General features: G+C 38.4%; 1 long non-coding RNA gene and 1 pseudogene across 2 annotated transcripts; both read left to right on the forward strand.

Annotated features, from left to right (window-relative positions):
• The first annotated feature begins 19,195 nt into the window (after positions 1-19,195).
• LOC143670664 (uncharacterized) lies at positions 19,196-72,677 on the forward strand. The gene is made up of 3 exons (XR_013169426.1): positions 19,196-19,442; positions 19,566-19,715; positions 71,601-72,677. It is a non-coding gene; the product is annotated as an uncharacterized LOC143670664 (long non-coding RNA).
• LOC143670376 (motile sperm domain-containing protein 1 pseudogene) lies at positions 67,451-69,455 on the forward strand (annotated as a pseudogene). Its single transcript, XR_013169343.1, has 2 exons — positions 67,451-68,271; positions 69,386-69,455. The product of XR_013169343.1 is annotated as a motile sperm domain-containing protein 1 pseudogene (transcript).
• Positions 72,678-144,179: the final 71,502 nt, after the last annotated feature.

Consider the following 144,179-nt stretch of genomic DNA (forward strand, 5'->3'; position numbering starts at 1 on the left):
TGACCAAGCATCACCAGAATGAGAAAGGCTTCTTGACCAAAATGGAGAAGAGAGAAATGAGATGAAATATAATTTCAGTGGCTGAGAGATTTCAAACAGAGTTGGGAGATTATTGTGGAGGTTATTCCTTTTGTTTTTAAATATTTTTATTAATAAGTCTTCACACACAATTATTCCATACATAGTATACAATTAATGGCTCACAATATCATCACATAGTTGTGTATTCATCACCATGACCATTTTTAAAAAATATTTTATAAACAATGAACAAATATACAAGCATTCTTGACATACAAACATTCTTGTCATTGTTACAATCAATGGCTCACATTATCATCACATAGTTATGTACTCATCACCTTGATCACTTTTTTGAACATTTGCATCTCTCCAACAAAAGAAAAAAAATAAAATAAAAGCTCCTACATGCCATACCCCTTGCCACTCCCTTTCATTGACCACTAATGTTTCATTCTACTTAATTATCTTAACCTTTGTTCCCCTTATTATCTATTTTTTATCCATATTTTTATTCATCTGTCCATACTGTAGATAAAAGGAGCATCAGATACAAGATTTTCACAATCACACAGTCACATTATGAAAGCTATATCATTATACAATCATCTTCAAGAAACATGGCTACTGGAACATAGCTCTACAGTTTCAGGTACTCCCTCTAGCCATTCCAATACACCATAAACTAAAAAGGGAATATCTATATAATACATAAGAATAACCTCCAGGATAACCTCTTGACTCTGTTTGAAATCTCTCAGCCATTGACACTTTATTTTGTCTCATTTCTCTCTTCCCCTTTTCAGTTGAGAAGATTTTCTCAATCCTTTGATGCTGAGAGTCCCAGCTCATTCTAGGATTTCTTTCCCACATTGTCAGAGAGGTTTACACCCCTGGGAGTTATGTCACATGTAGAGAGGGGAAGGGCAGTGAGTTCGCTTACCATGTCAGCTGAGAGAGACAGAGGCTACATCTGAGTATCAAAAGAGGTTCTCTGGGGGTGACTCTTAGAACTAACTTTAAGTAGGCTTAGCCTATCCTTTGCTGGAATAAGTTTCATAGGGGCAAACTCCAAGATTGAGGACTCAGCCTATTGATTTGCTTGTCCTCACTGTTTGTGAGAATACTGGAGGTTATTCTTATGCATTATATAACTATCCCTTTTTAGTTTATGGTATATTGGAGTGACTAGGGGGAAGTACTGGAAAGTGTTGGACTGTATACCAGTAGCCTTGATTCTTGAAGACTGTATAACTATATAGCTTTTACAATGTGACTGTGTAGCTGCGGAAAAGAAAGGGAAAGAGCTCCTTTATTAGTGTTTTCCATTGTTTGACAACAATACATTTTATGAAGTACATTTCAAATTGTTATCACTATCAGTATCAGAAATTTATATTTGAAGAAAATGACTTTAGAAGCATTCACCTTTTATCTGTTTTGTTTCTCTTTGTGTAAATTATGATTAGTTGTTTTTTAAATGTTTTTAGAACTTTCTTATAAAATCATGTAGGCTTGGACTGTTTTTTCTAATAAGAATTTAACTACCAGTTCAATTTCTTTAATGATAAATTATTATTTGGGTTTTATGTTCTGTTGTTATTGAAATTAAATTATTATTGTTAAATTACAATTTAAACCTAGGAATTGTTCATTTTGTCTAGGTTTTCCCATCTAATGGTACAAATTGTTCATAGTAGTCAAGTTCATAGTATTCTCTTATTCTGCTGTTATGTGTTATTATGACCCCTTTTCATTCTTAAAATTATTTATGTGTGCCTTTTCTTACTTATTCTTGTGATGTCAACAGAGGTCTATCTATTTTATGTCTTTCCGTAGAAACAAAATTTAACTTTGATGATTTCACTTTAATATTTGTTGTCTCTTTCATTAATTTTTGCTTTAGCTTTATTACATCATTACTTATTTATACTTTTGATTTACTCTTTTTTTCTAATTTCTTAGATTTAGATTTTCAACTAAATTTTTCAACCATAATTTTTTAGAAAGTTATATTCACTCACCATACAATCCATACAACGTGTACAATCATTGGCACTCAGTACAATCAAAGAGTTGTACATTAATCACCATAATCAACTTGAGAACATTTTTATTGCTCACAAAGAAAAATCCCATACCACTTATAACCCCATATTATTGACACAATATTAGTTTGGTTCCTTTGTTACAATTGATGAAAGAATATTACAACAAAACAGTTAACTATCATCCATAATTTGCATTCATTGTAATTTTCCACATACCACTCTATTATTAACACCATGGAATAGTGATGTAAATTTGTTCTAGTTCATGGAAGAACATTCTTATATTTGTCATATTAACTACAATCACCATCTGCAACAGGGTTCACTGTTTTATACAATCCCATGTTTTATCCTCTAGCTTACTTTCTAGTAACATACATGACCTTAAACTTCCCCCATCAACCATAATCATATCCATAATTCAGTGCTGTTAACTACACCCACAATAGTGTGCTACCATCACCTCTATCCATTTCCAAACAATTAATCTGCAATTAATTAATCTGTTTCAGTTTGCTAAACCTGACAGAATGAAATGCAGTAGAAATGGACTGGATTTTAACAATGGGTATTTATTAGCTTACAAATTACAATTCTAATGCCATGACAATGCATCAATAAGAGTACACCTTCCCTGAAGAAAGGCTTCTGGCATCTGGGACACCACTGTCACATGGTAAGACACGTGGCTGGTGTCTGCTGGTCCTGATCTCCTGGGTTTTTTGCTCTCAGCTTCTGGCTTCAGTGGTTCTCTCTTTCTCTCTCAGCTCATCTGAAGGCCTTTTCTCTAAGCTCTCTGGGCTTTTTTTGCCTTTTATCCTTTCACAGAGGACACCAGTGAAAGGATTCAGAGCCACCTTGAATAGGCTGGCTCACATCGCAAGTGAAATAACCTAGCCAAAATGTCTCACCTACAACAGGTCTGCACCCACAGGACTGGATTAAAAGAACATGGCTTTTTCTGGGGTACATAACAACTTTAAATTACCAACACAACCTTACTAAAAATTCTGCACAAATGATGCATCAGCTCCCCTTTCTCTACCTTCATTCTATCTCCTGGAAACTTTTACTCTAGATTTTAACTCCATGAGTTTTCTCATTACAATTAGCTCATATCAGAAAGCCCAGAGAATATTTGTCCTTTTGTGTCTGGGTAATTTCACTCAACATAATTTCCTCAAGGTTCATCTATGTTGTTACATGCATCAGGACTTCATTCCTTCTTACAGCTGAATAATATTCCATCATATGTATATACCACATTTTATTGATCCACTCATCAGTTGATGGACACTTGGATTACTTTCATTTAGAGGACAATTGTGAATCATGCTGCAGTGGGCATTGGTGTGCAAGTATTTGTTTGAATCCCTCCTTTCAATACCTTGGGATAAATACCTGGGAGATGGTTTTTATTGTCCATATTCAGCTTTCGAAGGAACTGCCAACTGTCTTCCACAGCAACTGCACCATTTTACTTTTCCTCCAGCAATGAATGAATGTTCCTATTTATTCACATCTTTGACAATGCCTGTAATTTTCTGTTTTTTTTCTCCACAGTAGTCATTCTAGTGGATATGTAATGGCATCTCTTTTTGGTTTTGATTTGTATTTTCTTATAGCTAATAATGTTGAAAATCTCTTCATGTGCTTTTTAACCATTTTGATATCTTCATTGGAAAATGTCTTTTCAAGTGTTTGGCCCATTTTAAAATTGGGTTCTTTGTTTTTGTTGTCGAGTTGTAAGATTTCTTTATATATTCTGGATATTAAACCCTTAATGGACATAAGGTTTCAAATTATTTTCTCCTACTTTTAGGCTGTATTTTCACTTCTGTGATGAAGTTCTCTGATGAACAAAAGACTTTAATCTTTATGAAGTTTCATTTATTTATTTTTCTTTTGTTGCTTTGGTGTGAAGTCTAACAAACCATTGCCTAACACAAGATCCTGAAGATGTTTCCCTACGGTTTCTTTTAGGAATTTTATAAGTCTGGTTCTTATATTTAAGTCTTTGATCCATTTTGGATTGTTTTTGCATATAGTGTGAGATAGGTGTCCTTTTTCATTTTTTTTTCATATGAATATCCAGTTCTCCCACTATATTGTAAGCCTGTGTAGCAGCCAAACTTAATCTGAAGTTGTAAATGTGTTTCTAGATTCTGAGATACTGAGCTATATGTGTATCAGCTGGTCTTTCCTTGGAACTTTGAATAACTCTGTGAGACCTAAGTCCCAGAAATGGACTGCTACAGCCCTGAAAGTTAACATAGCTATATATAATAACAGTTAAAGTAAAAAAAAAAAAAATCAGGCCTCAATTAGAATTAAAAAGGAAGCCAATCTCTCTGGGTCTAACATATATCAGAATACAGGGCAAAAAATGATAGCATATGTGCTCTAGACTTTCATCTACTAGATGAGACCAATGGCAGAGAGGTTTATTATGTATAGAACCTAAGTTTTTGGTAACGCATAATCAAAATTAACCTGTTTGGTAGCTCATTGAAACAACCCAAACTTCTGGATTCCAGAACAGGATGAGGCCTTGTAATTCTGCATAGCTTAATGTAATACCAGGATATATCACAGACTATGGTGGGATGATAATTTAAAAGTATTGATAGATATGCAACTATGTGATGATATTGTGAATTACTGATTGTATCTGTAGAATGGAATGATCAAAATAGGAATGTTTGTGTTTTATTGGTGTTTTTTGGTATTTAAAAAAAAAGTATTGGTAGAGACCCTCAAGGGTCCAAAGGCAATATATATATATATGGAGCTATTAAACTCTCCAATCTAGGAAACCCTGGGTACCTTCCAACCATTAGGGACCCCCATGAAAATAGGTCAAACCCTTGATTTTGAAGCTTACCCTTATGAAACTTATTTCTGTATGGGGGGAGCTAAAACTACCTATAACAAGGCCTAAGAATTGCTTCCAGGAAACCTCTTTTGTTGCTCAGATGTGGCTTCTTTCTTTCTAAGGCCAACTCTGCAAAACCATTACCCTCCACCCTATGTAGGATATGATATTAAGGGGTGAAAATGTCCCTGAAAACATAGGGCATGACTTCCAGGAATGAGTCTGGCTCTGGCACTGTGGGATTGACAATGCCTTCTGGACCAAAAGAGAGAAAAGAAGTGTAATAAAATAAGGCATCAGTGGCCAAGAGAAGTCACAAGAGACTATTCTGGAAGCTACTCTTATGCAGGCTTCAGTTAGATAGTGCTAATTGCCATGGTTTGCTAAACCCCAACTGATATCACACCTGTTCACTCTTAAGAACACCTATGGCTTGAACTGAGACTCTTTAAAGCTTTTGCACACTAAGCTTACTTTCATGGAACCTTTAATTCCCAGAGAGTTCCTAGGTCAGATCAATCCTGACACCCAGAGGGACCAGCATCTCCAAGATTATCAATTGATTACATTCCCTTATGGTTTAGTGTCAACACCCTTTCCAACATGAAAAAATCAAAATGGGCATTGCCTAAAGATCCCTACAGATTGAGAGAGGGACCAGAGAAGGATCAGTTATAACAAAGAAAATAGAATTTAACAAATGAGTATGACTGGTGAATCACTATATTAGCATTCCTTCTAACCTCTAGTGTTTTGGAGGCGTTAGAAAGAAAAATCTGAGATGGTGGAATGGTAGCCCCGGACAAACTCTGTGATCTGTTCTGTAACTATTTGTTGAAGTGTGTTTTGAAAATTATTGCTTTTTCTTTCTTTGCTTTGCAATAAAAAATGTTAATAAACAGTCTTAGATGTGGGGGTCTGTTCTAGTTTGCTAGCTGCTGGAATGCAATATACCAGAAACGGAATGGCTTTTAAAAAGGAGAATTTAATGAGTTGCTAGTTTACAGTTCTAAGGCAGAGAAAATGTCCCAATTAAAACAAGTCTAAAGAAATGTCCAATCAAAGGCATCTAGGGAAAGATACCTTGGTTCAAGAAGGCCGATGAAGTTCAGGGTTTCTCTCTCAAGTGAGAAGGCACATGGCGAACACAGTCAGGGCTTCTCTCTCAGCTGGAAGGGCACATGGCAAACACAGCATCATCTGCTAGCTTTCTCTCCTGGCTTCCTATTTCATGAAGCTCCCCGGGAGGTGTCTTCCTTCTTCATTTCCAAAGGTCGCTGGCTGGTGGACTCTCTGCTTTGTAGTGTTGCTCTCTCTGAATCTCTCAGAATCTCCAAAATATTTCCTCTTTTATAGGACTTCAGAAACCAATCAAGACCCACCCAAATGGGTGGAGACATGTCATCCCCTAATCCGGTTTAACAACCATTCTTAACTAAATCACATCAACCAGGGAGATGATCTCATTACAGTTTCAAATATACAGTATTGAATAGAGATTATTCTACCTTTATGAAATGGGATTTATATTAAAACGTGGCTTTTCTTAGGGGGCATGCTTCCTTTCAAACCAGCACAGGGTCTATATCTGAACTTTCAATTCTATTGCATTGGTCAATTTATCTATCCTTGTGATTGTACCATGCTATTTTGATCACTGTAGATTTGTATTAAGCTTTATAGCCAAACAGTGTGAGTACCTCATCTTTGTTCTTTTTCAAGAGGTTTTTTACTATTCAGGTCCCCTTACCCTGAATATATCATATATGACATGTATCTTATCCTGATATATCATGGATATCATACCTCTGTCTTCTCCCCTACATGGTTTCTGATGAGAAATGAGCACTTAGCCTTAGGGAGGATCTGATGCATGTGACAAATTTCTTTTCCCTTATTGCTTTCACAGTTCCGTCTCTTTGACATTTGACATTCTTCTCAGTATGTATCTCAAAGTAGATCTTTTAGTGTTTATTCCATTTGGAGCATGTTGCATTTCTTGGACATGTATATTTATGTCTTTGATAAGGGTTGGGGCATCTTGGGTACTTATTTCTTAAAATATGCTTTCTGCCCCACTTCAATACTCTTCTTCTAGGAATCCCAGGAAATGTATATTGATATGCTTCATGCTGTCTTGCAAGTCCCTTATATACTGCTAAATTTTTTCTATTCTTTTCTCTATCTTTTCTTCTGACTATATGATTTTGATTGACCTGTCGTATAGTTCCCTGATACTCTCTTCTGCCTGTTCAAATCTGCTTTTGTTTGCTGCTAGTGACTTTTTAACCTCCATATTGTGCCTTTCATCCCTTTAATTTCTGTCAAGTTTCTTTTAAACTTTTCAATTCTTCTTTATGCTCATATATTGTCTTCTTAATATCTTTTAACTCTATATCCACCATTAGTTAATTTCCATCCATATTTTCCTTTAAATGATTTTAGATATTTGTTGGAACTTCTTTTATTAGTTGTGTTTCAAGCTGCTACCTTCTTTCACTTAATCAAATTGGGATTCCTTTGTACATACCACATTGCTTTTGAATTGCAGCATTCAAAACTCTCTCCATGTCCTTGGTATTTGGTAGCGTGATCAATATATAATGGGGTGTATTTTTCTTCATGTTTATGCTGTGCAGTGTCCTCTGGGCATCCTGGATGTGCATATTCATATTTCTTGCTAAGTTTCATAATTTCCCTGTTATCAATTCTTTGGCCATTCCTTCTGTCCCTTTCTCTCTGTCTTCTCCTAATTGGACTACCATAATGGGTATATTGGTGTGCTTGATGGTGTCCCAGATATGACTTAGATTATTTTTGCTTTTAATACTTCTTTCCTTTCTATTTTTCAGCATGACTCATTTCAAGTGTCTTCTCTTCAATTTCACTGAATTTTTCAGCCAGCTATATTTTGCTTTTGAAACCCTCCAAGCCATTTTTACTTCAGTTACTATGGTCTTCAGGTCCAGTAATTCTGTTACATTCTTTTTCTTTCTTTCTTTTCTCCTTCAATGTTTTAAATTCTTTATTGTATAGTATAACATATATACAAAACAAAGAAATAAAAAAGCAATAGCATTCAAAGCACACTTCAAAAAGTAGTTACAGGACAGATTCCAGAGTTTGTCATGGGCTACCATATGAGCCTCTCAGATTTTTCCTTCTAGCTGCTCCAGAATATAGGAGGCTAGAGAGCTTAAATTTTTTTTAGCATCTCCATAGACTTTCTTTCCTTCTTTTTTTGTGAAAAATAACATATATACAAAAAAGTTCAAAAAGCAGCACCACAATTAGCTCTATAACATATTTCAGAGTTTGACATGGGTTACAATTCCACAATTTTAGGTTTTTACTTCTAGCTGCTCTAAAACACAGGAGACTAAAAGAGATATCAATTTACTGATTCAGCATTCATATTCATTTGTTAAATCCTATCTTCTCTGTATAACTCCATCATCAGCTTTGATCATTTCATCCCTTTCTTTAGGGGTGTATGGGCTATGGCAATTCTAAATTTTTTCTATTGAAAGGGTCTGTCACTAATATGGGGTAGGGAGATGGAACTATCTGATGTTCTGGAGAGGCTGGGCTATGTTTCAGGACTTATCTGGACCAGGGACCCATCTGGAGGTTGTAGGTTTCTAGAAAGTTACTCTAGTGCATGGAACCCTTGTGGAATCTTATATATTGCCCTAGGTGTTCTTTAGGATTGGCTGGAATGGTCCTGGCTGGGGGTTGGCAGGTTATGATAGGTAGCAAGGTCTACCTGAAGTGTGCATAAGGGCAACCTCCAGAGTAGCCCCTTGACTCTATTTGAACTCTCTCTGCCACTGATACTTTCTTAATTACATTTCATTTTCCCCTTTTGTTAGGGATGGAATTGTTGATCCCATGGTACCAGGTCTGGATTCATCCCTGGGAGTCATCTCCCACATCGTGAGGGAGACTTTCACCCCTAGATGTCATGTACCATGTAGGGGGAAGGGCAATGATTTTACTTGCAGAGCTGGGCTTAGAGAGACTGAGGCCACATCTGGGCAACAAAAGAGGTCCTCCAGAATAACTCTTAGGTATGCCTATAGGTAGTCTAAGCTTCCTTGCTGTCTACATAAGCTTCACAAGAGTAAGCCTTGTGATTGAGGGCATGGCCTATTGAGTTGGTATCCCTAAAGTTTGACACAGTATCAGGGGATTCCCTGATGGTAAGCTTTAATAGTTCCATAGTCTTTCTCCCCTCTCTCAGGGGACTTTGCCAATACTTTTTGATTATCTGTTTAATATACTCTAGGGTGTTTCCAGGCATTTCAATAATCTATACAGAATTAAAGGACCTCTTTCCTATTCTGTGCTACCTGTTTTTCAATTGTTCAAATGAGCTATAGCAGATAGGTTGGATTAGATCATGCACTACAGAAAATTTCAGTTCCAGAACAAATAAACCTTTCTTCTATTGGTCTCAAAGAGTATGTGTGGCTCTAAAATAGAGACACTGTCTTCCCTACCCCTATGTTCTGAGTTACTTTAACCCCAACCTGTTCAGCTTCATTCTTATCTCTAAATATCAGGTTATATATATATATATAACAGCCTCTCAAAATCCAGAAATAATCTCCACCCCAGACTTCATGTGTTTGCTCTAAAAGCTTGCAATCTAGGCCCTTGTTTTCTTTCTTTTTTTTTATTAATTAAAGAAAAAAAAGAAATTAACACAACATTTAGAAATCATTCCATTCTACATACGCAATCAGCAATCCTTAACAAATGTACTGAGAAATGATGATCATGCATCTGTGTGATGATGTTAAGGCCCTTGTTTTCTTATAAGCATTTTCTAAAGGTGACCATACCACTGCTGTTCTTTTGTTTCTGGCTTATTTTGTCTCACCAAATGTCCCACATGTTCATTCACATTGTTGCATGCCTCGTGACTTTGATCCTTTTTGTAGCAGCACAACCTTCATTCATAAGTATACACCATCATTTGCCAATCTACTTCTCTGTCAGTGCATCCTTTGGCCACCTGCATTCATCGGGCATCATATAGAGGACCCAAAGTCCACAATCCATCAGCATTCTCAATTTTAGATAATTTCATTGTTCCCAAGAGAAAGAAAACCAATAAACACACCCTCGCCAAATAGGAAGTAGAAGCGTCCTCTTGACTCTTGTCCCTCTCCCCATTATTTACCTCTGCTGTTGCTGTGGTAGTGCTGATGGCTTCCTTTTGAACATAGCTCATCACATGCAATTTCAGTTTCCCCCGGTACCCTGGACCTAAACACTCTTTATACAAGAATCATGTCTTTGAAGTAATTCTTGCAAGAACTAATTCATATTTCTAGAGTTAATCAGTGGGACACGGAGGCCTATACAACCCCTTTTAATCTTATTCATCTTCCATATGATAATATTACTTACAGATCCACTAGAGAACCACCTTCACTCCTATCTATTCCCTTACATTGGCGTTCAACTTCATTAGCTAATGATTTCACTCACCTCTAACTTCTATGTATCTCTAAGTCCCCTATATTCTGTAGTATAAGCCTCTGATTATACCTTAATGCTGTCATAAAAGTTGAATCATACAGTATCTGTCCTTCTATGTTTGGCTAATTTCACTCAGTGTTATGTCCTTAAGGCTCATCTATCTTGTCACGGGCTTCAGGATGTCATTTTGTCTTACTGCTGCATAATATTCCATCCTATGTATATACCACATTTTGTTGATCCACTCATCTGTTGATAGGCATTTAGTTTGTTTCCATCTTTTGGTGTTTGTGAATAATGCTGCTATGAACATCGGTGTGCAAATGTCTCTTTGTGTCACTGCATAATATTCCACTGTGTACATATATCATACTTTGTAATCCACTCGTATGTTGATGGGCATTTGGATTGTTTCCATCTTTTGGTGATTGTCAATAATGCTGCTATGAGCATTGGTGTGCAAATGTCTGCTAGTGTCATTGCTTTCAGCTGTTCTGGTTTTATACCAAGCAGTGCTATTGCTGGGTCATAGGACAACTCGATATTTAGTTTCCTAAGGAACCGCCAAACAGTCTTCCATAGTGGCTGCACCATTGTACATTCCCACCATCAGTACATAAGTGTCCCAGTTTCTCCACATCCTCTCCAACATTTATAGTTTCCTATCTGTTTAATAGCAGCCATTCTTATAGATGTAAGGTAGTATCTGCATTTCCCTTACAGCCAATGAAAATGAGCATTTCTTCATGTGCTTTTGAGCCATCTGTATTTGCTCTTCAGAAAATTGCCTATTTATATCCTTAGCCCATTTTATAATTGGGTTGTTTGTTCTTTTGTTGTTGAGTTTATGATTTCTTTATGTACACAGGAAATCAAATTGTTGTTTGATATGTGATTTCCAAATATTTTCTCCCACTGAGTTGACTGCCTCCTCATCTTTTTGACAAAGTCTTTTGAGGTGCAGAAGCATTTGATTTTGAGGTGGTCCCATTTATCTAGTTTCTCTTTTGTTGCTTGTGCTTTGGGTATAAAGTTTAGGAAGCTGCCTCCTATTACTAGGTCTTGAAGATGTTTCTCTACATATTCTTCTAGAAGCTTTATGGTGCTAGTTCTTATATTTAGGTGTTTGATCCACTTTGAATTAGTTTTTGTGTAGGATGTAAGATAGGGGACTTCTTTCAATCTCTTGGCTATTGATATCCAGTTCTTCCATGCCCAATTATTGAAAAGACTATTTTGTCCCAGTTCAGAGGATTTGGGGGCCTTATCAAAAATCAGTTGACCATAGATTTGGTGGTCTATTTCTGTAATCTCAAATTGATTCCATTGGTTAATGCTTCTCTCTTTGTCCTAGTACCATGCTGTTTTGACCACTGTGGCTTTATAATAGGTTTTAAAGTCAGGGAGTGTTAATCCTCCCACGTCATTCTTCTTTTTTAGGATGCTTTTAGCTATTTGGGGTCTCTTTCCCTTCCAGGTGAATTTGGTAATTAGCTTTTTCAAATCTTCAAAGTAGGTTGTTGCAATTTTTATTGGTACTGTGTTGACTCTGTAGATCAATTTGGGAAGAATTGGCATCTTAATATATTTAGCCTTCCTGTCCATGAGCATGGAATATCTTTCCACCTTTTTAGATCTTCTTTGATTTCTTTTAGCAATGTTATGTAGTTTTCTGTGTACAAGTCCTTTATGTCTCTAGTTAAGTTTGTTTGTATGTATTTGATTCTTTCAGTTGCTATTTTGAATGGAATATTTCCTTTACTGACTCCTCAGTTAGGTCATCACTTGTGTATAGAAATGTTACTGATTTTTTCACATTAATTTTATAGACCACCATCTTGCTAAATTTGTTTATTAGCTCAAGTAACTTCGCTGTAGATTTCTCAGGATCTTCCAAGTATAGTATCATATCATCTGTAAATAATGAGAGTTTTACTTCTTCCTTTCCAATTTGGATGCCTTTTATTTCTTTCCCCTGCCTGATTGCTCTAACTAGAACTTCTAGCCCAATGTTGAATAATAGTGGTGATAGTGGGCATTCTTGTCTCATTCCTGATCTTAGGGGGAAAGCTTTCAGTCTCTCTCCATTGAGTATGATGCTGGCTCTCGGTTTTTCATATATTCTGTTTATTGTATTGAGGTAGTTACCTTTGATTCTTATCTTTTGGAATGTTTTTATCAGAAAAGGATGCTGAATTTTGTCGAATGCTTTTTCAGCATCTTCAAGATGATCATGTGATTTTTCCCTTTCAATTTGTTAATGTGCTGTATTACATTAATTGATTTTCTTGTGTTGAATCATCTTTGCATTCCTGGTATAAACTCCACTTGGTTATGGTGTATAGTTCTTTTAATGTGTTGTTGGATTCAATTTGCTAATATTTTATTGAGAATGTTTGCATCTATGTTCATTAGGAAGATTGGCCTGTGGTTCTCCTGTCTTATAGCATCTTTACCCAGTTTGGTATTAAATGATATTAGCTTCATAAACTGAGTTAAGCAGAGTTCCTTTTTCCTCAATTTTCCAGAAAAGTTTGAGCAGGATTGGTGTTAGTTTTTTCTGGAATGTTTGATAAAATTCCCGTGTGAAACCATCTGGCCCTGGGCTTTTCTTTGTAGGAAGACATTTCATGACTGATTGAATCTCTTTGGTTGTGACTGATTTGTTGAGATCTTCTATTTCTTCCTGAGTCAGTGTAGCTTGTTTGTGTGTCTCCAGGAATTTGTCGATTTCATCTAAATTGTCTAGCTTGTTGGTGTATAGTTGTTCATAGTATTGTCTTATGATTTTTTTAATTTCTTCAGGGTCTGTGGTAACGTACCCCTTCTCATTTCTGATTTTGTTTATTTGCATCCTCTCTCTTTTTTCTTTCTCAGTCTTGCTAGTGGCCCATCAGTTTTATTGATTTTCTCAAAGAACCAACTTTTGATTTTATCGGTTATTCTTTTGTTCTCCCATTCATTTATCTCTGCTTTAATATTTGTTATTTCTCTTCTCTTATTTGCTTTAGGGTTAGTTTGATGTACTTTCTTAAGTTTCTCCAGGTTTGCTGTTAAGTCCTCAATATTTACCCTTTCTAGTTTTTTAATATAGGCATTTAGGGCAATAAATTTCTCTTGCAGCACAGCCTTTGCCACATCGCATAAGTTCTGGTAACTTATATTCTCATTTTCATTCATCTCCAGACGGCTACTGATTTCTCTAGCAATTTCTTCTTTGACACACTGGTTTTTAAATAATCTCTATGTATTTGTGAGTGTTCTCTTTCTTTGGTGGTTATTGAGGTCCAGCTTCATCCCATTGAGATCAGAGAAACTCCCTTGAATAATTTCAATCTTTTTAAATTTATCAAGACCTGTTTTGTGCCCCAGCATATCATCTATCCTGGAGAATGTTCCATGAGCATTAGAGAAGAATGTATATCCTTGTGCTTTGGGGTGCAATGACCTATATATATCTGTTAGACCTAATTCATTTATCAACTTATTTAACTTCTCTATTTCCTTGTTGATCTTCTGCCTGGTCATTTTATCTATAAAGGAGAGTGGTGCATTGAAGTCTCCTACTGTTATTGTTGAAACATCTTTCACTCCCTTCAGTTTTGCCAATGTCTGTCTCATGTACTTTGGAGCTCTTTGATTGGGAGCATAAACATTTATGATTGTTATATCTTCTTAGTGAATTGACCCTTTAATTAGTATATAGTGTCCTTCTTTGTCTCTTATGATGTCTTTATATTTAAAGTCTATTTTGTCTGATATTAGTATAGCTACTCCTGCTTTCCAACTTGTGTGGAAAATCTTTTTCCATCCTTTCACTTTCAATCTATTTGTATCCTTGTGTCTAAGATGAGTCTCTTGTAAGTAGCATATAGCTGGATTATGTTTCTTAATCCATTCTGCCAATCTGTGTCTTTTAATTGGTAAATTTAGTCTAACATTCAAAGTTATTACTGAAATGGCATTTCTTGAATCCACCATCTTATCTTCTTCATTTTATTTGTCGCATCTATATATTCTTTTCCCTCTTTCTCTTTGTATTCTCTAAAATACCCTTAGTGGTGCTCTTCAATTCTGTGCCTTCTTCCATACCTCCCTCTCCTGTCTTTTTTTTTTTTCAGCTGGCAGAACTCCTTTTAGTATTTCTTGTAGGGTTGGTCTCTTGTTGACAAATTCTTTTAGGGCTTCTTTGTCTGTGAAAACTTTCATCTCTCCCTCAGTTCTGAAGGACAATTTGGCTGGGTACAGTATTCTCGGCTGGAAGTCATTCTTTTTCAAGATCTTTAATATATCATACCACTGCCTTCTGGCCTCCAGGGTGCTAGTTCTGTAGTCTGAATTCAGTCTTATTTGGTTTCCCTTGTATGTAGTAGATAGTTTTTCTCTTGCCATTTTCAGGATTTTCTGCTTCCCTTCAACATTTGACAGACTGATTAGTATGTGTTTTGGGGTAGGCCTATTTGGATTTATTCTGTTTAGAGTTCATTGGGCTTCTTTGATTTGTATATTTATGTCCTTTTTGAGGGTCGGGGAGCTTTCCCCATTATATCCTCAACTACTCTTCCTAGCCCTTTACTCCTCTTTTCTCCTTCTGGGACACCAGTGATTCTTATATTTGAGCACTTTGTTTTGTCTATCATTTCCCTGAGATCCAATAAAAAAATTTCCACCTTTTTTGCCAGTTGCTGTTTTGAGTCTTCAAAGTCAGTTATCCTGTTCTCCATATCACTTATTCTTTCTTCTGTCTCTTCAAATCTGGTGTTGTTGTTTCATCCTTTTTTAAAACATTTATCTCTTTTCTAAGACTTTTGTATTGCTTGTTCATTGCTTTCCTGATATCCTGTATTTCTTTGTATTTTCCTTCATCTTCTTGAACATTTTTAAAACCAGTTTTTAATTTTTTTTTCTGTATGTCCCATTTTGTCTTCTTCAGTCATAGTTTCTGGATTTTAATCCTCTTTGTTTAGATGGATCATCATTTCCTATTTCTTTGTTTGTCTTATACTCTTCTTTTGCACACTATGCATTTTGATATTTCAAAATGTAACTCTGGGGTTTGTTCTCCGAGATATCTTTTTCTTAGCTTTGTAACCATCTGATGATAAGAGAGATTTTCTTGAGCTCCAGTCCTTCTATCAAAAAGGCAAATGCAGTGCAGGGTTTTCTGGGCCTGTGTCTTGTCCCTGGCTTTTGCTTATCAGTTGTTTTAGAGCTCCCCTGTTCCCAGGAGTTTCTTTGTTCCTTCTGTTTCCAAGAAGACAGACCTCCCTCATAGCATGTCTTTGCCCTAGACTCTCTGCATCTATAGTTTTTAGCACATGGGTGCTGGTAGCTGCTGCATGGGGAGAGCAACTTACTGTTCTTTACTGTAATTTATTAGCTTCATGCGTCCACTCTTCCCTGGATGCTGCACAGGGATCTTCTAGCCTCCTGAGTTTCAAAATATTTTTTTTCATACAATTGCTGCCTGTTAATAGTTGTTTTTTGAAGAAGAGTAGTCCTGGAAGTCCCTACTTCACTTCTCACAATCTTCCATCTGATTATTTTGATGCGTTAACTCTAAATGTCAGTTTCTCCCTCATGTCTAGAGTTTTATTATTGTTTGATTTGTATCAAGGCTCTTCTTTGAGGCTTGGTCAAACTTATTCTGGACATTTAGAGTAACCTGTGCTTAACTCTTCAGATTTTCTAGGCTCTTCTTCATTTATTTCTTGCCCTGGGTATGCAGTACAATTTTTAAGATTACACTTTTTGTGCAATCGTTTCACCTCCATGAGAAGGCTTTCTTTCCTCTGTTCCTTCTCTGGAAATCTTGATTTGTTTGCTCTTTGTTTTTGTGCAGAATTTTCTCCCCAGCTCCTACAATTAATTTAAATTATCCCCCTTACTTAGTGTCCTATTTCCTTTACACTTTTCAGTTCTGAGATCCTACTCACAGCAGCTTAGTACCCCACACCCCCCTACTTTTTGTGAGGTTTTTTTTTGCTTTAGTTTTCTTCCTCATTAGCATATCATGCCCTGGGGTACCAGATGGTGTCAATCCAGAAAGGCACATGAATGCAGAAAGATCCATTTTGTGTTTAGCTGTTCCAGTAAATGGAGACCAGATTGAATGCAGCTCATATCAATAGTTCTCTATGGGTCTATGTTTGTTTGCAAGCTGCTGGAATGCAATGTACCAGAACTGGAATGGCTTTTAAAAAGGGGAATTTAATAAGCTATAAGTTTACCATTCTAAGCCTATAAAAATATCCAAACTAAGGCATCCAGGGACAGATAGCTTAATTCAAGGAAGGTCAATGGGTCAAGAACACCTCTGTCAGCTAGGTATTCAGGTGGCTGTCATCTGCTTGTTCTTTGCTCCTGGGCTCCATTGCTTTCAGCCTCTGTTCCCTGACTCCTGTGTTGGTCCCTACTTCTAGAACTTTTGGGTAGACTGTGTTATCAAATACATTTTTTGTTTTGAAAGAAAAATGCATCAAGTTCATATTAATACTTCCAATTGACATCGCAATTTTCACAGTTTAATGTCATTGATTTTATACTTAAATGTCCAGTTCAGTTATTCTTGCTGAAAATCATAGTTCCTAGTAACATTAACATGATGATATATTTACTTTAACTTATTCTATATATAATAGTTTAAAAAATCACAATATGATATTATTCCTGACAATTTGGTTATTGAATACTGTTTAAGATTTTGTTGATATTCTATTAGTCATTAAGTTAATATGTCATCATGAATGTAGTCACATTTCTATGTTTTAATGTAAAATAAATAATTATTTGAGTATTTAACCAAGTTGATACATACTTAGGTTTCTTGTTTTACTTCATCTTTAATTTTTTAGAGATTGCTTTTCTAGCATTTAGATTTCTTTCTTACTTTAATTTGGAAAATTTTCAAGCTTACAGAAAAGTTGAAAGAACACTTTTACACCTGTCACCTTAGATTCACCAAAAAATGTTTTGCCACATTTGTTTTGTCTCTCATCTCTTTTGTTTCCCTCCTTCCCTTTCCCACCTCATAAAAACTTTTTTGAGTTTGTCTTTGCTCAGCCACTTGAAGGAAGTTGCCTATATCATGAGAGTTCACTCCTAAATATTTCAGTATACATATGCTAAGAAAAAGGAATTATCTTACATGATGACAAGTCCATATTAAACCTAAGAAAAATAATAATTTAATAATATCTAACATCCGGTCTATATTCCAATGTCCTTAGTTCAAAAAAGGTCTTATAGTTGTTTATTTGGAAGTAGGATCCAATCAAGATTCATGTATAGCTTTTGGGTGACATAAAGAGCTTAGCTTCTTTTAATCTGGAACAGTCCCCTCACCTTTTTTTTTCATGACATTGATCTTTATAAGAATACCCTACATTATGGATATGTTGGTTTTCTTAGAGTGTTGTTTAACTTATTTTTCCAACCTTATATTTCCTATAAATTGGGAATTTAGTGCAGTCAAGGGGCTTAATAGTTCTAAGTTAAGTATTTTTCTGACAAGGATACTTCAGCAGAAACTGAATAAGCAGCAGAGTGTACTCCAGCGTATTATTGCCCCCAACAGGAAGGCCATGGAAAAGCTGCAAAGTGTTTGAAACAAGTTCCAGAGACTTCAGATGATAAGATTTTCCCTTCCTCTTAGGTCTCAGAGGAGGGCAGGAGGCTGGAGGTATGCCAACAGTCTGTTGTTGCAGATCACAACAGCTCCAGTTTTTAACATGTTTTCTTATTTAATACTCTCAAGATTCCTGAACAGTAGAGGTTATTGCACTTATTTTAGAGAGTGGAAAACTTTTGAGGTTCAGACAGGGGAAATAACCTGTGCAAAGTCACACAGCTGGTTGCTGGTAGAGCCCAGAGAGAAATCCATGTTGGCATGGATCCAAGCCAATGTTTCTTCCTCTAAACAATGTCCTCTATGCAATATAGTCAGTGCACTGGATAGAGAGTTTTGTAGTACACTCTTCCTGGAACTCTCTCCAGACATTCTTCTCCTTCTGTGGGATGTACCTACTCTGTGGATTGTCATTTGCAGATTATTCTTGCCAGGGTGTGTTCCCCAGCTCTGGCAAAGACAGGACACTAAGGGGCTGTGCTGGTTTGAAAATATTATGTATCCCAGAAATGCCATGTCTAATCCTGATTCCATCTTTTGTAGGCAGCCATTTCTTTTAATCCTGATTCAATAATGTAGGTGGGCACTTGTTGATTAGATTATCTACATGGGCATGCGGTGCGCCCACCTTTGATTAGATTAACATTGATTAGCTGGAGATGTGACTCCACCCGTTCCAGGTGGGTCTTGAATAGATTACTGAAATCCTTTAAAATAGGAAACATTTTTGAGAATCCTCAGAAACAACAGAACCTAGAGAAATGATGGAAGCCTCAGAGTCAACTGAGAGAGCAGATGTAGATGCTCAGAGAACAGTTGCTTCAGAGAACAGACACGGATGTTTGGAAATGCATGCAGCCCAGCAGACATCACTGTGAGTTGCTAAGCAAGCCAGAGCCTGGACAGAGCTAAGGGAAGCCAAGAGATGAAAGCCAGCCCCAGAGAAGCAAAGTGAGGAACTTCCACTCAGAGACCAAAAGCAATGATCCCCAGGAGCAAGGAACCAGCAGATGTCAGCACATGACTTCCCAGCTGACAGAAGCGTTCCAGACTAATCAGCCTTTCTTCAGTGAAGATAACTTTTCGCTCATGCCTTAAATTGGACACATTCACTTCCTTAGAACTGCAAACTTGTAACTTATTAGCTTCCCCTTTTAAAAAAGCGATTCCAGTTCTGGTATATCGTATTCCGGCAGACTTACACGGGGGCCATCTATCTTTATTCTTGTGGAAGAGTTTGAAACAGGCCAAAATTGAGCCAAGAAGGCCAAAGAGGCATTTGAATAGATCAAGAAGGAGCATTTTTAGCTTGTTTTGAATCTGTGGCCACCAACATTGATGAATTCTATAAGGCTCTGCCCTGCACAGCCGTGCCCAGGTAAGCTGAAAACCCTTACCAAACCAGTTTCTACCATCCTTGCTTGCCATTCCCTCTAGACTCCCTCTACCCAACCCTCTCCAGACCAAGATCCATATCTTAACACATCTGCTTTCTCCCCAGACATTCCTGGGCTCTGAGAACCTAAGGAATCCTGAGGATGTCTACCTGGATGGCGGAAAGTACAACTGCATGACTCTTGGCAAATGCTTCTGGCTATGGACAGCTTCTCAGAAAGAGAGGAAGCTGTGACATGACCTTTGCCATTCATGGGTAAGACTGCCCTTAAGGGCATTTGGGATGGAAACTGAACTGAGACCACCAGAGGCTCTGGGTCCAATGATATGGAGAGCTCTTCGGAGGTGAAGATGGTCTCATGGAATCTGGATTTCATCCATTTCACTCCCTATTACAGTGTATCTGGCCTTGATTTTTCTGGACCTGTCTTTCCCCATCCACCCTCATCCACTCAGCATGTCCTCACTGGCACTTGTATGTATTCAATTCTACCTCCAGGCTTTTGCTTACATAGTTGCTCTCTAATAAACCCTTTCCGTGAAAGTCTAGCTTGACTGTCACCTTCTACCCTTTTATGCCGCCTCATTTTCCTTCCCTTCCCCTAGGAAGCCCTATTTGGTCACTGCAACCTCCTCTGATCTCCCCCCCCCGAACACCAATAGTACTTCTGTTTGCCCCACACAACCTAGTGCTTGATTGTGCAGCATCATTCAGTAAAGCATTTCCTGAGGGCTGCTCCATACCAGACACAGTGGAGGTATTGGGAATACAGATGAGTCAGACATGGTCTTTGTCCTTGAGCTCACAATCTAGACAGTCAAATTTGCCAAGTGTTGCTGCCAAGTGGTGAGCATGGATTTTGTGGATGTTTAGGGAGGAACACGCAGCCCAATCTGGGGAAGATGTAGGTGGGCCAGGGAGGGAATTCAAAATCAAGAAACACCTGAGCAAGAGAAAATACAGGATGAATAAAAGTTTGCCAGACTGACCAGCAGGCTTTCTTGGCAGAGGGTGCAGCATGTGCAGAGGCAAGGATGTATGACAGCATGTGTGATGGGTGGTAGATCTCTAGGATACCTTGGTCAGAATGGCTAGATCCTAGGGGAGCTTTCTCTCCAGCCATCCTGGAAACTCCCTGAGAGGACCATGTCTTCTCCTGGTTCTTCTGAAGGATTCTGGAGCACCGGGCAGGGTTGATTTATCACCCTTTAAGAGCTCAGGCAACATTAAGATTTAGGTTTTTTAGTCTCTGAAGAAGTGGAGGGGGAAGGTGGCCTGTTTGATGGGGTCTGGGGCTGCTTCACCCCACCTTGGCTTCCACCCTCAGTTATCAGCTCATCTACCAGTTTCCTCCCAGCTACAAGCCAGTCCCATTCTTGGTCCTGGATGAGATCGATACTGCCCTGGATAGTACTGACGTTGGCAAGGTAAGTGCAAGAAAAGTGGAGGCCCAGGAGGGACCCCCAGGTTGGTGCTGGGTTTCAGAGATCAACTCCTGAGTGAGCCTTAGCTATTCCTGCTGCCTGCTCTCTGTGCCTGGCAGGCTGGACCCAGGGTTATCTACATTGTGGTACTATCAGTGGACTCTTTTTCTCAGTCTCTTCCCCACCCATCCCCTACCCTCTTTGCCTGCTGGTTCTTATTGGAATACACAGGGTAGTATTAAGGCTTGAGCCCTGCTAAGTGCCTGGTGGCCCTTCCCACAGGTAGCAAATTACATCAAGGAGCAGTCAACTTACAAATTCCAGGCCACCGTCATCTCTCTCAAAGAGGAATTCTACACTAAGGCTGAGAGTCTCATTGGAGTCTATCCTGAGGTAACGCAGGACTGGCTCAGGAACCAGCTCCACTTCCTGCCTGACTCCACAAGGCAAGAAGGGAAGGATACAGTGGAACAGCAAGAGGGGTGGGGAAGCATAGGGAATCAGGTTCTGAATGGCCATTTGAGATTGTTGGGGCCCTGTTTTAGAGGCTAGGCTAGGCAAACCCAGCTGGGCAGGACTGTATCATGGGGACTGGTGGGAAGGCCAGGGAGAGGCAAGCAGACAGTGGAGAAAAGGAAGAGGGTAGAGAGAAGGCACATAGGACTGAACACATCCTATAATACCCAGACAGAGCCATTGCCTGTGCTTTGAGCAGGTATGTCGAGAGGAGGATTTGAGGCCTCCATTGGTAAGGCACTATATAATTTAACCTGGTTCATCCATTTACTTAAACAACCTAATTACATGGAACCTAGAATAGAGAATGACATCTTAGTATTCCATACAGGTTAATGTAATACCCTGACACATTCTAGAGAATTTGGGACAGAGAATAAAAAAATATTTCCAAAGTCCCCTTGAGGGACTAGGGAAAAAATGTGGAACTATAAGCTTCCCCACCTGGGCAATTCCTGACAATTCCTCAAGCACTAGGGACTCCCCCAAAGCCCTCAATCTTGAGACTTGCCCTAATGAAACTTATTTCTGCAGTGGTAAAACTGAGCCTGCTTTACTTATGCCTCAGAGAACTTTCATTGCTCAGATGTGGCTTTTGTCTCTCTAAGTCAACTCAGCAAAGAAACTCATTACCCTTTCCCATATGGGGGACACGACTCCTAGGATTTGTCTCACTGGCAACATGAGGCATGACTCCCAGGGATGAGCCTGGCTCTAACATCATGGGATTAAGGATGCCTTCTTGACCAAGATGGGGAAAAGAAATGAAACAAAATGATGTTTCTGTGACTATGAAGTTTCAAATAGTATCGAGAGGTCATTCTGGAGGTTATTCTTATGCATTATATAGATGCTCCTTTTTAGTTTCCAGTGTATTCAAAGAACTAGACAGAAATACTAGAAACTGTTAAACTGTAATCCAGTAGACTGGATTCTTGATGATGGTTGTATAACTATATGGCTTTTATCATGTGATCATGCGACTGTGAAAACCTTGTGACTGACTCTCCTTTTATCTGTTGTATGGGCAGATGAAAAATAAAGTCAAAATAAACAGATAAGGGATATGGAATGTTTTGGGTGCTCTTTTTTATTTTTATTTTTTTCCTGGAGTAATGAAAATGTTCTAAAATTGAATGTAATGATAAATGCCCAACTGTATGACTGTGAACAATTGATTGCATACTTTGGATGAATTATTTGGTGTGTGAATATATCTCAATAAAATTGCATTTTTAAAGAGTTCAACCTGATTCAGTTGGGCCACACTTTAACTGAAGTGACACCTTCAGGAGATCTTATTTACAATGAGTCCACACCCATCAGAATATAGAACGAGAACTTGTCCAAATTGGATTACACCAATCCACTTTATCTCTGAACACAAAATTCCTGAGCTACAGGGATTATGCTGGTCTCTGGTGGGAGAGGCCAAATTTCACTGCGCTGCACTGAGCTGAATAGGGCCATCTGTCAATCCCTCTTCCCCCATTATCAATAATCATGGGTCCCTTGGACCTCTTGCCCACTGTGTGTTGTGGTATGTATGTGTGTATATATGTGTGTAAGTACATGTTCATGTGGTTGGGTTTGCAAACTAATAAAGATAATGGAGACCTGTTTTTGGAGGAGCCTAGGCTGAACTTGATTTCAAGAAAGCTTAAGTGAACAGATCTGGGCAAAGGTACTCAGGACCTCATATGAGACTCAGATAGTCACTTGAAACAGCCCTCATTCATTCACTCACTTATTCCTGTATTCATCAAATACACATCAAGCACCCACTGTTTATCAGGCTCTGTGTTACAAATACAGAGCTTAATCAAATTTGATCTCAACCCTCCCAGTAAGGATATGAAATGAAGTCATGCATTATTTTGGTGAGGTGAATGTCATATGTATAGATACTTTGATTTTTAGAAGAAGACCGAGGTTTCATGGAGAAGGTAATATTTGAGCTGAACTTTGACAAATTAGTAGGACTTTGTCAGGCACTGGGAAAAGTGCAAGGGATCTGGGGATGATTATGAGTTTTAGTCCCATTTCTATCACTTACTATTTGTTTGATCTTGGGAAAGTCAATTGACATTTCCTTGCCTCAGTTCCTTCATTTGTAAAATGATGTTAATGATATTACCTACTTCATAGATTTAAGGATATCAAGCTGCTCACTAGAGGACTTATCTTTGCTCAAAGCCCACTAAGTGCTGACCCCTCAGAATATAAATTGCCTCCAATCTGAGGTACTGAATGCTCTGGTTGCTGGGAAAGTCCCAGTCTACAAGTGGGTTTATCCTGTAAATGGAAAGCCCAAGAAAGCCTTTATCTTCAACTATGTATGATAACTGGGTGTCTGGGCCCAAATCTGAGCAGCGAGGAAGTAGGGGAGAGGTAGCCTGGGCCACATCCTAGCATAATGTGAGTTTTCTTTAGAGAACTAACCTTGTTAGTTGTGGAGGCTATGGAGATGCAGCAAATCCTGGTGCAATGAGTTCAGACTTCACTCATTCACCAGACTGTCAGACTTTTGCGTTATCCTAATCTATATTTTACTTTTTGATAACCTCCTTCGACTACATTCTCAATCTTGAGCCCTTTCCCTCCACCCACCCTTTTTTAAGCAGTTTTATTGAGATGTATTCACACTGCATAGAATCCATCCAAAGTGTACAATCAATGACTCTCAGTATCATCACAGAGTTGTGCACTCATCAGCACAATCAATTTTAGAACATTTTCATTACTCCAAAAAAAGAACCCCATACTCCTCGTCTCCCCTATTGTTGACATTTGATATTGGTATGGTGCACTTGCTATAATTGATGAAAGAATATTAAAACATTACAGTTAGCTATAGTCCATAGCTTGCATTAAATGTATTTTCCCCTATATCAACATTTTATTAACCCTGCTTTGTCTTCTTTTTTAATGCAATTTTATTGAGATATATTCACACCATATAATCTATCCAAAGTATACAATAAGTGGCTCACAATATTATCACATAGATGTGCATTACTCACCACAATCATTTTAGAACATTTTCCTTACACCAAAAAAAAGAAATAAAAAAAGAAAACCCCAAACATTCCACACACCTTATCCTCACCTATAATTTTTTACAGTTTTAGTGCCATAGCATGCATACATCCTAAGTGTACAATCACATAGTTATGCATTCACCACTACAGATAATATGAGAATATCCTTATTTTTTCTGAAGAAAAAAGTCTGATACCCCTTTATATCTCCCTACTATTGACATTTAGTTTTGGTATATAGTCTTTGTTACAGTTAATGCAAGAATATTGCCATGTTACTGTTAACTATAGACTTTAGTTAACATTAATTGCATTTTTTTTGCATATACCACCCTATTATTTTAACACCTTGTAACAGTGATATACATTTATTCTAGTCCAGGTAAGAAGTTTCTTATAGTTGTGCAACTAATCACCATCATTGTCCACTCTAGGTTTTGTTATTATGCAGTCCCAGTTTTTTTTATCCTTTGGCTTTCCTTCTTGTGACATATACTACTCTAGCCTTCATCTTTCAACCATACTCATACCGAGCTTTGTTAATTACAAATACAGTATTGTACTTCCACACACTCTTTTTTAAATTTTTTTCTTAGAGAAGTTGTGGGTTTACAGAATAATCATGCATTCCCACAAACCACCTCACCACCAACACTTGCATTAGTGTGCAAATTTTGTTACAATTGATGGTAATTTTGTTTTGTAATTCTACTATTTTTTTAGGTTGTTTGTTTGTATTTTATTTTTCTTTTCCTGATAAATCTTAACATACAAACATTCCATACATGGTTTACAATCAGTGGATCACTATGTCATCACACAGTTGTGCATTCATCATCATGATCATTTTTCAGAAATATGTTCATCACTCCAGAATAAGAAATAAAAAGAAAAAAGAAAAAATTCACACATACCATACCCCTTACCCCTTCCTCTCATTGACCAATAGTATTTCCATCCATTCAATTTATTTTAACCTCTGTCCCCCCATTATTTGTTTACTCTCCATCAGTATTTATTACTCATCTGTCCATAGCTTAGATAAAAGGAACATCAGACACAAGGTTTTCACAATCACACAGTCACATTGTAAAAGATGCACATTATACAGTTGTCTTCAAGAATCAAGGCTATGGAACACACCTCAACGGTTTCAGGTGCTTTCCACCAGCTACCCTAGTACCATAAACTAAAGGGATATCTATATAATGCATAAGAATAACCTCCAGGATAACCTCTTGACTCTGTTTGAAATCTCTTAGCCACTGAAACATAATTTAGTTTCATTTCTCTTCCCCCTTTGTTCAAGAAATTTCTCTCAATCCCTTGAGGCCGGGTCCTGGCTCATCCTAGGATTTCTGGTCCATGTTTCCAGGGAGATTTACACCCTTTGGAGCCATATCCTATGCAGGAGGGAGGACAGTGAATTCACCTGCAAGTTGGCTAAGAGAGAGAGAGACCACATCTGAGCAACAAAGGAGGTACTGTAGCTGTGACTCTTAGGCCCAATTTTAAGTAGGCTTAGCATATCCTTTACAGGAATAAGTCCCACAGAGGTGAACCCCAAGATCAAAGGCTCAGCCTATTGATTTAGTTGTCTTCACTGCTTGTGAGAATATCAGAAATTCTCCAAATGGGAAAATTGAATATTTCCTCCTTTCTCCCCAGTGCCCCAAGGGGACCTTGCAAATTCTTTATTCACTGCCCAAATTACTCGGGGGTATATCCAGGCAGCGTACTAAGTGGGACAAACCAACAGTCTCATGCTCTATTCAAAATTCCATGTCCTTATGGTGTTCAACTAAACTGACCATGAAAGGCAAATTAGGAAACGCACTTTCTAAAATATAAATTTTGCACCAAATAAACATCTCTCCCTTTAGTCTCACACATAAATTGAAGTGTTAAGATTATGGATGATATCATCCTTTACCCTGTATTCTGATTTACATAAGTTTATCCAGATCAGCTTCATTCATATCTCTACTCAAAGTCAGATCCCTTTTTCAACTTTTTAAACAGTTCCTGTATGGGCTACTGTTGACTTTCATAGCTTCAGAGCTCTAATTCTGAGTCTCAGGACTCACACAAATACCTGAAGTTTTTGGGAATGACCAAGTTATAAACAAACAGCTCAGTATCTCAAAATTTAGAAATAACTGTTGCAACTCATGAATATAAGTGACTACTGTAAGAACTTACAATCTAGGACCCTTTACAATAGGCCCAAACTTGATAAGCCATGCTCTCAACTTCAGCTCACCAAGTTTTTATGTTATAGTTAGTCCATATGAGTGAGACATGATAATATTTGACTTTCTGTTTCTGACATTTCACTGAACACACAGTCCCCAAGTTTCATTCACCTATTTGCATGCCTCACAATTTCAGTCCTTGCAGTTGATCAGTAGTCCATTATCTGTAGACACCATAGTTCCCCATTCCATTCCTCAGTCATTGTACCCTTAGGCCACCTCCATCCATGGTGGATTGTGAACACTGCTACCATAGACACCAGTGTGCAAATGTCTGTTCATGTCCCCACACTCAGTTCCTCCAGGCGTATACTGAGCAATGAAATTTCAGGATCATATGGCAACCCTACCTCTAGCCTCCACTGAAACCACCACACTGCCCTCCAAAGGGCGGCATCTCTGTCTCCTTATTGACAGTGAATAGGTATGTCTCATTTTCTGCATTTTCTCTAGCACTTATTTCTCTCCATTCATTTTTAAATAGTTTTATTCACACATCATCCAATCCAACCTAAGTGTTTAGATATGTCTTCACCACCATAATCTATCTGAAGACATTTTTCTTCGACAAAGAATCCGTACCCCTTCCACATGCCCCCCACCTGTTTACATTTAGTTTTGCATAATGTTTTTGTTACATTCAATGAAAGTATATCACAATGTTACTATTGGCTATAGACCCTAGCTTGCATTGATTGTGCTTTTTCCAATATACCATCTATTGTCAACACCCTACATTACTGCAAAACTGTTTTTTATTTGTACACTTAATCACCAGAATTGTCCACTCTAAGCATTCCTAAATTCTCAGTCTTTGTCCTCTATCATCCCTTCTGGTTTCATACATGTATGCAGCCCTTCTCCTTCATCATGCTCACATTCCACTTCATTCAGTATTTGTATTATTGTGTTACAATCAGGTAGCATTGTGCTATCCATTTCTGAATTTTTACAATAAGGCCTGTTGCAAAATCTGCACTCCTTCAGCACCAATTGCTCAATCTCTACCCTATTTCTATCTCCTGACAACTTGTGTTCTTAACTTCTATTCTCAAAGTTCATTCATTATTGTTAGTTAATATTACTGAGATCATACAGCATTTGTTCTTTTGTTTCTGACTAATTTCACTCCGCATATTGTCCTCAAAAGATCACCCATGTTGTTACATGCTTTGTGACTTTATTCTGTCTTACAGCTGCATAATATTCCATCATATGTATATACCACAGCCTGTTTAACCACTCATCCATTGATGGACATTTGGGCTGTTTCCATTTCTTGGCAATTGTAAATAATGCTGCTATAAACATTGGAGTGCAAATGTATATTTGTGTACTTGGCCTCAGATCTTCTGAATATGTACCTAGTAATGGAATTGCTGGATCTTATGGCAATCTTATACTCAGCTTCCTGAGGAACCACCAAACTGCCTCCCAGAGAGTTGTTTCTTTTACATTCCCAAGAACAGTGGATAAGTTTTCCTCTTTCTCCACATCCTCTCCAGCACTTGTCATTGCTTTTTTTTTATAATGTCGTTCAAGTAGGTATGAGATGATATCTCATTGTGGTTTTGATTTGCATTTCCCTAATAGCCAGTGAAGTTGAACATCTTTTCATGTGCCTTGTAGCCATTTGTATTTCCTTTTCTGAGAAGTGTCTTTTGATGTCTTTTGGCCATTTTTAATTGGGTTATTTGTCTTTTTGTTGTTCAGTTGAAGAAGCTCTTTATATATTCTGGATTCTAAACCCTTATCTGATATGTGGTTTCTAAATATTGCTTCCCATTGTGTAGGCTGCATTTTTACTTTCCTGACAAAGTTCTTTAATGCATAAAAGTGTTTAAGTTTGAGGAATTCCCATTTATCTATTTCTTTCTTCAATACTTGTGCTTTGGGTGTAAGGTCTAGGAAACTGCCTCCTAATTCAAATTTTATAAGATATTTCCCTACATTTTCTTCTAAAAGTTTTATGGTATTAGTGCTAATGTTTTAGGTCATCAATCTATTTTGAGTTAATTTTTGTATAGGGTGTGAGATATGGGTCCTCTTTCCTTCTTTTGCATATGGATATCCTGCTTTTGTGAGGTGTAATGTTCTGTAAATGTCTGTTAAGTCAAATTCTGTTTCTTTATTGATCTTCTGTCTAGATGTTCTATTAATTGATTAGAACAGGGAATTGAAGTCTGCAACTATTATGATATAGGTGTCTATTTCTCCCTTCGGTGTTGTCAGTATTTGACTCATGTACTTTGGAGCACTCTGGCTGGATGCATAAATATTTATAATTGTTATGTCTTGTTTAATTGTTCATTTTATTAATATATAGTATCCTTCTTTGTCTCTTTTAATTGTTTTATATTTGAAGTCTAATTTGTTGGAGTAGTATAGCTACTACTGCTCATTTCTGATTGTTGTTTGCATGTAATATCTTTTCCCAATCTTTCACTTTCAAGCTTTTTTTGTCTTTGGGTCTAAGATGAGTCTCCTGTAGACAGCATATGGATGGGTCCTGTTTTTTAATCCATTCTGCAAGTCTATGTTTTTTGATTGGGGATTTTAATCCATTAACATTTAGTGTTATTACTGTAAAGGCAATATTTTCTTCTACCATCTTGTCTTTTGGATTTTATATATCATACCTATTTTTTTCTCTTTTTACCTTTACTAATAGTCTTTATTTCTACACTCTTCTCCATACCTCTCTCACCTGACTTTTCCTATCTGCCTGTAGTGTTCCCTTTAGTACTTCTTGCAGAGGCAGTCTCTTGGTCACAAATTCTCTCAGTGATTGTTTGTCTGAAGATGTTTTAATCTCCTCCTCATTTTTGAAGGAAAATTTTGCTGTATATAGAATTCTTCATTGTCAGTTCTTTTCTTTTAGAATCTTAAATATACCATACACTGCCTTCTTGCCTCCATGGTTTATTCTGGAGGTTGTTTTCACTCTTTTACTTAGGATTTTCCTGCTGGATGGCTTTGTTCTATATCAGTTCTTTGACAGTCAGTTCAACTTATTCTAGACCTCTAGCATAGGTTCTGTTTAACTGATTAGAATTTTTTATTTTTTTTTTCTGTTTCTTGCCTCTCATATAGGAGCCTTTTTCTTTCTTTCTTTTCTTTTTTTTTTTTTTTGATAAGGGTCTTCTCAAATATTATAGACTTGAGTCAGATATTCCCAGACCAAACCGGCCCATGTCTCAGGAGGAAAGAGTCACCAATAGTTTTCCGTATGGGTGAGACCCAGCAGGTTGTCAGACTTTCCTAAGAAGTCTCTAGACTCTGTGATTTTCCTGTCCTCCCTAGCATGAGGTGATTGTCTGCTGGTGGCTTCCCACCTGTGTAAAGTGATGTGGTGCCTTTAATTTTAGCAGATTCTCCCTGCCATGGAGTGTGGTTGAAACAGAAGTGAGGTTGTAGGTTGGCATTAATTGCTGCAGTTTTCCATTTCCTGCTGCCTGAATTCCTTGAAGGAGGAATTTCACTTGAACTGGGCCCCACTTTTCTCTTGGGGAAGCTACAACTTTTAGGGAATTAATTCCTTTCACCTGACTAGTTACTTTGTCTCTCAGACAAGTTTAATTCAGCCCTTGCCTGGGGCAGTGCTGGAACCTGAGATGGCTTCCAGTTCTGTCTAATGAGAGTTTTTGTGGGGCCTTAGCCTGCCACCTGGCCCAGACTGTTGTATGCTGTGGGTCCAGTCACTGATGTGGCCCCAGCAGTTGTTCTGTACTGTTTCTGGTTATTTACTAGCTGCTCTGCAGGACGAACTAAGTTCCACAGCTCACTAAGCCTCCATCTTGCCTATAATCCTACTATTTTTTAACAGCAGTTATATTTGTTACAATTGATGAAAGATTATTAAGGTAGTACTACAACTATTATCCATAGCTTACTTAAGGGTATTTTCTCCATAGTCCCAACATATCATTACTATTTTTTCATGCATGACTTAATTTATTACTTATCTACATATAAACTGGATAAAGGGAGTATCAGTCACAAAGTTTTTACAATCACACAGTCACAGAATAAAAGCTATATAGTATACCATCATTATCAAAGATCAAGGCTACTGGATTACAGTTCAACAACTTCAGGTATTTCCTTCTGACTGTTCTAATGCACTGGAAACTAAAAAGAAATATCTATATAAGTAGTCGGTGGTCATAAACATTTCTTAAATGTGAGTTACTCAGTTACACCTTCTCCTCATTTGACTACTCCCTCAATCTTCGGGGATATCTGGGCAATACCCATTTAACTTCTTCATGCCAGGAAAGGGTGCTGACTTCGTGGGGTAGAGGGATGAAACTGATTGATGTTCTTGGAGAGACTGATACATCTGGATTTCAGGGCTTATCTGGCATAGGAACACTCTGGAGGCCTTGAATTTCTGAAAAAATAAACTTACTAAGAAAAACTTTTAGAGTCTTAGATAGAGCCCAGGGTATGCTTGAGCATTTTTAAGAATTCTGTTGTTTGGGGCTCAGCACGGCAATTTGCAATATTTGGCTGAAGCTTACAAAAGAATAACCTCCAGAATGACTTCCTGATTTTATTTGAAATCTCTTATCCACTGAAACTTTATTTTGTTTCATTTCCTTTCCCCCTTTTGGTCAAGAAAGCATTCTTAACCCCATGATGACAGGGCAAGATTCATCCCTAGGAGTCATGCCCCACTTTACTAGGGACACTTACATCCCTGGAAGTCATGTCCCAAGTATAGGGGAGGGTAGCAGGATTCTTTGCATAGTTGGCTTATAGAGAGATATGCCACATCTGAACAATGAAAGAGGTTCTCTAGGGTGACTCTTAGGCATAATTATAAGTAGGCTTAGCTTTGCCATTGAAGAAATAAATTTCATTAGGATAAGCCTCAAGTTTGAGAGCTTGGATAATCAAATTGGGAGTGCTTAATACTTGAGAGAATATCAGAAATTGTCCACGTGGGGAAGTATAGTAGTATCACATTTTTTACCTAGTCCTTCAAGGGGAGTTTGGAAATACTTTTTAATTCTCTACCCCAAATTATCTAGAATGTATCAGGGTATTGTCTGTAATACCTATACTTGTACAGAATAACACCATCTCATTCCTTATTCTAAGTTCCATGTAATTAGGTTGTTTAAATGAGCTGATCAGACAAGTTAAATTAAGCAGTATGCCTACAGAAAATTTAAATTTTGGACCAAATAAGCATCTCTTCCTTTGGTCTTACACAGAAGTTGAAATTTCAAAATATAGACAATATCATTCTTTGCCTGTATTGTGATTTATATTAGTCCTAACCAGATCCACTTCTTTCATATCATTAATTGAAGTCTGATCACTTTTTCAGCTACATTAGCATGCTGTATGAAGTAATGCTGACTTTGAGAGTTACAGAACTCTAACTCTGAGTCTCAGGTGCCACACAGATACCCAATGTTTCAGGGACTGACAAGATGATACACAAAGAGTACAGCATCTTAGAACTTAGAAATGGCAGTTAAAACTAAGGAATAAATATGACTACTTTAAGAGCTTACATCTTAGGAACCTTTACAATGACCCTTCTTCAACATTCTCTACTCCTTAAGCATTGATTGCCCAATCTCTGCCCATTTTTTACCCTCTGATAACTTATGATCTCAAATTCAATTCTCAGTTTGCTCATTATATTATATTAGTGAGACCACAATATTTGTCCTTTCATTTCTGGCTTATTTCACTCAACATACTATCCTCAAGTTTCATTCATCTAGCTGTATGCCTTATGACTTCATTCCTTTCTCCAGCTGCTCAATATTCTGTCATATGTATACGATGTGGTTTGCCCTTCTGTTCATCAGTTGATGTACTTACAGGCCACCTCAATCCATTGGCAAATGTGAATAATGTCACCATAAACACCACTGTGTTTACATCTATTTGTATCCTTGCTTTCAGTTCTTCCAGGTATTTACTTAATAGCAGGGTTGCAGGATCATACGGCAACCCTATACTTAGCCTTCTGTGGAACCACCACCCTGCCATCCAGAAGGGCTGCACCATTCAACTTCCCTACCAACAGTTAATAAGCATATCTCTGTGTCTGCACATCTTCTCCACCACTTATATCTCTATTTATTTATTTATTATTTTTTAATTTTAACATTGTTTTAATCAAGTAACATAGCTGTTTGAGAAACAGGATTTTTAAAACAATCGAACAGAGCAAACTGAAGGATTACTCTATTAAGGTAACATCTGTGAATAAAACTCAGGTTATGTGAATTTGAATTTCATTCAAGTTTGGCACCAGACTGAACACTGGTCAAAGCCAGTATTTTCTTAGTGTTTATAAGTACTGAAAATTTTTACCTTCAGATTAAAAGAAAACTATGTAACAGAATCTGGGTATTTTGAGTGCAATTTAGTTTAGGCCACCAGTATCTCCTACAGAATTTCATTTTATGAAAGCAAACTAGCAATGCAGCAAAGAATTTGAAACCTAGGTAAGATATGAATTTGCAAAGCTTATCTTTGATGTGACAATGCACATTCTTTCCAGGTTCAGCCCTACTCTAGTCTAACCAGATTTTCTCAAAAAGGCAGCTGGGAACCAATTCTTATTTCTCAATAAGACTGCTAGGTTTCAATTCCTTAAAAATAGCAAACAAGGTTTAGCCTATCAAATGTTTGTATAATTTCAATGTGAAGATTTTTTTTTACATACGTTTGTTATTATGGTCTCATTGAAATCTGTGAGATGGGTCACAAAGGATTGAAGAGAGGTGAATGCTAGAAATTTGTACTTCAGATAACAAAAATAGTCCTATGGATTCTTGATTCCCATAATGCACTTTTTATGGAAAGGAATAAATGCAGTAAGTTTTCACCTTGTAAAGATATTATACTAAGATAGTCAGAACCCATACCAAATGAGTTTAGCTAATTGGGCAAGGACCTTATCAGCTTGTACTTATCTAGATATAAAGCCCCTGAATGGGCTGGGTCAGAACCTGTCACCTGCACCCAGTGACCATCATCATAGATTTCTTGGGTAGTTGATTATATTCACCAGGAAACAAAATATACCCCCCCCCAAGTCTTACACGACAATACAGGCTTTGACTTGGAAGTAGGCTTTTAGCTTTGTTTTTTTAAAATAAGACATTTGGGGGAGGGGGAAAATCAAGTTAGAGATACAGTAATACTTATTTTGGCAAGATAGCAACCAAAATGCAAAAGGCATCAAAGAACCATAATACGGGGGGAAAAAAACTGAACAAAAGATGCATGTCTTACACATTTTGAAATTATAATCTAAATCATAAAGGTAAAAATTGAAAAATTATGCTGTTTTTGCTAGGGATTACATTAAGTGCACCTTTTCCTGCCTCCCCCAACAAAGTCACAGAGCTTACTATTTAATCACATCTAAAAGGTTGAGCATTTTCTCTCAGTACAAAGCAATAGCTACATACACATAAGATGCTTATTTGTTAACATAATAATTTCCCTGGCTCTTTTAACGTGCAACACACATTACTTTCAAGACTACAATTTGGGGCAAGTGTACACAAACTGAAAAAAAACGTTCAAGTTTCAAAAGCTTAAAATTATTAATAGGACACTCAGGTCATTTTTACTTCTCAGTACAATAAAGGTGTTGCACTTTCACTTAATTTATCAGTCCACCTTGGCATGGAAAGAATGTATATTACCGTACGCCAATTTGAGGGATTAGAGAGAAAAGTTAAAACCAAATGTATTTATTTTTAACCAGTTTTATTCACAGACCATACAATCAATTCTAAGTATACAATCAATTGCTCCTGGTACAATTACATAGTTATGGATTCTTCATCACAATCTATATGAGAATATTTCTGTTTCTTCTGCAAGGAAAAATAAAAGGATTTTTAAAAAAAAGGAGAAACAACTACAATAACAAAACTTCTCCTTTACATCCCCCTGTTATTGACAGTTAGCTTTGGTATATTGGCATTTCTTACAATGAATGAAGGAATATTACAATGTTACTCTTAACTATAGACCCTAGTTTGCATTGATTATATTTTTTCCATATACCATCCCATTTTCAACACCCTGCGATGATGGCATCCATTTGTTCTCTTCATGTTAAAATGTTCTTATATTTGTACATTTAATTACCACATTGTCACCTCCACATTTTGCTAAGCTATACAGTCCCCATTTTTAGACTTTATTTTTCTTTCTGGTGTCATGCGTGCCCCTAGCCTTCTCTTTCAACCATACTCACATTCAGTTTTGTTCATTATACTTACAGTATTGTACTACCATCACACAGTATTGTGCTATCCATTTCTGAATTTCGACAATCAATATCATTAAACATTCTGTACTCCTTCAGCATCAAATGCCCAATCTCCACCCTTTTTCTGTCTCCTGATAACGTGTATTCTCAACTTTAATTCTCAGAGTTTGCTCACCACAGTTAGTCCATATTAACGAGACTATACAGTATTTGTCTTTTTGTTTCTGGTTTATTTAACTCAATATACTGTCCACAAGGCTTATCTGCATTTTTTGCATGCATCATAACTTTATTCCACTTATGATGCAATGTTACAGAGAGCTGCATAATATTTCATCATAAGTATATACCCCAGTTTGTTTATCCAATCACCCATTGACTTGGGCTGTCTCCATCCATTGGCAATCATGAACAGTACTGCCATAAACATCAGTACACAAATGTCTATTCGTGTCCCTGCTCTCGGGTCTTCCAAATATATACCTAATAATGGGATTAGCACCCAGTTTTGATGAAGGGAAGTCTGAGTTTCACTGCTTTATATAAGATAACTTTCCCCCACCTCTTTTTCTGCTCTTGCTCCAGGACTCCAAATGGTATTGAATGTTAGATCTTTTGTTTGATCTCACAAGTCCCTGAGGCTCTGTTGATTTTTTTCAGTCTATTTTCTCCCTGTTGTCTAGAATGAGTAATTTTAGTATCCTAACTTCAAGTTCAATGATTCATTGTGCCGCCTACTCTATCATGCTGTTGAGCCATTCCATCGAGTTTTTATTTATTGTTTTCCATTGAGTTTTTAAAATTTTTTTATTAATTAAAAAAAATTACAAGAAAAAAACACAAACATTCTCAACACATACACTCAGCAATTCACAATATCATCACATAGTTGCATATTCATCATCATGATCATTTCCAAGAATATTTGCATCAATTCAGAAAAAGACAACAGAAAAATAAAACAAAAATAGAAAAAAAATTTACATACCATACCCCTTACTCCTCCCTTTCATTGATCACTAACATTTCAAACTAAATTTATTTTAACATTTGTTCCCCTTATTATTTATTTTTATTCCATATGTTCTTCTCATCTGTCAACAAGGTAGATAAAAGGAGCATCAGACACAAGGTTTTCACAATCACACAGTCACATTGTGAAAGCTATATCATTATACAATCATCATCAAGAAACATGGCTACTGGAACACAGCTATACATTTTCAGGCAGTTCCCTCCAGCCTCTCCATTACATCTTGAATAACAAGGTGATATCTACTTAATACATAAGAATAACCTCCAGGATAACTTCTTGACTCTGTTTGGAATCTCTCAGCCATTGACACTTTGTCTCATTTCACTCTTCCCCTCTCTGGTCAAGAAGGTCTTCTCAATCCCTTGATGCTGGGTCTCAGCTCATTCTAGAGTTTTTCTCAATCCCTTGATGCTGAATTTCAGCTCATTCTGGGATTTCTGTCCCACATTGCCAGGAAGATCCACACCTCTGGGAATCACGTCCCATGTAGACAGGGGGAGGGCAGTGAGTTTGCTTGCTATGTTGGCTAGAGAGAGAGGCCACATCTGAGCAACAAAAGAGGTTCTGTTGGGGGTGACTCTTAGGCCTAATTTTAAGTAGGCTTGACCTATCCCCTATGGGGTTAAGTTTCATATGAGCAACCCCCAAGATTGGGGACTCAGCCTATAGCTTTGGTTGTCCACACTGCCAGTGAGAATATCAAGAATTCGACTTGGGGAACTTGAGTTTTCCCCTGTTCTCACCATTCCCTGAAGGGGAGTTTGCAAATACTTTTCCATTCACTGATCAAATCACTTTGGGATTCATCAGGGCATCACCTGGACAAACCAACAAAATCTCATGTCCTACCCAAAGTTCCATGTACTTACAGTGTTCAATCAACTATCTACATAAGTTGTATTAGGAGATGCACTAGTCAAAATATAAATTTGTACCAAATAAATATTTTTTGCTTTAGTCTCACACATAAGTTGAAATTTTAAAATATTAATTGCCATCTATTTTCAACACACTGCAGTAATGACGTTCTTTTGTTCTTCCTCATGCAAAAACATTCTTAAAATTTGTACATTTAGTCACTATCATTATACACTCTAAGCATTGCTATATTATACCATCTCAATCTTTATCATCTATCTTTCTTGGTGATTTCATTTATGTCCCAGCCCTCCTTCCTCTATCATTCTCATATGCAGCTTCATTCAGTGTTTTAACATAATTGTATTACAATTAGGTAATATTGTGCTGTCCGTTTCTGAGTTTTTATATTCAGTCCTGTTGCACAATATGTATTCCTTCAGCTCCAACTACCCAATATCTTATCCTATTTCTATCTCCTGATGGTCTCTGTTACCAACGAAATAGTCCAAGTTTATTCACTAATGTCAGTTCATATCAGGGAGACCATACAGTATTTTTTCCTTTTGTTTCTGACTAATCACACTCAGCATAATGTCCTTAAGGTCCATTCATGTTAATACATACTTCATAACTTTATTCTGTCTTACAGCTGCACAATATTCCATCTTATGTAAATGCCACAGTTTGTTTAGCCAACCGCCTGTTGATGGACATTTTGGCTGCTTCCATCTCTTGGTATTGTAAATAAAGTAAATAATTCTGCTATAAACATTGGTGTGTAAATGTCCATTTGTGTCCTTGCCCTCATGTCCTTTGAGTAGATACAGCATATAGATGGGTCCTGTTTTTTAATCCATTCTGCCAGACTATGTCTTTTGATTGGGGAGTTTAATCCATTAACATTTAGTGTTATTACTGCACGGGTAGTACTTTCTTCTACCATTTTGCCTTCTGGATTTTATATGTCATGTCTATTTTTCCTTCTTTTTACCTTTACTCATAGTCTTCCTTTCTACACTCTTCTCCACACCTCTCTCTTCTGTCTTTGTATCTGTCTCTAGTGCTCCTTTTAGTATTTCTTGCAGAGCTGGTCTCTTGGTCACAAACTCTGTGATTTTTTGTCTGAAAATGTTTTAATTTCTCCCTCATTTTTGAAGGACAATTTTGCTGGATATAGAATTCTTGGTTGGCAGTTTTTCTTTTTTAGTAATTTAAATATATCATCCCACTCTCTTCTCGCCTCCATGGTTTCTGCCGAGAGATCTACACATAGTTTTATTGGACTTCCCTTGTATGTGATAGATTGCTTTTCTCTTGCTGCTTTCAGGATTCTCTCTTTCTCTTTGACCTCTGACATTCTGATTAGTAAATGTCTTGGAGTATATCTATCTGGATCTATTCTCTTTGGAGTACACTGCACTTCTTGGATATGTAATTGTAAGTCTTTCATAAGAGTTGGGAAATTTTCAGTGATAATTTCTCCCATTAGTTTTTCTATTTCTTTTCCCTTCTCTTCTCCTTCTGGGACACCCACAACATGTATATTCATGCGCTTCATATCATCTTTCAATTACCTGAGTTCCTGCTCATATTTTTCCATTTTTTCCCTATAGTTTCTGTTTCTTGCTGGATTTCAGATGTTCCATCCTCCAGTTCACTAATCCTATGTTCTGTCTCTCAAAATTTACCATTGTAGATTTTCATTGTTTTTTTTTTCATCTCTTCTTCTGTGCCTTTCATTCCCATAAGTTCTGTGATTTGTTTTTTCAAACTTTCCATTTCTTCTTTTTGTTCATTCCTTGCCTTCTTTATATCCTCCCTCAATTCATTGATTTGGTGTTTGATGAGGTTTTCCATGTCTGTTTGTACATTCTGAATTAATTGTTTCAGCTCCTGTATGTCATTTTAATTGTTGGTTTGTTCCTTTGACTGAGCCATATCTTCAATTTTCCTAGTGTGATTTGTTATTTTTTTCTGGCATTTAGGCATTTAATTACCTTAATTAGTTTATTCTGGAGATTGCTTTCACTTCTTTTACCTAGAGTTTTCTTGCTGGATGAATTTGTTGTCTATCTGTTCTTTGACATTCAGATCAGCTTTTTCTGGACCTCTAGCTTAAGTTTTGTTTAACAGAGAAGAATTTTTCAGTTCTTGTTTTCTTGTTTCTTACCCTGCTTGTATGGTGCCTTTTTTCCCCCACCCTTAGGAGGGTGTACTTAGGTATTATAGACCCCAACCGGATTTTCCCAGACCAAACTGGCCTCCTATCAGGAGGAAAGAGTCACCTGCATCGGTTTTCCCTGAGGGTGAGACCCAGCAGGTTGAAAGACTTTCCTGTGAAGTCTCTGGACTCTGTTTTTCTTATCCTGCCCAGTATGTGGTGCTTGTCTGCCTGTAGGTCCCACCAGCATAAGATGATGTGGTACCTTTAACTTTGGCAGACTCTCCCTTCTGGGGGCATGGTGGAGACAGAGGAGAGGTTGTAGGCTGGTTTTAATGGCTTCAAATTACCAAGCCCTGGTGTCTGAATTCCTTGAGGGAGGGATTCCACCTGAGTTGGGCTTCACACCTCCACTGGGGAAGGCACAGACTCCAGACAAGCCCCCAAACGCACTCACTTCTGCCTATGCCTGGGGCAGTTGTAGCCTGAGAAGTCCTGTGGCTATATCCAAAGGCAGTCAAGCCTTTGTAGAAACACAGCCACAAAAACCTCTGTTTCCTTCTCTTTTTTTTCACCTTTTTTCCGTCAGCCTTGCCCCCTTGGCACCAGGGCAAAAATGAGCAACCTCCACTTTGACCAGCTTCACCTAAGCTGGGGCCCTATTTTTAGTAGTCAGAGTTTGTTAATTAATTCCATATTGGCCTTTGATTGTGCTCAGTCCCTGTTTGCTGGTAAAGTTCCTTTCCTTTCCCCTCTGGGAAGCAGCCTGTGGGGGAGGGGCGCCAGCCGCTGCAGCTTTGGAAACTCATGGTTCGGGGGGGGGGCTCGCAGCCAGTCCAGCTGGTCCAGACTGGGGTACGCTGTGTGTCCAGCCACTGACGTGGCCCCAGGAGCTGTTCTGTACTGTTTCTGGCTATTAGTAGTTGTTCTGGAGGACAAACTAAAATGCGCACATTGTTAAGCCACCATTTTGACTCAGAAGTCCTCCATTGAGTTTTTAAAAATTATTTTTATTATTGTATTTCTCAGTTTTAAAATTACCACTTGGCTCTTCTTCATATCCTCCAGTTTTTATGCAGAGACTTTCTATTTCTTTGGTAGGACTTTCTATTTTTTCCAACATGTTTCTAATTTCACATTGAGGCATTTTTATTATGGTTACTTAAAAGTCCTTGTCAGATAATTTTAACATCCCTATGATCTTGGTATTGGCATCTAGTGAGTATCTTTTTTCATTCAAGTTGAGATTTTCCTGTATTTTGGTATGAGTGATTTTCAGTTGAAACCTGGGCATTTTGAGTATTATAAGTGTCTGGTTCTTAAAATTTAAGTCTTCTGTTTTAGCTTGCCTCCTCAGACTCCACTCTGGCAATGAAAGAGGGTCATGGCTCTTTATTGCCATGTGGGAGTAGAAAATCCAGGTTCCCCACTTTCCCTGTATTGACATTGAGTGGTAAGGGTTTCTTCTTATTGCTGGGAGGTATGGGATATCTGGCTCCCCACTCAGCCTTGCCTGACACCACCCTGTTGGGGAGGATTATGCTGCCTCATTACAGTGTGGCAAGGGTGGAAGTCTAAGCTCCCCAGTCTGTCTTTGCTTGTGGGGTAGGAGTGGTGCTGCATATTTTCCATGACATTTGGTCAGATTAAAGCAGTTAAAATGATTTCTATATTGCTTGCTCCCTCTTTCCTTGTCCTTTGAATATAGAAAATAGGCTTTTTTTTCTAGTCTGTGTTCACTGGTGTAAATAATTTCTGACTTTTCCAGCATCAAGTCTGGGACATGTAAGGTGAAAATAAAACTCAGTGAACTCACCACCTTGTCATGCCTCTATTCCCAAGATCCCTAGTTGATATGCATTCCTTTTAAAAGAGAGAGGACAAAAGAGAGCCCAGTCACTTAGCACACCTCATATCAGCACTTACAGCTCAGCCCAGATGCTTGGAGACACAAAAAAGAGTTGCCCTGGGGAAAGCTATTGGAACCCAGAAGCCAGGAGAGAAGGCCAGCAGTCATTGTCATGTGTCTTCCCATGTGACAAACTCAGATGAAAGCTAGCTGCCATTCCTCTGAAGAAAAACAAATTTTTAAATAAATAAATTCCCTTATTAAAAGCTGATCCATTTCTGGTGTGTTGCATTTCGGCATGTTTAGCAAACTAAAACACTACTCTTATGAAAGCTTCAGCTGGAAACTATTTACCATGGTTTACCAACCCCCAACCAAAACCATTCCTGCCAAACCTAAATAACACCTAGGGGTCTATCTGAGAGTCTACAAAAGTTTCATGCACTAAGATTACTTTCCAGAAACCTACAACCTCCAGATGGGTTCCTAGGCTAGACAGGTTCTGAAAATCAAAAGGGCCAACCTCTCCAGAACATCAACTAGTTCCATCCCCCATCCCATACTATCAACAGTCACTTCAAATGTGAAAAAGTTAGAATGGGCATAGTCCAAATACTGCTAAAGATTGGAAGAAATATCAAAGGAGAAGGAGTTGTAACAGAGATTATGGGATTTAACAAATGAATATGCTGAATCATTATATCAATATTTCTTTTAGTCTCCAGTGTCTTGGAGTCGCTGGAAGGAAAAACCTTGAATTGTAGAATTGTAACACATACCAAACTCTGAAATCTCTTCTATATCTGCTTGTTACAATGTACTTTGGAATTTATCATACACACCAAAGTAATAGAATTGAGAGCTAAAAAATCAATTCTCAGTATTATGGCCAACTGAGTTTTGACAAACATGTACAGATCACTCAATTGGGAAAGAATAGTCTCTTCAATACATGGTGCTAGGAAAACTGGATCTCCATTTGCAGGAAAAGAAGAACCCCTACTTAACACAAAATACAAAAATCAACTCACATTGGATTGAGACCTAAATATAATAGCTATAACTATCAAAATCCAAGAAGAAAATGTAGAGAAATATTTCCAGGTCCTTGTGTGAGGCAATGGTGTCTTAGGCTTTACCCTCAAGCACATGCAACAAAAGAAAACATAGATAAATGGGACCTCACCAAAAGTAAAAGATTTTCTGCCTCAAAAGACTTTATAATGAAAGCAAAATGACAACTTACACAATGGACAAAATATGTGGAAGCCACATATCTGATAAAGGTTTAATATCCAAAATACATTCTTAAAAATCCTTCAACAACAAAATGACAAAAAAAAAAAACAATTTTAAAAATGGACAAAAACTTGAATACACATCTCTCCAAAGAAGATATAAAAATAGCCAGAAAGCACATGAAAATATGCTCAACATCATTAGCCAGTAGGGAAATGCAAATCAAAATCAAAATGAGATAATATTTCATACGCATTAGAATGTCTGGTATCAATTAAAAGGAGTATATTATGTTTTGGAGATAATGCAAAGAAATAGAACACTCATTCATTGCTGATGGTAATTTAAAATGGTGCAGCCACTATGAAGGACAGTTTGGCTCTTCCTCAGAAAGCTAAATATAGAACTACCCTATAGCCTTGTAATTCCATTACTGGTTATATACTTAAAAGAATTGAAAGCAAGGGCTTGAACATAAATTTGCACACAAATATTTATAACATATTTATTCACAATTGCCAAAATATCAAGGCATCTCAAGTATCCATCAACAGATGAATGGATAAATAAAATATGGCATATACATACAATGGAATGTAATTCTGCTGTAAAAAAAGAATGAAATGCTGATACATGCAGCAACATGGATGAACCTTGAAGACATCATGTTGCATGAAATAAACCAGACACAAAAGGACATATATTGCACAATATCACTGATTTGAAATAAATAAGGTAAGCAAACTTACAGAGTCAGAATCTATAATATAGGTTCCCAGGTGATGGGGTAAGTCCAGGGAATGGAAAGTTAAAGCTTAAAATGTGCATATACTTACTTGGAGTGATGGAAATGTTCTGGTAACGGATGAGGATTAAGATAGCCCAACATTGTAAATGTAATTAACAGCAGTGAATTATATATCTGAATATGATTAAAAGGGGGCAATGTTAGATTGTGTATATATGGTAATAGCATTAAGGTAAACCATGGACTTTTGTTAATAGTACAATTATTAAAATGTGCACTCACCAATTGTAACAAATGTTCCACACCGTTGCAAGGTATCATTTGTGGGATGGTGCATGGGAATCCTTTATTTTATGCATGATTACTCTGTAAACCCACAACTTCTGTAATAAAGAAAAAAGAATGCAAACAAAAATTTTGATAGGTAGTTCTTTGTATGATGGTATGGCTCAGCATCTTGTGGCTTTCCCTTAGGGTGATTGTTGTAGAACAGAGTTTTATATTTCAGAATTCTTAAGCACAAGAATGTGAAACATCTTTTCTCCGAGATTGCTCCATTTCCCTAGAGAAGAAACCTCTGCTCTCTGCTTAATAGGAAGACACCTGACTTCTGTGTATTGTGAACACAGAAATGCATTTCAAAATTTGATATGCACCCTTTCCAATCATCTCCCTCTTTTCAGTCCCATATCTCACTTGTACTCTTCGTCATACCTAGCATTTGGAAGACTGAGGACACTCAGGGTTCTGTAGAGATTTCTGCCATCAGTGGCATCTGCTTCATGCATACTCCAGGCTTTGGCTCCCTCCACCATGCTTCATCAGTCAACATTCCTCCATTTACTTTCTATTTTCCAGAAACATGAATAAATCTTGTACTGATTGACCTGCTACCATTCTCTTCATGATTGTGTATGTGTGTTTTTAGAGAAGATGTGATTTTATGGAATAATAATGCATAAAATACAGCATGACACATACTATCTGTGTATTTCACTGGACTATCTATTGCTACAAGGACACTTAAATCATGAGCACATTGGGTGCATCCATATCTGATTGCTTCTGCAGTCAGGTAAGGGAAGTGTCTTCTGTGATAAGTGACGCTGAATCTCATCACCCAAAGACTTTTAAGGAGAGTTCAGAAAACAGAATCTCTCTCTCTGCTTGAGCCAGCACGCCTCACCTAGGGAGTTCATTGAGGACCTTCATCGAAATTGTAAGCTTGCAGTCTGCCTTGCAGATTTTGGACTCATCCATCCTCATAGTTGCATGAGATACTTTTATAAATCACATGTTTACAGATATCTCCTATTGGTTCTGTTTCCTGAGAATGCTGACTAATGCAGTTGGTACAGGGAGTGGTTTTGAGAAACAGAATCCTAAAAATGTGCTTTTAGAGTTGGTTTTCTACTCTGATTGGCTTCAAAGGCACTAATGACTACTTCCAATGATCAAGATAGTACTGATAGTCCATGGCATGAAATGGCAATAGAGATATGCACAATATCACTATTTGATTCTGCTAATTGTATGCTTATATGAGGTAAGGCTCTGGATGATAGTGTTTTTGATACTTTAACAGAGTTTTGTGGAGGTGAAAAGTATAATGATGCTGGCTGGTTGTTCTTAGATATGCTGGATATAGTTTTGAGGGAAAGAAATGAGCTGAAGACTTCAAATGCACAGCTTAAGTGCCGTATGAAAGATGTAAAAATTTCTATTTGTGCCCCAAAGGAAAATCTTATTTCCTATGGCTACAGAGTTGAGGTCTCTGAAAACCAGACTCAGAGTTTCATTGTTTGAGTAGCAGATTTACAACATAATAAACTGAAATCTCAACCTTGCAGGGTGTCTGCTGTTAAAGTAAGGGCATTGATTGGAAAAGAGCAGGATCCTGAAAATTGGGAGGGGATCATCTGGATTGATAATAATGGCAATGGGTAAATGGGAACCCTAGATTCTGCTGAATTTTTTCTAGATAAACCTATATTGATCTACCCTGAGGAAGCAGCCTTATCACCTTCAACCTGCCTTGTGGAAGCAGCCACCCGATCTCCAGCCTGCTCTGAGACAGCTATCAATAAAAAATGTCCAGCTAGCCTTGAAGAAACAGCTTCCTGGCCTCCAGTCCACCAGGAGGATTCTGCCATCCAACATCCACCTGAAGAGATTAAACCTTCAGTGCCTGCCAAACCTGTAACGACCTCCTCTGGGGAAAAAGCTCTCATTCTTTTGCTTAGAAAGATTAATCCTGTTTCACCAGATGAAACAACAAGTGAATGCCCTGAGGTAATTGTATTGAAAGACACTTCTAATTCTTTTCATTACCTACCACCAACACCTCTTTTTTCTTCTAGGCATATAACTAGACTAAAGTTTCAACAGGCTATAAAAGATGAGGTACAAAGTGTGACACATGAGAAAGTATGCTATACTTCAAATGAACTGCATGAGTTTTCAACTTACATAGACAGAAATCAAGGGAATATATATAAACCAGGAATATAAAGTGTGTGGGATAATGGTGGAAGGAATATAAAGTTGGATCAGGCTTAATTTATTGATATGGGTCCACTAAGAAGACGTTCTGCATTCAATGTTGTAGCTCAAGGGATTAGAAAGGGTGATAAATGTTTGTGTGGCTAGCTTAAACATGGATCAAAAGGTGGCCAGCATTACCTGAGGTTGAAATGCCAGAACCACCCTTGTATAATGTAGATGAGGGGATCCAAAGGCTTAGAGAGATTGGAATGTTAGAATGGGTTTATCATGGGAAACCTGTTCACACACTTCAGAAATATCCAGAGGACACACATTTTACCAGAACTGTGAGGAATAAATTTACAACACTATCCTTATGATCCCTGAAGAGTTCTATAGTTGCCCTTCTCAGTATGGATGGAATCCTTAAACACAATAGGGATGATAAGATCCCAAGTTAACAGAAGCCACGTGGTGGCACTTAATCCCCAAAGACAAGGTGGGCATGAGCTATCATAATGGACAGCAGACTCAAAGCAACAGTCAAAATACTCTGAGTCACAGAGACTTATGGTATTGGCTAGTGGACAATGGGGTACCTAGAAGTAGAATAGATGGGCAGTCTACTAAATTCTTATTTGATCTGTATAAGAAGAAGTGTTCAAGTGAACAAAATTCTAACTTCAATGACAAAAACAGAGAATCATTCAGACTTGAGACAGTTTGCAGACCCAGAGCCCCTTGAATGAGGGGGCTTCCTCCTTGGGGAAGGACCCTGTTACACTGCCACAAATTTATATTGTTAATCTTCCTCCCAACCTTCCACAAGGAGACTTGCAGGGTGACTGTGCATTGGGGTAAATGAAATGATCATACATTTGGGAGATTATTTGAGTATGTTGATTTCAACAGCTATTGGCAGAATCCCCACATTGGTTCGTTTGTGGAGTGAACTTATCATAGTGGGAAAGGCCAAGTGGAAGCCACTAGAACTGCACCTACCTAGAAAATAGTAAATCAGAAGCAATGCCAGGTTCCTGGAGGGATTTCAGAGATTAGTGCCACTCTGAGGTACTTGAAGGATGCAGGAGTGTGATTCCCACCACATCCCCATTCAGCTCTCCTATTTTGCCTGTGCAGAAAAAAGATGGGACTTAAAGGAAGACCATAGATTATCATAAATTTAATCAGGTGGTGTCTCCAATTGCAGCTGCTGTTCCAGATATGGTCCATCACTTGAGAAATCAACACATCCCCTGGTACCTGATATGCAGCTATAGATCTGGCAAGGGCATTTTTCTCAATAGCTATTGGTAAGGACCACCAGTAACAGTTTTAGCTGACAAGGCCAGTAATATACCTTAACTATCCTACCTCAGGGGAACATCAACTCTCCAGCACTATGTCACAACCTTGTCCACAGAAATCTCAATCATTTCTCTCTTCCATAAGACATCACACTGGTCCATTAATAATAAGTATCAATTACTCTAGAATTATTGATAAAGCATTTGCATGTCAGAGGTTGGGAGAAAAATCCAGCAAAATACAGGGGCCTTCCACCTCAGTGAAATGTGGGGTTCTGCCAGTAGCTGAGTATGTTGATTCCAATGTGCATTCTGGAACTGGGAAAATAACCACAGAATGAATCTGGGGACCCACTGGATCCACTGTGAGATGGACCTTAGCTAAAACTCTACCAATCCCATAAGCCCCTCACTGTGACTGGTGGACCAGAGTGATGCTTTCAGTCTCCTGAAATTAATATCACTTCTAAGCCATCTAATAATCTCCCAAATATATGATGATTTCATTTTTCCTAATGCACAGTCACCCTGGTAAAAGGCTGCAAGTCTCCTTGTAGAAGGCTGGGAAGAAGATTAACAATATAAATTTGTAGCAGTGTAACAGGGTCCTTCCCCAAGGGTACACACACAAGTGGTGTGGGGCATTTAGATATCCCTTCTACAGTGAAGGATAATCCACTGCATCTGCCCCCCTCCTATGACCAAAAAAGAGGCACAATGCCTAGCAGGTCTCTTTAGATTCTGGGGAAAACATATTCCTCATTTGGGTGTACAACCCTGACCCATTTACGGAGTGATCAGAAAAGCTCCTAGGTTTGAGTGGGGGCCTGAACAAGAGGGGGTTTTGTGATAGGTTCAGGCTGCTGTGTAAGCTGCTCTGCCACTTGAATCACATAATCCAGCAGATCCAATGGTGCTGGAAGTGTCAGTGGCAAATACAGATGCTGTCTGGGGCCTTTGGCAGGCCTCTATAGGGGAATCACAACAAGGGCCTTATGATTTTGGAGTAAAGCCTTGCTATCCTCTGTAGATAAATACTCTCCTTCTGAGAAACAGCTTTTAGCCCACTAATGTGCCTGAGTAGAGACTGAACATTTAACCATGGACCACCAAGTTACATGAGATCTGAGTTGCCTGTCACGAGCTGAATGTTGTCTGACTAGCCAAGCCATAAAGTTGGGCATGCACAGCAGCACTCCATCATAAAATGAAAATGGTATATACTAGATAGAGTCAAAACAGGTCCTGAGGGCACAAGTAAGTTACAGAAGGAAGTGACCCAAATGCTCATGGACCCTGCTCCTGCCACATTACCTTCTCTTACCCAGCCTAGACCTATGGCCTCTTATGAGTTCCTTATATTTGGTTGACTGAGGAAAAGAAAACTCAGGCTTGGTTTACAGATGGTTCTGCATGATATTCAGGTACCACTTGAAAGGGGACAGCTGCAGCACTACAGCCACTTTCTGGGATGGCCTGGAAGGACAGTGGTGAGGGGAAATCCTTCCACTAGGCATAATTTTGAGCAATATACCTGGTTGTTCATTTTGCTTGGAAAGAGAACTGGCAGGAGGTGCATTTGTATACTGATTCATGGGCTGTTGCTAATGGTTTGGCTGGGTAAGAAGGAGCATGATTGAAAAATTGGTGACAAAGAGGTCTGAGGAAGAGGTGGCTAGACCTTTTGAGTGGGCAAAAACATGAAGATACTTGTGCCCCATGTGAATGTGCACCAAGGGGTGACCTTGGAAGAGGAAGGTTTTAGTAATCATATGGATAAGATGACCCATTCTGTGGGTACCAGTCAGCCTCTTTCCCCAGTCACTCATAATTGTCCAATGTTCTCATAAAAAAAAAAGTGGTCATGGTGGTAGCAATTGAAGTTATGCCTGGGCTTAGAAATAAGGACTTCTACTCACCAAGGCTGACCTGGCTACAGCTACTGCTGAGTGCCCAATCTGCCAGCAGCAGTGACCCGCACTCAGCCCCTGACATAGCATTGTTCCCTGAGGTGATAAGTCCACTATGTAGTGGCAGGTTGATTACATTGGGCCACTTTCAACATGGAAGGGGCATCAATTTGTTCTAACTGGAATAGACCCATACTATGGATATGGGTTTTCTTTCCTTGCACACAATGCTTCTGCCAAAACTATGATCCATGTACTTACAAAATGCCTTATCCACTATCCTGATATTCCACGGCATTGCTTCTGATCAAGGCTCTCACTTCACAGCAAATGAACACATGCCCATGGAATTCTGTGGTCTTACCATGTTACCCATTATCCTGAAGAAGCTAGATTGATAAAACAGTGGAATGACCTTTTGAAGATCCAATTACAGCACCATTTAGGTGGCAATACCTTGGGGCAATGTTCTCTAGGAAGTTGTGTATGCTCTGGATCAGCATCCACTCTATGGTACTGTTTCTCCCATATCCAGGAATCAAGGGGTCAAAATGGCAATGACACCACTCACTATTACCTCTAGTGATCCACTAGGAACATTTTTGTTTCTTGTTCCTGCAGCCTTGAGCTCTGCTGGTCTACGGGTCTTAGTTCCAGAAGGAGAAGTGCTCCTACCAAGAGACACAACAATGATTCCATTGAACTGGAAGTTAAGACGCCACCTGGCCACTTTGGACTTCTCATGCCGCTGAATAAATACACAAAGAAGGGGATTACTTTGTTAGCTGGGGTGATTGGTCCTGACTACGAAGGGGAAGTAGGACTGCAACTACACAATGGAGGTAAAGAAGAGTTTTCCTGGAATACAGGAGATCCCCTAGGGTGTCTCTTAGTACTACCATGCCCTGTAATTAAAGGCAATGGAAAACTGCATCAACCCAATCCAGGTAGGACTACCAATGGCCCAGAAACTTCAGGAATAAAGGTTTGGGTCAACCCCACCAGGAAAAGAACCACTGCCAGAGGTGCTTGCTGAGGGTAAAGGGAACATGGGATGGGTAGTGGAAGAAGGTAGTGATAAATATTAACTATGACCACATGATCAGGTACAGAAATGAAGACTGTAATGGTATGAATAGTTCTTCCTTGCTGTTAAAGTGTATATTAGTATTTGTACATAAAGCAAATATATTTGTTCTCCTATCTTATCCCCTTTATCACATGACAGAAGTTGTGCTGTTCATGGTATAGTATTTACATTATGTATCAAGTTTAAGAGTGAAGATTTCCCAAGGACTCGCACCCTATTCTGGAAAGAATTAGTGTGCTTATAGTTGTACACAGGACAGTTGAATATTGTTATGTGGATAAAGTGTCTGTTACTGTTTTCTATTTAGAAATTATTGTTTAGGGTGATGTGTTTAGCTGCCAAGTTGACAAAGGGTGGGCTGTGATAGTTTCATGTGTCAACTTGGCCGGGTGATGGTGTCCAGTTGACTGGTCAAGCAAGCAGTGGTCTATCTGTCACTGTGAGGACATTTTGTAGACTTAAATCATGAGCATGTTGGGTGCATCCATGACTGATTACATCTGCAGTTGGCCAAAGAGATGTCTTCTGCAATGAGTGACACTTTAACTGACCACCCAAAGATTTTTAGGGAGATTTCAGAAGACAGAATCTCTCTCTGCTTGAGCCAGCCAGCCTCTTCTGGGGAGTTTGTTGATGACATTGATCAAGCTGTCAGCTCATGGCCTGCCCTACAGATTTTGGACTCTTCCATCCCCATGGTTGCATGGGACACATTTATAAGTATAAAATTAACAAATATCTCCTGTTGGTTCTGTTTCCCTGAGAAGCTTAACCAATACACCATCCTATTATTAACACCTTATATTGGTGTGGTGAATTTGTTACAACTGATGAGAGCACAATTTAACTGTACTATTAACTGGAATTCATGGTTTAAGTTAGGGTTCAATGTTTGGGTTGTGAAAGTCTATGGAATTTTTTTTTCATTTTTATTCTGGTAACATATATATACCTAAAACTTCCCCTTTTAACCACATTCAAATATATAACTCAGTGCTATTAATTAGGTTCAAAATGTTGTGCAACCATTACCCCATCCATTACTGAAACATTCCCATTGTCCCAAATAAAAACTCCACATTTTAAGCCTTAATACCCTATCCCTTACCTTACCTTGTACCTGGTAACCTATATTCTAGACCCTGACTCTATGAGTTTGCTTTTTCTCATTATCTTATATCAGTGAGAGCATACAATATTTGTGTTTTTGTGTCTGGCTTATTTCACTCAACATGATGTCTTCAGGGTTCATACATATTGTCATGTATATCAGAAATTCATTCATTTTTATGGCTGAAAATATTCCATTGTGTGTATATATCACATTTTGTTTATCAGTGGCTAGGCACTTGGGTTGATTCCACCTTTTGGCAAGTGTGAATAATGCCACTATGAACTTCAGGGTGCAAATATCTGTTCAAGTTCCTGTTTTCAATAATTTGGGGTATACACCTAGAAGAGGGATAGCAGGGCCATATGGGAATTCTATACTCAATTTTCTGAGGAACTGCCAAACTGTCTTCCACAGCAACTGCACCATTTTACATTCCCACCAGCAATGAATGACTGTTCTTATGTCTCCACATCCCCTACGACACTTATTGTTTTCCATTTTTTAATAGTAATCACTCTAATGGGTGTGAAATGATATCTCATTGTGGTTTTGATCTACAGTTCCTTAATTAATAATCATATTGAGCATCCTTTCATGTGCTTTTTGGTCATTTGTATATATCTTCTTTGGAGATATGTCTATTCAGGTCTTTTGCCTATTTTTTTACTCATGTGGTTTTTCTGTTTATCACTAAGTTGAAGGATTTCTTTATATAATCAGAATATGGTTTTCAAGTATTTTCTCCCATTGTGTGTGTTGCCATTTTACTTTCATGATAAATTCCTTTGAGGCACAAAAGTTTTTGTTTTTGATGAGTTTCCCACTTACAGATTTTTCTTTTGTGGCTTTGCTTTGGTTGTAAAGTCTAAGAAACCATTGCCTAACACAAGGTCCTGAAGATGCTCCCCCACATTTTCTTCTAGGAGTTTGATAATTCTGGCTCTTATATTTAGGTCTTTGATTCCTTTAGATTTGACTTTTGAATTTGGTGAGAGGTAATGGTCCACCTTCATTTTTTTAAATGGAGAACCAGTTTTCCCACAACCATTTATTGAAAAGATATTCTTTCCCTGTTGATTGATCTCTGGCCTCTGTCAAAAATCAGTTGACCATAGATGTGAAGTTGATTTTTGAACTCTCAATTAAATTCCATTCACCTATTTGCATGTTGTTGTGAAAGTACCATGCTGTTTTGTTTACAATGGCTTGAATTTTTGTTAAGTTTGGGAAGTGTGAGTCCTCTAACTTCATTCTTCTTTCTCAAGGTGGCTTTAGCTCTCTGGGGCCCTTTAGCCTTCCACATAAAGTTCATTTTTGGCTTTTCCATTTCTGCAAAGAATACTGTTAGAATTTTGATTGGGATTGCATTGAGTCTGTAAATCGATTTGGGTACAATTGGCATTTTAACAATAGTGAGTCTTCCAACCTATGAACACAGAATTGTCTTGCATTTACTTGAGCCTTCTTTGATTTCTTTTGGCAATGTCTTGTAGATTTCTGTGTACAAATCCTTTACATCCTTGGTTAGATTTATTCCTAGATATTTTATTTTTATTGAAATTGTAAGTGATTTTTTTTTCTTGATTTCTTCTTCTGATTGTTCATTGCTCATGTTTAGAAGACTACTGAATTTGGGATGTTGATCTTTATCCTGCCACTTTGCTGAATTCATCTATTAGCCTTAGTAGATTTTTTGGTGTGGATTTTTCAGGATTTTCTGTATTTATGATATGCAAATAGGGAAAGTTTTACTTCTTTCTTCCCAATTTGGATGCCTTTATTTCTTTTTCTTTCTTAATTGCTCTGGCTAGACCTTACAGAACAATGTTGAATAACAATCGTGACAGTGGGTATGTTTTGTTCCTGTTTTTAGATGGAAAGCTTCAGTCTTTCACTACTAAGTATGATGTTAGCTGTGGGTTTTTCAAATATGCCCTTTATCATGTTCAGGAAGTGTTTAACTTATTAATGCTGATGGAAATGCAATATACTAGAAGTGGGTTGGCTTTTATAAAGGAAATTTATTAAGTTACAAGTTTACAGTTCTACATCCATAAAAATGCCCAAACTAAGGCATCAAAAGAAAGATACCTTGACTCAAGAAAAGGCTGATGATGATTGGGGTTTCTCCGTCAGCTGCAAAAGCACATGCCAATATCTGCTAGCTTTCTCTCCCAGCGTCTCCTTTCAAAAGGCTTCCTCGGGGGCATTTTCTTTCCGCATCTCCAAACCTCTCTGCCTTCTGAAGCTTCTTCCAAAATGGTTCCCTCTTAAAGGACTCCAGTAAGTGACCCACCTCAAATGGGTGGACGCACATCTCCATGGAAACCACCTAATCAAAAGGTCTCACCCACAATTGAGTGGGTCACCTCTCCTTGGAAATAACTTAATAAAAAAGATCCCACCCAACAATATTGTATCAGGATTAAAGAACATGTCTTTTCTTGAGTGCACAACAGTTTCAAACTGTAACAGGAAGTTTCCTTCTGTTTCTATTTTTCTAAGTGTTTTTATCAAGAAGAGGTGCTGAATTTTGTCAAATTACTTTTGTGCATCAACTGAGATGATCATGTGGGGCTTCTTTATTGTGTTGATGTAATTATTACATTAATTGATTTTAAAATTTTGAACCACCCTTGCATACCAGGGATAAATTCCTTCTGATTCTTGTGTCTTGTTCTTCTAACATGTTGTTGGATTCCTACACTAGCATTTTCTTGAGGAATTTCACATTCTTATTCATAAGAGATATTGGTTTGTAATTTTCTTTTCTCCTGTTATCTTTATCTGACTTTGGTAGAGTGATTTTGGCCCTGTAGAATGCATTAAAGAGTGGTGTCTCCTCAATTTTTTTTTTTTGGAAAATTCGAGCAAGACTGGTGTTAATTCTTCCTGGAATGTTTGGTTAAATTCCCCTGTAAAAGTATCTGGTACTTTTTAAAGAACTTTGGCCTTTACTCTAAGAGACATATGCAGGCACTGGAAGATTCTGAGCAGAGCATGACATGATCTACCTTCCTTCTGATTGCTATGTACAGACCATAGGGTTCAAGAGTGGAAGCCACGGGGCCATCAATCTTGAAAAGGCATGATATTTTGGTGGCTCAGAGGAGGATGAGAGCAATAAAGGACTAAGGAGTGGGGTACAATTCAAAACTATACTATGAGGGTAGAGCCAACTAGCTTTAATTATTGATGCGGCTGTGATAAAGAGAGGAAAGTTGGAAACATTAGCTGAGATTAGAAAAACTGTTGGGTGAAGCATATCTACAGACAAGATCTGTGTCACTTGTAGACATGCTAAATTGGAGCTGTCTATTATCTATTCAAGTGGAGGTATTGAAGGAGTCTGGAGTTTAGAGAAGAGATTATTAAGCATGTGGGGGTGGACAAAGAAGAAAACAAAGAGTTAAGTTCTTGGAGTCTCCAATATTATGTCTCTGGAAAGGGGAGAAAAATATTCCTAAAAATTCTATTTGTTCCTTTTTCAGATCAGCCTATTTTTCCTCCACAGTTTACTCTTGTCTTTGTGTTCTGATGCCTTATTGTGGCCTTTAATCATTCTAAGCATACATATTTATATTATATTATCTTTCAGATTGGTTTACTAATACGAGAAATTCTTGATGTTCTCTCACATGGGAGAGTCCTTCCACATGGGGTGCTACATTTGCTTCTACCAGTGGCCCAATCAGATGTTAATTTTATTTCTTGTAGGGATCCCAAACTTCAAATCCATCAGATACATGTCATTCTTCCTTACCCTGAGCCTAGACAGGGACATGAAATTTGCTGTGTAGTCTTTTTTTTGCCTTTTTACCTGTTAACATAAAATGTGAAAATCTAGGCTTTAACTGATGGTTTGTATTCAAGCCTCCCTTCTTTTGAAGAGACAAGGCTCTCTCTTCAGTCCTCCCATGATATTAAAACCTAAACCTCCGCATCTGTGGAATCTCTTGTCTTCCTAGAGCAACAGCAGATGAATATCTCTGAGACGTGCAGACAAGAAGGTTATAAGTGATTTTTAATTCATTCCTTTATATATCTCTATACACTATTTTACACGGTGTAAATTTATTGTTTGAAATAAAAGAAAGTCAAAGTGAAAGAAAAACTATCTGATTTTGGGCCTTTCTTTGTTAGGGTAATCAACAAAACCAAAAGTTGGTTCTTTGGAAAGATCAATGAAATTGACAAGGTTTTACACAAAGAAAAAGAGAGGACAAAAATCATCGTGTTTTCTTTTTAGCCTTTCTTTTTTAAAAAATTATGAATAACAAACAAACATACAAACATTCTTGACATACAAACATTCTTGACATGGTTACAATCAGTGGTTCACAGTACATCACATACTTGTGTATCCATCACCATGATCATTTTTTTTTACCTTTGCATATCTCCAGCAAATGAAAGAAAAGAGGAAAAACTCATACATGCCATACCCCTTATCCCTCCCTCTCATTGACCACTAATATTTCAATCTACTCAATTTGCTTTAACCTTTGTTCCCCCTATTATTTGTTTATTTCTTATTCATATTTTCTGCTCATCTGTCCATACCATAGATAAAAGGAGCATCAGACACAAGATTATCACAATCACACAGTCACATTATGAAAGCTTTAAACAGCCATCTTCAAGAAACATGGCTACTGGAACACAGCTCTACAGTTTCAGTTACTTCCCTCTTGCCACTCTAATGCAAAAACTAAAAAGAGAATATCTATATAATGCATAAGAATAACCTCCAGGATAACCTCTCGACACTGAAATCTCTCAGCCACTGACACTTTATTTTGTCTCATTTCTTTCTTCTTCCTTTTGGTCGAGAAGGTTTTCTCAATCCTTTGATGCTGAGTCCCAGCTCAGTCTAGGATTTCTGTCCCGTGTTGCCAGGGAGGTTTACTCCCCTGGGAGTCATGTCCCACATAGAGGAAGGGAAGGCAGTGAGTTCGCTTGCTGTGTTGGCTGAGAGAGAGAGAGGCCACATCTGAGCAACAGAAGAGGTTCTCTGGGGGTGACTCTTAGGCCTAATTTTAAGTAGGCTTAGCTTATCCTTTGCTGGGATAAGTTTCATAGGGGCAAACCCCAAGATTGAGGGCTCAGCCTATTGATTTGGTTGTCACCACTGCTTGCAAGAATATCAGGAATTCCCCTTTATTCATTACCTTTAAATATCTTTAAATAATAGACTTATGTTCCCTCTTTCTATCTCTCAACTTCTCTCATCAGTTCTTTCATTTTGTACTAACAAGATTAATAATATTTGTATTTTGTTCTGTAGCCATAATTTAGTCATTCATACTTTGCATATAAGTCATTCTAAAAGTTAAAAGCCAATAGATGGTGTGCAAGTATAGTTCACTGGTAGAATTCTCACCTGCCATGCGGGAGATCTGAGTTCAATTCCCAGCCAGTACATTTCCCCATACTTCCCCCCCCAAAATTCAATAAATGGTTCTCCAATAATGGGATAGTCACATGGAAAAAGAATGAAATGTGACTCTCATCATACAGCATACAAAAAGAGTCAATAGAGCACTTACATTACTATGATTATGTAAATATTGTAGCCTACAGATACCATAAGTGTACTAGGTTTACATCTCCTTTCTTATCAAGTTCCTCTTTCCCTTGGGGTTTCTAATCATATTCATTTTTCCTTGTATTATCTGACTTTATTACTTTCTTATGTTTTTTCAAATTCTCAAGGAAAGTATAAAATCATTTGAATCCCTCTTTGTCCCCAGATACCTTCCTTCTAGAGTCTTCCATATTCCCACTCTAATTTTGGCTGATTTCTCTGTAGGTCTGCAGTGTAGCTGTTATCCTGGGACATTCAGTCATTACTCTTTTGGGTTGGACCCAATTGTTCCTGGATCCAATATCTTTTTTCTTTCTTACAAAAGTTTACTCTTTTGTAATGGACATTTTCATTGTTCTCCCCTCCACTCCTCCACAATAGTATAACAACTTTGCAATTTGAGTGGAATTAACCCAACCACCGGCTGTAAGGTGTATGCCTTGATTGATGTAAACAAATTGGAGTAATTTCATCACCATTGCTACAGCTATGATTGGTTCAAGGATGATCCAAACATCCTGAAGCTTAAGGCTTTTGTTCATTTTTTTCTTGAACTTTTTATTTTGAAATAATTTCAAACTTAAAAGAAAGTTTCAAAAATAATGCAGAAAACTCAAGCATACCCAACACTCAGATACCCAGATCCACTAATTTTATCATTCTGCTACATTTTCTTTATAAGTCATTTATCCATCCATCAATCAATCCATTTCTTTGTCTATCTATGTATTTATCTATCAATTTTCTAAAAATCTGGGAGTAGGTTGTTTACATCATGCTCACTGAACACATGATGCTCCTATGTATGTAGCTTAAGAATCAGGATAGTCACTTATGTAACCATCTAAAGAACAGTTGTCGAGTTCAAGCACTTTAACATTGGTATAAAGCTTACAGTCTACATTCTAACTTTTTCATTTATCCTAGTAATGTCCTTTTGACCCTTTTCTCTCCATTATTAGATCTAGTCCAGGATCATGTATTGCATTTAATTGTCAATATCTCTTTAGCTGCTTTAAAAAAAAACAATTGGAAACAAATATACAACATAACTTTCCCAAATCAACCATTCCCAAGCATATCATTCTGTGGGATTAATCCCATTTGCAGTGTTTTGCTATCCTCACCACCGCCCATTACCAGAACTTTCCCATCACTTCAAATAGAAACCCTACACCCATTAGCTATTAACTTCCATTCCTTCTTCCCTCTTGTTCTAGTTTGCCAGCTGCTGTAATGCAATATACTAGAAATGGAATGGCTTTTAAAAAGGAGAATTTAATCAGTTGCTAGTTTACAGTTCCAAGGCTGAGAAAATGTCCCAATTAAAATGAGTCTGTAGAAATGTCCAATCTAAGGCATCCAGGGAAAGATATCTTGGTTCAAGAAGTCCAATGAAGTTCAGGGTTTCTCTCTCAAGTGAAAAGGCACATGGTGAACACAGTCAGAGTTTCTCTCTCATCTGGAAAGACACATGGTGAACACGGTCAGGGTTCCTCTCTCATCTGGAAGGGCACATGGTGAACATGGGATCATCTGCTAGCTTCTTCTCCTGGCTTCTTGTTTCATGAGGTTCCCCGTGAGGCATTTTCCTTCTTCATCTTCAAGGTCGCTGGCTGGTGGACTCTGCTTCTTGTGGCTATGTCATTCTGCTCTGCCCCCTCTAAATTACTCTCATTCTCCAAAATGTTTCCTCTTTTATAGGACTCCAGAAACTTATCAAGACCCACCCAAATATGTGAAGACACATGTCCCCTAATCCAGCTTAACAATCACGCTTGATTGGGTTACATCTCCAGGGAGATGATCTAATTACAAATTCAAACATACAGTATCAAATAGGGATTATTCTGCCTTTACAAAATGGGATTTTGATTAAAACATGGCTTTTCTAGGGTCTATACATCCTTTCAAACTAGCACACCTCCCATCCCTGGTAACCTGAATTTTACTTTTTGCTTCTACGCATTTGCATATTTTAGCTATTTCATATAAGTGGAATCATACAATAACTGTCCTTTTGTGTCTGACTTATTTCACTTAATATGATGTCTTCAAGATTCATCCATGTAGTGGTATGTCTCAGAATTTCATTACTTTTTAGGGCTATATAATATTCAGCTGTATATATAGACCTCATTTGGTTTATCCATTTATCTGCTGATAGACATTTTGTTGTTTCCACCTTTTGGCTATTGTGAATTATGCTACTCTGCATATTGGCATGCAAATATCAGTCCGAGTCCTTGCTTCTAAATTTTTGGGGTATATAGCTAGAAGTGGGAGCACTGGGTCACATGGTAGTTCTATGCTTAATTTTTGTGGATCTGCCAAACTGTTTTCCACAATTACTTCACACTTTTACATTCCCATCAACAATGTAGAAGGGTTCCTATTTTCCTGCATTCTTGTCAGCACTCATTATATTATGGGTTTTTTTCATAATAGCCATTATAGTGGGTGTGAAGTGGTATCTCATGATTTTCATTTATTTTGATGAAATCCAGTTGTTCTATTTTTTTGTTGTTGTTCATGATTTTGTTGTAAACTCTAAGAATCCATTTCCTAATACATGTTTTTGCAGTTATTTCCTTCTAAATGTTTTGTAGTTTTAGCTCTTATACAGTCTTTGATCTATTTTGAGTTAATTTTTGTATGTGCTATGAGATAAGAATCTGCTTGCATTCTTTTTGTGCATGGATATCCAGTTTTCCCAGGATGACTTGTTGAAGAGATAGCTCTTTCCCCATTGAGTGGATTTGATGCCCTTGTCAAAAATCCATTAGCCATAGATGTGTGGGTTTATTTCTATGTTCTTGATTTTATTCCAATGTTCTCTGTGCCTGTCTTTGTGCCAGTACCATTCTGTTTTGGCTACTATAACTTTGTAATAATTTTTGAGGGCACAGGTGACATGCCTTCCTTGGATATGAACAAAAAAGCACTTAGCCTTATTACTGTTCTTAGCCATTGCGTGAACATACAGAAGATCTATCTGAGAATACAGCAGACATATGGAGGAGAGAAGAACCAAGACAATCACAAAGAAATGAAACCTTATTAAACCATGCCTGAATTCAGCCTTACCTACGTACTTTTCAGTTAAATGAGGCCATAAATTGTATTTATTATTATTAGTTTGAACTGGGTTTTCGATTGTCTGTACCTGAAAGCTTTCTAATTTATGCTTTGGGTTGTCTCCCTTCAGAGAGAAGTTGATTGCATTTTTGGACATATGATGTATATTTGCACTATATTAGGTAGCAGCATTTTTAAATAACATAAGTATGAAAAGAAATATATATTTGGATATTGAACAACCAGAGAGTGAACTCTAGTTGCTGCCTAGCATCTAAATCCCCATTCAGTTTTGGGAGACTTCACCAGAATGTGAGTTTTTGTAGGAGGCAGAGCCCCACTTCTTATGATGGAAACTGAGGGTAGTCAGATAATTCCTTTCTATGCCCACTAGGCAACCAGGGTTAAATACTCTCTTCAAGGCTTTGAATCTGGAGTGAGCAACACAAAGAAGACAGGAATATACAAAATTAACCAATAAATGATAGATTAGGATGTAATACTTCCAATGTGAAAAACTGACAAAAAATTAATAATGGAAAAAGAAGTTGGGGAGTAATGCCTGCCTCTGCCGTAGCATCCTAGATGTTTAGCAAGGCCTTTAAGATTGTTGCCCAGGATGGTGGCTTAGTAAGGTACGTGCATCTTAGTTACTCCTCCAGAGCAACAACTAGGCGAACAGAAACAGTGCAGAACAGCTTCCAGGGCCATGGCAGGGAATGGACACACAGCGTACCCCAGTCTGGACTGGTTAGTCTGACTGCGAGACTCGGCTGCAGTGAGATCCCTGAGCGGCGTGCGACTCCCCGAGCAACGGCAGCTGTGGCGGCCGGAGCTCCTCCCTCCCTCCTTCCCGGGCCGGCTGAGAGTCTTGGAGAGGCAAGTTTCCCAAGCCGCGGCGGCCGGTGCCCCTCTTTTACGGGCGGCTTCCTGGACTGGCTACGAGTCTCGGATCAGAGGGCTACCCAAGCTGCGGTGGCCCTCCCCCGCGGGCAGCTTCCTGGTCTGGTGGTGAATTCCCCAGGCCGCAGCGGCCGGTGACCAACGCCCCTCCTTCGTGGGCGGCTTCCTGGTCTGGTGGTGAATTCCCCGGGCCCGCTGCAGCCAGCGACCGACACCCCTCCAGGGAGAGGAGGGAATTTCCGACAGTGGCAGGGACTGGGTCTAACCAAACACCAATAGGGGAATTAATAAAGGAGCCACAGGGTCCCCTCAAGCCGCAGTGGCTGACGCCCCCACCACGCGCGGCCCCCTGAACCAACTGAGAGAATTGGATTGGAAATCCCCAGGCTGCGGAGAACGGTGACGGGCGGGATCCCTTCCAAACACGTGAGACAAACGTGTGCCACAAGCGCCACCTACTGGGCAGGATAAGAAAAACAGAACCCAGAGATTTCACAGAAAAATCTTACAACCTTGTTCGGTATGACACCCAGGCAAATCTGACTAAATGCCCAGATGCCAGCAGCAGAAGATAACGGTTCACGCTCAGAAGATTGAGAATATGGCCCAGTCAAAGGAACAAACCAATAGTTCAAATGAGATACAAGAGCTGAGACAACTAATGCTGAATATACGAACAGAAATGGAAAACCTCTTCAAAAATGAAATCGATAAATTGAGGGAGGACATGAAGAAGACATGAGCTGAACAAAAATAAGCAATAGAAAAACTGAAAAAACAAATCACAGAACTTGTAGAAGTGAAGGATAAAGTAGAAAAGATGGAAAAAACAATGGATACCTACAATGATAGATTTAAAGAGACAGAAGATAGAATTAGTGATTTGGAGGATGGAACATCTGAATTCCAAAAAGAAACAGAAACTATCGGGAAAAGAATGGAAAAATTTGAACAGGGTATCAGGGAACTCAAGGACAATATGAACCGCACAAATATACGTGTTGTGGGTGTCCCAGAAGGAGAAGAGAAGGGAAAAGGAGGAGAAAAACTAATGGAAGAAATTATCACTGAAAATTTCCCAACTCTTATGAAAGACCTAAAATTACAGATCCAAGAAGTACAGCGCACCCCAAAGAGATTAGACCCAAATAGGCGTTCTCCAAGACACTTACTAGTTAGAATGTCAGAGGTCAAAGAGAAAGAGAGGATCTTGAAAGCAGCAAGAGAAAAACAATCTGTCACATACAAGGGAAACCCAATAAGACTATGTGTAGATTTCTCAGCAGAAACCATGGAAGCTAGAAGACAGTGGGATGATATATTTAAATTACTAAAAGAGAAAAACTGCCAACCAAGACTCCTATATCCAGCAAAATTGTCCTTCAAAAATGAAGGAGAAATTAAAACATTTATAGACAAAAAGTCACTGAGAGAATTTGTGACCAAGAGACCAGCTCTGCAAGAAATACTAAAGGGAGCACTAGAGTCAGATACAAAAAGACAGAAGAGAGAGGTATGGAGAAGAGTGTAGAAAGAAGGAAAATCAGATATGATATATATAATACAAAAGGCAAAATGGTAGAGGAAAATATTATCCAAACAGTAATAACACTAAATGTTAATGGACTGAATTTCCCAATCAAAAGACATAGATTGGCAGAATGGATTAAAAAACAGGATCCTTCTATATGCTGTCTACAGGAAACGCATCTTAGACCCAAAGATAAACATAGGTTGAAAGTGAAAGGTTGGGAAAAGATATTTCATGCAAATAACAACCAGAAAAGAGCAGGAGTGGCTATACTAATATCCAACAAATTAGACTTCAAATGTAAAACAGTTAAAAGAGACAAAGAAGGACACTACTAATAAAAGGAACAATTAAACAAGAAGACATAACAATCATAAATATTTACGCACTGAACCAGAATGCCCCAAAATACATGAGGAATACACTGCAAACACTGAAAAGGGAACTAGACTCATATACCATAATAGTTGGAGACTCCAATTCACCACTCTCATCAATGGACAGAACATCTAGACAGAGGATCAATAAAGAAATAGAGAATCTGAATATTACTATAAATGAGCTAGACTTAACAGACATTTATAGGACATTACATCCCACAACAGCAGGATATACTTTTTTCTCAAGTGCTCATGGATCATTCTCAAAGATAGACCATATGCTGGGTCACAAAGCAAGTCTTAACAAATTTAAAAAGACTGAAATCATACACAACACTTTCTCGGATCATAAAGGAATGAAGTTGGAAATCAATAATAGGTGGAGTGCCAGAAAATTCACAAATACGTGGAGGCTCAACAACACACTCTTAAACAACGACTGGGTCAAAGAAGAAATTGCTAGAGAAATTAGCAAATACCTCAAGGAGAATGAAAACGAAAACACAACATATCAAAACTTATGGGATGCAGCAAAGGCAGTGCTAAGAGGGAAATTTATTGCCCTAAATGCCTATATCAGAAAAGAAGAAAAGGCAAAAATGCAGGAATTAACTGTCCACTTGGAAGAACTGGAGAAAGAACAGCAAACTAATCCCAAAGCAAGCAAAAGGAAAGAAATAACAAAGATTAGAGCACAAATAAATGAAATTGAAAACATGAAAACAATAGAGAAAATCAATAAGATCAGAAGTTGGTTCTATGAGAAAATCAATAAGATTGATGGGCCCTTATCAAGATTGACAAAAAGAAGAAGAGAGAGGATGCAAATAAATAAGATCAGAAATGGAAGAGGAGACATAACTACTGACCTCACAGAAATAAAGGAGGTAATAACAGGATACCATGAACAACTTTACGCTAATAAATACAACAATTTAGATGAATTGGACAAGTTCCTGGAAAGACATGAACAAACAACTTTGACTCAAGAAGACATAGATGACCTCAACAAACCAATCACAAGTAAAGAAATTGAATCAGTCATTCAAAAGCTTCCTAAAAAGAAAAGTCCAGGACCAGACGGCTTCACATGTGAATTCTATCAAACATTCCAGAAAGAATTAGTACCAACTCTCCTCAAACTCTTCAAAAAAATCAAAGCGGAGGGAAAACTACCTAATTCATTCTATGAAGCCAACATCACCCTCATACCAAAACCAGGCAAAGATATTACAAAAAAAGAAAACCACAGGCCAACTCTCTAATGAATATAGATGCAAAAATCCTCAATAAAATTCTAGCAAATCGTATCCAACAACACATTAAAAGAATTATACATCATGACCAAGTAGGATTCATCCCAGGTATGCAAAGATGGTTCAACATAAGAAAATCAATTAATATAATACACCATATCAACAAATCAAAGCAGAAAAATCACATGATCATCTCAATTGATGCAGAGAAGGCATTTGACAAGATTCAACATCCTTTCCTGTTGAAAACACTTCAAAAGATAGGAATACAAGGGAACTTCCTTAAAATGATAGAGGGAATATATGAAAAACCCACAGCTAATATCATCCTCAATGGGGAAAAATTGAAAACTTTCCCCTAAGATCAGGAACAAGACAAGGATGTCCACTAGCACCACTATTATTCAACATTGTGTTGGAGGTTCTAGTCAGAGCAATTAGACAAGAAAAAGAAATACAAGGCATCAAAATTGGAAAGGAAGAAGTAAAACTATCACTGTTTGCAGACGATATGATACTATACGACGAAAACCCGGAAAAATCCACAACAAAACTACTAGAGCTAATAAATGAGTACAGCAATGTAGCAGGTTACAAGATCAACATTCAAAAATCTGTAGCTTTTCTATACACTAGTAATGAACAAGCTGAGGGGGAAATCAAGAAACGAATCCCATTTACAACTGCAACTAAAAGAATAAAATACCTAGGAATAAATTTAACTAAAGAGACAAAAAAACCTATATAAAGAAAACTACCAAACACTGCTAAAAGAAATCACAGAAGACCTAAATAGATGGAAGGGCATACTGTGTTCATGGATTGGAAGACTAAATATAGTTAAGATGTCAATCCTACCTAAATTGATTTGCAGATTCAATGCAATACCAATCAAAATCCCAACAACTTATTTTTCAGAAATAGAAAAACCAATAAGCAAATTTATCTGGAAGGGCAGGGTGCCCCGAATTGCTAAAAACATCTTGAGGAAAAAAAACGAAGCTGGAGGTCTTGCACTGCCTGACTTTAAGGCATATTATGAAGCGTCAGTGGTCAAAACAGCATGGTATTGGCATAAAGATAGATATATCGACCAATGGAATCGAATAGAGTGCTCAGATATAGACCCTCTCATCTATGGACATTTGATCTTTGATAAGGCAATCAAGCCAACTCACCTGGGACAGAACAGTCTCTTCAATAAATGGTGCCTAGAGAACTGGATATCCATATGCAAAAGAATGAAAGAAGACCCATATCTCACACCCTACACAAAAGTTAACTCAAAATGGATCAAAGATCTAAACATTAGGTCTAAGACCATAAAACAGTTAGAGGAAAATGTAGGGAGATATCTTATGAATCTTACAATTGGAGGCGGTTTTACGGACCTTAAACCTAAAGCAAGAGCACTGAAGAAGGAAATAAATAAATGGGAACTCCTCAAAATTAAACACTTTTGTGCATCAAAGAACTTCATCAAGAAAGTAGAAAGACAGCCTACACAATGGGAGACAATATTTGGAAATGACATATCAGATAAAGGTCTAGTATCCAGAATTTATAAAGAGATTGTTCAACTCAACAACAAAAAGACAGCCAACCCAATTACAAAATGGGAAAAAGACTTGAACAGACACCTATCAGAAGAGGAAATACAAATGGCCAAAAGGCACATGAAGAGATGCTCAATGTCCCTGGCCATTAGAGAAATGCAAATCAAAACCACAATGAGATATCATCTCACACCCACCAGAATGGCCATTATCAACAAAACAGAAAATGACAAGTGCTGGAGAGGATGCGGTGAAAGAGGCACACTTATCCACTGTTGGTGGGAATGTCAAATGGTGCAACCACTGTGGAAGGCAGTTTGGCGGTTCCTCAAAAAGCTGAATATAGAATTGCCATACGACCCAGCAATACCATTGCTGGGAATCTACTCAAAGGAATTAAGGGCAAAAACTCAAATGGACATTTGCACACCAATGTTTATAGCAGTGTTATTTACAATTGCAAAGAGATGGAAACAGGCAAAGTGTCCATCAACAGACAAGTGGCTAAACAAACTGTGGTATGTACATACGATGGAATATTATGCAGCTTTAAGACAGGATAAACTTATGAAGCATGTAATAACATGGATGGACCTAGAGAACATCATGCTGAGTGAGTCTAGCCAAAAACTAAAAGACAAATACTGTATGGTCCCAATGATGTGAATCGACATTCGAGAATAAACTTGGAATAGGTCATTGGTAACAGAGTCCAGCAGGAGTTAGAAACAGGGTAAGATAATGGGTAATTGGAGCTGAAGGGATACAGACTGTGCAACAGGACTAGATACAAAAACTCAAAAATGGACAGCACAATAATACCTAATTGTAAAGTAATCATGTTAAAACACGGAATGAAGCTGCATCCGAGCTATAGGTTTTTGTTTTGTTTTGTTTTGTTTTGTTTTGTTTTTACTATTATTACTTTTATTTTTTTCTCTATATTAACATTCTATATCTTTTTCGGTTGTGTTGCTAGTTCTTCTAAACCAATGCAAATGTACTAAGAAACGATGATCATGCATCTATGTGATGATGTTAAGAATTACTGATTGCATATGTAGAATGGTATGATTTCTAAATGTTGGGTTAATTTCTTTTTTTCCGTTAATTAATAAAAAAAAAAGAAGTTGGTAAACTGTAGGAAATTGGACAAAATATATGAAGAGTAATTTTTAGTAGGGGAACCTTGAGTACCTAACGAATATATTGAGATTTTCTACTCTGTGAATAACTATAGAAATGAAAATTAAAACAATAAGAAGCCACTATATTGTTAATGAGAATGTGAGGAAAAAGAAAACCGTGGCTGAGAGTGTAAACTGGTACAGGTATTCCAGAAAGCAATTTGGCACTACTTCATGAAATTAAGTATATATATTCCCCACAGTCTAACAATCTATCATTCCTGGGTGTATATTCCAGAGAAATTCTCATACAGGTCTTAAAAGAAATATAGGTGACACTGTTTTTTGTACCATTATTTGTTGTAGCGAGGAATTGGAAGCAATCAAGTATCCGTCACCATGAGACTGAATAAACAAACTGGTATGAATTAGGGCAATTAATTAGGGCAATTATAAGTAATAAGCTAGACCCACATGCAGCCATATGGATAAGTCACCAAAATTTGGTGTTGAGTAAAATAAGAACAGAATGAGATTTATAAAATAATACCATATAGGTAAAAGTAACACAACAATGTATACTTTTCATGGATATACATATATCTAAATAAACACATGGAAGATGGACTGCAAAGATATATACATTCATTACACTAGAATAGTTGGCTAAGGGAAGGAGGAGAATGGGAGTGGAACTACGGATACATGGGGGAAAAATGATAAGATAACACAAAAGAAGGGCCTTGCATGGACCAACAATAATAATATACCATGAATTAAAGAGTATGGTTAACTCAACCCTTAAAGATCATAACAAATAAACCAAAACAACAGAAACGAGAACGACTAGGATTCATTCTCAGCGGCCTGTGATGGTAGGATAACTCCCGGTGGTGGTAGCAGTGTGGGGAGTAGTACTAGCAGCAGCACTCTATCCAGACTGTTCCTACAGTGTGCCTTTGCCTATGGATCCTCTTCCCTAGTACCTGCCCCAGTTTCTGAGCCTGATTCTCCGGACCCCTGTGAGCTACCTGGTAACCTTGCAATGAATTCCTTTTCTGCGGAAGTTATACTCGGTTTCTGTTACTTGCATCCAAGAACTGACTTGACCGAACATCAAGCATTTTGTTAAAAAATATCCTCAAATAACTTCTTAAGATAATTTGGGGGGGGGGTCTTTGCAAGTCTGAAAATGTAGTAATTATTTTATCATTATATTGGAATGTTAGTTTGGCTTTAGAATTCTGTTAAAAATAATTTTTCGAGAGACGCTGACAAAGGACCGGAGGAGCAGTCGTAGCTGCTTTCCGAGGAGCTCGTGTTCCCGAGATTGCCAAAATGCTTTGGAGTTTTTAACTGAATCTAAGAAAAGTCCAGAATAGACAAGACTATAGAAACAGAAGCTGTAGCAAGAGTGGATTAGTGCCAATGCATCAACAAAAAAGACAACCAGAGTCAGTGGAAGGAAATCTTCCTGTTTTTGTATTTCCCACGGAGCTAATATTTTATGCAGATGATCAGTCAACACATAAGCAAGTGTTGACTCTATATAATCCCTATGAGTTTGCCTTAAAGTTCAAAGTTTTGTGTACTACTCCAAATAAGTATGTTGTCGTTGATGCTGCAGGTGCAGTAAAGCCTCAGTGTTGTGTGGATATTGTGATTCGTGATAGAGATGTTCGATCCTGTCACTATGGTGTAATAGACAAATTCCTTCTCCAAGTTTCTGAGCAAAGCCAGAGGAAGGCTTTAGGAAGGAAAGAAGTTGTTGCTACTCTTCTTCCATCTGCAAAAGAACAACAAAAGGAAGAAGAGGAAAAAAGAATAAAGGAGCATTTAAGAGAAAGTTTATTTTTTGAGCAGTCGTTTCAACCAGGAAACAGAACTGTCTCCTCAGGGCTTAGTTTACTAACAGTCTTCCTGGGATTGGTATGCATTGCAGCCCTAATGCTTCCTACTCTGGGGGATATGGAATCGCTGGTACCTCTCTACCTCCACTTAAATGTAAATCAAAAATTAGTGGCTGCTTATATTTTAGGTGTTATCACAATGGCAATACTTAGAACATGAGCAAGGATTTCAGTTGACTTCTGAAGTAATTTTATCTTCAAAATATTATGAATGTGAACTGCCTTTATCTCTATCCCACTCCATTAATATGCTCTAAACTATTGAATGATTTAAAATAATTGCAAATATATAATATATATTTTAAATTACTCTGTAATTTTATTTGAAGGACACTAGCACATTAAGTTACAGACAGCAAGGATGCCTCTGAGTGGCACCTCTGAAATTATTTGAAGAAACTCTTTTTCTATCTGTACCTATTGCACAGAAGACTTTAATTAAAACAACATTTGTTACTTTGTCATCTTTTTCTAGGTTGCTTTGATTGCTAAGGTCATGTGTTCTTCAAAGTTAAAGTCCTAAAAGAGCAAGCTGACCAGCTTAAAAATAAAGATTGCATTTATCTCTTGGCTACAAGCATCAATGTTACTATGTAAATTATACCTTGTCCTCTAGCACCATGAACAGTTGCCATGGTATTTCTAAAATGAGAGTTTTACAGTTCATCAGTGGAGGTTCAAAAAAAAAGCCTAAAGCACTGAGGAATCATGTTTATCCTAGGTGAATTGCAAAACAGGTTGTGGTCCAGGCGCCAGGCATATGGGTTTTTAAAATTGAAACCCACTAGAAATAGGGTGGCTCCTCTAGGTTTTTTTTTTTTTTTTTTTTGCATGGGCAGGTACTGGGAATCGAACCCGGGTCTCAGGCATGGTAGGCGAGAGCTCTACCTGCTGAGCCACCCGACCTCTCTGTTTGATCTAAGAGTTCTAAAGGAAGGAAGTCATTGGTTTAGCTAGTAGGTTCACCCTGACTTTCTGTTACCAGGGGAAAAACAATTTTATCTTTTCTCCCAAGGCACCTTGCCTGACTGACAGTAAGGATTTACCCAAATTGGGATTACTAGATGCTGTGTCGTTCAGGTGGAGATAATGTTCTCCTTTAAACTCTAAGCCAAGTACAGATAATCCTTGATATCTGTATCTATTTTGTATCAGTCTCTGAGACTTTTTAAGTTATTTATTATTTGAACAACTTTACCAAAAAAAGTCCCCTAAACACAACTATTTACATTTCTTTATAGCCTCTTCTGATCTCTGACATAAATATGCAGTTTTAACTGTTACTATCTTTTGACTTAGGATTTTTATCTGAGAGCACAATGCATTACGAAGAAGTCTCTTGAAAATCATCTTTCAGATCTTTTTACAGAACGAACCTATGTACTGCTATTGTGGTATTCTCAAGAATTATATGTAAACATAAAATGTATGCCTGAGACTGGTTTTTGCAGGAAACAGGACTTTGCTTCTAAAAAGCTTTTATGTATACTTTCATAGAAAATCCTCATTGTTTAACCATGTGGGGAGCATAAATCATTAAATGGATCATGTCTGTATGTTGTGTAATGACTGAAAAGCACATAAATGTAATCTACTTTGAATTTTGTAAAAAAAAAAACAAAAACTGTAGGTTTCTCTGTCCATCTCAAGTCATGTGTTGTGTGTAAGTGCACACACGTGTGTGTGACAACACATTGTAAAGGGCAGAAATTACTTTTAAAAAATAAAAGAAAATGGAGACCTGAAAAAAAATAATAATTTTTCCTCTGAATTTTAAAGGTATTGCTTTTAGCATGCAGCGTTGCTGTTTGAAGATGGATGCTAATAATATTCCCATTCCTTTGTTAGCAACCTGTTTTCCCTGTCTATGGAAGCTCAAATGTTTTTCCTTATGTTTAATATTTTGTCTAGAAGTGGATTTTTCTCTACCTCTTTTGGTGGGTGGACCTTTTCAATCTGAAGACATGTCCCTTTACTGTGGGACATCATTATTTTATTTCTTTGGTAATATTCTCTGTTCATGTCCTCTGTGTCTGTTTTTGGAACTCTCATCAGTTGGATTTTGTGTCTTATGAATGATTGTCTTCCACTTTATTTTCTCATATTTCCATGTTTTTGCTATTTATTCTGTATTCTGTGACATTTTCTTGACTTTCTCTTCTATTTAATTTTTTATTTTGGCAATTATTTTAAATTTCTAAGCACTATTTCTTATTCTCTGAAAGTGCCTTTTCGTAGCATTCTTTTCTTTTTTTCTGTTATGGATGGAATATCTTCAGTGTATGCATGTTTAATAGAAGTTTACGGGAGTTTGGTGATAACAGAAGAGAATTACCAAGCCATAAAGGAAAACTTTTAATGGATAGCAGATATTACCTCTCCTGGAGAATGTCACTCTTCCCCCTCTGAAGGGGGCTGCCTACTTACTGGCTGTCACTCTCCATATCCCATTAGCCTGATATCAGGTAGGGACAAGATTATCTTCTACCAATTGGGTGGGTTTTGACCATGTGCTTCCTACCTGAAGGCCAGATTCTCAGCTCTCATCTTGGCTTAGAGAGAGGTTATTTTTACGTTCCCCATTCCCAAGCTAATTGTATTTCTTAATCCAGCATAACACTCCAAAATATTCATTTTTCTTCTGGGGGCAATTTCACAGCTTCCTGACCCTGTGGGTCACCCAAGACAATCACAAATAGTCAGCAGCACATTTCACAAAGAGAGGTGTATTAGTTAAGGTTCTTTAGAGAAACAGAACCAGCAGGAAATATTCATAAATATAAAATTTATCAAAGCGTCTCATGTAACCATGGGAATGTAGAGTCCAAAATCCATAGGGCAGGCTGTGACACTGACAATTCTGATGGAAGGTCTGGTCAAACTCCACAGGAGAGACTCACCGGCAGAAGCAGGAAGAGAGCCTATCTTTTCTGAATCCTCCTTAGAAGGATCCAGTGGTTAGATTAAGCATCACTCATTAAAGAAGACACTCCTCTTGGCTGATTACAAATGGAACCAGCTGTGGATACAGCTAACATGATCATGATTTAATTCTATAAAATGTCCTCATCGCAACAGAGAGGCCAACACTTGCCCAACCAGACAAACAGGTACCACCACCTGGCCAAGTTGACACATGAACCTGACCATGACAAGTGAGTATTTTGAATGTTAAACAACAATGTTTGTAGTGATACCAACAATCCAGTCTAGTCCCTTTAACAGTCTTTCCTTCAACAGGAGTCAGTAGCAATTCAAGACTGCATGTCTCCTGATGTGGTCCAAACTCGGTATCTTCTGTGAGCTAATGCTGGCACAAAAACACATACACACTGTTCTCAAGAGCAAGTGATTTCCAAGGACTGTCCAGTCCAAGCCCATGTTTAGAATTAAAAAACTTTGCTAGATGGGAGGATAATACTGTTAATGATACACCCAAAATATGTTACTACAGAGAACATTAAACATTTAAATCATAGTGGGTAATATTTGCTGACTGCTTATTCTGTTCCAGGCGCTTGAATTATCTTCATTGCATAAAGAAGGAATGTGAGACTCACAAGTGTCCTTTGCTCAAGCTCACAGAGCTAAGAAACAGCTGACAGGGAATTACATCATGACTGTATAACCACACCCAACCCATGTAAGTGCTACACAGTGCTGTACTGGTTTCCACCAGCCACATTCAGATTAATGGTGATAACACAGTTTTCTCCAGATCAGTGGGTGGAAACCTGAGCTACCGTGGTCACAGTAAAGAGCCTTTTTTCTGGTGTTTTTGTTTCCGAGGTGATTTGATGGCCTTACTTCTAGAAACAGAAAATTACTACCAGCTTTTATTTTCTTAATACTTTTTCATAGAATCTATAGCCTTTTATTTTCATTTTTATTTTTTATTCAGGAAATATAAACACATAGTTTTTTTAAAAAAAAAAATAGTACTAAAGAGCTATTCCAGGTGGTCTTAATTAGTTTACTGGAATATTTTAAAAGAGGAAGCATTTTGGAGAGAGCCAAAAGAGAGCCACAAGACCCAGGAGAGCCCAAGAAGCCAGAGACCTTTGGAGATGAAGAAGGAAAATGCCCCTGGGGGAGCGTCATGAAACAAGAAGCCTGGAGAGAAAGCTAGCAGATGTCACCATGTTCACCATGTGCCTTTTCAGTTGAGAGAGAAACCCTGAACTTCATTGGCCTTTTGTGAGTGAAGGTAACCTCTTGTTGATGCCTTAATTTGAACACTATTGCAGACTTGTTTTAATTGGGACATTTTCACAGACTTAGAACTGTAAACTTGCATCTTATTAAATTCCACCTGTTAAAAGCTGTTCTGTTTCTGGTATATCGTATTCTGGCAGCTAGCAAACTGAGCAGATCAGATGAGAGGGAGAGGTGCAACTGAGAACTTCGGATAAAAAAATGACTGTGACCACTGACTCATTATATAGATATCTGGTTTTTTTATCTAGTGTTTTAAAATAGCCAAAAGGAAAGACCTTGAGTTGTTGAACTGTAATCCAGTAACCCCGGTCTTTGGTAATAATTGTAAAACTGTATTGCAGAAAAAAAGTCAGTAGCCCATGTTTGTGTGGATTTACTACTGGATGTTTTGTTCTGTTCCACTGATATATCTATCTATCGCTTTATACTCTATTAGTTAGCTTTCCTCTATTGTAAGTCTTAAATTTTGGTAGAGTCTAATACTAGTGGTCAATATGAGGGTGGGATAAGGGGTATGGATGTTTGGGGTTTACGTTTTTCTTTTTATTTCTTTTTCTGGAGTAATGTAAATGTTCTAAAAATGATCATGGTGATGAATGTACAACTATGTGATGACAGTGTGAACCATTGATTGTATACTTCGGATGGATTGTATGGTGTATGAATATATCTCAATAAAATTGCATTTTAAAAAGTATGTAAAAGAAACCTTTGACCCAACAGCTCTTGGGTGAAAATTCCTGTCTGCATCTCAGTTATTTGTAACCCATTCACATGGCAACAACCTTGGCAACTGAACCAGTGCTGATAGCTCCTGACAGTAGGGAGGAGAGGGCAGTGGGAGAAGATGTAAGATTTGGATGGGAGGGGTGGTCTCTGACAAGTGCCTTATTTTCTTTTGATTTTTCAAGAAGTGCCATTGGACATGTCTGCCCAAGCTCCTGATATTATAGATGCAAAAATAGGTCCAGAGAGGTCCAGCAGCTGGCTCAAAGTCACACAGCAAGTCAAGGGTGGAGACAAGACTAAATTTTTTTAAAGGTTTCAGAGTCATAAAATTGCAGCCTGGGGAAGACTATAACACACCTGGAGAGGACTTTTGGAAACATTTTATTCATCTTTACAACAATACACAAAGATGTCTCCTTTTTGTTGTTGCTCTTACAGGTAACCTAGGACTGAGAGGGAGTTAGAACTGCCTTAGGTTCACACCACAATTCAGATACTGACCCAGAAGCCTCAGACCCCCCCCCAGTTCCCTTTACTTCCTGAGGAAATAGCAGTCTGGAATGCATAGGTCAGAGGAGCCCTGCAATGCTGACTCAGAGATAGGACCTCCTGGGTTAGATTGATTTGGCTGCCTGTATTGATTTGTTAATCCTATTGGAAAACAATATTCCAGAAATGGAATGTCTTTTAAAAAGGGAATTTAATAACTTATAAGTTTATAGTTCTAAAGCCTTAAATATGTCCAAACTAAGGCATCCAGAGAAAGATACCTTGGCTCAAGGAAGGCCAATCTGGGAAAGTATGTGGCTGGCATCTACTGGTCTTTGTTCCAGCTTCTTTGCTTCCACTTCTGATGCCAGTGGTTTCCTCTCTAAGCATCTGTGACCCTTCACTTAGTTCCTTCAGGACACAACTCTGAGATCTGGCTTGCTTAGCATCTCATGGGAAGACATTCAGCAATGCCTGCTGGGCTCTTTCTGTTTCTAGGCATCTACTCTCTCTGATGGCACTCCAAGCATCTCCAAAAATCCATTTCTCTGTCAGCTCAGAAGCAACTGCACTCCAAGTCTCTGCATTTGAGGTCTCCCCAAAATGTTTCCCCTTTTAAAGGACTCTAGTAAACTAATCAAGACCCACCCTGAATGGGTGGAGTTACAGTTTCATCTAATCAAAATGCCACATCCACGATTGGTTGTGTCATGTCTCCATGGAAGCAATCCAATCAGTTTCCCACCCTGAAATCCATGCACATGAACTCAGGTCACATTTCCCCTTTCCCCTCCCCCCCTCATCTGCATGTACATGTGCCTTTTTGTCTATGCCAACACTGCTACACAAATGGCCCCTCACTCCCTCCGTTCCCCATCTGTTCTAGTTTGCTAGCTGCTGGAAGGCAATATACCAGAAGTGGAATGCTTTTAAAAAGGGGAATTTAATAAGTTGCTAGTTTACAGTTCTAAGATCAAGAAAATGTCCGAATTAAAGCAAGTCTATAATAATGTCCAAATTAAGGCACAAACAAGAGGTTACCTTCACCTCAAGAAAGGCTGATGAAGTTCAGGGTTTCACTCTCAACTGAAAAGCACATGGTGAACATGACGATGTCTTCTAGCTTTCTCTCAGGCCTCTTGCTTCATGAAGCTGTCCCAGGGGCATTCTCCTTCATCTCCAAAGGTCGCAGGCTGGGGGACTGTGTAGTTCTTGTGTCTCTGCTGCTCTCATCATTCTTGTGGCTCTCTCGTCATTCTCAAACTTTCTTCAAAATGCTTCCTCTTTTAAAGGATTCCAGTAAATTAATCAAGACCGATCTGGAATGGGTGGAGTCACATTTCCCTCTAATCAAAGGTTAATACCCACAATTGGGCAAGTCATATCTCCATGGAGATAACCTAATCAAGTTTCTCACCTACAGTGCTGAATAGGGCTCAAAAGAAATGGCTGCCTCTGCAAGATTGGATTAGGATTAATGCCTGTTTTTTCTAGGGTTCATAAATCCTTTCAAATCGGCATGCCATCCCACTCTGGACCAAACAGAACTGCCACTTGCGTCCCCATCCAAATCACTCACAGGATTAAGTGCTTCCTTAACATTCTCTTATGTAATTTAATCCTTGTAATTATCATTCCCCTTCTCCCACGCTAGCAGTTGGAAACTAAAGGACCAGAGAAAGTAAAAGTAACTGGCTCAAGGTCACAGGGTGAGTCTGAGCCTGAATCCCTCCTCCTCCAGAGGAATTAGGCTCATTCTGTCACACACTGATTTCTCAGCCTTGAGTTCTTCCAGTGCTTACATTAATTTTAATCACCCCTTGGCTCTTGTGCCATACATTTCCTTTATTTTAGCTGTCATATATGTAGCCCAGACTCTTTTCTTCTCATCATAGCCAATCCTTCAGTAGTTTCTCGGCTTTCTTTCTTTCAAATACACCTTCCTCATCCACTGCCACTCTGCTCCAGCCTAAACATCTCTCACATGGATGCCCCCAAATCTACTCCCTGTCCCCTTGCTTCCAGACCAGCCATCTTCAGCTTACTATTCTGCATACCAGCAGCGAGAGAACATTTTCTAACAGGAAAACTCAACATAACACTTCCTTCTATGACATGCCATTTCCCATAGGATAACATTCTAGCTCCTTATTTGGCAATGCCCTCCACAAAATTCTGGCCCCTGCAAAGCCTCTCAAGTCTCATTGCTTGCCACTCTTGGCCTGACACATTTGCTCTGACCACAGAACTAACTATAAGGTTTTATGTGGGAGGCTTTCTTGTCTAAGTGTCTTTACAATTACTATGCTCTCCATGTGTAAGATCCTACATGCCAGCTCCCCAAACCTGCTGAACTCAGCTCAAAGCCAGCACTGGGTTGGATCCAGAAGGTTACACAAAATGCAGAAGAGGGTGGGAAAACAAGTGAAATGACATGGCAAGGAAGGAATTCTGTTGATCAGGAAGGGAAATGCCTTGGAATTCTCAAAAGGGCAATGCCACAATCAATATTGTGGAAATGTTCTAGAAAAAGAGACCAAAGCAACCAACTGCGATGCATAAGCTGACACTGGATCACCTGCTTTTAAAATGACCTTTTGAGACAAGTTAGGGAGTCAGTGAAAGGTATCTGGAGTTGTTGAATTCTCAGGAGGCAACTTGCTGTGTTGGCACAGGAGAGGGTTTCTTCCTCTAGAGCAATGGCGCCCCCTCGGGTTGTTTAGAGGCATTTTGGGTTGTCACATCTGTGGGGTGCCACTACCATCTAGCTAGTAGACACTAAGGATGCTGCTACAATGCACAGGACAATATCCCACCACAAAGACTTTGCCAGCCAAAAATGTCAACAGTGTCAGAGTGGAAAATCCTGGCCAAGGGGAATGGTGAAATGCTATGTATGACCTGTGCTTGGCAATATAAAGAAATATGGCCAAGTTGTTAATTATTGAATCTAGATGGACAGCATATGAGTACTTGTTGTATTATTGTTTTCTAAAGATTTTTATAATTAGAATTGGAGTAAAGGAAAATATTAAAGGTGGGAAACCTGATGAGGCAAGGGGGCTGCCCTGCATTCCTTCCAACCAGGACGCCTGGGCAGGTCAAGGCTCAGAGATCTTGGTTGAGCGTGTGGCTCAGGGGTGAAATCCCTCAGATCCCAGAAGGTACCAAATGAAGCAGTATGAGAGAATTTGATGCGCAGCCAGCACAGGATCTGGCCTCAAAAGGCTACGGGCAGCTGTCGAAAGATGTCCACCCTCAGCGGGGCACCAGCGATCAATGACCACCTCTGGGGTCTGCCTGGTGGGCTGATCTAACACTGAACTCTACACTACCTAGGAGGGGCAGGGGTTTCTGGACATCACGCTAAGAAGAGACCGTGCAACTAACTGCAAAACAAAACTCAGTGATCATCGTGCAGCTACAGGCACTGGTTAATAAAAGGAACAATTCTTCAAGAAGCCATAACAATCATAAATATTTATGCACCAAGCCAGAATACTCCAAAGAAAATGAGGCAAACACTGAAAGGAGAAATAGACACATCTGCCATAATAGTTTATGACTTCAATTCCCCACTCTCTTCAATGGACAGAACATCAAGACAGAGGATCAATAAAGAAACAGAGAATTTGAATAATACAATAAATGAGCTAGACTTAACAGACATTTATAGAACATTACACCCCAGAACACCAGGATACACTTTTTTCTCAAATCTTTGAGAATGGATCATTCTCAAAGATAGACCATATGCTGGGTCACAAAGCAAGTCTCAACAAATTTAAAAAGATTGAAATCATACACAACACTTTCTCAGATCATAAAGGAATGAAGCTGGAAATCAATAATAGACAGAGCACCAGAAAATTCACAAATACGTGGAGGCTCAACAACACACTCTTAAACAATCAGTGGGTCAAGGAAGAAATTACAAGAGAAATCAGTAAATATCTCGAAGTGAGTGAAAATGAAAACACAACATATCAAAACGTATGGGATGCAGCAAAAGCAGTGCTAAGAGGGAAATTTATTGCCCTAAATGCCTATATTAAAAAAGAATGAAGAGCAAAAATCAAGGAATTAGCTGTCCATTTGGAAGACCTAGAGAAAGAACAGCAAGCTAACCCCAAAGCAAGCAAAAGGAAAGAAACAATAAAGATTAGAGCAGAAATACGTGAAATTGAAAACATGCAAACAATTGAGAAAATCAGCAAAAGCAGAAGTTGGTTCTATGAGAAAATCAATAAGATTGATGGACCCTTAGTGAGGTTGACATAAAGAAGATGAGAAAGGATGCAAATAAATAAAATCAGAAATGGAAGAGAAGACATAAGCACTGACCACACAGAAATAAAGGAGGTAATGAGAGGATACTATGAACAACTTTATGCTAATAAACTCGACAATGTAGATTAAATAGAAAACTTCCTAGAAAGACATGAACAACCAACATTGACTTGAGAAAAAATAGATGACCTCAACAAACAAACAACAAACAAACAAAAAAGTAAAGAAATTGAATTATTAATTAAGAAGCTCCCCAAAAAGAAAAATCCAGGACCCAATGGCTTCACCTGTGAATTCTACGAAACATTCAAGGAAGAATTAGTACCAATCCTGCTCAAACTCTTCAAAAAAATTGAAGAGAAGGGAAGGCTACTTAACTCATTCTATGAAGCCAACATTACTCTCATACCAAAGCCAACAAAGATATTACAAAAAAAGAAAATTACAAATCAATCTCTCTAATGAATATAGATGCAGAAATCCTCAACAAAATTCTTGAAAATCAAATCCAGCAGCACATTAAAAGAATTATACACCATGACCAAGTAGGATTTATCCCACATATGCAAGGATGGTTCAACATAAGAAAATCAATTAATGTAATGCACCATGTCAACAAATCAAAACAGAAAACCACATGATCATCTCTATTGATGCAGAAAAGGCATTTGTCAAAATTCAACATCCTTTCTTGTTGAAAACACTTCAAAGGATAAGAATAGAAGGGGAACTTCTTAAGCATGATAAAGAGAATATATGAAAAACCCACAGCTAACATCATCCTCAATGGGGAAAAACTGAAAACTTTCCCCCTAAGATCAGGAACAAGGCAAGGACATTCCACTATAACCGCTGTTATTCAACATTGTGTTGAAAGTTCTAGCCAGAGCAATTAGACAAGGAAAAGAAATACAAGGCATCAAAATTTGCAAGGATGTAGTAAAACTCTCACTGTTTGCAGATGATATGATACTCTATGTCGAAAACCCTGAAAAATCCACAGCGAAACTACTAGAGCTAACAAATGAATACAGCACAGTGGCAGGTTACAAGATCAACACTCAGAAACCTGTAGTGTTTCTATACACTAGTAATGAACAATGTAAGGGGGAAATCATGAAAAAAATTTCATTTACACTTGCAACCAAAAGAATAAAATATTTAGGAATAAATTTAACTAAAGAGACAAAATACCTACACAAAGAAAACTACAAGAAATTCTTAAAAAAAAAAAAAATCAAAGAAGACCTAAATAAATAGAAGGGCATACCATGGTCATGGATTGGAAGACTAAATATAGTTAAGATGTCAATTATACCTAAATTAATTTACAAATTCAATACAATATCAATTAAAATCCCTTAAACTTACTTTTCAGAAATAGAAAAACCAATAACCAAATTTATCTGGAAGGGAAGGGTGCCCTGAACAGCTAAAAATATACTGAGAAAGAAAATGAAATCAGAGGTCTCACGCTACCTCACTTTAAAGTGTATTACAAAGCTACAGTGGTCAAAACAGCATGGTACTGGCATGAAGATAGATATACTGACCAATGAAATCCGATCGAGTTTTCAGATATAGACCTTCTCATCTATTGACAATTGATCCTTGATAAAGCAATCAGGCCAACTCACTTGGGGCAGAACAGTCTCTTCAATAAATGGTGCATAGAGAACTGGATATCCACATGCAAAAGAATGAAAGAGGATCCATATCTCACACTCTATACAAAAATTAAATGAAAATGGATCAAAGACCTAAACATTAGATCTAAGACCATAAAATTTTTAGATGAAAATGTAGGGAAATATCTCATAAATCCTATAATAGGAGATGGTTCCAGACCTTGCACAAGCATTGAAGAAATAAATAAATAAATGGGAATTCCTCAAAATTAAACCCTTCTGTATATCCAAAAACTTCATCAAGAAAGTAAAAAGACAACCTACACAATGGGAGACAATATTTGGAAACAATATGTCAGATGAAGGTGTAGTATCCAGAATATATAAAGAGATTGTTCAACTCAACAACAAAAAGACAGACAACCCAATTACAAAATGGGCAAAAGACACGAACAGACACTTCTCAGAAGAGGAAATACAAATGGCCAAAAGACACATGATAAAATGCTTATCTTCCTGCTATTAAGGAAATGTAAATGAAAACCACAATGAGATATCATCTCACACCCACCAGAATGGCTATTATCAATAAAACAGAAAACAACAAGTGCTGGAGAGGATGTGAAGAAAGAAACACATTTATCCACTCTTGGTGGGAATGTTACATGGTACAACCACTGTGGAAGGCAATTTGGTGGTTCCTCAGGAAGCTAAGAATAGAATTGCATATGCCCTGGCAATACCATTACTAGGTATCTACTCAGAGGACATGAGGGCAAGGACACAAATGGACATTTGCATGCTAATGTTTATAGCAGCACTATTTACAACTGCAAAGAGAGGGAAACAGTCAAAATGTCCATCAACAGATTAGTGACTAAACAAGCTGTGGTACATACACATGATGGAATATTATGCAGCTGTAAAACAGAAAAAAGTTATGAAGTTTGCAACAATATGGATAGACCTTGAGGACATTACGCTGAATGAGATTAGCCAGAAACAAAGGGCAAATACTGTATGGTCTCACTGATATGAACTGACATTAGTGAATGAACTTGGAGAATTTCAGTTGAGAACAGAGACAGTTGGGAGGTAGAAATAGGGTAGATATTGTGTAATTGGAACTAAAGGGATACAGATTGTGCAACAGGACTGATTGTAAAAATTCAGAAATGAATAGCACAGCACTACCTGATTGTAGCACAATAATGTTAGAACACTGAATGAAGCTGAATGTGAGAATGATAGAGAAAGGAGGCCCTAGGGCACAAATGAAATCAGAAAAAAAGATAGACAAAAAGACTGAGATGGTATAAACTAGGAATGCCTATAGTATATAGTGATAGTGACTAAATGTACAAATTAAAAAATGTTTTTGCATGAGGAAGAAAAAAGGAATGTAAATACTGCAGGGTGCTGAAAATAGATGGTAATTCATATTTTAAAACTTTGACATATGTGTCAGACTAAAGCAAAAAATGTTTATTTGGTACAAAATTTATATTTTGACTAGTGCATTTCTGCATATAACTTATGTGGACAGCTTAATTGAACATCATAACTACATGGAATCTTGAGTAGGGCATGAGATTTTGTAAGTTTGTCCAGAGTGATGCCCTGATATATCCCAGAGTGATTTGAACAGAATAGAAATATTTGCCAAGTCTCCTCAGGGGAATGGCAAGAAAGGGAGAAAATTCAACTTCCCCAAGTGGAGTATTCCTGATATTCTCACAAGCAATGGGAACAACCAAAGCCATAGGCTGAGCCCTCAATCTTGGGGTTTGTTCATATGAAACTTAACCCCCAAAGGATAGGCTAAGCCTACTTAAAATTAGGCTTAAGAGTCACCCCCCAGAGAACCTTTTTGTTGCTCAGATGTGGCCTCTCTCTCTCAGCCAACATGACAAGCAAACTCAATGCCCTCCCCCTCTCCACATGGCACATGACTCCCAGGGGTGTGGACCTTCCTGGCAAAGTGGGACAGACATCCTAGAATGAACTGGGACTCAGCATCAAGGTATTGAGAAAATCTCGACCAAAAGGGGGAAGAGCAAAATAAGACATAATAAAGTGTCAATGGCTGAGAGATCCCCAACAGAGTTGAGAGGTTAACCTGGAGGTTATTCTTACACATTATATAGATATTACCTTTTTAGTTAAGGTGCAATGGAGAGGCTAGAGGGGACTGCCTGAAAATGGAGAGCTGTGTTCCAGTAGCCATGTTTCTAGAAGATGATTGTATAATGATATAGTTTGTGCACTGTGTCTGTGTGATTGTGAAAACCTTGTGTCTGATGCTTCTTTTATCTACAGTATGGACAGATGAGTAAAACATATGGATTAAAAATAAATAAATAATGGGGGAACAAACGTTAAAATAAATTTAGTAGGTTGAAATGCTGGTGATCGGTGAGGGGGAGGGGTGTTATGGTATGTATGAATTTTTTCCATTTTTCTTCTTATTTCTTTTTCTGGATTGATGCAAATATTCTGAGAGGTGATCATGGTGATGAATATAGAACTAGGTGATGATATTGTGAATTATTGTTTATATACCAATGATGGAATGATCATATGATAAGAACGTTCATGTTTATATGTTGTTATGTTTTTTAAAAATAAAAAAAAATGTGAAAAGATGCTCACCTTTGCTACCTATTAGGGAAATGCAAATGAAAACCACAATGAGCTATCATATCACACCTACTAGAATGGCAGCTATTAAACAAATAGAAAACTAGAAATGTTGGAGAGGATGTAGAGAAATAAGAACACATTCACTGCTGGTGGGAATGCAAAATGCTATAGCCACCATGGAAGACATTTTGGCAATTCCTCAGAAAGCTAACTATAGAGTAGCCTTATGGCCTGGCAATCCTGCTACTTGGGATATACCCAGAAGATCTGAAAGCAGGGACATTGTCATGGTCAGGTTCATGTGTCAACTTGACAAAATGGTGGTACCTGTTTGTCTGGTTGGGCAAGTGTTGTCCTGTCTGCTGTCATGAGGACATTTCACAGAATTAAATCATGATCATGTCAGCTGCATCTGCAGGTGATTCCATTTGTAATCAGCCAAGGGGAGTGTCTTCTGCAATGATTGATGCTTAATCTAATCACTGGAAGCCTTTAAGGAGGATTCAGAAAAGACAGGCTCTATTCCTGCTTCGGATGGTGAGCCTCTCCTGTGGAGTTCGTCCAGACCCTCCATTGGGATCGTCAGCTTCACAGCCTGCCCTGAGCATTTTGGACTCTGCATTCCCATGGTTACATGAGATACTTTTATAAATTTCATATTTGAGAGTGTTTCCTGTTGATTCTGTTTCTCTAGATAGTCCTAACTAATACAACTTAGTACCAAGAATGGTTCTTAAGAAACAGAATCTTAAAAATGTATTTTTATGAAAGGTTTTCTACTCTGACTGGACTCAAAGGCACTAAGGACTCTGATTCGCATAATCAGAGTGACACTCCCAATCCATGGAGTGAGTTGGCAAAAGAGATAGCCAAAATATCACCATTTGATTCTCCTAATTCTTCGCTTGTACGAAGTCAGGCTCTGGGGGATAATGTTTTCGACACCTTTACAGAGCTTTGTGGAAAGAAGAGGTATAGAGATGTTGGCTGGTTGTTGTAAGATACACTGGATACATTAAGGAGTGAAAGGGATGGGCTTAAAGCTTCAAGTGAGAAGCTTACACACCGTCTGACAGATGTAGAAGTTTCTGTGAGTATCCTGAAGGAAAATCTTATTTCTTGTAGCCGTAGACTTGAGATCTCTGAAAATCAGACTCAAAATCTTATTGTTAGAGTAGCAACTTTACAATGAAAACCACAATGAGCTATCATATCACACCTACTAGAATGGCAGCTATTAAACAAATAGAAAACTAGAAATGTTGGAGAGGATGTAGAGAAATAAGAACACATTCACTGCTGGTGGGAATGCAAAATGCTATAGCCACCATGGAAGACATTTTGGCAATTCCTCAGAAAGCTAACTATAGAGTAGCCTTATGGCCTGGCAATCCTGCTACTTGGGATATACCCAGAAGATCTGAAAGCAGGGACATTGTCATGGTCAGGTTCATGTGTCAACTTGACAAAATGGTGGTACCTGTTTGTCTGGTTGGGCAAGTGTTGTCCTGTCTGCTGTCATGAGGACATTTCACAGAATTAAATCATGATCATGTCAGCTGCATCTGCAGGTCCAAAATCCAATGTGGGGATTCTGCCAGTTGCTCAGTATGTCTATTCCAATTATACACTCTGGAACTGGGGAAATAACTACAGGATGGGTCCAGAGGTCCACTGGAAATCTCAATGTTCATGGTGTCTGCCATTAAAGTGAGGGCATTGATTGGAAAGGAGTGGGACCCTGAAAAATGGGAGGGTGACATATAGATTGATAATGATGTCGAGGGTGAGGTTGAAACCCTAAGTCATACTAAGTCTTCTCTAGATAACCCTTTAATAGTCCACCTTGAGGACATAGCCACCCCACCTCCAGTCTGTCTTGAGGAGTCGGCCACCCAACCTTCTCCTGAAGTGATTAGCCCTAGAGTGATTAATCCTGTTTCACCAGATGAAACTGCAAATGAATGCCCTGAAGCAAATGGCTTGGAAGATATTTTTAATTCTTTTCATGACCCACCCCACCACCCCTCATTTCTTCCAGACCTATAACTACATTAAAGTCCCAACAGGCCCCTAAAGGTGAGGTACAAAGTATCACACATGAGGAGGTACATTACACTCCAAAAGAACTATGTGAGTGTTCCAATTTATATAGACAGAAATCAGGGGAATATGTGTGGCAATGAATTTTAAGGGTGTGGGATAATGGTGGGAGGAATATAAGGCTGGATCAGGCTGAATTTATTGATATGGGCCCACTAAGCAGAGATTCTGCATTCAATGTTATATCTCGAGGGGTTAGAAAAGGTGTTAACAGTTTGTTTGGATGGTTGGTTGAAACATGGATCAGAAGGTGGCCGACATTACCTGAGGATAAAATGCCAGAACTGCCTTGATATAATGCAGATGAGGGGGTCCAGAGGCTTAGAGAGATTGGAATTTTAGAGTGGATTTATAATGCAAAGCCTGCTCTTACAACCCAGGAATGTGCGGAGGATGCATCCTTTACCAGAACAGTGAGAAACAAATTTGTGAGACTAGCGCCCGGAAGTGCTCTGAAGTTGCACTTCTCTGTAGGTCAGATATTACTGTGAGAACTGCTGTCACTGAGCTGGAATACTTAAACACAATGGGGATGACCGGATCCCGAGTTGGCAGAAGCCAGGTGGCAGCACTTAATCACCAAGGCATGGTAGACGTGGCTATTATACTAGACAGCAAACTCAAAGCAGGAGTCAAAATTATATGACTTGCAGAGGTTTGGGGCATTGGCTAGTAAATCATGGGGTACTTAGAAATACAGTAGAAGGGCAGTCTACTAAATTCTTGTTTGGGCTGTATAAACAAAAAAGTTCTAGGTCAAGTGAACGGAAGTCTAATCTGTATTACAAAAACACAGAGCCACAGCCTCTTAATCAATTTCCAGATTTTAGACAGTTTACAGACACAGAACCCCTTGAATGAAAGAGAGGCCAGGTTCCTTTGGAGGAGAACCCTGTTACACTGCTACAAATTTATACTGTTAATCTTCCTCCAAGCCTTCCCCAAGGCGACCAATGGCCTTTTACCAGGGTAATTGTGCATTGGGGAAAAGGAAAAGATCAGATATTTCTGGGATTATTAGACACTGGTTCAGAACTGACATTAATTCCAAGGGTCCAAAACGTCACTCTGGTCTACCAGTCAGAGTGGGGGCTTATGGAGGCCAGGTAATCAATGGAGTGTTCACTCAGGTCCATCTCACAGTGGGTCCAGTGGACCTCTGGACCCATCCTGTAGTTATTTCCCCAGTTCCAGAGTGTATAATTGGAATAGACATACTGAGCAACTGGCAGAATCCCCACATTGGCTCATGCAACAAGGGCTATTTTGGTGGGAAAGGCCAAGTGGAAGCCACTAGAACTGCCACTACCTAGCAAAATAGTAAATCAGAAGCAATACTGGATTCCTGGAGGGATTACAGAGATTACTGCCACTCTTAAGGACTTGAATGATGCAGGAATGGTGATTCTTACCTCATCCCCATTCAACTCTTCTATTTGACCTGTGCAGAAAACAGATGGGTCTTGGCAGATGACAGTGGTATCATTGTTTGAGTTAATCAATACATTCCCTGGTACCTGGTATGCAGTTATTGATCTGGCAAATGCTTTTTTCTCAATACCTATTAGTAAGGACTTCAGAAACAGTTTGCTTTCAGCTGGCAAGGTCAGCAATATACTTTCACTGTCTTACCTCAAGAGTATATCAACTCTCCAGCCCTATGTCATAATCTTGGCCACAGGGACCTTGATCATTTCACCCTCCCACAAGACATTGCACTGGTCCATTATATTGATGATATCATGTTGATTGGACCTAGTGAGCAAGAAGTAGCAACTACTCTAGTCTTACTAGTAAGGAATTTGTGTGTCAGAAGATGGGAGATAAATCCAACAAAAATACAGGTGGCTTCCACCTCAGTGAAATTTCTAGGTTTCCAGTGGTGTGGGGCATGTCAAGATATCCCTTCTAAGGTGAAGGATAAGTTGCTGCATCTGGCCCCTACTATACCAAAAAAAGAGGCACATTGCCTAGTTGGTCTCTTTGGATTTTGGCAACAACATATTCCTCATTTGGTGTGCTACTCCTGCCCATTTATGGAGTGACCAGAAAAGCTGCTAATTTTGAGTGGGGACCTGAACAAGAGGAGGCTCTGTGACAGGTCCAGGCTCCTGTACAAGCTGCTCTGCCACTTGGCCTGTATGATCCAGCAGATCCAATGGTGCTCGATGTGTCAGTGGCAAATAGAGATGCTGTCTGGAGCCTTTGGCAGGCCCCTATAGGAGAATCACAACGCAGACCCTCAGGATTTTGGAGCAAAACCTTACCATCTGCTGCAGATAACTACTCTCCTTTTGAGAAACAGCTTTTGGCCTGCTACTGGGCCTTAGTAGAGACTGAATGCTTAACCATGGGCCACCAAATTACCATGAGATCTGAGTTGCCTATAATGAGCTGGGTGTTGTCTGACCCACCAAACCATAAAGTTGGGCATGCACAGCAGCACTCTATTGTAAAATGGAAATGGTATATGGGAGATAGGGCCAGAGCAGGTCCTGAAGGCGCAAGTAAGTTACATGAGGAAGTGGTCCCCATGCCCATGATCTCCACTCCTGTGACATTTTGTTCTCTTTCCCAGACCAGAGCTATGGCCTCTTGAGGAGTTTCTTGCAGTGAATTGACAGAGGAAGGGAAAACTCGGGCCTGGTTTACAGATAGTTCAGCACGATGTGCAGGTACCACCCAAAAGTGGACAGCTGCAGCATTACAACTCCTTTCTGGGGTGTCCTTGGAGGACAGCGATGGGGGGAAATCCTTAGGGTGGCAGATCTTCGAGCAGTGCATCTGGTTGTTCATTTTTCTTGGAAGGAGATCTGGCCAGAAGTGCGTTTGCATACTGACTCATGGGCTGTTGCTCATGGTTTGGCTGTATGATCAGGTATTTGGAAAGACCATAATTGAAAAATTGGTGACAAAGAGGTCTGGGAAAGAAGTACGTGGATAGGCCTTTCTGAGTCAGCTAAAAACATGAAGATATTTGTGTCCCATGTGAATGTGCACCAGAGCGTGATTTCAGCAGAGGAAGGTTTTAATAATCAAGTGGATAAAATGACACGTTCTGTGGATACCAGTCAGCCTCTTTTCCCAGCAACTCCTGTCACTGCCCAATGGGCTCATGAACAAAGCAGTCATGGTGGTAGGGATGGAGGTTATACATGGGCTCAGCAAAAGGGACTTCTATTTCCCAAGGCTGACCTGGCTACAGCCACTGTTGAGTACCCAATCTGCCAGTAGCAGAGACCCACACTCAGCCCCTGATATGACACCATTCCCCGAAGTGACCAGCCGGCTGCATGGTGGCAGGTTGATTACATTGGACCACTCCCTTCATGGAAGGGGCAGTGATTTGTTCTAAGTGGAATAGACACATACTCTGGACATGGGTTTGCTTTCCCTGCACACAATGCTTCTGCCAAAAATACCATCCGTGGGTTTACAGAATGCCTTATCCTTCATCATGGTATTCCACAGCATTCCTTCTGATCAACGAACACACTTCACAGCAAATGAAGTGCGGGAATGGGCACATGCTCATGGAATTCTCTGGTCTTACTATGTTCCCCATCATCCAGAAGCAGCTGGATTGATAGAACAGTGGAATGACCTTTTGAAAACTCAAATATGGTGCCAACTAGGTGGCAATACCTTGAAGGGCTGGGATAATGTTCTCCAGGAAGCTATATATGCTCTGAATCAGCATCTGCTGTATGGTGCTGTTTCTCCTATAACCAGAATCCATGGGTCCAGGAACCAAGGGGTGGAAATGGGAGTTTTACCACTCACTATTACTCCTAGCGATCCACTAGGAAAATATTTGCTTCATGTCCCTGCAATCCTGAGCTCTGCTGGTGTACAGGTTTTAGTTCCAAAATGGGGTGTGTTTCCTCCAGGAGAAACAAGAATGATACCATTGAACTGGAAGTTAAGATTGCCACCTGGTCACTTTGAGCTACTTATGCCCCTGGATCAACAAGCCAAGAAGGGGGTTGCATTATTGTCTGGGGTGATTGACCCTGACTATCAGGGGGAGGTAGGACTGCAACTATACAATTGTTCTAGTTTGCTAGCTGCTGGAATGCAACACACCAGAGATGGATTGGCTTTTAATTAAAGGGGATTCATTTTGTTGGTTCTTTAGAGGAAAGGCAGCTAACTTTCATCTGAGGTTTTTTCTTACGTGGGAAGGCTCAGGGTAATCTCTGCTAGCCTTCTCTCCAGGCCTCTGAGTTCCAACAATTTTCCCCAGGGTAATTCCTTTCTGCATCACCAAAGGCCTGGGCTGAGCTGTGAGTGCTGAGATGAGGTATGCCAAGCTGCTTGGGCTGTGCTACATTGAGTCTTTCATTTAAGCACCAGCCAATTAAACCAAACATCATTCATTGCAGCAGGCATACCTCCTAGCTGACTACAGATGTAATTAACAACAGATGAGGTTCACGTACCATTGGCTCATGTCCACAGCAACAAAACTAGGTGCCTTCACCTGGCCAAGTTGACAACTGACTCTAACTACCACAACAATGTAGGTAAAGAAGAGTTTTCTTGGAATATAGGAGATCCCCTAGGGTGTCTTTTAGTACTACCTTGCCCTGTAATTAAAATCAATGGAAAACTGCAACAACCCAATCCAGACAATACTACCAATGGCTCTGAAACTTCAGGAATGATGGTTTGGGTCACCCCACCAGGCAAAGAACCACAGCCAGCTGAAGTGCTTGCTGAGGGTAAAGGGAACATGGAATGTGGAAGAAGGTAGTGATAAATATGAACTTCAACCACATGATCAGTTACAGAAACAAGGACTGTAATGCTGTTTTTTTCATGTTATACTATTTAAGTTGTAAGATATCAAGTTTAATAATGAATATTACCCAAGTACTTGCACCCTATTCTGGAGAGATTTAATGTGTTTCCAGTTATATGCAGGACAGTTGAGTATTGTTAGGTGAAAGAAAAATTGTGTGTTTTATTTATTTTTTTTGTTTAGAAATTATGTATGGTTTAAGGTGATATGTATAGCTGCCAAGATGACAAGGGGTGGACTGTCATGGTCAGGTTCATGAGTCAACTTGGCCAAGTGGTGGTACCTCTTTGTCTGGTTGGGCAAGTGCTGGCCTGTCTGTTGCAATGAGGACATTTCATAGAATTAAATCATGACCACATCAGCTGCATCCACAGCTGATTCCATTTGTAATCAGCCAAGAGGAGTGTCTTCTGCAATGAGTGATGTTTAATCTAATCACTGGAAGCCTTTTAAGGAGGATTCAGAAGAGACAGGCTCTCTTCCTGCTGTAGCCGGCGAGCCTCCCCATGGCATTCCTCCAGACCCTCCATCAGAATCGTCAGCTTCACAGCCTGCCCTGAATATTTTGAACTCTGCATTCCCATGGTTACATGAGACACTTTTATGAATTTTATATTTGTGCTTCCTGTCGATTCTGTTTCTCTAGAGAACCCTAACTAATACAGACATGAACAGACATTTTCACACTGATGTTCATTGCAGCATTATTCACAATTGCCAACAGATAGAAACAATGCAAGTGTCCATCAATAAATGAATGGATATACAAAATATGGTATATACATATGATGGAATATTATTCAACAATGAGAAGGAATGAAGTTCCAACTATAAGACAACATGAATTAGCCTTGAGGACATTATGTTAAGTGAAATAAATCAAACACAAAAGAACAAATATTGTATGATCTCACTGATATGAGCTAATTATAATGTATAAACTCATAGACATAAAATATAGAATATAGGTCCCAGGAGATAGAATGAGGTTAAAGAATGGAGAATGGTTGCTTAATATGTGAAGAAAGTTTTACTAGGTTGAAGTTAAATATTTTTAAATGGATAGAGGAGATGGCAGCACATTATTGTGAGAATAATAAAGTACTGAATGGTGTGTAAAAGTTGTGGAAACGGGAAGTTAAAAGTCACGTATGTCATCAGAAGGAAAATTAGAGGTTAAAACATGAGAATGTTTAATGCAGTGAATATTGTGGTGGACAATGTCTGTGATTAACTGTACAAATATAAAAAAGTTATTTCATTATCTATAACAAAGTTTGACATTATTACAAGGTGTTAATAATAGAGGGGTGTATTAGTCAGGGTTCTCTGGAGAAACAGAATCAGCAGGAAATATCTGTAGATATAAAATTTATAAAAGTGTATCATGTAACTTTGGGAATGTAGAGTCCAAAATCCATAGGGCAGGCTGTGAAGCTAATGACTACAATGAAGGGTCTGGATGAACTCCACAGGAGAGATTCACCAGCTGAAGCAGAAAGAGAGCCTTTTTCTTATGAATCCCCCTTAAAATGCTTCCAGTGATTAGATTAAGCATCACTCATTGCAGAAGACACTCCCTTGGCTGATTACAAATGGAATCAGTTGTGGATACAGCTGATGTGATCATGATTTAATTCTATGAAATGTCCTCATAGCAACAGACAGGCCAGCACTTGCCCAACCAGACAAATGGGAACCACCACCTGGCCAAGTTGACACATGAACCGAATCATGACAAGGAGTATATGGAAGAAATGTATCTATTGCAAACTATGGACTATAGTTAAAAGTAATATTTTAATATTCTTTCATCAACATAACAAATATACTACACCAATATTATGTCAATAATAGTTGGTAATAAGGGGCTTGGGGAGATTTGTTTTCTTTTTCATTTTTATTTCTTTTCTGAAGTAATGAAAATGTTCTAAAATTGATCATGGGCATGTAGGCACAACTGTGTGATGGTACTGGGAGCCAGTGATTGTATAGATTGGAGGGTTTGTATGATTGTGAAAATATCTCAATGAAATTGCATTTAAAAAAGATAAAGAGGGTGGGCCACGGTGGCTCAGCAGGCAGGAATGCTTGCCTGCAATGCCAGAGGACCCGGGTTCAATTCCCGGTGCCTGCCCATGTAAAAAATAAAAAAATAAAAAATAAAAAGATAAAGAACAGGGAGTGCAAGGATAGTTCAGTGATAGAATTCTCGCTTGCCATGCAGTGATCTGGGTTTGATTTTTGGTCTGTGCACTTCCCAAATCAAATAAACAAACAAACAAAAAACTAAACAAATAAAAATTCAACAAATGGTGCTGCAATTATGGACTAAGCACATAGAAAAAGAATAAAATGTGACCCCAGCATAGAGCACACAAAATAAAAATTACAAAATAAATACCAATTAAATAAATGTCACAAATCTAAAATGCAAGTATTTTCTATTATTAAGGTAGTAAATATTCTATCATCTAAAACGTCAGAGGCAAACAATACATAAATTCAACATGCTTGCTATTTATTAAATAAATATGTACATAAATATGTGGACCCTCTTTAGCCAACTGTAGTTGGACAAAGTTAGAGAACAGATATTTTCTATGTCCAATTCATTGACTTCAAAATAAACTTGCTTTACAGCTTTCAGTATATATACAGTTGTTTTTACCTAGTTGTATGAGATAAAATTTACATATTTTGACCTGTAGCTTTCCAGTGCCAAATATTGGCTATAATAATTTGTTACACAGGGACCATTAGTATAATGAAACTCAAAAATTTGGGGGGCATAAAATGAGAATTAAAAAATGATCTCAACATTGTCAACTGAATTGTTCCATAGCATCCCATAAGGCTAATATATGGCAGATCACTAACCATAAAGCATGTTCAGGAACTTAAGGCATTAAGTGTAGTTCAAGTCTTTGAAAAAAATCATATCTCCCACCATTATCTTTAGAAATTGACACTTCCACTTCTAGTATACACCTTATATACATTTACTTGAACATTCCATTCAATTTATTGGAATGTTTTCTTAATGAAGTATCACAAACATAAAACAGAATCGATAGAAAACTATACATATGAAATTCCTTTTTGCAAGGAGTTTATTAGCATTTCTTTAAATTTTTTCTTTCTTTAAATTGGCCAGGTTGTAGGTTTGATTTTCTCTGTCTCTTATTTTGAAAGATAGCATAGAGATTGTTATTTGAGAAAAGTTAGGAAAATAGGGTAGACTTTTTGGGAAAAGGAGTCTTTAAGGGGAACTTTGGAATACGTACTACATGCGCAAGTTAAGTGTTTAAAAGATACCGTAAGGTAGACAGAGTAAAATAAATTTCTATCTCACTCCTCACATTCAGTCACCTAATTCCCTCCCCAGAAGCCAACACCATTATCAGTTCCATGTATATCCTTTCTGTGGGTATTCTAAGCTGATACAAATGTGTGAGGGGGGGTGTTAGTGGTAGTTATATATATTAACTTTTTTATTGTATAGTATAACATATAGACAAAGCAAATAGATAAGAAAGCAATAGTTTTCAAAGCACTCTTCAACAAGTAGTTACAGGACAGATCCCAGAGTTTGTCATGGACTACCATATGATCCTCTCAGATTTTTCCTTCTAGCTCCTCCAGAATATAGGAGGCTGGAGGGCTTAAATATTTTGTTATCATCACAATCAACTTTTTTTCCTTCTTTTTTTGTGATAAATAATATATACAAAAAGGCTATAAATTTCAAAGCACAGCACCACAGTTAGTTGTAGAATATATTTCAGAGTTTCACATGGGTTGCAACTTCACAATTTTAGGTTTTGACTTCTAGCTGCTCTAAAATACTGGAGACTAAAAGAGATATAAATTTAATGATTCAACATTCATATTCATTTGTTAAGTCCTATCTTCTCTGTATAACTCCACCATCACCTTTGATATTTCCATCCCTCTCTTTAGGTGTGTCTGGGCTATGGCAATTCTAAATTTTTCATATTGGAAGAGCCACTAATATAGCGTAGGGAGATGGAATGTTCTGGAGATGCTGGGTTAGGTTTCAGTAACAGGAACCCATCTGGAGGTTATAGGTTTCTGAAAAGTTACTTTAATGCATGGAACCCTTGTGAAATCTTATATATTGCCTTAGGTGCCCTTTAAGATTGGCTGGAATGGTCCTGGTTGGGTATTGGGAGGTTATGATAGGTAGCAAGCTCTACCTGAAGCTTGCTTAAGAGCAATCTCCAGAGTAGCCTCTCAACTCTATTTGAACTCTCTCTGCCACTGATACTTTATTAGTTACACTTCTTTTCCCTCTTTTGGTCAGGATGGAATTGTTGATTCCATGGTGCCAGGTCTGAATTCATACTTGGGAGTCCTCTCCCATGTCACCAGGGAGACTTTCACCCCTGGATGTCATGTCCCATGTAGGGGAGAGGGCAATGATTTCACTTGCAGAGTTGGGCTTAGAGAGACTGAGGCCACATCTGAGCAACAACAGAGGTCCTCCAGAAGTAACTCTTAGGCATGCCTATAGGTAGTCTAGTGGTTATATTTTTTTATTTGTTTTTTTATTAATTAAAAAAATTAACTAACATTTAGAAATCATTCCATTCTACATATGCAATCAGTAATTCTTAATATCATCACATAGATGTATGATCATAATTTCTTAGTACATTTGCATCGATTTAGGAAAAGAACTAGCAAAACAACAGAAAAAGATATAGAATGATAATATAGAGAAAAAAATAATAATAATAATAAAAATAAAAAATATATATAAAAAAGAAAAAAAGGAAAAAGAAAAAAAAACACAAACAAACAAACCAACCAACAAACAAAAAAACTGTAGCTCAGATGCAGCTTCATTCAGTGTTTTAACATAATTACATTACAATTAGGTAGTATTGTGCTGTCCATTTTTGAGTTTTTGTATCTAGTCCTGTTGCACAGTCTGTATCCCTTCAGCTCCAATTACCCATTATCTTACCCTGTTTCTAACTCCTGCTGGTCTCTGTTACCAATGACATATTTCAAGTTTATTCTCGAATGTCGGTTCACATCAGTGGGACCATACAGTATTTGTCTTTTAAGATCAGGAACAAGACAAGGATGTCCATTATCACCACTATTATTTAATTTGTTTTTATTTTAACAATTTTGAACTTACAGAAAAGTTTCAAAAATAGTTGAAAGAATTCCTGTATACATATATATGGAATTTATGTATCTATTTCTTTTACCCTTGAACTGACTGAGAGTTTTTGGCAGATGTGATGCCTCTTTACCCCCAAATACTTCAGTGTGTGTTTTCTGAAACAAGGATTTATTTTCCTAAACACAGAACAATTATCAAAATCAGGAAATTCACATCGATACAATGCTATTATATATATAATCTACAGACGTTACTCAGGTCTCAACCAATTTTCTCAATAATGCCCTTTACAGCAAAAGAACACCCTCAATCATGTGCAGTCAGTTCTCATATCTCTTTACTCTCCTAGTATGTGGAACAGTTTCTCAGTCTTTTCTTTGCCTCATGACACTGAATTTTCTGAAGAGCACAGGCTAGATATTTTTAGACTGCTGCTCAATTTGAGTTTTTCTGTTTCCTCATAATTTGATTCAGGTTAAGCATTTTTGGTAGAAATAAAAGAGAAGTTGTGTCCTTTACATTGCATCATATCAGACGGCATATAATGTCTATTTGTTCTATTAGTGGTGGTGCTAATTTTTGATCATTTGGTAGATGCAGTATATGTTGCATTTCTCCACTGTAAAGTTACTATTTTTCCCTTTATAATCAATGAATATCTTGTGTAGAGATGCATTGTGACTATGTAAAAATTCTGTTACTCTTCAAACTTCCACCTATTAGTTCTAGCATTCACTGATGATTCTCACCTGATGAAGTTATAGCTGGGATTGACAAATGGTGGTTTTCTAACGCAAATCATTCCTCCTACACATATTAGTTGGCTTTCCATTATGAGGCCGAGCTTTCTTTTCTACTACACTTATTTATTTATATCATCATGGCATCATGACTGTCTATTTAATTCAATTGTTTATAACACATGGTGATTATTCTTTATTTTGATGTTCAAAATGGTCAGCAGTGCTCCTGTACCATTTTGACATGTCTCCAGCTTTCTTTGAGATATTTCTTATTTTCTGACATCACATGATAGTCCAGGCCCAACTTGTACTTTCCCTGCCCCAACCCTAGAATTATTTCTAAGAAGCCCTTGTTCTCTGTATTAGAAAATGCTATTTGGGAACCAAGATTCAGGCACCAGGTGTTATACATAAGTGTGAAGAGTTTGATTACTTAATTGGTGAAGAAAGTTGAATCCACACTAGTGACAACCAAATGTTTTTGTTGGAAGTGCTGGGAGACGTGCAATTCTGCCTGTAAAAGTTGTTGGATATTCTTGTGGTGTGACTTGCATTCTGTGGTACCACAGAGATTCAGGAGAAGGAAAAAAAATGAGGGTAAGTGGCAATGAGAGTTGGCTGGCACTGTTAAAAGAATAAGCAATAGTTAACAGCTTCTATTTATTGAGAACTTATGGTGTGCCAGGCTGTGTGCTGTGGGCTTTAAAAATATTTTTTCTGATATTTACAGTAATTCTGGAAAGTGGGGTGAGTTTGCCTGACTGACTAGTCATAACTTAGCCAGAACAAAACACACAAAGGGAGGAAGAGAGTGGATAAGGTCATCAAAGAGGGAAAATAGCATATCTATGGGATTTGGAGAAGGCAATCTGGTGTAGGATGCTAGGGATTCCAATCTCAGCTTTGTCACCCATTAATTATTAGATCTGGGTTGACCACATAGCCTCTTTGAAACTTAGTTGCATTGCCTGGCTGCCCTACAGTGTCATTATGAGAATCAAATTAAATAATGGCTTCAAAAGCAGAGTGCAAACTATAAAATGCTACACAAATGGAAGTGGCAATTATTTACTGGATGTAAAGAGACTGGAGTTTCCTGTTCCACTAGAGAATCATAATTATTTTGGAAACAAAGTAGATTTAGGTTACAAAAGAATCCTGAGGACATTGTATCTCCTCTTTTCACCATGTGCCAGGGGACATCTAAGACATGATTTTGGCAAAATTTGAGATAGTTAATTCTACCCAAACTACCATGACTTACATTTTGTTGTCCTTGGTAACTGTCACTGAAAGCCTACAAGATGATTCCAAATTATACTCAACCATTGGTATTAACTGCCAAACCTTGGAATTTGAATTACAGTTTTTAAATGTATACTTTAAGAAGAATAAACATCATGAAATAGCCAGGGAAATTCTGAAAAAGAAGAATAATGAGTACCAACCAGTCTTACCACTTACTAAAACACATTATAAGGTTATTGGAATTAAAAATCATTTGTACTGCTTCAAAATGACAACTAGATCAGTAGAACACAATAGGGATTTCAGAAAAAATCAGACTATGGAGAATTTAGTATATTGAAAGATGATACTTCAATTCATTGGTGAAAAGATGGATTATGCAATATATGGTATGGGATTCAGCAAAAATAAAGTTAGATCTCTATCTTATTCCACACATCAAGATAAATTCCAGATGTATCAAAATATAAATGTTCAAATCCCACATGTATTTTATTTATCATCATCAAAAAATTTGAAACAACTCAAATGTCCATCAACAGGTAAATGGATAAACTGTGGTGAACCCATACAATGGTATATTACTGAACAATAAAAAGGAATGAACTTTTGATACATGCAATAATTGGGATGAATTTTCAAAAACATTATGCTAAGTGAAAGAAGCCAGATAAAAAAGAGTACAAATTGTATGTTTCTGTTTATATAATGTTCAAGAACACGTGCTTTTGGGAGAAGATGTATGTGAAAGGTCATAAGGGAATCTTTTCCATCAGTTTCAACTCTACAATGAATGCAACTTTCCACATTCTCTATGCCAATCCTGGCTCATATAATTTCTCAGACAAAAGCACCAAATTTCATATTCTCCAACCTCCGTTGGGCCCTCTATGTTATCTGGCAATCCCATTTCCATGATCATTTCACTAAGTCTCCACAGAAGCTTTCACAAACCCTTATTTTCCTCACCTCTCCCACATCTCCACACAATCACCCTCAGCAGATGATCTCACCATCTACAGCACTGTTAACAGAATACCCTAGACAGCAATGTCCTCAACTCCTCGGTACAAACAATCTGCAAACTCATGAGCATCCTCACCTGACTTCCCTCACTCCCTCCATCCTTTTACCGTGCCCTTTTCTTGCTGACTAAACTTTTCTCCAGTGTTCTATGTCCCATTTCCCACCATATCCTCAGGAACCCCGATCTATCAGTTTCCTCTCTCCCTCCTGTATCTTCAGCCTCTTCCTCTCTACTAACTCAGCCTTTAAATGTGTTCAAGCCTTTTGCATCTTAAAAAAATTACCGCCTCTTCCGGAGAAGATGGCGGCTTAGTAAGACGTGCGGGTCTTAGTTCCTCCTCCAGAAAAGCAACTAAAGAAACAGAAACAATACGAAACAGCTCCCGGAGTCACGACAGAGACCAAAAAGACAGCGTACCCCATTCTGGAACAGCTGAACGGGCAGGGAGAATCTGCTGCGGTGAGATACCCGAGGGGCGCGTGTTTTCCCCGCCGGGGCAGCTGGCAACTGGGGTCCCCTCCACGCACGTGGCTCCCCGGTCTGACTGGGAACGTTGGATAGCGGGGCCCTCCCGTCACGCTTGGCGTTTCGGGCCAGCTGGGCAATTAGGACCGGCACTCTCCCAAGCCGCAGCGGCCAGCCACCCCCACCTCCACGCGCGGTTTCCCAGGCCGACTGCCGTGCAGACAGACGAGCGCCACGAGCGCCACCTACTGGGCAGGAAAAGAAAAACAGAGCCCAGAGATTTCACAGAAAAAGCTTTCAACCAGCTGGGTCCCACACCCAGGGAAATCTGATCAAATGCCCAGACACCAGCAGAAAATAATGGATGATGCTCGGAAAATTGAAGATATGGCCCAGTCAAAGGAACAAACCAATAGTTCAAATGAGATACAGGAGCTGAGACAACTAATGCTGAATATACGAACAGAAATGGAAAAACTCTTCAAAAACCAAATCAATAAATTGAGGGAGGACATGAAGAAGACATGGGCTGAACAAAAAGAAGGAATAGAAAATCTGAAAAAACAAATCACAGAACTTATGGGAATGAAGGACAAAGAAGAAAAAATGGAAAAAACAATGGATACCTACAATGGTAGATCTAAAGAGACAGAAGCTACAATTAGTGAACTGGAGGATGGAACATCTGAATCCCAAAAAGAAACAGAAACTATAGGGAAAAGAATGGAAAAACTTGAGCAGGGGATCAGGGAACTGAATGACAATATGAAGCGCACAAATATACGTGTTGTGGGTGTCCCAGAAGGAGAAGAGAAGGGAAAAGGAGGAGAAAAACTAATGGAAGAAATTATCACTGAAAATTTCCCAACTCTTATGAAAGACCTAAATTTGCAGATCCAAGAAGTGCAGCGCACCCCAAAGAGAATAGACCCAAATAGGCGTTCTCCAAGACACTTACTAGTTAGAATGTCAGAGGTCAAAGAGAAAGAGAGGATCTTGAAAGCAGCAAGAGAAAAACAATCTGTCACATACAAGGGAAACCCAATAAGACTATGTGTAGATTTCTCAGCAGAAACCATGGAAGCTAGAAGACAGTGGGATGATATATTTAAATTACTAAAAGAGAAAAACTGCCAACCAAGACTCCTATATCCAGCAAAATTGTCCTTCAAAAATGAAGGAGAAATTAAAACATTTATAGACAAAAAGTCACTGAGAGAATTTGTGACCAAGAGACCAGCTCTGCAAGAAATACTAAAGGGAGCACTAGAGTCAGATACGAAAAGACAGAAGAGAGAGGTATGGAGTAAAGTGTAGAAAGAAGGAAAATCAGATATGATATATATAATACAAAAGCCAAAATGTTAGAGGAAAATATTATCCAAACAGTAATAATACTAAAAGTTAATGGACTGAATTTCCCAATCAAAAGACATAGAATGGCAGAATGGATTACGACCCAGCAATACCACTGCTAGCTATCTACTCAAAGGACTTAAGGGCAAAGACACAGACGGACATTTGCACACCAGTGTTTATAGCAGCATTATCTACAATTGCAAAGAGATGGAAACAGCCAACATGTTCATCAACAGATGAGTGACTAAACAAACTGTGGCGTATACCTACGATGGAATATTATGCAGCTTTAAGACAGACTAAACTTATGAAGCATGTAATAACATGGATGGACCTAGAGAACATTATGCTGAGTGAGTCTAGCCCAAAACTAAAGGACAAATACTGTAAGGTCCCACTGATGTGAACCGACATTCGAGAATCAGCTTGGAATATATCATTGGTAACAGAGACCAGCAGGAGTTAGAAACAGGGTAAGATAATGGGTAATTGGAGCTGAAGGGATACAGACTGTGCAACAGGACTAGATACAAAAACTCAAAAATGGACAGCACAATAATACCTAAGTGTAATGTAACTAGGTTGGAACACTGAATGAAGCTGCACCTGAAATATGGTTTTTTGTTTGTTTGTTTGTGTGTTTGTATCTTTTGTTTTTGTTTTTTTTCTTTTTCCTTTTTATATATATATATTTTATTAGTATTATTATTTTAATTCTCTTCTCTATATTAACATTCTATATCTTTTTCTGCTGTTTTGCTAGTTCTTTTCCTAAATCGATGCAAATGTACTAAGAAATGATGATCATACATCTATGTGATGATACTAAGAATTACTGAGTGCATTTGTAGAATGGAATGATTTCTAAATGTTGTGTTAATTTCTTTTCTTTTTTTTGATTAATAAAAAGAATTAAAAATAAAAATAATAAAAAAATAATAAAAAAATTACCCACCAACCACTTCACACACTCTAGGATGGCTATTGTTTGAAAATAGAGAAAATAATAAGTATTGGTGAGGATATTGAGAAATTGGGCATTGTGAGTGGAAATATACAGCGGTGCAGACACTGCAGAAAACAGTATGGTAGTTCATCAAAAATTAAACATAGAATTACAATGAGGCAGCAGTTTCATTCTTAGGAATATACACAAAAGAACTGAAAGTAGGGAATCAAATGTATAATTGCACACCAATGTTCATAGCAGCATTATCCACAATAGCCAAAAAGTGGAAACAACTTAAGTGTCCATCAACAGATGGATATATAAACAAAATGCAGCATATACATAGAATTGAATATTATTCAGCCGTAAAGAGTAATGATGTACTGATATATGATACCTCATGGATGAACCTTGAAAATATTATGCTAAGGAAAATAAGCCAGGCACAAATGACAAATACTGTGTGATTCTGCTTATACAAAATGTCAAGGATAAACAAATTCATAGAGACAGAAAGAGTAGAGGTTACCAGGGGCATGGAGAAGGGAAAGGATGAAATATTTCTTAGTAGGTAAAGTTTCTGTTTTGGGTGAAAAAAAGTTTTGGTAGTGAATAGTGTTGAGGGTAGCAGAACATTATAAATGTAACTAATACCTCAGAATTGTCCATTTTAAAATGGTTAAAATGGCTAAAAAGCACACTGCCCTAGTGTGCTGGTTTGAAAGGTTGTGTGTCCCCTAGAAGAGCCATATTTTAATCTAAATCCCATTTCATCAAGGCAGAATAATCACTATTCAGTACTGTATGTTTGAAACTGTAATCAGATCATCTCCCTGAAGATGTGATTTAATCATGAGTGGTTGTTAAGCTGGATTAGGTGATGACATGTCTCCACCTATTTGAGTATGTCTTGATAAGTTTCTGGAGTCCTATAAAAAAGGAAACATTTTGGAGAATGAAAGAGATTCAGAGAGAGCAGTGAATGCTGCAGCACCATGAAGCAAAAAGTCCACGAGCCAGTGACCTTTGGAGATGAAGAAGGAAAATGCTTCCGAGGGAGCTTCATGAAACCGGAAGCCAGGAGAAGAAGCTAGCAGATGATGCTGTGCTTGCCATGTGCCCTTCCAGCTGAGAGAGAAGCCCTGACTGTGTTAGCCATGTGCCTTCTCACTTGAGAGAGAGACCCTGAACTTCATCAGCCTTCTTGAATCAAGGTATCTTTCCCTGGATGCCTGTGATTGGACATTTCTATAGATTTGTTTAATTGGGACATTTTCTCAGCCTTAGAACTGTAAACCAGCAATTTATTAAATTCGCTTTTTAAAAGTCATTCCGTTTCTGGTATATTGCATTCCAGCAGCTAGCAAACTAGAACACCTAGTTAGAGTGGCAACAAAAAGAATAAAATAATTAGGATTAAATTTAATCAAGGAGGTAGGTGTAAGACATGCACACTGAAAACTATTAAACTTTAATGAAAGAAATAAATGAAGACCTAAATAAATGGAAAGATATCCTGTGTTCAGGGATTGGAAGATTTAATACTTTTAAGACGGCAATACAACACAAAGGAATCTACAGATTCAATGCCTTCCTTATCAAAATCCCAATGGACACTTTTTTACAGATATGGAAAAGCTGATACAAAAATTTAAGGGGCTGAGAATGGCCAAAAAATCTTGAAAAAGAATAAAGTTGGAGGACTCACACTTCCAATTTCAAAACTTATTACAAATCTACAATAGTGAAAACAATGTGATACTGACACAAGACAGACATATAGATAAATGGAAGAGAATAGAGAGTCCAGAATAAACACATATATCTATGGCCAATTGATTTTCATTAAGGGATTCAAGACCATTCTGTGAGAAAAGAATAGTCTTTTGAACAAATGGTGCTGGGACAACTGGATATCTACATGCAAATGAAAGATGTTGGACACCTACTTCACACCATTCACAAAAATTAAATCAAAATTGATGAAAGACCTAGATTTAAGAGCTAAAACTATAAAACTCTTACAAGAAAACATTAGGGGGAAATTTTCATGACTATGGATTTGACAGTGGAGTTTTACATAGGACAGTAAAAACACAAGCAACAAAAGAAAAAATATAAAGTGGACTTCATAAAAATGAAAAACTTTTATGCATCATAGGGCACCATCAAGAAAGTGGAAGGGCAACCTAAAGAATGGGAGAAAATACTTGCAAATCGTATATCTGATAAAAGACTTGTATACAGAATATGCAAAAAACTCTTAAAACTCAAAACGACCAAAAAATAATTTTAAAAGGGGGGGGGGGCAACGACAAACACCCCTAAGAGAGGGATGGAAAGATCAAAGGTGATGGCAAAGTTATACAGAGAAGATAGGATTTAACAAATGAATATGAATGCTGAATCATTAAATTGATATCTCTTTTAGTCTCCAGTATATTAGAGCAACTAGAATAAAAACCTAAAATTGTGGAATTTTTTACCCATGTCAAACTCTGAAATATATTCTACAACTAATTGTGGTGCTGTGCTTTGAAATTTATGGCTTTTTTTGTATATATGTTATTTTCACAAAAAAAGGGGAAAAAAGTCGATTGTGATCATAAAAAAATATTTAAGCCCTCTAGCCTCCTATATTTTGGAGCAGCTATAAGGAAAAATTTGATAGGATCAGGTGGTAGCCTATGACAAACTCGGGATCTGTCTTGTAACTACTTGTTGAAGAGTGCTTTGAAAACTACTGCTATTTTATTTCTTAGCTTTGTATATATGTTACACTATACAATAAAAAGAAAGTTAAAAAAAGTGTGGGGAGGGGGCAAAGGGGTTGAATAGATATTTCTCCAAGAAAGATATACAAATAGTTAAGAACCTTATGAAAAGATCACTGTGGGAGAGGCGGCCAAGATGGCAGCTTAGCAAGGTGTGGGATTTAGTTCATCCTCCAGAACAGCTACTAAATAACCAGGAACAGTACAGAACAACTCCTGGGGCTATATCAGTGACTGGACACACACCATGCCTCAGTCTGGACCATCTGGATCAGCTGCAAGTCCCCCCAGAACCGTGAGTTCCCCAAGCCATGGCAGCCAGCACCCCTCCCCCCAGGCTGCTTCCCAGAGGGGAAGGGAAAGGGAGTTTACCAGCAGCAAGGGCTGAGCACAACTAAGCTTCAATTAATTCACAAATTCTGACTACTAAAAATATGCCCCCAGCTCAGGAGAATCTGGTAAAAGTGGAGGATGCTGATTTTTACCCTGGTGCCAAGGGGGCAGGGCTGACAGAAAAAGAAAAAGAAAGAAACAGAGGTTTTTGTGGCTGTGTTTCTACAAAGGCTTGATTGCCTTTGGATACAGTGGCAGGACTTCTCAGGCTGCAACTGCCCCAGGCATAGGCAGAAGCGAGCTTGTTTGGGGGCTGCCATGAAGATAGATATACTGACCAATGGAATCAACTAGAGTGTTCAGATATAGTCCCTCTCATCCATGGGCAATTGATCTTTGATAAGACAGTCAAGCCAACTCACCTGAGACAGAACAGTCTCTTCAATAAATGGTGCCTAGAGAACTGGATATCCATATGCAAAAGAATGAAAGAGTTCCCATATCTAACACCCTATACAAAAATTAACTCAAAATGGATCAAAGATCTAAACATTAGATCTAACACCATAAAACTGTTAGAAGAAAATATAGGGAAATATCTTATAAATCTTATACTACGGGGCAGTTACCTAGACCTTACATCCAAAGCAAGAGCACTGAAGAAATAAATAAATAAATAAATAGGAACTCCTCAAAATTAAACACTTTTGCAGATCAAAGAACTTCATTAATAAAGTAAAAAGACAGCCTATGCAGTGGGAGACAATATTTGGAAACGATATATCTGATAAAGTTCTAGTATCCAGAATATATAAAGAGATTGTTCAACTCAACAACAAAAAGATAGCTGACCCAATTACAAAATGGGCAAAAGACTTGAACAGACACTTCTCAGAAGAGGAAATACAAATGGCCGAAAGAGGTGCATGAAGAGATGCTCGACTTCCCTGGTTATTAGAGAAATGCAAATGAAAACCACAATGAAATATCATCTCACACCCACCAGAATGGCCATTATCAATAAAACAGAGAATGACAAGTGCTGGAGAAGATGTAGAAAAAGAGGCACACTTATCCACTGTTGGTGGGACTGTAAAATGGTACAACCGCTGAGGAAGGCAGTTTGGCGGTTCCTCAAAAAGCTAAATATAAAATTGCCATATGACCCGGAAATACCATTGCTAGGTATCTACTAAGAGGACATGAGAGCAAGGACACAAATGGACATTTGTACACCAGTGCTTATAACAGCATTATTTACAATTACCAAGAGATGAAAACTGCCAAAATATCCATCAAAGGTTGAGTGGCTAACAAACTGTGATATACACATACAATGGAATATTATGCAGCTGTAAGACAGAATACAGTTATGAAGTATGTAACAACATGGATGGACCTTAAGGACATTATGCTGAGTGAGAATAGCCAAGAACAAAAGGACAAATACTGTATGGTCTCACTGATATAAGCTGACATTAGTGAATAAACTTAGAGAATTTCATTGGTAACAGAGACCATCAGGAGGTAGAAATAGGGTAAGATATTGGGTAATTGGAGCTGAAGGAATACAGATTGTGCAACAGGACTAATGTAAAAACTCAGAAATGGACAGCACAATACTACCTAACTGTAATACAATTATGTTAAAACACTGAATGAAGCTGAATGTGAGAATGATAGAGGAAGGAAGGCTGGGGGCACAAATGAAATCAGAAAGAAAGATAGATGATACAGACTGAAATGGTATAATATAGGAATGCCTAGAGTGTATAATGATAGTGACTAAGTGTACAAATTTAAAAAATGTTTTTGCATGAGGAAGAACAAAGGAATGTCATTACTGTGCTGAAAATAGATGGTAAGTAATATTTTAAAATTTCAACTTACGTGTGAGACTAAAGCAAAAAAATATTTGTTTGGTACACAATTTATATTTTGACTAGTGCATTTCCTAATACAACTTATGTAGACAGCCTAATTGAACACCATAAGTACACGGAACCTTGAGTAAGATATGAGATTTTGTTGGTTTGTCCAGAGTGATGCCCCAATAAATCCCAGAGTGATTTGAACAGTAAATAAAAAAGTATTTGCAAAGTCCCCTTTGGGGAATGGTAAGAGGGAAAATTCAACTTCTCCAAGTTGAATTCTTGATATTCTCACAAGCAGTGCAGACAATCAAAGCTATAGGCTGAGCTCCCAATCTTGGGGTTTGTTCATATGAAACTTAACCCCACAAAGGATAGGTCAAGCTTACTTAAAATTAGGCCTAATAGTCACCCCCAAGAGAACCTCTATTGTAGCTCAGATTTGATCTCTCTCTCAGCCAACATGACAAGCAAACTCACTGCCCTCCCCCTGTCTACATGGGACATGACTCTCAGGGGTGTGGACCTACATGGCAATGTGGGACAGAAATCCTGGAATGAGCTGAGATTCAGCATCAAGGGAGTGAGTAAACCCCTAGAATGAGCTGAGACTCAGCATCAGGGGATTGAGAAAACTTTCTTGACCAAAAGCGGGAAGAGTGAAATGAGACAAAATAAGTGTCAATGGCTGAGAGATTCCAAACAGAGTTGAGAGGTTATCCTGGAGGTTATTCTTATCACCTTGTTAGTCAAGATGTAGTTGAGAGGCTGGAGGGAACTGTCTGAAAATGTGGAGCTGTGTTCCAGTAGCCATGTTTCTTGAAGATGATTGTATAATGATATAGCTTTCACAATGCGACTGTGTGATTGTGAAAACCTTGTGTCTGATGTTCCTTTTAGCTACCTTATCAACAGATGAGTAAAACATATGGAACAAAAATGAATAATAGGGAGAACAAATGTTAAAATAAATTTAGAGTGAAATGCTGGTGTTCGGTGAAGGGGAAGGGTGGGGGTATGGTATGTATGATTTTTTTTCTGTTTTCTTTTTATTTCTTTTTCTGAATAGATGCAAATGTTCCAAGTAATCATCATGATGATGAATATGCAACTATGTGATGATATTGTGAATTATTGATTATATATGTAGAACAGAATGATCAAAAATTATGAATGTTTGCATTTGTTTGGTACAAAAAAATGTTTGTATTTTTTTAATTAAAAAATTAATAGAAAAAAAGAATCATATGAAAAGTTGCTCAGCATCATTAGCCACTAGGGAAATACAAATTAAAAAGAAAAAAACAAATTTCTGGGAGGATGGCAGAGTGGGGTAGATCAGATTCACCCCTGCTCTGTAGAAAAGGATAAGGAATAGGAAGAGAACTAGGACTGCAGTCCCAGGGGGTGAGTGATTGAAGGTTTTCAGTACTTCATAGGGAGGAGAGAAGCAGGGAGATGGGGACAGGGAAAGCAGTGTGGGTCTGACCAGCTTGTCCCCCACTAGGGGTGATGGGCAAGTATATTGGGAAATGGAGATCCGACAGAAGTGACCATCTCTCTGCTCTGGTATACCCCAACTGCTTGTCTCCCCACAAGACCCTGTAGCCAGCAGCTTCTATGGGGAGCCCAGAGGTATGCTTAGCCATCCAGGATGAGAAGCCTGGTCCCAGGCACTGGGAGCAGTGGTTCAACCGTGTGCCACTAGTAGCCATCCCGTTGGGTACAGTGAACTGGCAGATCTGCTTGGTGCCAGGCACTGCAATCAGCTACTCCCCCCAGGCGCAGTGATCAGTTATCTCTCTAGAGCAGCCAGACAGCCACCCTGCTGCTGTGTGCCAGGAGCAGTCCGCTCCCACCCCGCTGTGCATGTCCTCTTCCCAGCCAGCCGCTGCAGTAGCTAAAGGCCAGGTCTGAGGGGAGGTCGTGTCTCAGGAGTGCCACCTGTTGGTCGGAGGCGGTGGGTGCAGTCTGGCAAACTCCCTATCTGCCCAGGGTTTTTTAAAATATTTTTTCTCTATATTTTTATTATTAGTAGTAGTATTTATTTTTATTTATATATATTTATATTTTTATTGATTTTTGCCTTTTAAAACTTTCACTCCCTTCTGTAGGCACCAGTCTGAGTTCATTCTCAATATATTTTAGGGTATCTCCTTCAGATTTTGGTGCCTACTATTGCTGAGGTGTGGATTGTTTGTTTTTTGTATTATTATTATTATTATTTTTCGATGCACAGGCCAGGAATCAAGCCCAAGTCTCCCGCATGGTGGGTGGGCAGTCTGTCACTGAACTACCTGTGCGTCTCTGATTGGCTTTTAATAGACTCTTGGGTGGAGTTGTCCCCTCTGAGTGGGATCCAGGCCTTGGATTGGTGGGAAATTATTGACAGGCCAAGTGCAGGAGGGAACTTTTTTTCACATATTTAACTTTTTTATTGTATAGTATAACATATATACAGAGCAAAGAAATAAAAAAAAACAGTTTTCAAAGCACTCTTCAACAGTTAGTTAAGGACAGATCCCAGAGTTTGTCATGGGCTACCATACCATCATCTCAGATTTTTCCTTCTAGCTGCTCCAGAATCTAGGAGGCTAGAAGGCTTAAATTTTTTTATAACAATTGACTTTTTCTTTCTTTTTTGTGAAAAATAACATATATATATTAAAAAGCAATAAATTTCAAAGCGCAGCATCACAATTAGTTGCAGAACATATTTCAGAGTTTGACATGGGTTATAATTTCACAATTTTATGTTTTTACTTCTAGCTGCTCTAAAATACTGGAGTCTAAAAGAGGTATCAATTTAATGATTCAGCATTCATATTCATTTGTTAAATCCTATCTTCTCTGTATAAGTCCACCGTAACCTTTGATCTTTCCATATCTCTCTTTAGGGGTGTTTGGGCCATGGGGTGTTTAGGGGTGTTTGAGCCATGGCCATTATAACTTCTTCATGTTGGAAGGCTTTGTCACTATTATGGGGTAGAGAGATGAAACTATCAGATGTTCTGGAGAGGCTGGGCACTGTAGGTTTCAGGATTTATTCTGGAAGTTTTAAGTTTCTGGAAAGTTATACTAGTGCATGGAACCCTTGTGGAAGCTTATATATTACCCTGGATATTTTTTAGAATTGGCTGGAATGGTCTTGATTGTGGTTTGGCAGGTTATGATAGGTAGCAAGGTCTAACTGAGGCTTGCATAACAGCAACCTCCAGAGTAGCCTCTCAATTCTATTTGAACTCTCTCTGCCATTGATACCTTATTAGTTACACTTCTTTTCCCCCTAGGAGGGAATTTTTAATGCAAAACCGAGTTAATGCAGGACTTTGGGTGAGTGAGGGAGACCAACTTCCAAGATGGCTTTGTTAGGATGGTCGAATGCCCCAAACATGGCAGGGAATTGCAAGGCACATGAGGATCCATGCAGAGGTGGTCCAGCCAAACAACTTAGTCAGGTCACTGGAGGGGGCACAGAATGCAAAACAACTACTCAAGGATAATTATAAAGAAAAAGAGGATGTTGGAAGGATACAGGAGGTACATTGAGAAAAATTGAACAGGTTAAATGGAAAGGTAGCAGATATTGTGGAAATGGGCATACAGTGAACCAAATTGAAATTATACTGGAGACACATGATAGCAGATTTGGTGGGCAGAGGGAAGAGTAGGTGAGCTGGAGGACAGAACAGTTGAACTACAGTGCACGGGGGAATGTTTGGCAAAAAGGATGGAGGGAATGGGGCTGGATCTTAGGGAGATGATGGACAGCAGGAGGTGCACAAGGATGTTAATTGTGTCCCAGAAGGAGAATAGTAGAGTAGAAGGGGAAGGTTGGTTGAAGATATAATTGGGGAAAACTTCCCAGCTGTTATATAAGACATAAATATGCAGGTGAGGGGGGCCAATGAACCCCAAATAGAATGAATTTGGAATAGGCTCACTCCAGAGCACATACTGATAAGCCTGTCAGGTGTTGAGAGGCAGGGGATCCTGAAATCAGTACAAGCAAAGTGATCTACTACATACAAATTAAAACATATGGGACTGAGTTCAGACTGCTAAGGAGTCACTGTAGAGGTGAGAAGACAGTGGTATGATATATTTAAGATCCTGAAGAAGAGAGACTTCCAGCCAGAAACTCATCATACAGCCAAGCTTTCTTTCAAAATTGAGGGAGAGATTAAAATCTTCAAAGACAAATCTTCAAAGAGATTAAAATCTACCAAAGACTGAGAGCTAGTCAATGGGAGACCTGCCCTTTGGGAAGTACTAAAGGGAGTCCTGCTGGCTGAGAAAGGAAGGCAGGGTGGAGGTCTGGAGGAGGGCACAGAGTTGAGGAGTACCAGCAAGGGTAATTTGAAGGATGGAAGGAAAGAGGGGGCGGGGAATTAATGGATCTGAAAAGTAAGGACTAGGGGATGGGATGTTAGATTCAAGAACTACTTTTGCAGTAATGGCTTTGAACGTTGATGGACTAAACTCACTGATTGAAGGATACAGATTAGCAGAATGGATTAAAAGATGATCCATCTATGTGCTGCTTGCAGGGGGCATATCTTGGACAAAGAGATGCAAATAGATTGAGGGTGAAGGAATGGAGGAAGACCTTCTCTGCAGGCTGTGGCTGGAAGAGGGTAAGAGTGGCTATGCTAGTATCAGATAAACTAGACTTTAAATGTAAAGACATCATGGGAGACAAGGAAGTACAGTACATATTAATAAAAAAGGACAATTCACCGAGTGGAGATGGCAATCATACATTTTTATGCTGCAAGGTTCACGGGGTAAATATTGGTGGGACAGGAGGGTGATAAAGACATTGCAGCAGTGGTGGTGGGAGACCTCAATATACTACTCTCCACTGCAGGTGGAACAACAAGAAAGAGGCTCCGTGGGGAAGTAGAGAACCTAAATGATGTGGTGGATGAATTAGACTTAATAGACATGTGTGGGTCGTTGCACCCCAGGACAACAAGGTGTACATTCCTCTCTAGTGTGCGTGGGGTGTTCTGTAGGGTAGATCATATGCCACGACACAAAATAAGTCTTTATAAAGTTAATAAGATTGAAATTATCCAAAGCCTTTTCTCTGACCACAGAGTAATGAGCTAGAGATTAACAATCATCAAGGAACCAGAGCTTTCACAAATATGTGAGATTTAACAGCACATTCTTAAGTAATTGGTGGGTTGGGAGGGAAATTGCTAGAGAGACAAGAGGCCATCTGGAGATGGGTGATAATGAAAACGCAACATATCAGAACTTGTGGGGTGCAGCCAGGGTGGTGTTGAGAGGGAAGTTAATTGCCCTAAACCCTATATTAAAAAACAAGAATGAGCAAAAATTGAGAACTTCACTGAAATTAGAAAAAAAAACCACAAACCAACTCCAAAGCAAACAAAATAAGAGAAATAACAATGATTAAAGCAGAAATAAATGAACTGGAGAACAAAAGAAAAAACAATAGAAAGAATCAACAAAACTAAAATTTGGTTCTTTGAGAAAATCAATGAAACTGACAGACCCCTAGCTAGACTGACAAAGAAAAAAAGAGAGGACACAAATAAACAAAATCAGAAAGGAGAAAAGCGTTGTTACCTTAGATCCTGAAGAAATTTTTTAAATCATAAAAGAATACTATGAACAACTATATGCCAACAAACTAGACAACTTGGTTAAAATGGAAAAATTCCTAGAAACACATGAACTACTTATACCGACTTGAGAAAAAATAGAAGACCTATGCAAACCAATTACAAGTATAGGTATTCAATCAGTCATCAAAAATCTTCCCCAAAAGAAAAGCCTAGGACCAGACAGCTTCACAAGGGAATTCTATTGAACATTTCCCAAAGACCTAAAACTAATCCTGCTCAAAATCTTCCAAAAAATTGAGGAAAAAGGAGCACTACCTGTTTCACTTTCTGACGCTAACATCAGTCTAATACCAAAACTGAATAAAGATGCTGCAAGAAAGGAAAACTACAGACCAATTTCCCTAATGAGCATAGATGCACAAATTATCAACAAAATATTAGCATATTGAGTCCAATGACACATTAAAAAAATTATACATCATGACCAAGTAGGGTTTATACCAGGAATGCAAGGGTTCATCAACACGAGAAAATCAATCACTATAATACAGCACATTAACAAATTGAAAGGGAAAATCGCATTGTTCTAGTTTGCTAGCTGCCAGAATGCAACACACCAGAGATGGATTGGCTTTTAATAAAAGGGGATTTATTTTGTTAATTCTTCAGAGGAAAGGCAGCTAACTTTCCACTGAGGTTCTTTCTTATGTGGAAGGCACAGGATGGTCTCTGCTGGTCTTCTCTCAAGGCCTCTGGGTTCCAACATCTTTCCCCGGGGTGACTTCTTTCTGCATCTCCAAAGGCCTGGGCTGAGCTGCGAGTGCTGAGATGAGGAATGCCGAGCTGCTAGGCTGTGCTACATTGCGTTCTCTCATTTAAGCACCAGCCAATTAAGTCAAACGTCACTCATTGCAGCAGACACGCCTCCTAGCCAACTGCAGATGTAATTAGCAACAGATGAGGTTCACGTACCATTAGCTTATGTCCGCAGCAACAAGACTAGGTATGTTCACCTGGCCAAGTTGACAACTGAATCTAACTATCACACGCATGAACATAGCAATTGATGCTGAAAAATCACTCAACAAAATTCAGCATCCTTTTATGATAAAACACTTCAAAAATGTAGGAATCAAAGGAAACTCCCTCAATTTCATAAAGGGCATATATTAAAAACCCATAGCCAGCATCATACTTAATGGTGAGACTTTGAAAGCATTCTCCCTAAGATCAGAAATGAGACAAGGATGTTCATTGTCACCATTATTATTCAACATTGTACTAGAAGTCCTAGCTAGAGTGATTAGACAGAAGAAAGAAATAAAAGGCATCCAAATAGGAAAGGAAGAAGTAAAACTTTTATTATTTGCAGATGACATGGTCCTATCCTGAGAAATCTATGACAAAGTTACTTGAGCTAATAAACAAATTCAGCAATGTGGCGGGATACAAGATTAATGTGCAAAAATCAGTAATAGACAAATAATGATCTATCTGAGGAGATAATTAAGTAAAAAGTCCATTCAAAATTGTGACAAAAAGAATCAAGTATCTAGGAATAAGCCTAACCAGGGATGTCAAGAATTTGTATGCAGAAAACTACAAGACATTGCTAAAAGAAATTTTTAAATGGCCTAAATAGATGGAAAGACACTCCATGCTCATGAATATAAGCATAAGTAAATTTAGATCATGCTTATATTTAGATGTAAATTATACCCAAATGTAAATTTAGTGATTTACAGATTCAATGTAAAAAATTCAAGTCAAAAATGATTTACAGATTCAATGCAATACCAATCAAAATCCCAACAACCTAATTTGAAGACTTGGAAAAGGTAATTATCAAATTTATTTGGAAGGGAAAGAGACCCTGAATAGCTAAAGATACCTTAAGAAAGAAGAGTGAAGTGGAAGGACTTACTATAAGCTTACTATAAAGCCTCAGTGGTCAAAACAACATGGTACTGACACAAAGATGGAAGCATCAACCAATGGAATCAAATCAAGAGTACAGAAATAGACCACCAAATCTATGGACAATTGATCTTCTGTAAGGCCCCCAAATCCACTGAACCGGGACAGAATAGTCTTTTCAACAAATGGGAATGGGAGAATTGGATATCAATAGCCAAAAGGATGAAAGAGGACACCTATGTTACACCCTATGTTAATTAGGTTCAGGTGTCAACTTGGCTAGATGATAATGCCCTGTAGTCCTGTTGCTGTGGACTTAAATCATCAGCAAGTGAAATTCATCTATGGCTGATTACATCTGTAGTCTGCTAAGGGGGTGCCTTCTGCAATGAATGACATTTAATTTAATTAGCTGGAGGCTTAAAAGAGAGAGGTCAGAAGAGAGCTCATCAGCTAAGCCTACCTCATCTCAGCACTCAGAGCTCAGACCCAGATGTTTGGAGATGCAGAAAGGAATCACCGTGGGGAAAGTTATTTGAACCCAGAAGCCAGGAGGGAAGCCCAGCAGGCATCCACCATATGCCTTCCCATGTGACAGAAAGCCAGAGGAAAGCCAGCTGCCTTTCATCTGAAGAGCTATATATTTGTAACAAAATAACTCATCTTATTAAAAGCCAATCCATCTGTGGTGTGTTACGTTCTGGCAGCTTTAGTGAACTAAAACATACTCCATGCAAAAAATAATTCAAAATGGATTAAAGACCTAAATGTAAGACCCAGTACCATATCATCTAGAAGAAAATGTAGGGAGACATCTTCAAGATCCAGTAATAACTTCTTAAACTTTTCACCTAAAGCACAAGCAGCAAAAGAAAAAAATAGATAAATAGGAACTCCTTAAGATCAGAAAGAGATTCTGCACCTCAAAGGACTTTGTCAAAAAGGTGAAGAGGCAGCCAACTCAATGGGAGAAAATATTTGGAAACCACATATGGATAAAGGTGCATATGGATATGTGGCACATATGGATATATATATATATGGTACATATGGATAAAAGCACATATGGATATCCTATGTACATAAATAAATTATACAGCTCAACAACAAAAGACCAAATAACCCAGTTATAAAATGGGCAGAGGATATGAATAGACACTTTACCGAAGAGCAAATACAAATGGCTAAAAAAATCACATGAAGAGTTGCTCATCTTCATTAGCTATAAAGGAAATGCAAATCAAAATGACAATGAGCTATCACTTCACACCTATAAGAATGGCTGCTATTAAGCAAGCAGGAAACTACAATTGTTGGAGGGGATGTGGAGAAATTGGAACACTTATTATACATGGGAATGTATAATGGTCCAGCCACTGTGGAAAACAGTTTGTGTATTCCTCAAAAAGCTAAATATTGAGTTGCCCTATGATGCAGCAATACCAATACTCAGTATGTATACAGAGAAGAGCTAAGAGCGGTGACACAAACAGATATTTTCATGCCAATTTTCATAGTGACACTATTCACAGTTGCCAATTATGGAAACAATCCAAGTGCCCATCAAGAGACAAGTGGATAAACAAAATGTGGTATATACATATGAAGGAATATTATACAGCAGTAAGATGAAATGAGGTCCCAAAGCATATGTTAATGTGGATGAACCTTGAGGATATAATGCTGAGTGAAATAAGTCAGACACAAAAGGACAGATACTGCATGGTTTCACTATTATTACTCTCATAAAGGTAATCTCAGAGGTTACACTATAGATCATAGCAGACCTAGAGATACACAGAAGCTAGAGATGGGGAAAGACTACCCAATGAGGTTGAATTTAAGTGTAATGGAATGGATAGAAGTGATGGTAGCTAATTAGTGGGGTTATAAGTAACATTGCTATATTGAAGGTGAATATGATTGAAAGGGAATGTATATATTGCCATGTATCTCACTGATTAAATCTACAATTATGAACAAGTTCTCACATGAACTATTTCAGATGTCTGATATTGGACCAAGGTCAATAGTGGAAGGGTACGGGGGAAACTAAAATCGCCTGCTATGGTTAACAGGAAGGTATCAACAATACCACAGCACTACCAGGGGCAACTAATTGGGGGGGGGCGGGTGACAGACAAGTGATGTTTGGTGATGCTGTGTTTGTAAGTTCTTTGTCTCTAAAGACCATTGAAATTTGCCTAAAATTGAGAGTACAACTGGTGTACAACCAAGTGCAAATACTGTAAGACATAGTTTGTTTATTTGGGACATTTTCCATGACAACCAATAGATGGAGGAAGCTGAAGGGTACAATGAGTGAGAAACAGAATGGTGAACAATGACACAAATAATGGAATGTAGTGTGGCTACAAAAAATGGAAAGACACACAGAGGCATACAATGAATTGAATAAACCTTGGGAACAATGTGTTGCACAAAATAAGCCAGAAACAAAAGAACAAATATGCTAATGTCTCTTTCAGGAAATACTTATAAGAAAATTGGGTCCTAAATTGTTAGCCCTTATAGCAGTCACACTTAGTCTGAAGTTGTAAGTATATTTCTACATTCTGAGACACTGAGCTGTGTATCAGATGGTATTCCCCTGGAACTTTGAGTAACTTTGTTACACCTAAGACCCAGAAATGGAGAGCTGCAGCCCTAAAAGTTAGCATAGCTATATACAGTAACAGTTAAAGTAACAAAAAAAAGAGATCAGGCCTCAATTAGAGATTAAAATGAAGCCAGTCTGGCTGGAGCTAAGGTAAATCAGAATACAGGGTAAAAGATGATAGTTTATGTACTCTAGATCTTCACCTACTTACTGTATGAGACCAAAAGCAGGGAGTTTTATTATGTCTAGGAACTTAATTTTTCTCTAACACAATCAAAATCAACCTGTCTGGATCGCTCATTTAAATAACCCAAACTCCTATAATCCAAAATGAGAATGAGGACTTCTAATTCTGTTTAATTTAATGTAATACTCAATACACCCCAGACTATGATGGGCTGATAATTAAAAGTATTGGCAGAGTTCCTTAATGGTCTGGAGAAAAAATATGGAACTATTAAACTTTCCCATCTGGGAAACCTCAGGTGTCCTCTCAACAATTGGGGACTCCCAACAAAATAAGCCAAGTCCTTGATTTTTCTTTGGGAGGATGCATGGTCCAAGAATTGAACCTGAGTCTCCCACATGAAAGGTAAGCATGCTACCACTGAATCACTCATGCACCCCAAGCCCTTGATTTTGATACTTGCTCTTATGAAATATTTCTGTAGTGGTGAAGTTAAGACTACCTATAATGAAACCTAAAAGTTGTTTCCAGGAAAACTCTTCTGTTGCTTAGATGTGGCCTCTCTCTCTCTATGGCCAACTCTGCAAGGAAAATCATTACTCTCCACCCCCTCTACATGTGATATGACTTTCAGGAGTGAAACTCTCCCTGACAACGTGGGGCATGACTCCCAGGGATGAGTCTGGGCCTGGCACTGTGGCATCAACAAGACCTTCCTGACCAAAAGGGGAAAAGAAGTGTAAAAAAATAAGGCATTGGTGGTGAAAAGAGACCAAATTGAGTCAAAAGTTTATTCTGGAGGCTACTCTTATGCAGACTTCAGTTAAATAGTGCTAATTGCCATGGTTTGCAAAAGTCCAACCAACATCACACCTGCTAACTCTTAAGAACACCTAAGGTTTGAACTGAGACCCTATAAAAGTTTCATGCAATGCACTAAGTTTGCTTTCCTGGAAGTAATTTCCAGAGGGTTCCTAGGCCAGATAAATCAGGAAACCCAGTAGCACCAGCCTCTCCAAGATTATCAACTAATTACATCCCCCATCCTTTAGTGTTGACAGCCCTTTTCAACATGAAAAAGTCAGAGAAGGCATTGCCTGAAGATCCTTATAAATTAGAAGGATCAAAGGAGGAGGAGCTATAACAGAGAAAAAGAATTTAACAAATGAGTATGACTGCTGAATCACTATATTGATATTTCTCCTAGCCTCCAGTGTTTTGGAGCAGCTAGAAGGAAAAATCTGAAATGGTGGAACTGTAACCCATAATAAACTCGGAAATATATTTTGTAACTACATTTTGATATGTACTTTGAAAATTGATGCTTTTTCTTTCTTTTCTTTGTATTTACATTATATTTCAGAACAAAAACCATTTTAAAAAGACACGAAGATACCAATTTACACCCACTAGAATGACAATTATTTTAGAAACAGAAAATAACAAGTGTTGGTGAGGATGTGGAGAAATTGTAGCTCTCATTCATTGCAGGTGAAAATGTAAAATGATGCAACTGTGGAAAACAGTTCAAAGTTTCATCAAAAAATTGAATATATAACTATCATATGACCCATTAATTCCACTCCTAGGCATAAACCTGAAAGAATTGAAAATGGGTATTCAAAAAAATACTTGTATATGAATGTTCATAGCAACATTATTGTGGGAACAAGTCAAACAAGTCAAATGTCCATCAATTGTGGTATACACATAAAATGGAATATTTCTCAGTTGTAAATGGAATGAAGTGATAAAGGGAATATGGGAATATTGTGGGGAAAGGAGCTTCAGGACTCAGTCTTTCCACCAGGACAACTATTAAACACATAGCAACAGAAACAAGTATTTTAAAGCTCCAAAGGCCAGAAGAACATTCTATAGCATCCAGGAACGAGCAGGAGGAAGAGACTGATACATTACTATAAAGTCTGTAAACTGAATTCTCCATAAGGTGGTGCACTGATTTGAAACTGTTATGTATCCCAGAGCAATGCTCTTTTTCCTAATCCAGTCTTGTGGGGGCAGACCTATTGCTTAGGTTGGGAACTTTTGATTAGGTTCTTTCCATGTGACCCACCCAATTGTGGTGGGATATTTTTTATTAAGTTGTTTCCGTGGAGATATGCACCACCCAAATATGGGTGGGAACTTTTGATTAAGTAGTTTCCTTGAAGATGTATCTCTGCCCATTCAAGGACTCACTGGAGTCCTCTAGGAGGGAGTCATTTTGGGAAAACTCAGAGCCAACACAGACAGAAAAGTTTGGAGATGCAGAAAGAAAGTGCCCCTGAGGAAGCTGTTTGAAACCAGAAACCAGAGGACCAGCAGACACCAGCCACATACCTTTCCAGTTGACAGAGGTATTCCAAATGCCATCAACCTTTCTTAAGCCAAGGTATCTTTCCCTGGATACCTTAGTTTGGACATTTTTATTGCCTTAGAACTCCAAACTTATAACTTAATAAATGTCCTTTATAAAAGCCAACCTATTTCTGGTATATTCCATTTCAGAAGCACTAGCAAACTAAAACAGGGGGTTACCAGTACCCAACCCTGACTCTCATGGCAGGCCATCATGGGGTCCAGCTACTAGGTATTTTGCTGTGACAAAACAGGACATAAAAACTATATTACATAAGACAAGAAGAAGCATGAATGATAACTGATTGTGGCCTTTGATTAGAGACTTCAAATTACTGGAGGCCTGGTTATGAGGACAGCCATTTTTCTAACCTTCCCTGGACAAAGGCCATGGAAGAGTAGAATTAAAGATGCTATACTTCCTTAGTGCTGTGGGGAGACAGTTGAGGGGCTGAATTTAATGGGTAGAACAAGAAAGCTCAACTTTGAGGAGACATGGAAGAAACTCTTGGCGATCTTCCTGACCCCCTTCCCCACACACTTTGGAGCCAGTCTGTGCCAAGTTCATGGGATCCTTACTGTATTGGGGCTAAGAAAGACTGACTTGGTTAAGTGCTCTCCAGCATGCCCCACATCCCAGAATTTCCCCTCTAGACACAAACAGCATGAGAAAATGAAAGGAGTGTAAAAAACTATAGAGGTGACAGTATAGGGCAAAGTCCTGCCAGTTTCAAACACCCAGGAAAGGGAGGTCTATCTCCTGGTAGACAGAGAAGACAACCAAACTCCTGTAAATAAAGGAATTCCAAAACAACTAAAATGCAAATGCCCAGGACAAAAACACAGACCCAGAAAGACATGGAAAATAATACACACTGCATTCACCTTGGGCAGCCTCCCTAATAGGAAAGCTGAAGCTCAAAAACTCTTTGTCTTATTGCCAGCGGTTTCAAAATCAAGAAACAGACACCACAGGAAATAAATCCCAAGGTCAACATTTTAAAATATTAAACTGAACAGTGAGCAACAAAAAAAATGTACAAAGCAAAAATAAATAAATAAATAAAAAGCAAGAAAGATGGCCCATCCAAAGGAAGTGGATAAAAATTCAGCAAACACCAATGAAGAAGACAAGAATGTGCAAATACCAAACAAAACCTGTTAAAAAATTATCTTTAAAATGCTGAAGGAGATGGAGGAAAATACAGAAAAAAAACAAAAACATATCAGCAAAACAATGAATGAGTAATATGAAAGTCTTTGCAAAGAGATAAACCTTTTTAAAAGGAGTCTACCAGAATCTCTGGAGTTGGAGACCACAATAATTGAAATTTAAAAGTTCCATGAGAGTTTCAAGAGGAGACAAGAGCTGGCAGAAGAAAGAATCAGTGAACTTAATGACAAGACACTTGAAGTGAATTAGGCTGAAGAGCAGAAAGGAAAAATTACAATTGTGCTGGTTTGAAAGGAAGCATGCCCCCTAAGAAAAGTCATGTTTTAATATAAATCCCATTTCATAAAGGTAGAATAATCTCTATTCAATACTGTATGTTTGAAACTGTAATCAGATCATCTCCCAGGATGATGTGATTTATTAGTCAAGAGTGGTTGTTAAATTGGATTAAGGGACGACATGTCTCACACATTTGGTTGGATCTTGATTGGTTTATTGGAGTCCTATAAAAGAGGAAATATTTTGGAGAATAAGAGATTCAGAGAGAGCAGAACGATGTAGTCATTAGATGCAGAGAGTCCACGAGCCAGCGACCTTTGGAGATGAAGAAGGAAAACACCTATCGGGGAGCATTGTGAAACCAGAAGCCAGGAGAGAAAGCTAGCAGATGACGCCGCGTTCACCATGTGCCCTTCTGGCTGAGAGAGAAACTCTGACTGTATTCACCATGTGCCTTTCCACTTGAGATCTTGAACCAGGGTATCTTTCTCTGGATGCCTTAGATTGGACATTTCTATAGACTTGTTTTAATTAGGACATTTTCTCAGCCTTAGAACTGTAAACAAGCAACTCATTAAATTTCCCTTTTTAAAAGCCATTCCATTTCTGGTATATTGCATTCTGGCAGCTAGCAAACTAGAACAACAATTAAAAGCAAAAATATCCTAAGCACCTCTTGCACACAATCAGGTGTATAAATACATACATTATGGGAGCTCCAGAAGGAAAGGAAAGGAAAGCATAGAAGAAATGTTCAAAGAAATAAAGAACTTTCTAAACTTAGCAAAAGACGTGAATATACACATCCAAGAAGCTCAAAGAAGAACAAACAGGATAAAAATGAAAACACAACTGATCATATATTAATCACATTATTAAATGCAAAGGACAAGGAGAGAATTCTGGAAACTGCAAGAAAAAAGTAACATATTATGTTTAAGGGAGTCACAATTAGAGTCAGTGGCAATTTCTCATCAGAGACCATGGAAGCAAGAAGGCAGTGGGTTGAAATACTTAAAGTGCTAAAGGAAAAGTACTGCTGACTGAGAAATTTATATTCTGTGAGACTATCTTTCAAACATAAGTGACAGATTAAACACTTCCAAATAAACAAAAGCTGAGAGAGTTCATGACCACCAAATTAGTCAATGCTAAAGGAAGTCATCTGGCTGAAAAGGAAAGACAGTAGACGGTGTTCAAAGGAGCATAAAGAAATAAAGATCTGTGGTAAAAGAAGCCATTTGGGGAATTATAAATGCCATTATTATTGTAGCATATTATTTGGTATATAACTACATTTCCTACTTCCTACAGGTGCTAAAATGCAAATGCTTAAATGGTAAGAATAAATCCATGTTTTTGAACATATAATGCATGTGAGTGGTAGCAGATACGAAAAAGAAGTGTGGGGTGATTTGATGGTGGTTCAGTGGCAGAATTCTTGCCTGCCATGCCAGAGACCCTGGTTCAATTCCTGGTGCCTGCCTATGCAAAAAAAAAAAAGTGTAGGTAACAGATGGGTATAGGAAAAGTATAAGTGGAATTGAAATTAAGTTGGTTTTACACCAAATATGATTTCTTTATATTTAATTTTAACCCCATGGTAACAACAAGGAAAATAGGTGAAATATATATCCAGATAGAAATGAAAATGCACTCAATATGGCACAACATAAAAAAAATCAAGCAAATATAAAAGTAGGCATTAATGGGAGAATTGAGAGACAAAAAGGATATAAGACAAAGAAAGAATAAATAGAAAAATTGCAGAAGAAAGTCCTGTATCATTAGTGACTTTAAGTGTAAATTGATTAAACTCTCCATCAAAAAAGGCAGCATTTCCCAGAATGGATAAAAAGCATGAAACAGTCATATACTGTCTGTGAGAGACTCACCTTAAATTCAAAGACAAAAGTAAATTGAAAGTGGGGCGGGCCGCGGTGGCTCAGCGGGCAAGAGTGCTTGCCTGCCATGCCGGAGGACCCCGGTTCGATTCCCGGCCCCAGCCCATGTAAAAAAACAAACAAACAAAATATAATAAAATAAGAAAACGTTTAAAGATGTTTCCCTTTCTTCCTCCCTTCCTTCCTTCTATCCTTCCTTCCTTCTCTGTCTTTCTTTGAAAAAAAAAAAAAAAAGTAAATTGAAAGTGAAAGGAAGGAAAAATATATTTGTTCTAGTTTGCTGGCTGCCGGAATGCAACACATCAGAGATGGATTGGCTTTCAATAAAAGGGGATTTATTTCATTAGTTCTTCAGAGGAAAAGCAGCTAACTTTCCACTGAGGTTTTTTCTTATGCACAGGGTAATCTCTGCTGGCCTTCTCTCCAGGCCTCTGGGTTCCAACAACTTTCCCCAGGGTGATTCCTTTCTGCATCTCCAAAGGCCTGGGCTGAGCTGCGAGTGCTGAGATGAGGTATGCTGAGCTGCTTGGGCTGTGCTAAGTTGAGCTCTCTCACTTAAGCAAAAGCCAATTAAGTCAAACGTCATTCATTGCAGCAGGCACACCTCCTAGCCAACTGCAGATGTAATCAGCAACAGATGAGGTTCACGAACATTGGCTCATGTCCACAACAACAGAACTAGGTACCTTCACCTGGCCAAGTTGACAACTGAATCTAACTACCAAAATATATTATGCAAGTAGTAACCAAATGAGAGCTGGGGTAGCTATACAATTATCAGATAATATAGATTTTAAGTAAAAAAACCACTACAAAGATCATATTTTTAAAATCAATTTTGCCAATCCATGTCTTTTGATTGAGGAGTTTAATCCATTAATATTTGATGTTATTGTCATAAAAGTCATCCCTACTTCAACCATTTTATTATTTGGCTTTTATTTGTCAGATCTGTTATTTTTCTTTCTTTTTATCCTTTCATTACCCTTATTGGTAGTCATCACTTCTATACTATCCTCCAGGCCTTTCTCGCTTGTCTTTTTTTTTTCAATGAGCAGAACTCCCTCTAGTGTTTCCTGCAAGGCAGGTCCCTAGTGAAGAAACTCAGCTTTTGTTTTTCTGTGACTATATTAAGCTCTTTCACACCTTTGAAAGACAGCTTTGGTGAATAAAGAATTCTTGTACAGCAATTTCTCTCTTTCAGTATCTTAAATATATCATACCACTGCCTTGTTGCCTCTATGGTGACTGATGAGAAGTCAGCAATGAGGCTTATGTGTCTTCCCTTGTATGTGGTGAGTCACTTTTCCATTGCTGCTTTCAGGATTCTCTCTTTCTCTCTGGCATTTGATTATCTGATTAGTATATGTCTTGGAGTGTCTCTTTGGATTTATTTTATTTGGAGCATCTTAGATTTGCATACTTATGTGTTTTATAAAGGTTGCAAAATGTTCAATCAATGAGTCCTCAAATATTCTTCTGGCCCTTTACCCTTCTCTTCTCCTTCAGGGACACCTATAATGTGTATATTTGTGCACTTCATGTTGCCAAGCAATTCCCTGAGACCCAGCTCAAATTTTTCCATTTTTTTCTCCTTTTGTTCATTTGCATGTTCGAGTTTAGTTGCTCTGTCTCCTAGTCTGAATATCATTTCTTCTTCCTCTTCAAATCTGCTGTTGGGTGTCTCTAGTATATTTTTAATTTCATCTACCATATCTTTCATTTCCATAAAATCTGCTAGTTTTCTATATAATCTTTCAAATTCTTCTTTATGCTCACCTAGTGACTTCTTAATATCCTTTATCTCTTTAACCATCTCTTGAAATTATTTAGATTTGTTTGACCATATTTGATTAGTTGTTCCAAAATCTGTATTTTCTCAGACTTTTTAAGTGGATCATTTGGTTTGGCCATATCTTTTTGTTTCTTAAGGTGCCTTGTAATTTTTTGCATGTTTCTGGGCATCTGAATAGAATAATCTTTATAAGTTTATTTTGAAAGTCGGTTTCCCTCTCATCTAAGATTTTGTTTAGGTTGGATTCGTGTTGAACATTTATTTTGGCACTAGGTTCATCAGCATTTCACAGCCAAACCAGGGCCACTGTACTGCAAAAGGGGTGCAGACCTGCATCTAAGGGCTCTAGAGAATGGGCCAGGAAAGCAGCTTCTCAGACTGCATTTTCCAAGCTTTCCCAGCATATGATGCTCTTTGGCAACCTATTCTCCAGTGTCCTACAAAGGTAAGTTATTTTTATATCACTCTGACTCATCTTTCTACAGTCAGCAAGGATAAAGGCCCCACTGTGCTTTGTGTAACTTCCCAAAAAGGACCAAGTCTGTGGGACCCCACTGTTCTATTTCACTGCCCAACAGTTGAAACAGGGGCATCCCTTCTCTCCCAGACTGCTGCAGCCCACCAGACAAGAACCAGGGGTGCTAGGAACTGTCAGTCTCAGGGATGGGGAAAAGCACTGGGGTGGCAGTGGAGCTCAGTCACCACTGCAGGTTCTCTGTGTAAATCATGTGCAGACAAGTTCAAAGCTGTAAGACCAAGAGGGTCACCTCCTCTGGCCAGTAACTGGAAGAGGTCTGGGCTGCATCTCCCACTTGGGTTAAAGAGGAAATCAGAAAAAAGAATTAGGAAATACCTTGATGCAAATGAAAATGAAATTACAATATACCAAAACTTATTGGATGCAGAAAAGTCAATACTGAGAGGAAGATTTATAATTCTAAAGGTTGATGTTCTAGTTTGCTAGCTGCCAGAATGCAATATACCAGAAACAGAATGACTTTTAAAAGGAAGAAATTAATAAGTTGCTAGTTTACAGTTCTAAGACTGAGAAAATGTCCCAATTAAAACAAGCCTATGGAAATGTCTAATCAAAAGCATCCATCCAGGGAAAGATACCTTGGTTCAAGAAGGCCTATGAAGTTCAGGGTTTCTCCCTGAACTGAGAAGGCACATGGTGAACACAGTCAGGGCTACTCTCTCAGCTAGAAGGGCACATGGAGAACATGGCATCATCTGCTAGCTTTCTCTCCTGGCTTCTGGTTTCATGAAGCTCCCGGGGAGGCGTTTTCCTTCTTCATCTCCAAAGGTCACTGGCTCGTGGACTTTCTGCTTCGTGGTGCTGCAGCATTCTCTGCTCTCTCTGAATCTCTTCCATTCTCCAAAATGTTTCCTCTTTTATAGGACTCCAGAAACTTATCAAGACCCACTCAAATGGGTGGAGATATGTCGTCACCGAATCCAGCTTAACAACCACTTTTGATTAAATCACATCTCCAGGGAGATGATCTGATTACAGTTTCAAACATACAGTGTCAAATAGGGATTATTTCACCATTATGAAATGGGATTTAGATTAAAACATTGCTTTTCTAGGGGACATACATCGTGGTGAACCAGCACAGTTGGCTTACATTAAAAAGAAAAAAGACATCAAGTCAGAGATCTAACCTCAAAACTAGAAGAATCAGAAAGAGAAGAGAAAACTAAATACAAAGTTGTCAGAAGGAAAGAAATAGTTAAGTTTAGAGTAGAGATAAATGAACTAGAAAAAAAATAGAATCAACAAAATCAAAGCTGACTCAGAAAAAATAATTAAAATTAATACTGACCCCACTGAAATAAAAAAGACTATAAGAAGATATGATGAGCAACTGAACACCAATGAATTAGGTAACCTAGATGAAATGGACAAATTCTTAGAAACACACAAAATACCTATGTTGATTCTGAAAGAAATGCAAGATCTCAACAAACTAACTACTAGTAAAGTGACTGAATCAGTAAACAAAGATTTTCCTAAAAAAGAAAATCCCAGGACCAAGTTGCTTTACAGAGCAATTCTGACAAACATTCCAAGAAGACTTAACTCCAATTCTGCTAAAATTATTCCAAAAAGCTTTAAGAGAAGGTGTATTAGTCAAGGTTCTCTAGAGACACAGAATCAACAGAGTACACTCGCAAATATAAAATGCATAAAAGCGTCTCACGTGACCGTGCGAATGCAGAGTCCAAAATCCACAGGGCAGGCTATGAAGCTGACGACTCCAATGGAAGGTCTGGACGAACTCCACAGGAGAGGCTCGCCAGCCGAAGCAGGAATAACACTTGTCTCTTCTGAATCTTCTTTAAAAGGTTTCCCGTGATTAGATTATGCATCACTCATTGCAAAAGACACTCCTCTTTGGCTGATTACAAATGGAATCAGCTGTGGATGCAGCTGATGTGATCATGATCTAATTCTATACAATGTCATCATTACAACAGACAGGCCAGCACTTGCCCAACCATTCAAACAGATACCACAACTTGGCCAAGTTGACACATGAACCTGACCATGACAGTCCACTCCTTGTCAACTTGGCAGCTATATATATCACCTTAAACCATACTCAATTTCCAAATAAAAACAACAAAACACACATTTTTTCTTTTACCTAACAATACTCAACTGTCCTGCATATAATTGGAAACACATTAAATCTCTCCAGAATAGGGCACAATCCTTGGGCAGCATTCATTCTTAAACTTGATATCTTACAACTTAAATAGTATAACATGAACAAAACAGCATCACAGTCCTCGTTTCTGTAACTGATCATGTGGTTGAAGTTCATATTTATCACTATCTTCTTCCACTACCCATTCCATGTTCCCTTTACCCTCAGCAACCATTTAAACTGGTCGTGGTTCTTTCCCTGGCGAGGTGACCCAAACCTTCATTCCTGAAATTTCAGAGTCATTGGTAGTCCTGCCTGGATTGTATTGTTGCAGTTTTCCATTTATTTTAATCACAGGGCATGGTAGTACTAAAAGACACCCTAGGGGATCGCCTATATTTCAAGAAAACACTTCTTTACCTCCATTATGTAGTTGCAATGCTACTTTCTCCTGATAGTCAGGGTCAATCACCCCAGACAATAATGTAATTCCCTTCTTGGCTTGTTGATCCAGTGGCATAAGCAGCCCAAAGTGACAAGGTGGCAGTCTTAACTTCCATTTCAGTGGAATCATTGTTGCTTCTCCTGGAGGAAGCACTCCCCATTTTGGAACCCAAACCTGTAGACCAGCAGAGCTCAGGGTAGCAGGGACAGGAAGCAAAAAGTTTCCCAGTGGATCACTAGGAGTAATAGTGAGTGCTGCCACTCCCATTCCCACCCCTTGGTTCCTGGACCCACGGATCCTGGCTATGGGAGAAACAGCACCATACAGCAGATGCTGATTCAGAACATATACAGCTCCCTGGAGAACATTACTCCAGCCTGTCAAGGTATTGCCACCTAGTTGGCACTGTAATTGAGTTTCTAAAAAGCCATTCCACCATTCGATCAATCCAGCTCCATCTGGATGATGAGGAACATGGTAAGACCAGAGAATTCCATGAGTATGTGCCCATTCCTGCACTTCATTTGCTGTGAAGTGTGTTCCTTGATCAGAAGCAATGCTATGTGGAATACGATGACAATGGATAAGGCATTCTGTAAGCCCATGGGTAGCAGTTTTGGCAGAAGCATTGAGTGCAGGGAAAGCAAACCCATATCCAGAGTATGTGTCTATTCCAGTTAGAACAAATCACTGCCCCTTCCATGAAGGGAGTGGTCCAATGTAATCAACCTGTCACAATATAGCTGGTTGGTCACCTCAGGGAATGATGCCATATCAGGGGCTGAGTATGGGTCTCTGCTTCTGGAAGATTGGGCACTCAGCAGTGGCTGTAGCCAAGTCAGCCTTGGTGAGTGGAAGTCCATGTTGCTGAGCCCATGCATAACCTCCATCGCTACCACCATGACCACTTTTTTCACGAGCTCATTGGGCAATAACAGGAGTTGCTGGAGAAAGAGGCTGACTGGTATCCACAGAACAGGTCATCTTATCCACTAGATTATTAAAATCTTCCTCTGCTGAAGTCACCCTCTGATGTGCATTCACATGGGACACAAATAGCTTCATGTTTTTAGCCCACTCAGAAAGGTCTATCCACATACTTCTTCCCCAGACCTCTTTGTCACCAATTTTCCAATTATGGACTTCCCAAGTCCCTGACCATCCAGCCAAACCATTAGCAACAGCCCATGAGTCAGTATACAAACGCACCTCTGGCCAGTTCTCCTTCCAAGCAAAATGTACAACCAGGTGAACTGCTCGAAGTTCTGCCCCACTGAGAGGATTTCCCCTCACCACTGTCCTTCAAGGACACCCCAGAAAGGGGTTGTAACGCTGCTGCTGTGCACACCCAACTTTATGGCTTGGTGGGTCAGACAACACCCAGCTCATAATAGGCAACTCAGGTCTCATGGTAACTTGGTGGCCCATGGTTAAACGTTCAGTCTCTAGTAATGCCCATTAACAGGCCAAAAGCTGTTTCTCAAAAGGAGAGTAGTTATCTGCAGCAGATGGTAACGCTTTGCTCCAAAATTCTAAGGGTCTGCATTGGGATTCTCCTATAAGGGCCTGCCAAAGGCTCCAGACAGCTTTTCTATTTGCCACTGACACTTCCAGCACCATTGGATCTGCTGGATCATATGGCCCAAATGACAGAGCAGCTTGTACAGTAGCCTGGACCTGCCTCAGAGCCTCCTCTTGGTTCCCACAAAATTAGCAGCTTTTCTGGTCACTCAATAAATGGGCTAAAGTAGCACACTCAAATGAGGAATATGTCATCGCCAAAATCCAAAAAGACCAACTAGGCATTGTGCCTCTTTTCTGGTCATAGGAGGGGCCAGATGTAGCAACTTATCCTTCACCTTAGAAGGGATATCTCGACATGCCCCACACCACTGGGCTCTTAGAAATTTCACTGAGGTGGAAGGTCCCAGTATTTTTGTTGGATTTATCTCCCATCCTCTGACATGCAAATGCCTTACCAGTAAATCTAGAGCTGTTGCCACTTCTTGTTCACTAGATCCAATCAACATGATGTCATCAATATAATGGGCCAGTGTGATGTCTTGTGGGAGGGAAAAATGATCAAGGTCTCTGAGGACATGATTATGACATAGGGCTGGAGAGTTGATATACCCCTGAGGTAAGATAGTGAAAGTATATTGCTGACTTTGCCAGCTGAAAGCAAACTGTTTCTGAAGTCCTTACTAATAGGTGTTGAGAAAAAAGCATTTGCCACATCAACAGCTGCATACCAGGTACCAGGGGATGTACTGATTTGCTCAAGCAATGATACCACAGCTGGAACAGCAGCTGCAATTGGAGTTACCACCTGGTTGAGTTTACGATAATCCATTGTCATCCTCCAAGACCCATCTGTTTTCTGCACAGGCCAAATAGGAGAGTTGAATGGGGATGTGGTGGGAATCACCACCCCTGCAATCTTTAAGTCCTTAAGAGTGGCAGTAATCTCTGCAATCCCTCCAGGAATCTGGTATTGCTTCTGATTTACTATTTTGCTCAGTAGGGGCAGTTCTAGTGGCCTCCGCTCTGCCTTTCCCACATAGTAACCCTCATTGCACGAGTTACAGAACCACTGTGGGGATTCTGTCAGTTGCTCACTATGTCTATACCAATTATACATTCTGGAATTAGGGAAATAACTACAGGATGAAGCCGGGGGCCCTCTGGACCCACTTTGTGACAGACCTGAGCTAAAACTCCATTGATCACCTGGCCTCTATAAGCCTCCACTCTGACTGGTGGACCAGAGTGACATTTTGGGCCCCCTGGAATTAATGTCACTTCTGAACCAGTGTCTAATAATTCCCAGAAATATCTGAACATTTCCTTTTCCCCAATGCACAGTTACCCTGGTAAAAGACCATCAGTCTCCTTGGGGAGGGCTTGGAGGAAGATTAACAGTATAGATTTGTGGCAGTGTAACAGGGTTCTCCCCAAAGGGACCCAGCCTCCCCTTCATTCAAGGGGCTCTGGGTCTGTAAACTGTTTCAAGTCTGGAAATTGATTAAGGAGCTGTGACTCTGTGTTTTTTTAATTCAGGTTAGACCTCTGTTCACTTGATCTAGAACTCTTTTGTTTATACAGCTCACAAAAGAATTTAGTAGACTGGCCTTCTATTGTATTTCCAGGTACCCCATGATTTACTAGCCAATATCACAAACCTCTGCGTGTCATATAATTTTGATGCCTGCTTTGAGTTTGCTGCCTATTGTAATAGCCACGTCTACCCTGCCTTTGGTGATTAAGTGCTGCCTCCTGGCTTCTGCCAACCTGAGATCCTGTCATCCCCATTGTGTTTAATGATACCAGCTCTGTGACAGCAGTTCCTACAGTAATATCTGACCTACAGAGAAGTGCAACCACACAGCTCTTCAGGGATGATGGTGCTAGTCTCACAAATTTATTTCTCACTGTTCTGGTAAAAGGTGCCTCCTCTGGACGTTCCTAGGGTGTAAGAGCAAGCTTTGCATGATAAATCCACTCTAACATTCCAATCTCTCTAAGCCTCTGGATCCCCTTATCTACATTAAACCAAGGCAGTTCTGGCATTTCAACCTCAGGTAATGTTGGCCACCTTTTGATCCATGTTTCAACCAACCATTCAAACAAATTGTTAACACCTTTCTAACTGCTCAAGCTATAACATTGAATGCAGAATCTCTGCTTAGTGAGCCCATATCAACAAATTCAGCCTGATACAGCCTTATATTCCTCCCACCATTATCCCACAACCTTTTGCCACACATATTCCCCTGTTTTCTGTCTATATACATTGGAAAACTCACACAGTTCTTTTAGGGTATAACGTCCCTCCTCATGTGTGATACTTTGTACCTCATCTTTAGGGGCCTGTTCAGACTTTAGTCTAGTTATAGGTCTGGAAGAAATGAGGGGTGGTGGGGGTGGGTCATGAAAACAATTAGAAATATCTTCCAAGCCATTTGCTTCAGAGCCAGTTTTCTCTGGTGGAACAGGATTAATCCCTCTAGGCCTAATCCGTTCAGGAGGAGGTTGGGTGGCCAACTCCTCAAGGCAGGCTGGAGGTGAGGTGGTTGTGTCCTCAGGGCAAACTATTACAGGGTTGTCTAGAGAAGATACAGCATGATCTAGGGTTTCATCCTCACCCCAGACATCATTATCAATCCATATGTCACATCCCATTTTTCAGGGTCCCACTCCTTTCCAATCAATGCCTTCACTTTAATGGCAGACACCATGCAAAATTGAGATTTCAGTTTATATTGTAAAGTTGCTACTCTAACAATAAGATTCTGAGTCTGATTTTCAGGATCTCAAGCATACGGTTACAGGAAACAAGATTTTCCTTCAGGATACTCATAGAAACGTCTACATCTGTCAGACGGCACTTAAGCTTCTCGTTTGAAGCCTTAAGTCCATCCCTTTCACTCTTTAATGTAGCCAGTGTATCTGACAACAACCAACCAATATCTCTATACTTCTTATTTCTACAAAACTCTGTAAAGGTGTCAAAAACATTATTCCCCAGAGCCTGGCTTCATACAAAAGAAGCATTAGGAGAATTGAATGGTGATATTTTGACTATCTCTTTTGCCAACTCTTCCATGGATTGGGAGTGTCATTCTGATTAAAGGAATCAGAGTCCTTAGTGTCTTTGAGTCCAGTCAGAGTAGAAAACCATTCATAAAGACCCATTTTTAAGATTCTGTTTCTTAAGTACCACTCCTGGTACCAAGATGTATTAGTTAGGGTTATCTAGATAAACAGAATCAACAGAGAACACTGGCAAATATTAAATGTATAAAAGCATCTCACGTGGCCGTGAGAATGCAAAGTCCAAAATCCGCAGGGCAGGCTGTGAAGCCAACGACTCCAATGGAGGGCCTGGACGAACTCCACAGGACAGACTCGCCAGCCGAAGCAGGAATAGCCCCTGTCTCTTCTGAATCCTCCTTAAAAGGCTTCCTGTGATTAGATTATGCATCACTCATTGCAGAAGACACTCCCCTTTGGCTGATTACATATGGAATCAGCTGTGGATGCAGCTGATGTGATCATGATCTAATTCTATGGAATGTCATCATTGCAACAGACAGGCCAGCACTTGTCCAACCATTCAAACAGGTACACAACTTGGCCAAGTTGCCACATGAACCTGATCATGACAGAAGGTAACACTCCTCAATTCATTTGATGATGAACTCACTCTCATCCCAAAGCCACGTGAAGATACCACAGGAAAAGAAAACCTACAGACCAATATGTCTTATGAATATAGATGTCAAAATCCTCAACATAAAACTAGCAAAATGAATCCAACACCATATTAAAAGAATTATATACCATGATTAACTGGAATTTATCCTTGGTATGCAATGTTGGCACAACATAAGAAAATCAATTGATGTAAGACATCATATTAACAGAATGAAGGAAAAAAACACAATATATGTCAACTGATGCAGAAAAAATAATTGACAAAATGAGCATGCTTTTTTGATAAAAGCACTTAGAATTTAGGAACAAAGGGAAATTTCTCAACCTCATAATGTGCATATACGAAAAACCCTAACATCCTACTTAATGATAAAAGACTGAAAATTTTCCCTCTAGGAGTAGGAACAAGACAGGGAGGTCCACTGGCAACAGTGCTATTCAACATTGTACTGGAAGTTCTTGCCAGAGAAATTAGTCAAGAAAAAATACTAAAAGTCTTCCAAATAGGAAAGGAAGAAGTGAAACTTTCACTGTTTGCAGATAACATGATCCTATACGCTAATAAATTAGAAAGTCCAGAATAAAGTTGCTAAAGTCAATAAAATAACTCATCAAAGTGGCAGTGTACAAAAATCAGTAATGTTTATATACACAAGCTATCAAAAATCAGAAGGAGAAATCAAGGAAATTTTTCATTCATAATAGCAACAAAAAAATCAAATATCTAGAATAAATCTACCCAAGTATGTAAAGAACTTGTACACAAAAAACTACAAAACACTGCTAAAGGATCCCAAAGAAGACTTAAATCAATGGAAAGATATTCTGTCTTCAAGGATTGAAGACTAAATATTATTAAGACAGCAAATCTGCCCGAAGCAATTTATATATTCAATGCAAGAGCACTCAAAATTCCAACAATCTTCTTGCAGAAAAGGACAAGCCAATTATAAAATGTGTATGGACAGGTAAGAGCACCGAATATCTAAAGCCATCTTGAAAAAGAAAAATGGAGCTGAAGGACTCACACTTCCCAATATTAAAACTTATTACAAAGCCTTGGTAATCAAAACAGCATAGTAATGGTACAAGGACAGACCTGTAGACCAATGCAATAGAATTAAGAGCTCAGAAATCAATAATCACATTTAAGACTAACTCATTTTTTAACATTTAATATACATTTTAATGAAATTCTATATGAAAATAACAGCAACAAAATCCTGTTCCTCAATTTTCAATTTGCACAGCAGGTTCTTTATATTCTATGCAGTGACCCTCCCCATAGAAATTAATGTTGACCAAAAAGTTCTGGCACTCTTGAGAACGTCCCTTAAGAGCAGCACTTGTTAGAGGCAACCTGAGAATTCTCAGCATGTACTACATTGGGGAATGTCAGTTATTATATTAAGTAAGACTACACATAAAGAACAAGATTGTCTAATTAAGTTGTGTATTTTTTATTGAGATGTATATTCACATGCCATATGATCATCCAAAGTGTACAATCAGTATAATTATATACCTGTGCATTCATCATCACAATAGATTTTTGAACATTTTCTTTACTCCAATAAGAATAATAATTAAAAATAAAAGTAAAACATCCCATCCCCCATATTGTTTATTATTTGCCTATTTTTTCTTACTCATTTGTCCATACACTGAATAAAAGAAGTGTCAGTCATGAGATTTTCGCAATCACATGAACACAACTTAAAAGCTCTATAGTCATTCAATCATCTTCAAGAATCAAGGCTATTGGATTACAATTCAACAGTTTCAGGTATTTCCCTCTAGCTACTCCAATACTCCCCAAACTGAAAAATAATATCTATATACTGCATAAGAATAACCTCCAGAATGACCTCTCAACTCTATTTGAAATCTCTCAGCCACTGAAACTTGTTTCATTTCTCTTCCCTTTCTTGGCCCAAAAGATCTTCTCACTTCCATGTTACTAGGGCCAGATTCGTCCCTGAAAATCATGTCCCACAATGCCAAGGAGATTTACACCTTTGGGAGTCATACCCCATGTAGGAGGGAAGGCAGTGAATTCCCCTCGGAGTTGGCAGAGAGGGAGAGGCCACATCTGAGCAGCAAAAAAAGCTATCTGGTGGTGATTCTTAGGCATAATCATAAATAGGTTTGGTTTCTTCTCTGCAGGAATAACTTTCATAAGGGCAAGCTCCAAGATCAAGAGACTGTACGGCAAACTGACTTTTTACAAGGTGGCAAAGGCCACTCAATGGTGAAAGGATAATCTCTTGAACGATGCCGCGAAGAGTTCATCTTCATTTACAAAAATCAACCCAAAATGGATTAAAAACCTTAACATAAGATCTAGAACTGTCAAACTCCTAGAAGAAAACATAAGGAAGCATCTTCAGGAACTTGTCTTAGGCAATGGTTTAAAATTAAAGATAAAAATAGATAAATGGGACTTCATCAAAATTAAATCTTTTGTGCCTGAACAGAATTGAAAATGACAATCTAAACAATGGGAGAAAATATTGGAAAACAGATAACTGAAAACTGTTTAACATACAAAATATATAAAGAAATCCTTCAACTTAACAAAAAGACAACCCAATTTTAAAATGGGTATAAAATTTGAATACACATCTCCCAAAGAAAATATACAAATGGACAAAAAGTGCATGAAAAGATGCCCACCTCATTAGCCATTAGGGAAATAAAAATCGAAAGCACAATGAGGTATCTTTTTCCACCCATTAGAATCAGTGCTACTAAAAAAAAAATGGAGAATAAGTGTTGAAAAGGATGCAGAGAAATAGGAACACCTAATCATTGTTGGTGGTAATGTAAAATGGTGCAACCACTGTGGGAGACCGTTTGGCCATTTCTCAGAAAGCTAAATATAAAACTATCATATAAGCTTGCAATCCAACCACTAGGTATATACCCAAAATAATTGAAAGCAAGTACTTGAAGAGATATGGGAATTCTTTGAACGTGCGATGAATCCCAAACAGAGTAAAAGAAACACATGCTGTCAAAATCAATATCCCAGGGGCTCAGGAAGAGGGGTATAAAGAAGAGCTGGTGACAATGTCTTCACATGTTGATAAGCTTGACAGATTTATATTGGACTATATGGGAGCCCAACCAGAAGCCAAGAATCCAACCCTTGCCTTGCCCTTTGGGAGAGGCCCTACAAAGAATAATGGACTATAGCTGGGAGGCCAGAATCACCTCAGATTGTCCCCATGCAGATATGGCCAACCTTCCACCTTCCGAGTTCCAGCTCCAAGCCTGCACCATCCTCATGCCCCTTGAAAAGCTGATGTGGACCTCTGCACATGTGATCTACATGGAGAACCCTCAGGTGCCAGGTTGGCACCCTGGACCCCAAGCCTTCAATGGTAACCTCCACTTCTGTATCCTGCCATTTTCCTGGAAGATAGCATCCCCAAGCATCAACGTTCTACCTCCTCTGACTGTGATACTGATCCTGGTCTTAAGGACAACTTTAACCTGTATCCCAATTCTGTTTTAGAGATTAACAGAATATCACAGATCCATTCATCCATTCAGGATCCCTTCCCTTCACCGTATCCAATGTAATGAAAATAAAATTTGAAGTTGAACAAGAAAAAAAATCACTGGGATGGCTAATAACATAAAGGAGATCAAGAAGACACTAGAAGAGCGTAAAGAAGAATTTGAAAGAATAAATAGAAAAATAGCAGATATCACAGAGATTAAAGATGCTGTAGGCCCAATCAAAAATAAACCAGAAACACACAACAAAATATTGATAAGGCAGAAGAAAGAATAAATGAACTAGAGGACAGGACAACTGATTTGGAACACACAAAACAGCAAATAGCAAAAAATATGGAAAAATTTGAATTGAATATCAGTGAAATAATGGAGAAAAAGCACTCAAATATAAGAATCATCAGTGAAAAAGAAGGAGAAGATAAGAGTAAAAGGCTAGGGAAGTTAGTGGAGGATCTATGGGGAGGAACTTCTGAACATTTAAAAAGACATAAATATGCCAATAAAGAAGTCCAATGAACTCCAAATAGAATAAATCCAAATAGGCCCTTTCAAAAACACATACTTATCAGTCTGTCAAATGTTGAAGAGAAGCAGAAAATCCTGAAAGCAGCAAGAGAAAAACAATTCACTATGTACAAGGGGAACCACATAAGATTGAGTTCAGACTACAAAACTGGCACTATGGAGGCAAGAAGGCAGTGGTATGATATATTTAAGATCCTGAAAGACAAAGACTTCCAGTCAAGAATTCTGTACCCAGCAAAATTGTCCTTCAAAATTGAGAGAGAGTTTAAAATTTTCACAGAGGGAGAGATTAAAATTTTCACAGATAAACAAAATGTGAGTATATGTCAAGAGACTGGCTCTACAAGAAATACTAAAGGGAGTTCTGCCAGCTGAAAAACAAAATGAAAAAGACAGGAGAGGGAGATCTGGAGGAGCACACAGAATTGAAGAGTACCAATAAGTATAACTTTAAGGATAAAAAGAGAAATGGAAAAGAATATATAGATCTGACAAATAAAATCCACAAGATAAGATGGTGGATTCAAGAAACACCTTTTCAGTAATAACTTTGAATGTTAACTGTCTAAACTTACCAACTAAAAGATGCAGATTGATTAGCAGAATGGAATAAGAAACATAATCCAGCTATATTCTGCTTAGAAGAGACTTGTCTTAGACACAGGGATACACATAGATTGAAAGTGAAAGGGTGGAAAAGATGTTCCGTGCAAGTTACAACCTAAAGAAAACAGGAGTAGCTATACTAGTATCAGACAAAATAGACTTTAAATGTAAAGACATCATAAGAGACAAAGAAGGGCACTCCATATTAATTAAAGAGACAATTCACCAAGAAGAAATAAGAATAATAAATGTTTATGGTCCCAATCAAGGAACTCCAAAGTACATGAGACAGACATGTACTGTCAAACTTCAAAACTGAAAGGAGTGATAGATATTTCAACTACAATAGCAGCAGACTTCAATACAACACTATCTCTCCTCTATAGCTAGAACAACCAGACAGAAGGAAATAGAAAAGGTAAACAACTTCATGAATGAATTAACCTAACAAACTTATATCGGTCATTACATTGCAAAACAGCAGGGTATACATTCTTCTCTAGTGCTCATGGAATATTCTCCAAGATAGATGATATGCTGGGACACAAAACAGGTCTTTATAAATTTAAAAAACATTGAAATTATTCAAAGCACTTTCCCTGATCACAATGGAATGAAAATGGATCTCAATAACCACCAAAGAATGAGAATATTCACAAATATATGGAAATTTAAATAACACACTCTTAAACAACTAGTGGGTCAAAGAAGAAATTGCTAGAGAAATCAGTAGCTATCTGGAGATGAACAAAAATGAGAATACAACATATCAAAACTTATGGTATGAGGCAAAGGCTGTGCTGAGAAAGAAATTTATTGCCCTAAATGTCTATATTAAAAAATGAGAAAGAGCAAAAATCAAGGACTTAACTGCTCACGTGGAGGAACTTGAGAAAGAACAGCAAACTAAACTCAAAGCAAATAGAAGAAAAGTAGCAAAGATTAAAGCTGTGTTAAATGAATGGGAGAACAAAAGAACAATAGAAAAAATCAGTAAGGCCAAAAGTTGGTTCTTTGAGAAAATCAATAAAATTGATGGACCACTAGCAAGACTGACCAAGAAAAAAAGAGAGAGGATGCAAATAAACAAAAGCAGAAATTACACAGGTGCCTTACCACAGACCCTGAAGTAATGAAAGAAAAATTAAAAGATACCATGAACAACCATATGTCAACAAACTAGAAAACTTAGATGAAATGAACAAATTCCTGGAAGCACTCAAACAAGCTACACTGACTCAGGAAGAAATAGAAGATCTCAACAAACCAATCACAAGTAAAGAGATTCAATCAATCAGCAAAAATCTTCCTATAAAGAAAAGTCCAGGGCCAGAAGGCTTTACAGGAGAATTTTATCAAACATTCCCAAAATAACTAACAACTCTCCTTCTCCAACTTTTCCAAAAAATTAAGGAAAAAGAAACATAACTCATTTTATGAGGTTAATATCATTTTAATACCAAAACTGGGTAAAGACACTATAAGAAAGGAAAGCTACAGGCCAATGTCCTTACTGAACATAGAGGCAAAAAATTTCAACAAAAAAGTAGCAAAATCAAATCCAACAACACATTAAAAGAATTATACACCACAACCAAGTGGGGTTTATGCCAGGAATGCAAGGATAGTTCAGCACAAGAAAATCAATTGATGTAATAAAAACACATTAACAAATTGAAGGAAAAATCACGTGATCATCTCAATTGATGCTGAAAAAACATTTGATAAAATTCAACATTCTTTTCTAATAAAAGTATTTCAGAACATAAGAATCAAAAGTAACTTCCTGGGCAGGCAATGGTAGCTCAGTGGCAGAGTTGTTGCCTGCCATGTCAGAGACCCAGGTTCGCTTCCCAGTGTCTGCTCATGTAAAAAACAAAAGTAACTTCCTAAATATTATAAAAGGCATATATGAAAAACCAATAGCCAGCATAATACTCAATGGAGAGAGACTGAAAGCTTTCCCCATAAGATCAGTGATGAGACAAGGATGCCCACCATCACCACTATTATTCAACATTGTGCTAGAAGTTCTAGCTAGAGAAATCAAGCAGGATAAAGAAATGAAAGGCACCCAAATTGGAAAGAGAGAAGTAAAACTGATTATTTGCAGATGACATGATACTAGGAAAATCCTGAGAAATCTACAACAAAGTTACTTGAGCTAATAAACTAATTCATCACAGTGGCAGTATATAAAATTAATGTGCAGTAATTAGTAATGTTTCTATACACAAGTAATGATCTAGCTGAGAAGTCAGTTAAAAAAAATTCTGTTCAAAATGGCAACTACACAAATCAAATACTTAGGAATGAACTCAATTAGGGAAGTAAATGACTTGTACACAGAAAACTACATAACATTGCTAAAATAAATCAAAGAAAATCTAAGTAGGTTGAAAGACTTTCCCTACTCATGGATAGGAAGGTTAAATATAGTTAAGATGTCAGTTCTACCCAAATTGATCTACAGATTCAATGCAGTGCAAATAAAAATTCCAAAACACTACTTTGAAGACTTGGAAAAGCTAATTACCAAATACATCTGGAAGGGAAAGAGACCCTGAATAGCTAAAAACATCCTTAAAAAGAACAAAAAAAGAGGATTAACACTTTCTGACTTTAAAACTTATTCTGAAGTCACAGGGGTCAAAACAACATGATACTGGCACAAAGATAGAAGTACTGACCAGTGAAATAGAATTAAGAGTGCAGAAATAGCCCACCAAATCTATGGTCAATTGATTTTTGACATGACCCCCAAATCCACTGAACTGGGACAAAATTGTCTTTTCAATAAATGGACATGGGAAAACTGGATATCAATAGCCAAAAGAATGAAAAAGGACCCCTATCTTACACCCTATACAAAAATAAACTCAAAGTGGATCAGACACCTAAATATAAGAACTAACACAATAAAACTTCTAGAAGAAAACATGGGGAAACATTTTCAAGACCTGGTAACAGGAGGCAGCTTCCTAAAGTTTATAATCCAAAGCACAAGCAACAAAAGAGAAAAATAGATAAATGGGAACTCCTCAAAATCAAATGCTTCTGCACCTCAAAAGACTTTCTCAAAAAGGTGAAGAGGCAGCCAGCTCAGTGGGATTTTAAAATCACACATCAAAGGTTTGATATCCTGTTTACATAAAGAAATCATACAACTCAACAACAAAAGAACAAACAACCTGATTACAAAATGGGCTTAATATATGAATTGGCATTTTTCTGAAGAGCAAATACAAATGGCTCAAAAGCACATGAACAGATGCTCTTTTTCATTAGCTATAAGGAAAATGCAGATCAAGACTACAATGAGATACCACCTCACACCTATAAGAGTGGCTGCTATTAAACAAACAGGAAGAAACTGGAACACTTATGCACTGCTGGAGGAAATGTACAATGGTACAGCCACTATGGAATACAGTTTGGCAGTTGCTTAGGAAAATAAATATTGAATTGCCTTATGACCCAGCGATAGCACTACTTGGTATATACCCAGAAGAGCTGAATGCAATGACACTAACAGAGATTTGCACACCAATGTTCACAGCAGCATTATTGACAATCACCAAAAGATGGAAACAATCCAAATGCCCATCAACAGATGAGTGGATTAACAAAGTATGGTATATGTACACAATGGAATATTATGCAGGGGTAAGATGAAATGATGTCCTGGAGCACATGACAAGTTGGATGAGCCCTGCGGACATAATCCTGAGTGAAATAAACCAGACACAAAAGGATAGATATTGTATGGCTTCACTTTTATGACCATGATAAAGGTCAAATCAGAGCTTATAATACAGAATATAGGGGACTTAGACATACATAGACGCTAGAGACAGGTGAACGATTTGTTAATGAGATTGAACTCAAACATAAGTGAATAGATAGGAGTGAAGGTAGTTCTCTAGTAGATCTATAAATAATATTGTCATATGAAAAGGGTTGTATAGACGTATGTGTCCCAATGATTAACACTAGGAATATAAATAAGTTCTTGCAAGAACTATTTCAAAAGTATGGTTCAGGACTTCCGGAGAAGATGGCGGCTTAGTAAGACGCGCGGGTCTTAGTTCCTCCTCCAGAAAAGCAACTAAAGAAACAGAAACAATACGAAACAGCTCCCGGAGTCACAACAGATACCAAAAAGACAGCGTACCCCATTCTGGAACAGCTGAACAGGCAGGGAGAATCTGCTGCGGTGAGATACCCAAGGGGCGCGCGTTTTCCCGGCCGGGGCAGCTGGCGACTGGGGTCCCCTCCACGCACGTGGCTCCCCGGTCTGACTGGGAACATTGGATAGTGGGGCCCTCCCGTCACGCTTGGCGTTTCGGGCCAGCTGGGCAATTGGGACCGGCACTCTCCCAAGCCGTGGCGGCCAGCGACCCCCACCTCCACGCGCGGTTTCCCGGGCCGACTGCCGTGCAGACAGACGAGCGCCACGAGCACCACCTACTGGGCAGGAAAAGAAAAACAGAGCCCAGAGATTTCACAGAAAAAGCTTTCAACCAGCTGGGTCCCACACCCAGGGAAATCTGATCAAATGCCCAGACACCAGCAGAAAATAATGGATGACGCTCGGAAAATTGAAGATATGGCCCAGTCAAAGGAACAAACCAATAGTTCAAATGAGATACAGGAGCTGAGACAACTAATGCTGAATATACGAACAGAAATGGAAAAATTCTTCAAAAACCAAATCAATAAATTGAGGGAGGACATGAAGAAGACATGGGCTGAACAAAAAGAAGAAATAGAAAATCTGAAAAAACAAATCACAGAACTTATGGGAGTGAAGGACAAAGAAGAAAAAATGGAAAAAACAATGGATACCTACAATGGTAGATCTAAAGAGACAGAAGCTACAATTAGTGAACTGGAGGATGGAACATCTGAATTCCAAAAAGAAACAGAAACTATAGGGAAAAGAATGGAAAAACTTGAGCAGGGGATCAGGGAACTGAATGACAATATGAAGCGCACAAATATACGTGTTGTGGGTGTCCCAGAAGGAGAAGAGAAGGGAAAAGGAGGAGAAAAACTAATGGAAGAAATTATCACTGAAAATTTCCCAACTCTTATGAAAGACCTACATTTGCAGATCCAAGAAGTGCAGCGCACCCCAAAGAGAATAGACCCAAATAGGCGTTCTCCAAGACACTTACTAGTTAGAATGTCAGAGGTCAAAGAGAAAGAGAGGATCTTGAAAGCAGCAAGAGAAAAACAATCTGTCACATACAAGGGAAACCCAATAAGACTATGTGTAGATTTCTCAGCAGAAACCATGGAAGCTAGAAGACAGTGGGATGATATATTTAAATTACTAAAAGAGAAAAACTGCCAACCAAGACTCCTATATCCAGCAAAATTGTCCTTCAAAAATGAAGGAGAAATTAAAACATTTATAGACAAAAAGTCACTGAGAGAATTTGTGACCCAGAGACCAGCTCTGCAAGAAATACTAAAGGGAGCACTAGAGTCAGATATGAAAAGACAGAAGAGAGAGGTATGGAGTAAAGTGTAGAAAGAAGGAAAATCAGATATGATATATATAATACAAAAGCCAAAATGGTAGAGGAAAATATTATCCAAACAGTAATAATACTAAAAGTTAATGGACTGAATTTCCCAATCAAAAGACATAGAATGGCAGAATGGATTACGACCCAGCAATACCACTGCTAGGTATCTACTCAAGGGACTTAAGGGCAAAGACACAGACGGACATTTGCACACCAGTGTTTATAGCAGCATTATCTACAATTGCAAAGAGATGGAAACAGCCAAAATGTTCATCAACAGACGAGTGGCTAAACAAACTGTGGCGTATACCTACGATGGAATATTATGCAGCTTTAAGACAGACTAAACTTATGAAGCATGTAATAACATGGATGGACCTAGAGAACATTATGCTGAGTGAGTCTAGCCCAAAACTAAAGGACAAATACTGTAAGGTCCCACTGATGTGAACCGACATTCGAGAATCAGCTTGGAATATATCATTGGAAGCAGAGACCAGCAGGAGTTAGAAACAGGGTAAGATAATGGGTAATTGGAGCTGAAGGGATACAGACTGTGCAACAGGACTAGATACAAAAACTCAAAAATGGACAGCACAATAATACCTAAGTGTAATGTAACTAAGTTGGAACACTGAATGAAGCTGCACCTGAAATATGGTTTTTTGTTTGTTTGTTTGTGTGTTTGTATCTTTTGTTTTTGTTTTTTTCTTTTTCCTTTTTATATATATATATTATTAGTATTATTATTTTAATTCTCTATATTAACATTCTATATCTTTTTCTGCTGTTTTGCTAGTTCTTTTCCTAAATCGATGCAAATGTACTAAGAAATGATGATCATACATCTATGTGATGATACTAAGAATTACTGAGTGCATTTGTAGAATGGAATGATTTCTAAATGTTGTGTTAATTTCTTTTCTTTTTTTGATTAATAAAAAAATTAAAAAAAAAAAGTATGGTTCATGTACAAAGAGTGTTTAAGTCCAGGGTACATGGGGAAAACTGCTATTGCATGCTATAGGGTATATTTAACAGAAAAACATCAGCAGTAGCACAGCAACAGCAGTGGTGAGTATGGGAGGAGGAACAAGAGTTAAGGGGAGGTTTAGATTTCTTGTTCCGTGAAGATGTGTTCCCTTTCTCCTGGGAGCAATGAAATTATCTAAAATTGAAAATGTTGATGGACTGTGGACTTTGGGCATTATGCATGATGCTGAATGAATGCCAGTTGCTGAAGAATGCACTAAGAAGTAGATTGGTGAACAATGGTGTATACATATGATTGAATAATGTGCTGCTACAAAAAAGAATGAAGTCATGAGCATGCAATGATGTGAATGAACCTATGGGACATTTGGTGAGGCAAAATAAGTCAGAAACAAAAGATCAATTATTGTATGGCCTCTTTGAAAAAAATACTTATGAGAAAGCAGAGGCCTAGATTGTAAGCTCTTATAGCAGAAATATTTAGTCCAGAGTGGTAATTATTATTTCTGGATATTGAGAGGCTGTTTTATATATATATAACCTGGTATTTAGAGATAAGAATGAAGTCAATCAAGTCAGGATTAAGGTAAATATAAACAAAGGGGTAAGGAAGACATTGCCTATATTTTAGAACTGCACCTACTCTTTGAGACCAAAGGAAGAAAAGTTTATTTTGTCCAGAACCTAAATTTTCTGTAGCACATAAGCTAACTCAACTGTCTGAATAGCTTATTTGAACAATTGAAACACAGGAAGCCCAGAATAAGAATGAGGGCTTTAAATCTTGTATAACTTAATGTAATGCCTAGATAAATCCTGGAATATATTAAACAGATAATCAAAAATATTGGCAAAGTCCCCTGAGGGATAGGAGAAAATAATATGAAACTATTAAACTTTGCCATAGGGAATCTCATGGATGCCATGTCAAACATTAGGGACACCCAAATCAATAGGCCAAAAGCCCTTGATCTTGAGACTTACTCTTGTGAAACTTATGCATGTAGTGGAGAAGCTTAGCTTACCTATAGGTATGCCTGAGTTACTTCTGGAGAACCTCTTTTGTTGCTCAGTTGTGGCCTCACTCTCTCTAAGCCCAACTCTGTAAGTGAAATCATTGCTCCCCTCTCTATATGGGACATGACATCCAGGGATGAAAGTCTTGCTGGCAACGTGGGAGATGACTCCCAGGGCTGAGTCCAGCCCTGTTACTGTGGGATCAACAATTCCATCCTGACCAAAAGGGAAAAAGAAGTGTAACTAATAAAGTATCAGTGGCTGAGAGAATTTCAAATAGAGTTGGAGGCTACTCTGGAGTTCACTTTTATGCAAGTTTCAATTAGACATTGCTACTGATCCTAATTTGCCAAAACCCAACCAAAACCATTCCAGCCAATCCTAAAGAACACCTATGGAAATATATAAGATGCTATAAAGGTTTTCATATACTAGGGTAACTTTCCAGAAATCTATTACCTCCAGATGGGTCCCTGGACCAGGTAATTCCTGAAATCTAGAGGGCCCAGTCTCTCCAGTACATCAGTTAGTTCCATCTCCTTATCCCTTATTATTGACAGCCCCTTGCAACATGAAAATATTAGAATGGCCATAGCCCGTATACCCCTAAAGAGTGGGATAGAAAGATCAAAGATGATGGTGGGGTTATACAGAGAATGTGGGGTTTAACAAATGAATATGATTGTTGAATCATTAAATTGATCTTTCTTTTTGTCTCCAATATCTTAGAGCAGATAGAAGTAAAAACCTAAGATTGTGGAATTGTAATGCATACCAAACTCTGAAATCTGTTCTACACTGATTGCTGTGTTGTGCTTTGAAATTTATTGCTTTCTTGTATATATGGTATTTTTCACAAAAAAGGAAAAAAAAGTCGAGCAGCTAGAAGGAAAAATC

This window comes from Tamandua tetradactyla, chromosome X (assembly GCF_023851605.1).
Source record: "Tamandua tetradactyla isolate mTamTet1 chromosome X, mTamTet1.pri, whole genome shotgun sequence".
Lineage (NCBI taxonomy): Eukaryota > Metazoa > Chordata > Mammalia > Pilosa > Myrmecophagidae > Tamandua > Tamandua tetradactyla.